The 141,453-nt window shown below is 44.8% G+C and overlaps 6 protein-coding genes and 1 non-coding gene across 12 annotated transcripts; 1 reads left to right on the top strand and 6 right to left on the bottom strand.

Moving 5' to 3' along the window:
* Positions 1-4,345: 4,345 nt before the first annotated feature.
* Positions 4,346-8,164, bottom strand: Egr1 (early growth response 1). Its single transcript, XM_051202277.1, has 2 exons — positions 7,447-8,164; positions 4,346-6,797 (listed from the first exon to the last, which is right to left on the bottom strand). The coding sequence occupies exons 1-2, from the start codon at positions 7,745-7,747 to the stop codon at positions 5,518-5,520; spliced, it is 1,581 nt and encodes a 526-aa protein (XP_051058234.1). The 5' UTR covers positions 7,748-8,164; the 3' UTR covers positions 4,346-5,517.
* Positions 8,165-22,317: 14,153 nt separating this feature from the next.
* Positions 22,318-30,556, bottom strand: Reep2 (receptor accessory protein 2). 2 transcript variants are annotated; one of them, XM_051202359.1, is made up of 8 exons: positions 30,168-30,556; positions 28,416-28,488; positions 27,992-28,068; positions 24,380-24,500; positions 24,066-24,179; positions 23,667-23,814; positions 23,463-23,590; positions 22,318-23,381 (listed from the first exon to the last, which is right to left on the bottom strand). In XM_051202359.1, the coding sequence occupies exons 1-8, from the start codon at positions 30,539-30,541 to the stop codon at positions 23,313-23,315; spliced, it is 1,104 nt and encodes a 367-aa protein (XP_051058316.1). In that variant the 5' UTR covers positions 30,542-30,556; the 3' UTR covers positions 22,318-23,312. The 2 variants fall into 2 exon arrangements, with proteins under 2 accessions (XP_051058316.1, XP_051058317.1); XM_051202360.1 differs by having other exon boundaries at positions 23,667-23,808.
* Positions 30,557-32,062: 1,506 nt separating this feature from the next.
* Kdm3b (lysine demethylase 3B) lies at positions 32,063-99,501 on the bottom strand. Of its 3 annotated transcripts, none has more exons than XM_051202281.1 (24): positions 99,358-99,501; positions 81,803-81,970; positions 78,385-78,498; positions 76,994-77,099; positions 74,871-74,995; positions 72,495-72,569; positions 67,977-68,573; positions 62,886-64,134; positions 62,015-62,216; positions 58,553-58,767; positions 57,660-57,812; positions 51,904-52,011; positions 49,559-49,686; positions 48,370-48,646; positions 47,322-47,578; positions 43,694-43,960; positions 42,877-43,048; positions 42,479-42,569; positions 42,211-42,341; positions 41,221-41,340; positions 39,723-39,862; positions 37,604-37,780; positions 36,549-36,683; positions 32,063-33,452 (listed from the first exon to the last, which is right to left on the bottom strand). In XM_051202281.1, exons 1-24 carry the CDS (start codon positions 99,370-99,372, stop codon positions 33,372-33,374), a joined length of 5,103 nt encoding a protein of 1,700 aa, XP_051058238.1. In that variant the 5' UTR covers positions 99,373-99,501; the 3' UTR covers positions 32,063-33,371. The 3 variants fall into 3 exon arrangements, with proteins under 3 accessions (XP_051058238.1, XP_051058237.1, XP_051058240.1); XM_051202280.1 differs by lacking the exon at positions 99,358-99,501 and adding an exon at positions 93,641-93,885; XM_051202283.1 differs by lacking the exons at positions 67,977-68,573; positions 99,358-99,501 and adding an exon at positions 93,641-93,884.
* Positions 75,850-75,956, bottom strand: LOC127235204 (U6 spliceosomal RNA). The gene has a single exon (XR_007835691.1). It is a non-coding gene; the product is annotated as a U6 spliceosomal RNA (small nuclear RNA).
* On the bottom strand, positions 97,035-111,235 carry Fam53c (family with sequence similarity 53 member C). Of its 3 annotated transcripts, none has more exons than XM_051202285.1 (5): positions 111,124-111,235; positions 107,461-107,689; positions 107,077-107,134; positions 101,346-102,130; positions 97,035-99,862 (listed from the first exon to the last, which is right to left on the bottom strand). In XM_051202285.1, the coding sequence occupies exons 2-5, from the start codon at positions 107,536-107,538 to the stop codon at positions 99,605-99,607; spliced, it is 1,179 nt and encodes a 392-aa protein (XP_051058242.1). In that variant the 5' UTR covers positions 107,539-107,689; positions 111,124-111,235; the 3' UTR covers positions 97,035-99,604. The 3 variants fall into 3 exon arrangements, with proteins under 3 accessions (XP_051058242.1, XP_051058241.1, XP_051058243.1); XM_051202284.1 differs by lacking the exon at positions 111,124-111,235 and adding an exon at positions 110,521-110,680; XM_051202286.1 differs by lacking the exons at positions 107,077-107,134; positions 111,124-111,235 and adding an exon at positions 110,521-110,680.
* A 501-nt stretch (positions 111,236-111,736) lies between these two features.
* LOC127235118 (oocyte-specific histone RNA stem-loop-binding protein 2) lies at positions 111,737-118,383 on the bottom strand. The gene is made up of 6 exons (XM_051202294.1): positions 118,352-118,383; positions 115,626-115,721; positions 115,416-115,520; positions 114,071-114,223; positions 113,802-113,919; positions 111,737-111,886 (listed from the first exon to the last, which is right to left on the bottom strand). Exons 1-6 carry the CDS (start codon positions 118,381-118,383, stop codon positions 111,821-111,823), a joined length of 570 nt encoding a protein of 189 aa, XP_051058251.1. The 3' UTR covers positions 111,737-111,820.
* Positions 118,384-119,147: 764 nt separating this feature from the next.
* Cdc25c (cell division cycle 25C) lies at positions 119,148-136,449 on the top strand. The gene is made up of 13 exons (XM_051202287.1): positions 119,148-119,380; positions 120,960-121,060; positions 123,963-124,008; positions 125,890-125,920; positions 126,161-126,250; positions 127,005-127,103; positions 128,130-128,261; positions 130,953-131,054; positions 132,759-132,821; positions 134,376-134,474; positions 134,966-135,099; positions 135,614-135,725; positions 135,929-136,449. Exons 1-13 carry the CDS (start codon positions 119,196-119,198, stop codon positions 136,082-136,084), a joined length of 1,350 nt encoding a protein of 449 aa, XP_051058244.1. The 5' UTR covers positions 119,148-119,195; the 3' UTR covers positions 136,085-136,449.
* Positions 136,450-141,453: the final 5,004 nt, after the last annotated feature.

The following is a 141,453-nucleotide window of genomic DNA, read 5'->3' as shown; positions in this document are numbered from 1 at the left end:
GACACAGAGAAAATGAATTTTGGTGGGTGCAGAGATGGGGATGATCTTTGAGGAGTTGGGAAGAGAAAGGATGTGATCAAAATATATTGAATGAACATTGTACTAAAACACTAAAAATATACATTGTATGTATATATGTATATAATATGTAACATATAAATTATACTTCAATAAAGTTGTCATAATAAGTTTGTTTGTTTATTGAGACAGGGTCTGGTTATGTAGCTTTAGCTGGCCTGGAACTCACTATTCTGGTTTCAAACTCACAGAAATCTGCCTGCCTTTGCTTCCCAAGTGTTGAGATTAGAGGTATGCACACCAAGCCTGTCTCAGCTGTTTCTAAAAACTCTTTGAGAACAGCCAGAGCAACATGTCTCATATAAAACAAAACAAAATAACAAACCTTTAGGTGGCTCACATCTGTAACCTCAACGCTTGGAAAGCTGAGGTAAGAGGACTGGCAATGAGTTCATGGCCAGCAAGGTCTACATAGTAAGTTCCAAGCCAGCCAGAGCTACACAGTGATTATCTTGTCTCAAAAATCTGAAAAATAAATGGGAAAACCAAGGCCACTGAATTGCCTCACTAAGTAAAAGAGTTTGCCGTGTAAACCTGATGGCCTGAGGTTGATACTCAGAATTCACAGTAAAAGGAGAGAGCCATCCTTCAGCACACTAATAATAAATAAAATGTTTAAAGACCGCATACATTAAAAATAGAATCAAATCTCTTAGTGCTGAGTTCAATGGGTTCAGTAGAGATGGCCTACAAATGGAAAAGGAGATAAGCACAGCAGACCCGAACCATCATCTCCAGTCAAGACAGATGATTATCTCAGTGAAGCTGAACCAAACAGGGCTCTCCTAAACTTGGAGAGAAAACAGCTACAATAGTGGGCCTGATTTGCTGTATGAGTACAGAATATTCTATGTTATTCTATGTGTATGAGTGTTTTGTTTGAACGTATGTCTGGGCACCACATGTGTGCCTGGCCAAAAGCCCTTGTCTAGTCCCCTGGAATTGGACTTGTGGGTGGTTTTGGTGTGCTGTGTGGATGCTGGGAATCAAACCAGAGTCCTCTGTGAGAACAAGTGCTAGTCACTGTTGAACTCTCTCCCCAGCATTTGTTACGTGAAACTTTTCCGGCAGCAACCTGAACACATGGCTACTCACCCCACACGACACTGGCATTAGATCAAAGTCATGATCCCACAAAATCCATCTTGGTGAGCCAATAAGGTCACTGAAGCTACTTGCAGGAATATAGGTTAGGGGTTACTTACAGGAACATGAGTGTCTCAAAGCTCACTCCAGCATGGCTCAGGCTTCATGAAAACTGCCTCCCTCCATCTCCCTGAACAACTTGTAAGTAGTTGGCAGGTCAGACTCTCTTTGGGACTCTACGGATGGAAGCCTTCTTAGTGTCTATAAACTTTTTTGGGGGGGGTTGTTCTGAAACCTGGAGGTTTGTTGACTTCCTGAGTCTCAGGACCACCTTCCTCCCTCCAGGAAGAAGTGTTTCAATTGGAGGAAATAACCACCTCACCATACCTAAAGGTTTCTGGGTAAAATGTTGAAATCGAATGTTCTTGGCATCTGATTCTTTGAAACTTGGTCTCATTTCCTTTAGGACATTGGGGTCTCCATTTGCCCATCCCCCCCCCAAAACAGTGCTACTATTTAGCATGATGCCAATGGGGATGGGACATGGAGAACATACCCAGCCTCCGGTCCTCTGACCTGGTTCCATTTCTCCTGTAAGCTGGGAGAGGTAGAAGGAAAATCACAGGAAAACTGAACAGGACAACCAGGCCAAGCTTTTTCCTTTGGAGTGGAACCTTTCAAAATGCATGGGATAGAACATTTCTGAAATTCAAGAAAAAAAGGCCTGTCAAGAACTTAGAGGGAGCCAGGTGTGGTGGTGCAGGCCTTTGATCCCAGCACTCAGGAGAGAGGCAGACCAATCGCTTGAGTTTGAGGTCACTTGGTCTACAGAGTGAGTTCCAGGACATCCAGGCTCTGCCTAGAGAAACCCTTTCTTGAAATGCCCTCTCAAAAATTAAAAAAAGAACCTAGAGGAATGCTGCAGGGCCGTGGTTATTTTCCTTCAAATCTAAACCTGTTTCTTTGCCTTTTTCTTCTATGCTATCTATGGTCTTTCTTGGTCTTTTCCATATTCCTGAGACTCTAGACAATGTGCCTTTGTTGCAGATGCCCCTTTTATGAGCAGGAGATGACATTAACACTTGTTATTTTGGGTGCTTCTTCTGGAAGTCAGGTTTTGGTACATGCTACGAAAGAGCCTTGTCAAAGAGCCACATGCAGAGACCCGACCAACACACCTAGATTCCTGGTCCATAAAATAGGGCATTTTTTATTTTTAGTGATGCCTTATTTCAATCATGCAAAAGAACTTGAGTTTTGAGTGTTAGTTTCTAATGAAGCCTTGATGCCAAGACTGATAAAAATTGGCTAGCAAACTTGGCAGCATTTCTCAGCCAGCCATCTGCCTAGGAATGACCTTGTTATCAAGGCTAATACCAAAAACCACCCCGGATACAAGACAGCAGTGAGACCCCTCTGGGAAAAGGTCTGGTAAGCCCATTCTAGAGCCCTCAAACAGGAGACACTTCCACTGGGAAGGGATTGTCTTTGCTTCTTCCTTCCCACAAAAGCATACTTCCGATGCACTTTGTTTCTTGGGAATCCGGGGTGAGAAACTCTAAAGAATGCGTAGCAGGCACAGACCTGTGTGAGCCTAGGGTGAGATGGGGAAGGGTAGGCGGGGCTAGGAAGAGGGTTGCCAACACAAATGTCCTATGGGGACTTGGCAGTTTTGCCAGGAGGCTGACAGGGATGTGCTCTTGTCTAGAGAAGGTGCCTGGTTCCCCCTGGTCTGGGCTGAGGAATCTGGAGTCATGGGAAAGGGCAGAGAAAAGTGCTGGCAGGGAAGGACTAGAATGCAAAAGAAGTAGGCTAATGCCAAGGGACTACTGGAATTTCCCAGGGCCTGGAGGGTGAGGGTTGGGAAGCCAGAGGACCCTCAGAGGAAAAGGAAGGAGTGAGGTGAATTCACAGGAACTCCACTTATTCCTGATTGCTGTGCTGGGTAGAAGGGATACATACTCTGGAGTCCGGGGTCAGGCGATTATGGAGCCAACGCTTGAGAATTCCAGCACACTACATTCGTTGTACCATCTGCCCAAAGGTTGTGGGCATCTGATCAATTCCCAGAGGACTTAGGACACATTGGAGTTGGAGGGGGCACTTCCACAGTACTCCATTGTAACTACAGTCTACACTAATGGCTGCAGTCTACCCTACCTCAGTAATACAGGAATTGTCACACCCGTACTTAGGCTTCTCAGTTTAACTTTCCCACCCTTTCTAAGTCCCCAGCTGGATTGGGTGACTTTGTACTTCCACAAAGAGCCGCATGCTTGCCCTTATTGTGTAACATACCATCATGTTGTAATTTCTGGCTCACATCTCCATCTCCCCAACCATCTGCATTCCTGGAACAGGAACAGTTCTTGTCTGTCATGGCCAAGCCAAAGGCTCTCTCACTGAGTAGACAGATGCTCACATACCTCAAGGATCACTCCAGCAGTACATATCCCTTAGGGACCAGGGTCAAGAGAACCTAGTACCGTGTCCCTCCTATCCAATAGGAAGGTACTTTGCCACCTCCTACCTACCCTGCCATCTCCCAGGAAGCTGCCAAGAATGGCTTTTCCAACTGGCAAAGGGATAAGCTTTCCTTCCTGGAAGGTTTTGGCTGGAGAACTGGCCCTTGCTTCTAAGCTGTTGGGGCCATGCGTAGATGGAGAAGTTGAGTCAGTCCTAGCCTTGTAACAATTTCCTAAAGCCTGTGTTGTCCACCTCTTATCTCCTCCAAGAACATCTAGCAGGGACCAGATTTCTCCGATCCTGGTAGAGATAAGGGGTGGGATTGGCTAATGCCTCTGGTCACATGGCCACCTTTAGCTCCAACTAACCAACACAAAGCTACACTCCACCACAGAACATGCCTAGACCTGGTATGAAGAGTGCCTGCTTTTTTGTTTTTTTTAGACAGGGTTTCTCTGGCCGTCCTGGAACTCACTTTGTAGACCAGGCTGGCCTCAAACTCAGAGATCTGCCTGTACTGGGATTTAAGGCGTGCGCTACCAACGCCTGACTAGGAATGCCTGTTTAACATGTGCATGGTCAGTTCTAGCATCAACACGCATGCACAGGCATGCACCCACATCATTAAAGCCCTAGTTTGAAGAAAACCTTAACCCTCTTCTTAGGCAAGAATGGCTACTTCACAGCCCTCCCCACAGCCCAGGAAACACACAACTAATTTCAGCTTCTTTATTTTCCTTTTAATTTTTCTGAAGGATATACACCACATATCCCATGGGCAATAAAGCGCATTCAATGTGTTTATAAGCCAAACAAGTCACTTTGTTTAAGCAAACACAAGTACAAAGTAAAATAAAACCACAAAATAATGAACTTCATGTTCATAACATACAAAAATTGCCGCCTACTCAGTAGGTAACTACAACATTCCAACTCCTGAATATATGTATAAATTTACATTTTCAGTTAAAAAAATAGACTTTTGAGAGTTCAGATTTTGTTTTAAAATTTTTCTTCTTACATTCTGGAGAACCAAAGCTCAGCTCAGCCCTCTTCCTCATTTGTCTCTCAAAGCCTCCCCCAAAACATCACTCCTACCCCTTTAAGGCTAGAGGTGAGCATGTCCCTCACAATTGCACATGTCAAGCCATCGGCAAGGCGTGTCACACAAAAGGCACCAAGACGTGAAACTTTTTAAACCAAAGGGACGGGCAGATTAAAAAAAAAAAAAAAACAACAACCAAACAAACCATATTTGTCACATGTGAGAGTACAGTCGAGCAGTATTTACAAAAAGGTTAACGGAACACTCTGACACATGCTCTGGTTAATACCTAGGACTGCTGCTTCAAAAGATGCTCCACACATATTGTTACAGCAGCCATCACAAAATAGAGGGTCACCGTTGGTTTGCTTGGCTTTACTCCCCCTCCCCCCAGTGAGGATGGAACTCCAAATAATACAATAGGGTATGCAAATTATCTTCACATCAAGGATACCCCAAGGAAAACAAAATCCATGGCACAGACACTGTACAAAGATACAGGGCAGGGTTCTGAGGGCCCAAACCCATTTTCGCCAACTTGATGTTGTAGCACTGAAGGGAGCAAGGGTCAGGCATATGATGGAGATGATACTGAAATGATTAATCCAATACCCATGCAAATCAAGTTCTTTGGATAGAGGTGAAGAACTCGGACATGGCTGTTTCAGGCAGCTGAAGTCAAAGAGAATAGGAACGGGGAGGCAGGAACAGGTAAGTAAAAGGACCGTTGGCCAACAGACCATCTCTTGGCTCTAACCTAAGAGGAGCCCCTTCTGATGGCCATTTCCCTCCTGTCCTTTGTGGTCTTTTCATGGTTTTCCCCCTCCCTTTGCTTTTTCCCTTTAGCAAATTTCAATGGTCCTAGGTGAAAAGGTTGCGGTCATGTCCGAAAGCCCAGTTGAGGTGCTGAAGGAGTTAGTGACAGCCGCAGTCGGGAAGCTGCTGACCTGGGCAGGGAAAGCAGGTGGAACCGAGGCGAAGGTGGTGGCCACAGAGGGAGAGGGGAAGCCGCTGTGTGCAGGAGACGGGTAGGTCGAGGAGCCGGGAGAGGAGTAGGAGGTGGGCACAGGGGATGGGTAAGAGGTAGCCACAGGGGATGGGTAGGAAGGGAGGGAAGAGGTGGCTGAAGAGGCCACAACACTTTTGTCTGCCTTCTTGTCCTTCTGTCGCAAGTGGATTTTGGTATGCCGCTTGCGTTCATCACTTCTGGCAAACTTTCTCCCACAAATGTCACAGGCAAAAGGCTTCTCGCCTGTGTGGGTACGGATGTGGGTGGTAAGGTGGTCACTGCGACTGAAGTTGCGCATGCAGATTCGACACTGGAAGGGCTTCTGGCCTGTGTGGATGCGGATGTGGCGGGTGAGCTCATCGGAGCGAGAAAAGCGGCGATCGCAGGATTCCACCGGGCAGGCATAGGGACGTTCGTGGGGGGGTGTCTTGCTGGGCCGGTTAGGGTACTTGCGCATGCGGCTGGGTTTGATAAGCTGGGACTGGTAGGTGGTATTAAGAGCTTTTAAGTCCTGGGATCCTGACTGTGTGGCGAAGGCTTTAATAGTGGATAGTGGAGTAAGTGAAGGTTGCTGGGTACGGTTCTCCAGACCCTGGAAGGGTTTCTGGTCTGGGGTGCCCAGGCCCAGGTCTCCCTGTTGTTGTGGGAACAGATAGTCAGGGATCATGGGAACTTGGAAGCCACCCTTGGTGGCCGGATAGGCAGGAGGCGGGTACTGTAGGGCAGTGCCTGCTGAGCCGGGAAAGGCCTGGCTTTGGGACTCAGGGAAAATGTCAGTGTTGGGAGTGGGAAAGGTGGGTGCAGCTGAGTAAATGGGGCTGCTGTCGTTGGATGGCACAGCACAGCTCAGGGGTGGGCTCTGGGAGGAAGAGGAAGACGTTGATGCTGCTGGAGAAGGTGCTGAGGATGAAGAGGCCGGAGGATTGGTCATGCTCACAAGGCCACTGACTAGGCTGAAAAGGGGTTCAGGCCACAAAGTGTTGCCACTGTTGGGTGCAGGCTCCAGGGAAAAGCGACCAGTGTAGGTGATAGGAGGCAACCGAGTAGTTTGGCTGGGATAACTTGTCTCCACCATTGCCTTCTCATTATTCAGAGCGATGTCAGAAAAAGACTCTGGCAGGAAAGAGAGGAGAGAGGCCTGGTTACTGAAGAGCAATCACTGGGCGATGAGAACCGAGGCGTCCAAGCAAGAGGTCGCTCGGCTACCACTGACTCCCGGTGTGGTTAATAATTGATAGCAGCAGATTGCAATGTCCCTGGACCTGCTCCAGTGGCAGAGCCCGTTTCAACAGCTGACGCAAACAGAGAATCCCCCCTTTACTGCAGCTAGAAGAGCGCTCTGCAGCGAGGCTGCGCGGGCGAGGGAATCCCGCCAGCATCCTAGTGGCCACAGCTAATGCGCGCCCCCTACCCTGGGCGATGGGACAACCCTGTTCACAGATTTCAGCCCTTCCTTGGGGACAAGCAGCCAGCCACGCAGTGCCGCTCGCGCGCGGGGGAGGGGGCAACCCTGCTCGTCAAAACAAACCCTCCCCCCTCTAACCACCCACGCAGCTTGAGCTCTCCATCCAAAACAAACGCTCTGCGCTCCGCAAGGATTGGGGGGGGGGGTCCCCCGGACATCTCTCTAACACAAGACCCAGGAACTGTGTGGAATAGAGGGAAAACCCAGTCCCATCCCTAAGGTCTAGAAGCAGATAAACGGCTGGACGTTAGGGTAGTCATGAAGGAGTATTCATCCTCGTCGCAGACCACCGCTTACCTGTGGTCAGGTGCTCGTAGGGCTGTTCTCCCGGCTCCCCCTGAGGATTGAAGGCGCTGCTGCCGCCGCTGTTGCTGCCGCCCCCACCACCGCCCCCGCTGTTGCTGCTGCTGCTGCTGTTGCCGCCGCTGCCCTCTGGGGCTCCGGCAGCACCGAGGAACTGGGGAGCTCCGTTGCTCAGCATCATCATCTCCTCCAGTTTGGGGTAGTTGTCCATGGTGGGTGAGTGAGGAAAGGAGCCGAATGGGTCAGAGATCTGCAGCGGGGACATCAACTGCATCTCGGCCTTGGCCGCTGCCATCCCGGACGAGCGAGCGAGCTGGAGAGCTGATGTTGGGCGGTGGGCGCAGCCCGGGGCCGAAGCTACGGAGGGCACACTCGGCGGGGGATGGCCGGGTCACATGCGGGGCGCAGGGCACACTGTGCGGGACGTAGGTGAGCCCCCAGGCTGGCGGTGGACGCAGGGCTGCCGGGGAGGCTAGGGCAGGGGCCGATCTTGCGGCGGCGGAAGCTGGCGGCGGCGAATCGCGGCGGCGGCTCCCCAAGTTCTGCGCGCTGGGATCTCTCGCGACTCCCCGAATCGGCCTCTATTTCAAGGGTCTGGAGCGGCACGGGCCCGCCTCCGCCGTGACGTACATGGCCATATATGGGAAGCAGGAAGCCCTAATATGGAAGGACCGGCCGGGAGGACCCGGAGTGACGTGAAGCACCCCCATCCGAGAGCGGTGGGCACCTCCACCCTGAGACCCGCTCCGGCACCTCGAGCACTCAAGCTCCGGGAAAGCCGAGCCCTGGGAGGGCAGCGGTGGCCTCCGGGGCCAGGCGCCTGGAGTTCCCAGCCTGCCCCCGCCCCGACCCCCTCGCCCCTCCTCCCAGAGCCGGAAGCGGCAGGGCCATATTGGGCCGCTCCAAATAAGGCGCTGCCCAAATAAGGTCTGTTCCGGCGGGGGATCCTTCCTGCTCCTTATATGGCGTTTCCGGGTCGGCGCAGCCACCCTCCCCCTCCTTGGTTCCCAGCCGGGAGCCCGAACGCGCGCAGGAGTCGGGGACGCCCGCGTGGGGAGGGCGCCGGGCGCGGAGAGCTGGGCGCGCGGCGGCTCCGACGGCCCCCGGGAGCGAGCTGGGCTGGGGAAGCCCGGGCCGGGCGCGGGGGCGAGGGCGAGTCAGGCCGGGGTTCTACAGCCGTCATCCTGGGCTCACCCGCCCACCTCGGGCACCGTGGGAGCGAGCCTGCGAGAGGAGGAGCGGCTGGGCGGGCTGGGGCGGAGGCCGCCCAGGGGAGGCGGGGCCCTGACCCGAGCCTCGGCTGATGGCAGGGTCACTTTGCAGGTGTCACCGGGAAAACTGGGAGCAAGGAACGTGGCCGCTGGTTCTGGAGACGCTGCCTAGCAGTCGGGCGCGTGTCAGTAGGCTGGGGGTGTTAGGACCTGGGGCTCCCAGTGCGCCAGCCACAATCGAACGGCTGCTCCCAGGTCCCTGCCGTTGAGGAACCCACCTTTGGCGACCTGGACTGCAGACCCTGATTGCTAGGACAGTGTGGAGTCCCCGCCAGGGGCTGTTGGTTCTTGTGAAGGTTGGGCACTTCCTGACCTTTATCCAGTCCGGGGCCGGGCCGGGCGGACCGTGCCCTGTCCTAAAGAGGGGACTTTCCTTCGGGTTGCCTGGCGACCCCTGGCTTGGCTGCCGAGGACGCGCTTGCGACTCGCTGCTGCCCTCTGGAGGTCTCTCCGGTTGTGTTCCCGGGGCCCCGGGCGGGGCGGGCTCTTCCGCCGCCCCCACGTTCCCCCTCCCGTTTTCTGTGCTGGGCGCAGAGCCAGGCCGGGAGAGCCTGAGACGCAGTGAGCGAGAACTGAGCAGGCGCGGCGGCCTGGGCCTTCCCCGCAGTCCCGAGGGAACCGCCACTGCCAAGGCGCCTAGACTCCGGGGTAACACTTTCCTCACGGAGCCAGGCCAAGGGCAGGGAAGGCGGGGAGGTGATGAAGTGATTCCCGCAGGTCTCCTGGGACCCTGACGCAAGCCATGAAGCTCTCCTCCCCCAACCCCAAAGGGGAGAAGAAGGGATTCCAGGAACGAAGGAAGGCTCTTGTTGTTTCCAAATTTGAATCCAGGGAAGGTGCTGTTTTTTATTTTTTATTTAGAAAGAAAGCAAATGATGCCCGTGTGGAAGGAGAGTGAGAGACAGAGAAGGAAGGTCACGATCATCAAGGTTTAATGGGGTGAGGGGCTCACTCTTCGGCATTCTCTCTGACATCCCACCCCAACCCAGTTTTATAAAAAGCAGCTTAAGGAATCCAGCCACGAACCACGGTTTCGTTGTGTTTAAACTCACCATCTTAAGTTCTTTGGCCAAGTATTCAGTTGTTCACTTAGGGGCCATAAGCCGGCCAGGCAGGCCAGGCAGCATCAGTTACTTCCTGTACAGTGAGAGTGCCCCTTTTGCCACTCTGATGGGGTTCTCTGACCAGTTTCTGTGTCTCACTTTTTCTAGTAAAATAAGGGTATTGTTAACGACGTTTGTGTGAGAGGATTGTTTCATGGACTGGGATTTACACAGCCTGCTACCTGTAACTACCAAATACAGTTATCAAGCAGTAGAGTTTATTACTTTTGCCCACCCAACCTCACTCAGCCTTCAATAAAACCCAAATGGGGCAGGGAAAGTAACTCAGTTTATAGAGGGCTTAGCTTGCAGAAAAACCTTGGTTCTAGTTTGGCATGAATCGACCCCGTGTTGATAATCCCAATACTTGGGAAGTTCAGGTAGGAGCATGACCCTTTCAAGGAGGCCATCCTGGACTACTTAGCGCTTTTTAAGCTAACTTGGGCTACATGAGACCCCATCCTTTAAGAGAGAGAGAGAGAGAGAAGAAAAACAAGAACATATAACATTGTGCAGAGAAAAAGCATTCCAATCCTAACACAAGAGACACTGTCCCCTAATAGCTAACCTGTATCCATTTAACAAAACAAACTTGATTATTTTATATGTGTGGGTGCTTTGCCTATGTGTATGTAAGTGCACTGTCTCTGTGTATTGCCCATGGACTCTAAAAGAAGGCATCAGATCCCCTGAAACTGTGGTTGCCGATGGTGAGCCTCCATTTGGTTGCTAGGAATCAAATCAGGACCCTCTCTGCCAGGAGCCTGTGATCTTAACCACTAGCTGCCTCTTCAGCTCCTAATCTGTATTCTTCCTCATGCAGGAGAACATTTTTTCCTAGAGCAGAAAATTTTCAACCTTGATGGACAGGAGAATCACCTGTGGGGCTCTGGAAAAGAAAGCTTATATGGAGCAACTGAATCATGGAACCGAGAAGGCAACCAAGGACCCTATGCCTGGAACATTCCTTAGACCGTGAACAACACATGCACACGCGCACACACACCAGGACAAAGAAGCTGTCCTGTGAGTTTACAAGTTTAGCTCAGGTACCTGCATGTCTGCATCTTTTTGTGTCCAGCACCAGTTATTTTTGGAATATTCCTCAGCCAGCAATTTCTTCTGAGGAGCCACCACCACTCTGGTGGTTGTCAGGGGAAGATTAACTCCACCCCTAAATCTAAATGTAAATCTACGTGTAACCTAGGTCTGGCCATCCATATAGGATCCTCTAATCTAGAAGCATTCTGTTTCCTGTGGTGACTAAATTGAGATGGACACATGACCCAGACCAGGCCAATGAAGATAGCTTCTGGAACTTGAGCTCCTGAGGAAGAAATCTTCTTCTCTGGCAGATACAAAGCTTGGAATGTGAGCCTGGAGTCTGCTTGGCTCTGAGGAGGAGACCCTGCTTGAGAATGAAGCCAGAGGAAGGAAAGCAGAGAAAAGTGAGTTTTTGGATTCTGTCTAGGCTTCAGTTGCACAAGTCAGTGCCTTCCCTTCTCGTTATACAACACAAGAGATTCTAATCAACATACCCTCTCAACTGCAGCTCCAAGCTTCTCTGAGAAGCTGCGTGGATAAGGCCGATGGGGCAGCTCCACCTGCCCACCCCTCTCTAAGGAGTGCATAGTGGGCAGAAGCAAGCCTGGGCTCTGCAACAAGAGAAGGAAGCATTCCCTTAGCCATCCAATTCCCTGGACAGGGTCTTGTAACTTGTGACTCTAGCATGAAGATTGCCACAATTTCAAGTCACTAGCCTGGGCTATGTAAGACTCTGTCCCAAACCGGGTACATACCTTTAATCCCAGCACTCAGGAGGCAGAGGCAGGTGGATCTCTGTTAAGAGATTCCAGGGGACGGCCTGGTGATTCCAAGACAGCCAGATGCTAAGTAGAGGAAGGCTTATTTATTTAATCAAATAAAATATTTCTCTTAGCCTGGCAGTGGTGGCACATGCCTTTAGTCCCAGCACTTGGAAGGCAGAGGCAGGTGGACAGCCTGGTCTATAAAGCTACACAGAGAAACCCTGTCTGTCTGAGTGTGAAACCTCCCTGGTCTACACACTGAGTTCCTGACCAGATAGTGTATCAATGAGATGGTGAGAACCTCTTTCTCACTCTCAAAAATAAAATAATAAACAGGTCGAGGCAGGAAGGATGCTGTGAGCTGCAGGCCAGACTAGGCTACAGAATTAAGCCCCTGTTTCAAACAAACGAAAAAGAAATCCACTCTGCATAGAAGGAGGCTGAGGGCCAGGGGTGGGGGATTCCAGAAAGACAGACAACCTTGCAAAGACCTCAGAAGGAAAAGGGGTAGGAATGTGATTGGTCCAAGACCTCAAGCTAAGACAGATAGGCTAAGAATGCCCAGTGCTAAATTGTACCCATACATTTGTCCACCCATACTCTTTGTTTAGTTTTATGGTTCATAGAAAAAAAAGGCCTCTTCACCTTGCCCAATCTCCTTGGTACAAGCCACTGGGAGGCAGATTCTGCCCAGGGACAGTGAGGAGCTGAGCTCAAAGCCCTTTCACACTACCCAGACCATACTCTGTAAAGGGTAGCTACTGAGAAGAAAGATCTGCCACACTCTTAGAGAGGGGACATCTCTGCAGCAAGGCTGGGAGTGGGAGCACCCCAATCATCCCCACCCTCTAATGATGTCTTCTTTTTTTGTTTGTTTGTTTGTTTGTTTGTTTTGAGACAGGGTTTCTCTGTATTGTTTTAGAGCCTGTCCTGGAACTCGATCTGTAGACCAGGCTGACCTCGAACTCACAGTGATCCGCCTGCCTCTGCCTCCCAATTGCTGGGGTGGGATTAGAAGCAGGCACCACCACCCGGCTTTGCTGATGTGTTCTATAGCCAGTAGCACACTAACGTTTGCTGTGATTGGGGTGGGGGGCAAGGGGACAAAGAACACAGGGGAAAACATTGGTTCCTCCCAAGGAACAAAGTCAAAATTTGGGTCTGTGAGGAATATCCAGTATATACCCAGCTACATTGGAAAAGTGTCCTGAGGCTTACAGGAAGGCGGGCTGCGTGGCCCTGGAGAGACAGGCCCCAAGGAATGCTCAGGGGTGATCTGGGACTCGAAGGTCTTGCTGGCCAGGTGACTGATATCAGAGGCCCTTGCAGGTCAGAACTGCTGTCTAGACTCATGCTCTGAAAGTGGAGGGGAGGAGGGAGAGGAGAGGGAGGACCTGCCTGCTGAATCTCCAGTAAAGAGCCAGTGGGCCATCTTGACTCTGTCACTTAACCTAAGGCCAAGCAAGCTGCAGCACTCAGAGGAAAGCAAGCCCCTTTTTCCATTGCTACTTCCTCCTCCCAGAACCAGGTTGCGTCAGCATCCTCATGTGCTGCTCAGGCCGTGGTTTGCCACTTCTGTGCCTGGCCTAGGGCTCAGGAAGCCACTCTCTTTCGGTTCGGTTTGGGTTGCCTGTCACACTTTCCGATGGCTGAGGGGGCCCCCAACTGAAACCCAGACAACTTGGCCTGGAATGCTTCTGGGTACAGCTTTGCTCCCACCCATGGAAGGCTCTGGCAGAAGAGAAGAAACCTGAAGAGGCCGCACATGAGGTGGGAAACAAGTAGGGGACCGATAGGGAGTCATAGAAAAAGACAAGGACATGACGGTCCCAGAGTGAGGAGGTGCATGTCCTCTTCCATATCTGAGACCTAGGCTAGGTGGGAAAGGCCATGCACAGTGGTATGGAGGCCGAGGCAGATAGGATGATGGGCAAGAGAACCCCTCACGGGCTGGGTGTAGCTTAGTGGAGAATGCTTTCCTCGTGTGTTTGATTCCCAAGTGAAATCCCCAGCAACACGCGCGCACACACACACACACACACTCACTGACACACACCACACACACACACATGCACGCACTCAGTGACACACACTCACTGACACACACCATACACATGCACACACTCTCTCACACTCACTGACACACACTCACTCACTGACACACACTCACACACACACCACTCACTGACACACACACTCACTGACACACACACACTCACTGACACACACACACTCACTGACACACACACTCACTGACACACACCACACACTGACACACACCACACACTCACTGACACACACACGCACACACTCTCTCTCACACAGGTAAATAGATAGAAGAATGCCTCACTCACTCCAAACATGACCTAGGCCTTAAAGAAAAGAGACCATGGGGGGGGGGGGGATTTGGCACTAGGTACAGGATTGCCTAAGGCAGTTGTGGTCTGGGTGACTTGAATCAAATCCTCAGGGCCCTAAGTAGGGATGAGCCAGACAGAGTTAGGTTAGTCTTAAAATGGAAGCCACTGAGGCACAGAGGGTTGGAGGAGGTGGCCCAGTCTGTCCTTAAGAGGTCTGTAGAGGGAGGGGGTAGCTGACTATCTAGACATGTTCTCAGGATCTTTCCTGCCCCAGGGTGCCATGCAGAGGCTGAGAGAGGCTTCTGCCCTTGGACATCAGTCTCCCGACCTGTGCTGCACAGCCTCTCCTGGATATGAGGCGGTGAGGACACTGGGCTCAGAGCACAACCCATTCAGTGGTGTTTTCTCTGCTTTCCCTACCCCCAGCTGAGTGCGCAGCAAAGCCAGCCTGCTGCAGAAATCTCTGGAAGCTCCCTGGGCAGGAGAGGGAGGGGGATGTTACATAAGAGCCCTACTGATGTGCAGGAAGTCGAAAGCAGCCTTTAGATTCAAAAAGCAGTGTTTCCACCCAGCCCAGAAAGGCAGGAATAGAAACAGGGGTTATTTCTGGCCCCTCACCACCGCCCAGCGCCAGGCTGCTCAGCTTCTTGGTGGGTAAGCTTGGATTCTGCAGATCTGGCAGGAGGGAGGGGGAGGAGATAGGCACATTTTGGGGTTACCTGATTCAGAACTGTCCCCAGCTCCCCATCCTAACAAACCGGAGAATGCCAAGGATGCAAGGACGCAGAAGTGGCAGCATGCCCTTTTCTCTGACTTTCCTTAATCTCTGGTGCATTTCCCATTCCCCCAACACACGTTTACCCTAAGTGCTGCTCAGGGTCTGTCTTCACAATGCCTTATGAGGTAGGTCTCATTCTCAGTCCCAGTTCATTGATGGGGAAAGGTGTACAGAGAGAGCAGGGAACTTGTTCAAGGTCATAGAGCCAAACCAGGATTCTATTCAAGATGGTCTGGCTTCAGAATAATTTGTCTAAATTTCTGCTTATATCAAGGTCTGTTTTCTGGGTCCTGAAATGAATCTGAGAACATCTCCCCCCTCTCCCTCTCTCCCTCCCTCCCTCTGTCTCTCCCTCTCTTCCTCTCCTCCCTCTCTCCCCCTCTCCTTCCTGTCTCTCTTCCTCTATCTCCCTTCTTCTCTCTCCCTCTCTCCCTCCCTCTCCCTGTCTCTCCCTCTCTCTCTCTCTGCACTCTGCAGATCTGAGTAAGTTGGAAATAGGAGGCAAACAGGTCACTTCTATTCATATCACATTTACTGCTCAAACATTGTGTCTGTTCGATAATATGAAGACATTTAGGAGACTCCTACAACCCTGCTCTTGCTGATCCACGGACTAGTGGAGACAGATTTGAAAAGGAGCAATGGCAAGCTGGGGGTGGTGGCCCATGCCTGTCATCCCAACATTAGCATTTTCAAGGTGGAGGCAGGAGGATCAGGAGCTCAAGGTCTTCTTCAACTAGGCTAGTCTGTGAAACTCAGGACTCCGTTTCCTTCCTGTCCAGATGCAGAGTGTTGTCACGGCCGTATACATGTCTTAAAGCTGACGTTGAACATCCAGCCAGCTTTTGCTGACTCAAAGTTTAAAAAGAATACGAAGAGAAACAGCAGTATGACAGCAATATGACACATTTTCTCCTGGGGCAGGGGGCACAGCTTGTCCTTGATCTAGCTCCCATTTCTTCATGTGCATCCTAGCTCATCAAAGAGCCAAGCTGCCATAAAAACCACAAGAAAAAGCAGAATATGAGGACAGGACACACACAATTCTAGGGCTTGGGAGGCAGAGGCCAGAGGGTTGCCAAAAATTGGAGACCAGCTTGGTTTACAAATAATGACCAAAACAAAATATTCTGAATAAACAAACAAACAAACAAAAAACAAAACAAAAGACAAGAAAAGAGCGGGGTGGTGGTGGTGGTGGCGAATGCCTTTAATGGCAGCTTTTGGCAGGCAGATCTTTGAATTCAAGGCCAGCCTGGTCTACCAAGTGAGTTCCAGGACAGACAGGGCTACACAGAGAAACCCTGTCTTGAAACATGAAAAAAAAGGTGGGGGGAGAGCACAAGGGGCTGGGTGGGGACTCAGGAGGGGGCATTGAGCCCCAGGCTGTGATCTAGAATAGAGGAGTGTGTCTGGAAGAATCCACACCTGCTATTGCTGGATCCCCCAGGCAGCGTCCTCTCCAAGGCAGAAAGACCAAGAGGTAAATGGACAGTCAAACTGGGTGAGAGTCAGCTTAGTCCTTATGGCTGTCTATTTCTCTTGGCATGGGGGCAATATGGTACCTGGGAGACTGGGTAGGAGTCTTGTTGCTCCCTCCACTTGGGTGCAGATCTCTGGTATCAAGACCAGCTCTATGGGTAAGTGGTACCTCATACCAGAAGAGTTCCCTGTAGGTGATCATGCTGACAAGTGGCTGAGCAGGAAGGGAAGCAGCTGCCTTTAGAGTATGCACGGAGGGCTCTGCCTTACTCTGGGCATGGACAACACTGCAGCTGGAGGTGGTCTTTGGAACTTAGAGGACTCTAGATGCAGAGGGTCATCATGGCAGTATGCATGCCTTGAAGCTGACATTGGACTCAGGGTAAAATGTTTGCCTAGCTAGAACACGCAAGGTCCTGTGATTGATTCCTAACATTGTCAAAAAACTGATTTATTGGGAGGCAGAGGCAGGCAGATCTTTGTGAGTTCAAGGCCAGCTTGGTTTACATAGTGAGTTCCAGGACACCCAGAACTCTGTACACATAAAATTTACCATCTTAACCACTTAGTTTATATTTTAACCACTTCCAAAACTTAATACTTCCAAACTGAAAGTCTATTCCTATTAAACAATGGCTCTCTGTTTCCTTCTCCAGACCCTTGCTAGCCTCAGTGTCTATGTATTTGACTGCTCTTGGAACCTCATATAAAGCAAACATAGACTGTGTAGTCTTTGGTGTCTGGTTTATTTCACTTAGCATGATGTTTTCATGGACTGTTCTTTCTTCTCTCTCTCTCTGTCTCTCTCTCTGTCTCTGTCTTTCTTTGTTGAGATACTTTTTTTATGTGTAGCCCTGGCTGTCCTAGAACTTGCTCTGTAGACCAAGCTGGCTTCAAATTCAATGATGTGATGTGTGTGTCTCTGCCTCCCAATAAATCAGTTTTTTGACAATGTTAGGAATCAATCACAGGACCTTGTAGCTGGGATTAAAAGCCTGTGCTACCACACCCACCTTTCATGGATTGTTCCTATTGTAGCATTCCTGTATGAAGATCAAATCATGTATCATGTCATGTGTATTTCCCATTTTGTGTTTCCACTTAACATGGATGAAGGGAGGTTTTCATTTGAATATTATTTTTGGCTTTATGTATGTGAATGTTTTACCTGCATGTATGTGCTGATGCCTGTAGAAGTCAGAAGAGGGCATCTCAGGTACCCTGGAAATGGAATTACAGAAAGTTGTGAACCACCATGTGAGTGCTAGGGATTGAATTCATGTCCCCTACAAGAGCAACAGGTGCTCTTAACCATGAGCTATCTCTCTGGTCCCTTGTTTGTTTTTTGCTTTTGTTCTTTGTTTTTTGACTACAGTGAGTAGTCAAATACTCTGAAAACTTTGATGTCCTGGTGTTGTGGATGCAGAATTTTATTACCCTACCATGATAGCCATATGATGCAGGTGATGGCCTGTGGCTACCTGTGCATCTCTGGATAGGCTTTTTGATGTTGCCATTGTGTTGTTTTCTTTTGACAGGTTTCACTATGCAGCTCATCCTAGATCTGGGGCTGCAATCCCCCTCCTTCCAAGTCCTGAGTAGTTCTTATCCCATGGCTTCCCTCAGCCACCGAGGGACCGGAGTGGGCGGTGGAGGGAAGCACTTGGGTCCTACATAGGCTGGGGCTCTGAGTGACACTTCAGGAGTGAGGTGACAAAGGTCCCATGCTCTTTGCAGGTGCCCTAGGTAGGCTTTCCACCATCTCCTAGCCCAGGCCCAGCCTTCTTCCCTGGTAACAGCCATGCTGTCTCACTTTTTCTCTCCCAGGCTAAATATGGAGTGTGAAACTGCTCTTCTTCCCGATTTAGCATTTGAATTAAAGCGAGAACTGAATGTGGCTGGAATGCTGACTCCCATCTGCGTGTGAGAAAGGGCTTGCAGTCTGGTGGGGAAATAGACTCCAGAAACGCGATGACAGCGGGAAGGACAGATGTGACAGAGGCCCGGAGGGGACACCTGGCAGCTTGGGGGTGAGGGGATAAAATCTGAGCTGAGATTTGTGCACTTGTAGGAGCTGACTGATGAGGGAGGGGAGCTAGGGACTTGGGCAGGAACAAGCATCATGCAGGGATTTGAGTGGCTGTGGCCTCTGCTGGGCACAAAGGGAGAGGGGGACAAGTTGATCAAGAGCTTCCTTTATCTCCATCTCCTCCTCTTCCCTGTCTTCTTACCCTTCATGTTGAAGAACAAACCAGATGCTCTCAACCTGGGCCTGAGATCACATGATCACTTTTATTTCATTTGCCTGTTTTGTTTTGTTGTGACTGTCTCCTGTGTGGTCCTGCCTAGCTTGGAACTTATGTAGACCAGACTGGCCTTAACTTAGAGTGACTCTCCTGCCTCTCCTTCCTGAGGGCGTGGTTTACAGGTATTCTCTACCATCCCCACACATAAGCACCCTCTGCTGAGGCTGGTCAGACAGCGGACCTGAAAGGCCCTAGATGGACATGGGACAGAAGTAGGGTCAGGATGGCCTCATGGAACCCAATCAGGAAGGGTCTCTGCTTGTTGCGACTGAACCACCCTCCTCAGGAGGACGGCTTGAGTCAATCTCTTACATTTCTTCCTCTTGTTGGAACCGGATCATAATTTGGTTCAGGTGAGATCTGGTGGAAACTTTAGCCTAAGAGAAACCTTTTGTTGGCAACGTGAAAGTGCTGTCTAGTGGGTCATGCCATGCCCTTGCCAGGCACAGCTGAGGGATGCTGGTGTAAAACTCTCCATCAATATTTCAGGCAACATTATTTATTGATCACTTATCTGGCTGGGACAAAAGGAGAGGATAATTCACCAGGGATACAGGGCTGCCTGAGGTCAGTTTGGGAAAGAGGTCAGGAAAAGGTAGGTAGGTCACCAAGGAGGCAGCTCTACCCTGCCAGACCCTGCAAGAACACTTGGGGATTCTAAGAGTTGGGCGGGGTTGGGGGGGTTGCCTTCTTTTCCAACTCCACAATATCCTTGATGAAAATAACGGAAAAGGCTAGGGAGTAGGGAAGCCTGGAGCAGGTTTGAGATGCCACTGTGGCCAGTCCAGGGGTTTAACAACTATGTGGACAGTTTCCCCCAGAACCCTAACTCTGACCCTCCCCTCTCCTGGCTTCCTCCAGGAGGTACCTAACCTGGGCTGCCAAATTAGCATCTAAAAGACACCTATCGAAATGGATTTCAGGGTCGGGAAAGGGGAGGGGCAGAGTTGGGAGGATCCTTCCCAGAAGCCTTCTTTTTCAGAGTCTGTCGGTCCACCTCCTGTTCTGAGTGGTGGGAATGCAGACTGGGAGAACCCACAGCTGTCCTGTCTTCCCTCAAAGATACTTTCCCCCACTTTAGTCTCCCCTCCCGTGGAGCAGAGTATGAGGCTCTCTGGTCTCCAGGCCTTGAGCCATTGGTGAGATTGTACTCTGCTTGGTGATAGCGTATCACACGGGGGAGGGAGCTGCGCCACCTAGTGGGCCTTTGAATGCCTACTCTTGGGTAAGACGCAAACGGAAGCCGCTGTCCAGCTCTCGGGACTGACTTGAGAAGCCCGCTTTCCTCCTCAAGCCAGTCGTGAGACCTAGAACCGAGAAGTAACTATGGCGTTTGGGAGGGTAATGATCACGTATTAGCTGAAGTTTAAATTAACAGGGTAGATACAGGCACTGCTTAGGGTCTCAAGTTCCTCCCTCCTCAGTTAGCATTGCTTTTTTTTTGCAGCTGAGCAAGGCTACACTTAGCTCTGCTAATCACTTCAGAGCTGGCACAGGCTAGAAGGAGCTGCTGGCTTTCCTCTGACGTCAGGGCCTGGAAATCCCATTTTAAGCGGGTTCTTGGGAGGTTGGAACACCCACAGAAAAGGAGGAGAAGCCAGATAAAGTAACTTCAGGCCTGAGGCTATCATAGCCTGGAGGGTTGCCTAATGTTCCCGGGAGCCTGGACTTGTGACATAGCACAAGCCCTTCACAGTCTGCCGAGGACCCAGGCAGTGATTTAGTGGCCTTCTACCTACCTCTATCAGATGTCTTTTATATTCCTCTAGCCTGGGATCTGAGGGAGAGGAGGCAGGGGACCTAGGGAATTAGCATACAGCATAAAGTCACCCAGACCCCTTGTGTCCCACCAGCAAACCTTCTCCTAAAAGGCTTTCCAACTGTTCTGTCACCCTCCATCTCTCCTCTCCTCTCCTGCACAGCAGGAAGCAGTCCCTGTGCCCAGAGTTCTGGAAGCCTGAATGTTTCCATGGCAACAGAACATGGCGCTTGGGAATCTGAGCATACTCCTTTTGATACAAAAAAACCCAGATGTATATGTAGAGTCTGGCCATGCAGAGTCTGGCAGTAGTCTCCTAACCACTGCTATGGGTGTGCTCATTTGCATGTGTGTGACATGTAGCAAATGAAATTTATATAGAATGCCCAGCCTGTTTTTCTGGCTATATGATAAGTGCTAGCATGGTACTAACACTTTACTTTTGGGGCTCTTCCAAGACTAGTACCTTCCTGTCCTTTCCAATTAAAAAAAAAAAAAAAAAGCCAAATTCCTTCAGGGCTGTGCTGGCTAGCTTTTATGTCAACTCAAAACAGGCTAGGGTCATCTGAGAAGAGAAAATCTTGAGGTATTGCCTCCATTAGATAGGCAAGCCTATGGTTTTTTTTTTTTTTTTTTTTTTTTTGTTCATTTTTTGAGACAGGGTTTCTCTGTGTAGCTTTGGAACCTGTCCTGAAACTCATTTTGTAGACCAGGCTGACCTTGAACTCACAGAGATCCACCTGCATCAGCCTCCACAGTGCTGGGATTAAAGATCCGCGCCACTGCCGACAGGCCTGTGGTGTATTTTCTTAATTGATGACAGATGCAGGACAGCCCAGCTCCCTTTGGCCAGTGCTGCCCTTGGGAAGGTGGTCTTGGGTAGAATAACATGTAGGAGCAAGCCAGTAAGCAGTGTCCCTCCATGGTCTCCGCTTCAGTTACTGCTTGAGATTCCTGCCTTGAGTTCCCACCCTGATTTTCCTCAGGGATGGAGTGTGACCTGAGAGTTGGAAGCTGAAATAAACTCTCTCCTCTCCGAGTAGCTTTGGGTTATGTGTTTTTCAAAGCAATAGAAAGAAAATTTAAGACGGGCCAGTGGTGAAAGGGATTGCCTTGGGGGGCTTGACTGGAGGGTTCCAAAGCAGGCAAAGAGGTCCTCATATTTACTTTTTCAATTCGATTCTTTTCAAGACAGGGTTTCTCTGTGTGGCCTTGGCTGTCCTGGAGCTGTTTTTGTACAGGCTGGCCCTGAACTCAGAGATTGCCTATCTCTGCTCTGGAGTGCTGGGACTAAAGGCGTGAGCCACCACTGCCCGGCAAAAGGGCCCTCTTGTATCCTCACATCTCAGTTGCAGACATTCTGATAGTTTGGCTCAAGTACGGCAGCCGCCCATGCCCTGCGATGCCCGAGGGGGGAATATAGGTTGCTGTTCCAACCCCACCATGATGTTCTCCTTCCACAGAATGGGATGTGTCTCGGCTCCCTTTGCCCTCTCTAGCGCTGCCTCAGCTCCTCGGCCATCCAAGAGCGCTCCTTCTCCTCAGCCAAGCCTACTCCAGACTCCTCTCAGAGCCCTCTAGCAGCCAGAGCTCCACCTTCTCTGTTTCCACATGAAACACATCTCTGGTCCCTGCACTCGGTGCCCCAGCTCATTTGTCTGTCCCCAAGACCTGCAGACCTGGTTTGTCCACAAACATTCTTGTCTCTTCCTTCAACCCACTCTAGCAGTCCAGGACTTCTCTGCCCCATGTCCAACTCTGCTCAATAGCAGCCTACCTCATTCCCTCCCCTGGGCACCTCACTGGGGTCCTTGTCCTTAGAGTTTACATCTGGCAACTTCCATAGGCTGCTAGAGGACCTACTGAGATTTGGGGGGACAGGATTCTGGGGTGAGGACCCTTCAATCAGCACTCCTGTGTTCCATCCGTCCCTTTCCCCGCCCCTCACAGCTGGGTCTTACTTCTCAGTGGGGTAAGAATGACACACAGGCCATAATGGAGGAGGTGGCGGAGTTCCATTTATTGGTCATCCAGTGGGCATTTCAGACTCAGGAGCCTCTCAGCTCCTTTCTCTTCCTTCTTCACATTCCACTTAGCCCCCAATGAAGCTGGCAGAGCCAGGGCCAGGGGTGTGGGTCCAGGTTGGTTCTAACAGGGGTTTGCTTGGCACAGGAAGGGGACCCAATAGCAAGTTAGGATGGGTCCCCTTGACAGGAGAGGAAAGAAGCCAGCTTGGCAGGACTTCTATAGTGGGCCCAAGGAGTAGGCCCAGCCTAGGGGCATGAGTGGGTAAAACAGATCAAGGATGGAAGGGTAGGGGGGCGGCCCTTTGGAGCCTCATTCTGGCAAGGGCTTGGATCCTCTGAGGTTCAGAGATCAGCAGGGGTGGAGAAAGAGGGAGAAAGACCAGGGCTGAAGTAGGGAGAAGTGGCCACTTTCACACAGCCTCCCCACTTGTGTCCCTTGGAACTCCACCTCCAACTGCAATTCTGGCAAGGCCATGTTGCTCATTTACAGCCTGTGTCTTCCACTCCTAGCTGGGCCTGAGTCACACATTCCCCCCTCAGACCTACCCGATATTTTCCCCTCTCAAGGTGCCTTAAGGCCCCTCCTTGGTCTGTCTGGACTGTGGCCTTTACCCCTATTCAAGGAAGAGTGTTGGAGGCATGTCAGGCCATGGTCTTCAGCAAGGCACTGGATGGGCGGGGTGGGGCGGGGCTAGAGCATTGAGAAGAGCAAGAGCGAGCAGTGCTGGCCAAGGAGCCCCACCTCCTCAAGGGCTCAGCCATCAGCTTCTGTCCTGCACCCTAGACTGTGCCTCCCTCCTCTTTGCCAAACATGGGAGGCGGCACTGGAAACAGCCATCTAGGGGGTCCTCGGGTCTGCAACACTTGGGCTAGTGGCCCATTGTGGAGTGGGGCCTGGGCTGCAGCTCTTCCCAGTGCTTGCTATTGTCCCACCCACAGCTGGAGGGGAGTGGGGAGGTGAGGGCCTCACGCTGAGTCACCTCCTCCAGAACTCTTCTTCTTGGGTCGGGTCTTCAGGGTCTTGGAGGCCACTGGCTATGTAGAGAGGATGACGAGGGCTCAGCCTGGTCCCACTCCATCATCCCCATCTCCCCAGGCTACAGCCTGTATTCTCACCTCAACTTTGGGCACTCTTTTGATAGATTTGGTCCTCTTGGGTGCCTTGTCTGCCAGGTCATCTTCTGAGGTCTCTGTCCGGGGATCTGCCTGGCTTGTGCTAGACCTTACACTCAGGCCAGGGTCATCTAGTTTCAGGGGACGAAAAGAGAATAAGGGCCCAGGGGTCTCTGGTCTTTCCCGCAGCCCAGGGTCTGCCAGTACCTAAGTCCTCAATAGTGTCCAGGAGACCCCCAGGGCCAGGTCGGAGACGGCCATCTGACCCCTGCAGCGGCAATGCGTCCTCATCTCGAATGAGAGTCAGGTCCTGCATGCTGAAGCTCCGGAGCTTTTCGGACAGCACCCCCTGGCCCTAGGGTTACCACCACGCACCAAGAGAGCAGGAAGGAGGGGCGGGGTGGAGACAGAGGTTACCATGGTGTTGGGATATTTTCCCTTTGTTCAGATGAGGAAACGGACCAAACAGTAGAAGAAAGAGGGCTGAAGCCTGGAGCTGCACAGCCCAAAGTCTCCAAGGCCTGAAGACAGGGTGGATGCCGAGGGGTCAGGACACAATGGGATAAGCACGGTGGGGCCCCCAGGAGTCCACCCATCTCATCTCACCTTGGCAGCAGCTGTGACTGCAGCATTGGCAGCCAGGTTCAGGCCCCTCTTGCCTACTCTCATCATGGTCTCATAGCTCTTGTCTCGGGCTTGGGTGATATATTCGTCGATCTCCTAGGGGATGGGAGACTGGAGAGGTAAGGCTGCAGGCAAGTTACCTTTGTTCATACCTGTGTAAAGACACTGCCCGCCCCAGGGAGCTAGGCCCTGCAAAGTTACTGCAGGCTCTGGCCACCCACAGGAAATGTGCATGGCTGCATCATGGGAAAGCCTCAGCCAGGCGAGGCTGGGGAGAGCTGAAGGTGGGGGCAGACCTTTTCCTTGTTGGACAGTGTAGGATGCACGAACTTGCGGTAGAGAACGCTGGAGCCCTTGGTGTAAGGGGACAACAACCATATCACAAAAGCAATCTTGAGCTCAAAGTAGAAGGGGAACCTGTTGAGAGTTAAGGGGTCTATCAGATTTAGCAGCACTGACCCTGGACAGCCCCCACCCTGTAAGGTTCCCATGAGGACTGGGAGGGTGGGGAGCTAACTGAGACTCCATGTGGGAAGGTAAGAAGTGACCCCAGTTGGGTACATGCCTAGAATCCCTGCACTTGCCAGACTGATCACAAATTTGTGGCCACTCTGGGCTAACTAAGACCCTATCTCAAAATAAACCTATGCACGGGGTCCATCTCAGGCACCTGGGAAGTAGAGGCAGGAGGATCATCTTCAGCAACATAGGGAGTCCAGAGTCAGCCTGGGGCACACGAGACTTGGGAAAAGTAGATCCCAGAAGGACTCTCCTCAGCAAGCTGCTCCTCCTTCCCAAGTCCTGTGTGCCAAGGTCACCTGTCTTCCAGTCCCGCCCCCTTCCGTGAAGAGGACCAGGATGGAATCTGGATCTGATCCTTGCTGCCGTGACATGCCCTTTTTCTTTTCCTCTTTCTTGTTTTCAGTATTGACCTTCAACTCGCTTGGCAAGCTCTCTGCCATTGAGTTATATCCCTAGCTTTTGACTTTTTATTTTTCACTAAGTTGCCTAGGCAGGTCTTGGATTTGTGGTCTTCCTTCCTCAGTCCCCCAAGTAGCTGTGCTTTCTTTATATTTGTGTGTGTGTGTGTGTGTGTGTGTGTGTGTGTGTGTGTGTGTGTGTGTGTAATAGAGGTCAGTCTTGGGTATTATTCTCTCACTGGATTGGAGCTAACAAGCCCTAGTAGTCCACATTTCTCTGCTTCCTTGAGTTGAGATTACAAGGGTGGGCCGTTATACCTTTTAAACATGGGTCTGGGGACTGATTAGGGCCTCGTGTTTGGACAGCAAGCTTCATCCACCAAGCCATCTCTCTAGCTTTTCAATGGTTTTTAGTTAAAACGTTTCCTTCCTTCCTTCCTTCTTTCTTTTCTTTCTTTCTTTCTTTCTTTCTTTCTTTCTTTCTTTCTTTCTTTTTTTTTTTTTTTTTTTTTTTTTTGAGACAAGGTTTCTCTATATAGCCCTGGTTGTCCTAGAACTCGCTCTGTAGAGCAGGCTGGCCTCAACTTCAGAGACCTGCCTGCCTCTGCCTCCCGAATGCTGGGATTAAAGGCGAGCATCACTGCTACCACCACCCAGCTGGAAAACTTCTTGAGATGTGTTGTTCACACTGGCCTCAGACTCCAAGATTCGAGTGAGCCTCTGCCTCAGTGATAGGCCCTCAGTTCTCTGACTTTGGGTACTGCTCTCCATTTCCCACAGGGTTTTATGCCCAGGCCACAGCTGTCGTCAAGTCTTCTACATCCTCACAAAGCCCTCTCCTTCACTGGTACCCAGGGAATCTAGACCTAGCACCCTGAATCTTTTAACAAATTTCTAAATTACCTCTGTCTACTCAAACCATAGCTAGTAAACACAAGAGCTTTATCTACAAATGAAATATTTTGTCTACCAATTTAAAAAAATATTTTTGTCTCTTATTAAAAAAAAAAACTTTTTTCAGAGTCAAGGACAATTTTATCAGAGCTTAAAAGAAAAAAACAACCCCAAGGCAGGCAAGCTTTAAATTCCACTTCCTAGAAGAGGAGAGTGGGAGGGAGAAGGAAGAGCAACAGGCCATTTAAACCAGCATGGAGTTCAGACACACAGCTGCCGCCTGTTACACGGTGGAGAAAAAGTAAGCCTAAAATGTTGGGGAAGCTCCAAATATTAAGAAAACTTGTTTAAAAAGGGATGGGCCAGGCTATAGTGGCACATGCCTTTAATCCCAGCACTTGGGAGACAGAGACAGGTGGGTCTCTGTGAGTTCGAGGTCAGCCAGGTCTATACAGCAAGTTCCAAACAGCAGAGCTGAGGGGGGGGGGGAAGGCTCAGTGGTTCAGAGCACTGGCTGCTTTTACAAAGAACCTAGGTTCAGTTCCCAGCACCGACATGGCAGCTCACAACTGTCTGTAGCTCCATTCCAGGTGGTCTGATGTCCTCTTCTGACCTCCTCTTGTACCAGGCACACACACACGGTACACAGACACACATGCAGACAAAATGCCTATACACACAAAACAAGTTTTTGTTTTTTGTTTTTTTTTTTTTTTTTAAAGAGAAAGTTGGGCATAGTGGTGCAGTGCACACCTGTAATCCTAGCATTTGGAAAGCTGAGGCCAACCTGGGCTACAAAAGCATTCCAGGCTAACCCAGCCTGAGATACATAGTGAAACTATTTAGGGGAAGGAGGGAAGGAGGGAGAAAGGGAGGGAGAAAGGGAGGGGGAGGAGGGAGGGAGGAAAGAGGAAGGGAGGGAGAAAAGGAGGGAAGAAGGAAAATTAAAAAAATTTTTTTGATTAAAAAAAAAAGCAAGTGGACTTATGAAGGTCCATGGCTGTAGCCAGCAGGCTATTGCCTCTCTCTCTCTCTCTCTCTCTCTCTCTGTGTGTGTGTGTGTGTGTGTGTGTGTGTGTGTGTGTGTAACAGGGTTTAATAGCCTTGGCTGTCTAGAACTTCCTTTGCAGACCAGGCTAGTCTTGAACTCACAGAGATCAACCTAATTCTTTCTCCTGAGTACTGGGTTTAAGGCGTGTGCCACCACTGCCTGGCTGCTATTGCCTCTTCTTAAAAATCTTAATCATGTATATGATACATGTGTAAATGCGTGCGCGCGCATGTGTGTTGGGTGCAGGCTCCTGGAGTGTGTGGATCAGAGGAGGGTCTCTGGGGCTGCTTTTCTCCTCCCACTCTTTCAGGCTTTCAGGGATCAAACTTAGGGCATCAGGCTTGCGTGGCAAGAGCTTTGCTGATGAGCCACTCTGCTGGCCCCTGCCCTGAGATAATGTAGCCCAGGTTGGCCTCAAAACTGCAATATTTCCTACCTATGGTCCCCAGGATTGCAGGTGATTCAAATTTCATGTACTGTACTCTTCAAGAGGTGCTAGCTCACGCAGTAAACATTCCCTGTGTCCATAATGTGCCTACACTTTAGGCCTGTCAGTGCCTGTAATGCCTTAGAAATATGAGCACCCAGTGTCCACATGATTGAACTGTGAGCCTGTCCCACAAACAGGGAAGATGAGGCTTAGGGACTGATCATCTGTCTATTGTCACAGTGAGGATGACAGAGCAGATGCAGACTCACTGAATACCACTGTGGTGCTGTGGCTGTCACCAGAAAGAAACATGGGATGTGGGGGGGGGTTCTGTCTGTCTTTTTGTCCTGTGAGCTAGGGTAGTCCCAAGTGTTCTGGAATTCGCTATGCCCCTGCCTCCCAGGTGCTGGGAAGAGAAGGCGGTGCCACCATGCTTGGCTTGCTATGCCTGTTCTTACTTGCTGATATCATGCTTTAAGAGCAGTATTAAGGAAACTGAGGGGCTGTTGGGTTTGGGAGTGACTCTAGCCTGGGTCCCAATCTTCTGTCTATCTGGTTTGAGAAAAGAAGAGGTCTGGGGGTTGAGATGGCAGGAGGGGACACTGGCCCTCACCAGGACAGTATTATATCCGTGAGTGTCTCAGCTGTGGTGAAGAAGGCAAAGACGATCCAGTACATCATCCACTTGACCTGAGGGACAAAGGGCAACATCCTATGGGGCCCAGGGCTAAGGACATGTAAACACCCACGGTCCCCAGTCTGTCAGCTCCAAATACTGGGGCTAAGCCAGAGAAACCCAGGTCCATCCCCATATTGCTGCCTGCTCCACACTGAAGTCCTGGGAGAAGGTTAGTCAGGACCTCACATATGTCAACCATACCATGCCTGGGTGGAAACAGGGAACATTCCAGAACCTCTTTTGCTCAGGGTCAGGGTTTTGTTGGATAGCATGACACAAAGCCATACCATACCCACCTGTATGTGACAAATGTGCCCCACCCACCATGTTTGTGAAACAGGGGAACAGTTCCACTCACATATTCCTTCACATTTTTGGTCTTCACGGCCTTGTAGGAGGAATAGGCTGGGTACAGGGTGCCGAAGATGAGCCTAGGGAGGCAGGCATGGTTACTGGGCCCTTCCCCCTCCCAGCTCTGTGTCAGGCTCGTGGAGGGGGGGGCTAAGGTGAAAAGGCCCAGAGCTCCAAAGAAGCATCCACTGGTCAAGGATTAAGTCAGAGCAGTCAAGGCTCTGGAAATACACCCTGGGGGTGGGGAGCCGGTCAGCCAGCCCAGAGGAGTGAGCCCTTTCCTCTAGCCATTGCTCATTCCTTTAGCCCTTGACTTAGGAAAAGACCCAGGGGTTAGAGGATCCAAAGTGGTTCCTTCAGCCAGAATCCTTGGCTATGCACAAGCATGCAAGGGGGTCGAGGGGGCTGGTCACTGCCTTCCTGGCCTAATGCCCACTCAACCCATCTGTTCATACTCTCCACTTCCTTGTCTCAGGGACAGGCCGGGTAGGACCAGTTCCCCAAGGGAACCTAACACCACCTAACAGGGCACCCAACCTGACAGTCAAGAGAACTATTGTGGTCCTTGGACCAGAGGACACAGATATGCGGGAGGCCCTGGAAGAGACAAAGAGATTTGTAACCCCATGTCAGCATGGTTTGGAAGCAGGTACAAAAGACCTAGGCATAAGACCCTGTCTGAGCATCTCCTACAGATTATAGAAAGGTCATGGGGAGGGGAGGAGTCATATATCCTGTAGGGAGTTTGCCCAGGCCAGGAGAGAAGTAGCCATCCTGAATGCCACTCAGAGATAAGGCCTCTAGGGGGTGGGAGAAGGAAACTCCAGTGGGTTAAGAGGAAACCAGGACACAAGTATGTAACACATTGAATGTGAAGGAGGGTGGGGTGAGGCTGCTGGGGTGCCAGTCCCAATCGCGGCTGAGGGCAGAGCCCTAAACTAGAGGAAGGGTTGGCTCTGAAGTCCAGCCCCTTCAAATGTGGGTGATGCCTTGTCATTCACTGCCTCACTGGGTACTGAGGCAGAATCTGCAAGGCCAACATCTAGGCTTGTGTGTGTTTCGGACAGGGAGGAATTTCTTTCTGTTTGGGGGGGGGGGGGAGGTGCCAGGGCCATAGCTCCACAATGTGACTGTTACAATGTGCCTGGAATCAAGGCCACCAAATGTTTTTCCGATGATTTTTCACAATCCTAGGCAGATAATATACATCCATCCGGTTACCTCCCCACACTTTGTCCTCCCAGACAGCACCTCGGCTTCCATGCCCAGCCTGGATGCCTTAGGGCAGGTGTCCTCATCCAATCTCTAATCAGTGGAAGCAGGAGGAAGGCCTGAAATCTTTGGGATCTGAGCTCTGGAATGATGAGCCCACTCCCCTACCCTGTCATGTTCCCCACGCTTTTACTCTCTTCCCGAGGGAAAGGAAGGCCCCTCCAGCCTAATCTGCTCAGTGGGGGAGGGGATATGCCCGCCTCCCCTTATAAATCAGTAGCTGCTCAGCCTCTAGGATGGGGGAGGGCGCAGGAGCAAGGCACTCAAGAATGGGTTTTAAAAATGATATGGGTGAGGTCTCTGGGAAATCAGGCCTGCCATGCTCCCGTAATGCTCCCCTTCCAGTCTTTGGTCTCACATCTCTGTCTCTGGGGACACCACATAAGGACCCAGGGCTAATCCATCCCAGGCTTGAATACCGCGCCCTCCATCACCGGCCCCCCTCACCCCCTACCCGGGCGAGCCCAGATACTGCCTCCGCACTCACACCACCAGGCGAGAGATGATCCAGGACACCATGGCGGGGCGGGGACCCAGCCCGGGCGAGGATGCAGCTGCCCGAGGCCGGAGGTGAGGGCTGCAGGAGCTGCAGTTAGCAGCGGCAGCCGCCGTGGGGTCAGCGGAGCGCGGAGTTGCCGCCGTTAAAGGGGAGGTCCCTGCCGCAGCAGCGGGCCGTGGGCGGTGGCGGCTCTTAAAGGGGAGGCCGCGGTGTCGGCGCGCCCCCCCAGCACCTGCTGTGGTTGGGCATGCGCCTTCACCCTCACTGCCCAGCCTTCCTCTAAATCGCTTGTTCCCTTCCTTGAGCTTCAAGCTGGAGGCCAACCTCCTGGCGGGGACCCTTTCGGTTCCATCCTTTGACATCAGCTTTGGCCCTGCCCACACCAGGTCGAAGGCTTAAATATCCCACGAGGAGCAACAGCTGCTTTATTGCTTAACTGCCAGGCCCTTGTGCTTAGAGCTTCCCATGTTATTTCATGGAATCCTCACAACTAACCTAATAAGGCAAAAAGTTATAATTATCCTCATCTTGAAGGTGGGGGTTATTGGTTTCACTACTATGCTGAGGGTCCAAAACCACTAAGTCATACTGTTACAATATGAAACTAACAATTGTATTTTATAGGTTACAAACTCCAAACACTGACCATCAAACCCTTCTCCATTACCGGCTCTTGGGGCCAGGCACAGCTGCATCCCACTCCAGTTGCTCATCAATGACCACCAAGTCCTAGGTTAAAGGGAACCTGTCCATATGGTTTGATCGGACTTTTTAGATGGTAAATTATGTTGGGGCTAGGAAGATGTGAAATTCAATTTCTTGAGGAAGGGGTAGGATAGAAGAGTGGGTGCAAAGTCCAGAGACCTCAGCTTCACCCTCATCAGAAAGGATCACTGGCATCTGGGCAGTGGTGGCCCACACCTTTAATCCCAGTGCTGGCATCTCTGAGTTCAAGGTCAGCTTGGTCTGCAGAGCTAGTTCCAGGACAAGCTCCAAAGCTACAGAGAAACCCGGTGTCGAAAACCAAAAAAAAAAAAAAAAAAAAAAAAAAAGTTCACTGGTAGTGGATGTTGGATGTCCTAATTTTGAAGACATTTATATCCAGAATGTAGGCTAGCTCGATTCCTGATTTTCACCAAAGCAAGGCTGTCCCAAAGCATCCCTCCTCCACTGCCCCATTTTACAGCTGCCTGACGGCTTTATGTTGAGGTATAATCCTTTTGGTGAGCACACTATTGACCTGTCCCACCCAGGCTGTAAGGACATGCTCAGGGCTCTGTGTCTCAGAGTTATATAGTCTTAATTATGTTTCTAGGCTCAAATGCTTTGGAGGGTGTTTTCTAACAGGTGTCAGAGAAGCAGGCCTCTGATGATGTGTCTTGCTTTCCTGCACAACTTCCTTCCCAAAAGGCCTTTTAAAAACTAGAATGTAGTCTATTCTTACCCAACAAGAACACTTTAACTTTGCTTAATAAACAGAACCTCAGTTGGGTCCTCTTCCCCCATTTCTGAGGCAATCTAGGTCCACACACTTTATGGTAGGCAGTTGCACAAACTCACAACCTTGCCTGGCGCTTTGTTCAGGTGGCACATTAAGGTGCTGTTCTCTCATTCTGCACCCTAGAGGAAGGAGGACCCCACTTATCCCTTTTTGTTCACTGAGCATAAACTACAGGGAAACAAGCCTCCTCCCACCCACCAACTCAGGCGGCTCCTTGCCTAGTCTCTCTAGTCTCTCACTGGGCTCCTCCTCTCCACTGAGCACAACCCAGTCAACAGGCGCAGAGTAACAAGAAGACCTGAAACCGACTGCCATCTCCAGCAGCCCAGTGTCGTCTTGACTTTAGAAAGGTTGCAACAGAAAGAATTTTGTCTACTCCAAACAGATTTGTTAGATTTTTAATAAGAACATGGAAATCCCAATCAGCCCTTCAATAAAATTAAAGTACAGAAAGTGAAATTAAAAGTATTCTACAGTAAATGACTTTTATTAAAAAAAAAAAAAAAAAGGTAACTGTGAACATATAAACAAGGCTGCAGGGCAGTAACCCTGGAAAGATACATTTCCCAATGTACCTATGGGCCAATGAATTCCATCATTTCCAAGTAAATTCTTAATAAAAACGCCACTGAGTAGGAAAGTTTTGCTGAAAATATTTCCAGACAAAACTCCAAAAACCAAAACCTCTTCTATTGGAAACCAAACTTTCCACCCCGTTTGGAGACACAGGCAGAGTCCCTAGGGAACAAACGCTGGTAGTCGGCAAACAGCTCCTGGAGTCAGCAGTGTGCACGCAGGGATAGCTCCACAGCTCAGACATGACACAGTTCTTTCTCGGACGACTGCTCCCTCAAGATAAGACTGAGAGGGAGGGGGAGACACTAAAAGAATTCTAATAAAATGCCAATTCTTTTAAGTTACGCTTTGGCTGATTTTGTGCTATTAAGGGACAGCTGATTTCTAAAAATCATATCTTTTCAGAGTTTTATTGAAGGGAAGACTAAAGCAACGTGCCTTTCCTCATAGTCCAGGAAAACAACTGTTATTTCAAAAGTTCTAAAAATATCTACTTTCATGAAATAGTAACTATTTCACTACAAACCTATTTTTCACTAAATACACACATTTCCTAATCCTGGAGCCTCCTGGGAAAAGCTGTGGGCTCTTCCTGGGTCCTGAAGACTCCAATGTTCACAGAGAGTGTGGGGAAATGGCTGCACCCCACCTCCTGGGATGGGCCAGGTCAGAAGTCACGTGTGGAAACATGGCTAGGCTTCCCCCAGGCACATGAAATCATCACCTTTTTTTACCAGTTATGACTCCTCCGCCTCCAAACACAGTCCCACCTAGCTAGGCACAAGAGGAACAGAGAAGGACGGTGTGCCCACGTTCCTGGTTTCCATGGTCTCAAACCAGGAGAATGTGCAGGAAAGCCCAGCGATGTTCAAGAAACCTGGATTCCCAAAAGGCCCCTGGATGGGAATGTGGCACCCTCAGCTTCGAGTCTGAAACTGTGTGTGTGAGCAGTGCGACTTTCTTGTTGAGGCAGCATAGAAAGCGTGGCTGGAGAGTTTGTAATACTGACCACACTGGCTTGGGGAAGGGCCTCTGCTCCTGCAGAGAGCCCTGCCGTTCCCTGGTAAAAGTTGTGAAAGACCTGCATCACAGGAGAGCTGCAAGTTCCCCACGCCTTAAGACCTTGCCAGTTTGGATTCGTGGGCCTTTAGAGTGCCGACGGCATCTTTCACTGCGTGGTATATAATGTTCTTCACCTAGGGGAAAATCAGCAGTCAGTGCATGGCAGCTCAAATGTGCATCTAGGTCTCACTCCGACAACAAGCTTACTGAAAAGCTAATGAGGACACCCAGCAGTAGCTGTGTCCACACTCAAGAAAAGAATGTGTAAAGCCATCCTCACTCCTGCTCTCAGTAGGTGCCGGACAGTGTCAATGCACGACTATGTAGGCTCCTAGTTGATCATCAGTCTCAGCCGCAAGTGGCTTTACTCGCTGAGCCAGCCATCTTGCCTGTTCCCTTCCCAGCCTTCTGAGACAGGGTCTTACTATGTAGCCAAGGCTGGCTTCTAACTCTATGATCTTCTTGATTTAGATTCACAAGTAATGGGATTACAAGAATGTGCCACCAGGTCTAGAGCTTATGTGTATATTCTAATTTGTCTAAAAGAGACATATTTTACATGTGATGTTGGAAGATTTAATTAACATCCTTAAAACAAGGAGATAGGCTAAAGACTTTAAAAAGACTGACAAGATTATTTCTAGGGTGGAAATATGAGGTAGGAGAAAATGGAATGATATACTGGTACTTTAACAATGGTGCTATTGTGTTTGTACATGTGTATTGTATGTATAATATGACATCTTATTTCACAAAAACAGGAGTCTTTGTGACGGATACAGATGATGCCTTAACAAAAATGCACTATGGACTGTGTTTCAGATCTGTGCTAGGGAAAGTTACTGTGGAATATTATTTTAAGATGTGTTACATTTGTTTATGCTGTGGAACATTTGTTTAATGATGCAAAGATGTGTTGCATTCTTTCATGTTGTGTTTGTTTAACTCTGTGAAGCTCTGTTACTTGCCTGTCTAAAACACCTGATTGGTTTAATAAAGAGCTGAATGGCCATTAGCAAGGCAAGAGAAAGGATAGGCAGAGCTGGAAGGCAGAGAGAATGAATAGAAGGAGGAAGAGAGGACATTAGGGGCCAGTCACCCAGCTACACAGCCAGCCACTAAATAAGAGTGAAAGTAAGATAAACAGAAGTAAGGAAAGAAGACCCAGAGGCAAAAGGTAGATGGGATAATTTAAATTAAGGAAAGCTGGCTAGAAATGAGTCAAGCTAGGGCCAGACATTCATAAGAAAGAATAAGTAAGTCTCCAAGTGTGATTTATTTGGGAGCTGGGTGATGGGCCTTCCAAAGAGTAAAACAACCAGCAACAGAAAGTTGTCAATGAAACAAATTTCTGACTTCACAAAGTTTAATTACGCCTACATTTTAGCAAGCTAGCAATGAAGAAGTCAAAGCCTACACTATGTCAGATGGTGAAAACCATTACAGAAAAAAACAAAATGATGGGACATGGGAATAACAGCAGAGTTGATGCTGCTATCATATTATTTTTAGAATACATTCCTGTATGTGCATGCACACACTGAGTACCACAGGGCATGTGTGAAGGCAGAAGACAACATGTGAGAGCTCTCTCCTTCACCAAATGGGTCCTGGCATCAGACCTAGGTTATCAGGCTTGGCAACCAGTGCCTTTACTTGCTGAGCCACCTTGCTGACCCCAATGCTGTTATCATTACTTTAAAAGACTTATTGATTTTTATTTTATTGTATTGTGTGCCTGCATGTGTACATTATACCATACATGGGTCAGTGTTTGCATGTAACAGGGGAGGGCATCAAACCCTCTGGCACTGGAGTTAGAGGCAGTTGTGAGTCCTGGAAACCAAACCCAGGTTCTCTGCAACAGCAGCATGTGGCTCTTTGTTTTGTTTTTTCAAGACAGGGTTTCTATGAAATAGCCTTGGCTGTCCCAGAACTCCATCTGTAGAGCAGGCTGGCCTCAAACTCAGATATCAGTCTGCCTCTACCTACTAAGTGCTGGGATTAAAGGCATGTACCACCATAACTGGCTAGCATGAGTTCCTAACCTCTGAACCATCTCTCCAGTGGTCACCCCCCCACACCCCAACAATGTCTTCTGGTCTCTACTGGCATGGCACATACATGCACAAACCCATGGACAGATATGTAAATTTTTTGGTTTTCTGAGAAAGGGTTTTTCTGCATAATAGCCCTGGCTGTCCTGGAACTCCCTCTGTAGACCAGACTGGCCTAGAAATCACAGATATCCACCTGCCTCTGCTTCCTCAGTGCTGGGATTAAAGGTGTGAAGCTTGCGCCACCACTGCCCAGCCTAGATACAAATTTTTTTAAAAAGTCATTAAGAGTAAAAAGACAATCGACCAGTTGAGACCTGAAAGTGGCAGGGTATGAAATAGATACATTTATATTGCTTCTAAATTAATGTGATTATATATAATGTAAGAATGTCCATATGCAGAATAAGAAACATTCAATTGAGGTCAAGTTTAAGTTCCCTGACCACCAGAAGGCCCCCTTGCCCAAGCGTGGCTTCGCCAAGTTTAATGCAGATGAATGTGAGGACATGGTAGCTGAGAAGCTCCTCATCCCCAAAGGCTGTAGGGCCAAATACATCACCAACTGTGGTCTCTGGACAAGTGTATGCCTCACACCTGTGGTACCTTCTCCTGCGATGAATGATGAGTCCCCATTTTTAACTAAGCTGGGCTGGCTGGCACAGGCTTGTAATTCAAGCTACTCTTGAAAATGAGGCAGGAAAATCACAAGTTCTAAGCCAGCCTAGAAAACTTAGTAAGAACCTGTCTTAAATAATAGGGAATTAAGACATTAGAAACAGATTAAAAGACCCCTTCACACATGCAACACAGGCTGGCCTGGAACTTGTGATAACTGCACTGCTTCAGCTAAGTTACAGGCATAAATTAAGATGAGTGGGTAGTAAATTCCTGTAAAGGAGCTGGAAATAGAAGGATCAGGAGTTCAAGCTCAGCCTGGGGCTACTTGAGACAGTGTTTAAAAACAAAGCAAAATAACCAATAACCAAAACTCAAAACCTCAGCTGAAATGGTTATGTATCTATTCCCAAAAGGAAGCCTTTATATTGCCAAGACATAGTTTCCCAGAGTTGTTTCTCTATCAGAAAACGCCCAATGAGGAGAATGTGTTGTCTGTGTGTGTATGTGAACATTCGATGGGAAGACAGTGTGAGTGAAGGAGACATTATTTACCTGTAGTTTATCCTCATGATTTGTGTGAGTGTTGGAGAGATGCCTGAATTCTTGAGTCAGGCGGAAACAGTGCTTCACGTGCTCTGGGGATACAAAGTCCTCTGCAACTTTTATGCAACTATACAGATTGTGAACCTGGGAGGAGGCAATAATAGCAGGAAAATGTCGACATTAGAGATTCAGTGACTCATAAGAAAATGCCACTGGGTTTGAGGTTAGCCTGATCTGTACAGTGAGCCAGGCCAGCCAGGGCTACATAGTAAGGCTGTCTCAAAACCAACCACCCAATCCTCACATAGCCCCCACCCACACAAACAACTTTTATGTTGTTACTATTTTCACAGAAAATTGTCTGAAAAATATCTAACACAATGCTAATATATTAGTACAATTCCCTTGAGGAAGAAAACTAGATTGGAAGCTAGGATGAGGAATTTGGGATAGTACAGGTCCATAACTATCACTATTTCTGTAATAGTCTGTCTGCATTGTTTAAAAAATTCTAGGAGCAGGCTGGGCACTGGTGAGGCACACCTTTAATCCCAGCACTCAGGAGGCAGAGGCAGGTGATCACCGTGAGTTGGAGGTCAGGCTCCAAAGCGATACAGAGAAACCCTGTCTCAGAAAGCCAAAAATAAATAAATAAAATCTAGGCGCTGGCCTTAATGGTGGCCACCTTTCATCCCAGCACGGGCACCCAGGAGGCAGAGGAAGGTGGACCTCTGAGTTTCAATTCAGCTAGGTCTACAGAGTGAGACCCTATCTTTGAAACAAAACAAAAAATTTAGGCCTAGGAATGGTGGTGCACATTCTTAATTCTAGTACAGGAAGAAAATACAGATCTTTGTGAGTCTGAAGTCTACCTGGCTTCAAAAAACAAAACAAACAAAACAAAAACCAGAAAACAACCTCCCAAAACAAACAAAAACCAAAGAAAACAAGCATTTAAAGTTACAAGGAATACAAATAAAAACAAGTCGTGCTTTAGAGCAGCCATCAGTGCAGCCTGGCCACGTGGAGCTGTGGAGCCCTTTAGTCTCCAGTGTGCACCCCACCTGATGTGGGGCTCCAGCAGGTATGAAGACAGCATCACCCAGGAACTGCACAATGGCCCAGCCTTGCACACCATACTCCTCAAAGAGTCTCTTTCGGAGGATCTGGTCCAGATACCAACTTTGGTCATGAATTGGGTCATGATCAGGGGGATTCTCTTGGCCTTGCTCTTCTCCAACCTGAAGTCATAATCAAGATCCAAAAAAGAAACAATTAAAATATAGTATCCCTTGCTTATCCCCAGTTTCAATTATCCACAGCCAATTCTGCTCTGAAAACACTACCTGGAAAAGCCCAGAAAGGATTTTTAAGTTTAAAATTGTGCTTATTATGGTGTTGACTTAGTGACATGAAAGACTCTCCTGCTGTCCAGCACCACATCATGCTAAACATGCTTTACCTTCGTCTATGATAGCTGTCTGTCTAGTCTTTGGTACTTAGTCACCTAACAGCTTTCTAGTTCAGATAGTGTGTGTTCAAGGACCCTTTATGTAATAATGGCTCCCAAAGGACAAAAGCATTAATGACAAATCAGAAGCTCCATGAGCCAGTTGTGGTGTCTTACACCAGTAGGATTTGCTGACGGAGGTGGAGGCAGGAGAATCATGAGTCCATCAGTGATGGCGCACTTCTTTAATCCCAGCACTTGGGAGGCAGAGGCAGGGAGATCTCTGAGTTCAAGGCCAGCCTGGTCTACAGAGTGAGTTCCAGGACAGCCAGGGCTGCACAGTAAAACCCTGTCTTGGAAAATGAACAATAAAAAAAAAAAAAAAAAAAAAAAAAAAAGAAGCTCCATAAGAAGATAGCCTTGTGAGCTGGGTAGTGGTGCACACCCTTAGTCCCGAGTTGAATTTGAGGCCAGCTTGGTCTACAAAGTGAGTTCCAGGCCACAACTACTACATAGAGAAACCCTGTCTTGGAAAAAAACAAACAAACAAACTAACAAAAAAAACCCAAAACAAAATAAACAAACAAAAAAGACAACCTTTTTCTTGTTTGGTATGCTTCAGTACTATTGTTGTTGACCTCTCACTGCACCTTAATATCTACTACCAGTATGCATATATAGGGGAAAAAAGATGTAGGGAACTTCCTAGGAGTCATGGGATGTATTACCCCTTAAACACCTAAAGAACCTTAGTATCTTCTTTATTCTGTAGAACATGTTCTAGTGTGAGCTCAGGTCCCTTGGCATTTTGAGGAGGTTTCTTGGCCACAGTGCTGAAGATGGAACCCAAAACCTTATGCATGCTAGGTAAGCATTCTAATACAAAACTACAAACCCAGCCTTTGTTTTATATTTATTCATTTATTAGTCTTTTGAGACAGCCCTGGCTATCCTGGAACTCACAGAAATCTGCTTGTCTTTGCCTCCAGAGTGCTGGGATTAAAGGTGTGTGCCACCAGGCCTGGTCAAATTTGATTTACATATCTATGTATGAGTGCTCTCTTTGCACACATAGTGCTGCAGGCCAGATGAGGGCATCAGGTCGTGAGCCACCATGTGGGTGCTGGGGACTGAACTCAGGACCTCTGGAAGAACAGCCAGTGCTCTTAAACTGTTGAATAATCTCTCCAGACCTTTTTTCTTTTTTCCCCCAATATAGGGTTTCTCTGTGTAACAATCCTGGCTGTCCTGGAACTCACTTTGTAGACCAGACTGGCTTCGAACTCACTGGAATCTACCTGCTTCTGTCTCCCAAGTTCTGGGTTTAAAGGTGTGCACCACCACTGTCAGGCTTAAAAGACTTATTGTATGTGTATGAGTATTTTGCTTGCATATATAAGCCTAAGGGTCCAGAAGATTTACAAATGACTGTGAACCTCTATGTGGATGGGACTGATTCTGGGTCCTCTGCAAGAGCAACATATGTTCTTAATTACTGAGCCATTATTTCTCCAGCCTCAAACTTTTTTTGTTTTGTTTTGTTTTGTTTTTTTTTTTTGGATAAGGTCTTGCCTCTGTGATCTGACACCAACACTCAACTGCTAGAATTACAGGTGTGCCCTACTGTGCCTTGTACAAATAAGTCCTTACTATCAAGAGACTTCACATGAAAGAGAGGCCTTGGTGGCTGCCTAGACTATAGGCTGGAGCTGCACAGCCTGCAGGAGGCATACCTTCCTGAGCAGCTCTCGGATCTTCTCTGCATCTTTGGCTGCATAGATGTGCCATAAAGCCCCTGGCTTCTCCTTTCCATCATGAATCCTCTGCTTGGTCACCTCATCAGCATCTCCCTCATCAATCGTTTTGAGGACTTCTGTAAAGAACAAAGTGGTGATGGTAAAGTACCCAGTCTGATCAGGAACTCTAGAGGGAAATGTCCAATCAAAATGAGTTTGGTTTCTATTCTTCTCCGGCTGAGTAATAACAAAAGAACCAAGAATCAAAACTTGCTAGGTATGCTGGAGCATGCCTTTAACCCCAGAAAGTGATGCAAGAGGCAGGTGGGTCTCTGTGAGTTTGAAGCTAATATGGTCTGCATATGGAGCTAACATAGAAACCCTGTCTTATCTTTTCCTTTTTTTTTTTCTTCCTTCCTTCCTTCCTTCCTTCCTTCCTTCCTTCCTTCCTTCCTTCCTTTCTTTCTTAAGAATCAATACTCATATTGGGGCTAGTGAGATGGTTCAACAAGTAAAGGCTCTGTCTATCATGTCTGATGACCCGAGGTGGATTCCAGGGACTCACCTGGTGGAAGAAAAGAGCAGGGGGTCTCATTATGCAGCCTTGGCTGGCCTGGAATTCACTACACAGACCAGGCTGGTCTTAAGCTCTCAAAGATCCATCTGCCTCTTCCTCCCAAATGTTGGGACTAAAGGTATGCAGGACTACTCCCAGTTTCTTATGAGAATCAAACTTCATGTTTGTTTGACAAACACTTTACTACCTCAACTTTTATGTTTCATTTTGTGCAAATGACCTGGCTATAGTTGATACGGTTAATGAGTCAAGTAAAAGGGTCCATCTGTCCTTCCTTCCTTCCTTTCTTCCTTCCTTCCTTCCTTTCTTCCTTCCTTCCTTCCATCCATCCCCATTTTTTTGAAATGCAGTTTCTCTATATATCCCTGGCTGTCCTGGAACTCACTCTGTAAACCAGGCTGGCCATGAACTCACCAAGACCTGTCTGCCTCTTCCTCCCAAATACTGGGACTATAGGAGTATGCCACCACTTCCCAGTAGTCCTTTCTTACTTAAAAATAAATAAATGATGTGTGTGGACATGCACACTCATGGGCACACACGTTTATTATGTGTGTACCACATGCATGCAGGTCCTAGGGGTATTAAATCCCTTGGAGCTGGAATTATAAGAGGTTGTGAGCCTCCTGCTGTGGGTGCTGGGGACGGAATCCAAGGGCAGCACTTTTAAGCACTGTGCCATGGCTGCAGTCCTCTCTGCCTTTCTCTGCCAGGCTACATACTTGAACATTCCCTGGAAAGCAAGAATCTAGTCAAAGGGTTACAAGCAAGACTGTGTTAGAATTTCCTGTTCTCTGACAATATCCGCCAGGAACGTATGAGCCTGTAATGAGCATAAGAAAAAGCCACTCTGTCTGACTGAAGAGAAGCATCAGTTACTCTACTTCTCAGGGCAAGTGATTTTTCTAGAAATCCTACCTTCATCATGAGCACCCTCTCCGACAGGGATCCCGACATACACCATTACATTAACCGCATCAGATACATCTAAATGAAGGTTCGTTGTGCCAACTCTCCTGTCTTCTGCTGTTATCAAGCCTAAAGGTGGGAGAAAAATATGAAAGGTAAGGGGGTGCTATTCCAAAGGACCCATGTCAACCCTGGAAATATGCTCAAGTACATCCTTTAAAAAGTACTCCAGGGGAGGGGGATGGCTGTCCATCAAGAAGTCAGTCCAGCGGTGGGTGGAGTGCTCTGGCTAATACGCTCAGGCCCTAGGTCAATCGCCAGCACTACAGGGGTGGGCACAGAGGGGGAAGGAGAGAGGGCAGACGGGCAGGAAGGTGAGAGGGGAGAGAAATGAAGCCCTCTCCTTTATCTTTCATACAGTTTAAGACTAATTTCTAGCTTGTCCACATAGTATCAGCACTCATGATGGAACCAAGCCATGTCTTGAAAATGGTCCCTTCCTTAAAATTCAAAACATATGGGGATTAGGGACATTCAGACAGAACTCAACTTTAATAGTATTTTATTTTAGGTCATTCTTGAACTTAATAGAATAAAGGCATGATAGCAAGGCATTTGGCAATCTTTAGTTTTAGTAAAATGAGAGAATAAGAATATATCTACTTGAGTAGAATTTGACCACCTTTTTTTTCCTTTTTCTTTTTTGAGACAGGGTTTCTCTGTGTAACAGCTCTGGCTGTCCTGGAACTCACATAGATTTGCTCTGTCTCCCCAGTGTTGGGATTAAAGGTCTGAGCTACCACTGCACAGCAAGCAGAAACTGATTCCAATAGATATATAAGCTTATGAATGTTAAACAAATCAGTACTGACAATGGAAACATATTCAAAACCCCCGAGTATGAATTTTTCCAGCATCTGTCACCTGCCCCCAATCAGCTCTGTATATGAAATGAGACCAGCAATTCCCAAACCAGCAATTCTTTCCTCTCCCTCATACCATAGGCGTTGTACATCTTGGGGCCCAGATCAGGCCTTACAAAGTAGCTGGGTAGCCTAGAAGCCAGATTGAGCCTGCCATCTCGTTTGGTATATTCTGGCAGAGGAAGATTTTCCATCAGATCTTCAAACCTAAGAAAGGGCAGGAAAGATGACTCAGCTTATTACAGGGAAGACAAACAAGAAGTAGTATTCACGTCTCTGTGATCATGCTGTGTTGGTGTCAGCCAGGCACAAGGCTGAGGATGGCACCCCCTGAAATCACTAACCTTGTCGGCATCATGTCCCGAAAATCTTCCCCAGGGGGCCAGTCTTTGAGTTTGAGCACCATTGGCTGCCCATCTTCTGACCTCAGTCTCTCTAAAAGACAAGATATTCTCATAAACCCCTACTGCTGTTCTTCTAGGGACCAGCTGAAGTGGGCTTTGTTTTCTCCGCCCCCGGCTGTAAAGTACATGTCAAATCTCTCCATGTCATAGGATTCTCGCTCCCTTCCTCAGTGCAAGCCGCATGATTCCTGAAGTACAGGCCCTTTCTGGAGCCACAGCACTGAGTCAGAAGGTTCCCCCCAACAAGAGAATATGGTTTGGTAGTACAGGTGCAGGACTGAGTATTTAGATGCTTACTATCCACCATCATTACTTAACCAGATAACAAAGTTACTTACTGCATATAATCTCAAAGCCATCCCAGAAATCCCGAACTTTGACATCAGAAATGATAGCACAGTTCCGGCAGTTCACCAAGTCCACATCCTGATCTCCAAATTCCTGGCTAAAGGCTTCCGGCTTCCAGAGTTCAGACTTGAGCTTCTTATGTACCCCTGAAACCAGCACTGGCTGTGGTAACAAAGACAATCCATCAGAACCATCTAGGAAATATTGCTCTCCATGAAAATCTATTCTTTTTCTCCAATATATAATCTATAGATTTCCATATGTTAGCTAAAGAGAATGGAAACTGCATCTATTCAAGTATAAAATTCACAGAGGACCATCACATTATCACATATACCACTAAAGTCTCAAATACCCAGAATCCCATTACTCCAATTCCTGTCCAGTACTAACTACACTTAGTGATTTTCCACCAAAGGCGACATCAATGGCAGCTCAATACCCACTGGAATTGCAACTGCCCTTTATGAATACAAGCCACTGCCTAACATTAAAAGATGAACAAAGTGTTCTTCAGGGATTTCCTTGATTCTGTTACCAGGCTGTCCTGGAACTCACAAAGATGTGTCTGCCTCTGCCTTCCAAGTGCTAGGATTAAATGTGTATACTACTGCCCGATTTCCTTGATTTTCAAAAGCCAAGTCAAATTGAAATAGCAAGAATATCTCCAATGAATTTACTATACATACATCTTCCTGGCAGAAGACCTTCTAGAAAGGCCTGGGATTACCTTGGCAGCTCTGACTGCCAGGTATTAGCAGGCTGGGGAAAAAAACAAAAAAACAAAAAACTCGGGATTTTGCTTACCTGGCCTTGTTTCCAGCATTCTCGGAAGATCTTCCAATTGTTTTTGTTGCTGGGGTCATGGAGACACAGAAGCCTCCCCTCACAGAGCCAGGAGTGAGAAGTATGGGGGTCTAGCACATTTAACCCCATCACCATCTCCTTTACTTCCTTTTGGGTATCTGTCAAGTTGCAGGACCGCTTTGAAGAATCTGAGGTTTTCTTATTTTCTACCACGGAGGCAATGATGTGGTCGAGAAAGTTGGGTAGGCTGGCTTTACTCTTCACTCCCTTCACAGACAAACCCTCAGGTAAGCTTGACTCACACACCATAAGAACATTAAAAAAAAAAAAAAAACTGTCTCACAGTTAAAGTTTCAAATTCTAATCTATCTGATTAAATCCCACAAAATCAGTAAGATGTCTTCTGTAATTGCAGGGGGGACAAAAAGTCATTATTTTTAGTATCTTAAAGTCCTTGACCTTTTGTATTTTCTTACATTCATGAAAGTACAAAAAGACCTTTTTTGTGTTTTTGAGATATGGTTTCTCTGTGTAGCCCATCCTGGAACTCGATCTGCAGACAAGGATAGCTACCTGCTTCTGCCTCAAGTGCTGGAATTAAAGATGTAGGCCTCTAAGCCTGGCAAGAAGATAAGACTTGGGAAATACATCTTTAGTATTGAACTCTGTGTTAAGCACATGCATGTTGACTACAGAATTCATAAAACACTGTAAGTGATTTAGGTTAATTTAGAAAAAAATCTCTCTTTGGATGGTATCCCCAAGAGATACTTCAACTAAGGAACTGAACAGACTTAAGAAGTCAGTGGTTTTCTGGGCTGGTGGAATAGATCAGTGAGTAAAGGTGCTTGCCGCCAAGTCTGATGACTTGGTTTCTATCCTGGGACCACAAAGCAGAAGGAGAGACGAATCCTGCACATTATCCACTGTGGCAGGTGAGTGCCCATTCAGGTAGTAGAAAGGCAGTTAGTTCTCTGTCACAGAACATTTGTCTTCACAATCATTATCTAAGAACTGTATACTCTGAAAGTGGTCTCTTTCCTTCTGTTACCATCCACTTCAACTCTCTCGTTTCAGCTGATGGGAAAGCTCACAATCACCAGAGGCGAAAGGGACTCTGGGAAAGTCACAGACCATAGGACTCCCACAAACCGACAATTGGGTCTGAAGTACTACTACCCACTTATACAGCTGGGTGTGGTAGCTAGTGACTCTCTGTGAGTTCAAGGCCAGCCTGGTCAACACAGCATTCCTAAACAGCCAGGGCTACATAGAGATAACCCTATCTCAACAGATTAAAAACATAATCACATAATGTTATAATGTTCTGAAAAAAAAAAAAAAAAGAGAAAGGAAACAGAGGTATGTGGCAAGTACAAACATATTTTTTGAAATTACCTCAAACAACCCACATCATATAGATTCAGCTACCCTGATTGCAGATTGGAGCCATTAATCACAAATAGCATCAGAAATATATTCATATACTTGTTTAAAATGATCTACAAGATATATATACTGGTGAGGTGCTGGTGATGCATGCCTTTAATCCCAGCACTTGGGAGGCAAAGGCAGGTGGATCTCTGTGAGTTCAAGGCCAGCCTGGTATACAGAGAGAGTTCCAGGATAGCCAGAGCTGCTATATTGAGAAACCCTATCTGGAAAACAAACAAACAAGATATATACACTGAGAAACAGAAAAGCGAATTACAGAACTTGTGTAAAACAAAAGAAAAAAATATATATGACATTTCTGAAATGACACTCAAGAAATAATGCTGGCTCAGTCAGATGGCTTAGCAAGTAAAAGGATAAGTCTGATGATCTGATTCCTACTCACTAGATAGGAGAGAACTGAATCCCATATTCACAAGCATACACACACATACACAATGGTAAACCCCTCAAAAAGGAAGGGAACCAGGAAAACCTTTCTGTAATGTTTGTATCCTGCCTGCATGTTGCTGTGTACCACACGCATGCCTGTTGCTCTCAGAGGCTAAAAGAGGGCATCAAATCCCCTGGAACTGCAGTTACAGGGCTTGTGAGCTACCATGCAGGCACTAGGAAGTGAACAGAGGTCCTGTACAGCCGGGGTTCCTAACAACTGAGCCACTTCTCTAGCCCCTCCACTCCCTGTTTCAATTATCTTTAACTTCTGTACTCTGAGAATTCATATTCCACCAGTACTTAGTAAAAATAACTACTGAACAAACACTGTGGTACTAATGATATGTACTAATGTCTTTAATAACGGCAAGAGAAATACCATAGAGCATATAATAAGTGCTATGAAAGCAATTACGTGTAGAGGATGGCAGTAAAAACCTAGGTGTGGTGGCACAGGTATGTACTCTCAGAATTTGGGAGACAGAAGCAGGAGGATCAGGGGTTCAAAGTCATCCATAGCTCCACACCAAGTTTGAGGCTAGTGTGTAGTACATGAGACCTTGACTCATAAAACCTAGGTGTAACACATAAAAAAAAGCTTACTGAATATAGTGTGTTTCAGGAGGGAAGCAAAGGTGTTCAAACAAGCCTTGTGCACAGAGAGGAAGGATGCTAGGTGCAAGGAACAAGACCTACAAAGGAAGTAGTATTCAAGAGCAGCCAGAAAGTGGGTGTGGCTGTAGATGAGAGAAACACGGTCAGAGGAATGAAGGGAGGGGGACAGTCAGGCCAAAGCTCCACAGCCTTGTAAGAAATTGAGCACAGAGGACATTGGTTCACTTTACAGGGAACATAACTGCTGAGAAATGAGTAGATGGTGAGCAAATCTAAAGATGAAATAGGAAGGATTTGCTGACAAACTATGTATGAAATGTGAGGAGAGTTCTAAATGATCCCCATTTTGGGATGACCAAAAAGAATGACAGAGAAGCCATTGCTCAAGGGAAGAACACTACCACATGGAAATACACAGATCAACAGAAATGGGCTAATACTTAAGACAGAGCTAGCCGATAAGAAACTAGTACCTGGCCAACAGCGTTATATCTAATACAGAGTCTCGGTGTGTCAATTGGGGCTGGAGCGGCGGCGGGACAAGGCCAGCGGCGGACAGAAAAACCTACTCCTTACAGACCATCTCGGATATTTTAAAGATCTGAATCCAACAAAGCACACTATGAAGGCACTGCTCAGCTTACAAAAAAATCTAGTGTTAGCAAGAAAATCAAGTGACCCAATGAAATGACTTTCTGGTGAAGACCAACTTCCTATAAAAACAAACAAAATTTTGTATGTGTGTGAGAGAGAGAGAGGGGGGAGAGAGAGAGAGGTCTACATGGAAGTATGATGGGAGATATAACAGAAGGGTGCTTATCCATGGCACCATGTGGAGTTGAGAGAACAATTTTTAGCAGTAGGGAACTTCTCTCCTTCCACTGAGGGTTGTGGGGATTGAACTTAGGTCATTACACTGAGAATTTTTACCCACTAAGCCTCAATTTTTACTGACTTCAAAACATGGTACCCAAAGCTCACTACTTAAAATGATCTCAAACAGTCCCAGAACTTAATGTTAAAAGAGATCTTCGTTAGCATAACCATGTAAAACACAGTCACCAGGATACCCTGACTCAAGCATGTAGACATGTGAAGGCTAGAGTTATAGATGGACACTTACTGCTGAGGACACAGAGAAAACAGGTGGGAAGGGTATGCCTGTGTCCAGGGGGGGTTGAGGGAGCTTTCCAGGCCCGGAGTGAAGGAGGTCTCGAAGGCTAGAGCCCTCAGTTCTGCTGTTGGAGGCAGTGGGACCCAGTAACAGACTGTTAAAAAGCTTTGGAGTCAATGGAGAGACTTTTGCAGTGGAGTTGAATGAGTCCAGCCCAAAAGGTGAATGAGACTCTTTATTGAGCACCGACCTCAGGGACCCTGCTTCTGTAAGAACATAAAAGGATAGAGCATTAGACAGGGAGGAATAGCCAGCAGACACGACTCTCTCCACTCATCCCGCCCCACCCCGAGCAGGATTATAATTGTCTGTGTCTCTACTTCTTTTTGTCTATGCTTAGACCACGAAATTCCTTTTTCTTCATCTACCTTTTATCTTCTAAGACGGTTAAGCAGGTCTTCAGATCTCGAACTGGAATCATCAATGATGCTTGTTAAAAATGGAGATTAGTTCTTATCTCAATAAATTCTAACTTAAGGGTTCTCAGCAGGGTGAAAAAATGTGCATTTAAAAAACAATTTCCAGGTAGTTCTCAAGCTGCTCGGCAGATCACTGTGAGTTCTAGGGCAGCCTGATCTACAGAAAGAATTCCAGGACAGCCAGGATCACAGAGTGAAACCCTGTCTTGAAAAACAAAAAGCTGAACAGCAAAACAAACAAACAAACAAACAAACAAAGAAGGCTGCACCTTTCAAGGACCCCTGAGACCCTGCTTCAAAATAAAAGTGCGTTTCTAAGTCTAGGTGTAAACTCTGGCTGCAGAAACAAACCAGGAGGGAGTCTCACTCAAAGCTGTCTCAGTTCTGACTGAGGAGGTCTAGGTAAGGACCCAGGATTGCTCTACTTTCTACAAAAAAAACTGGAAGAGCAATCCCAGAGAAAGCAAGTGGCACCTCTCTAAATGTATCAGTTTGAAAACAAAACAAAACAAAACAAAAAAAAAAAAAAACCCCACAGAACAACCCAACATAGCCAGGGCATGGGTGGGTCATCTCACCTTTTGTTTCTTCTTTAGCTTTCTGAGTTGCTAAATCTGCTAACCAATGCAGGGCAGAGGAGGGAGGGGCCGTGTCAGGGCACGGGGGCCTGATGGCTTTTAGTTCACTATTGCTATTTGATGCAGAGCCTTCTGCTTTTAGGGGTTCCTCGGGTCTGCTGTCAGCGATGGTGCCTTTGGGAACATGGTCGGCCTCTGGATTTATCGCCGCAGGTCCGCCTCCGCCTGAGAAGGTAGTTTCGTTTCCAGAAGAGGCACTAGGGGTTATACTGGGAAGCTAAAGCAGGAAGGGAGATTGCTGGTTAGAGGCACTGCAAAGGGGTGAGCCTCGGTATAGAAAACTGAACTTGACAACCAATGGCTGCTGACACCACGGTAGTCTGGGAAGAATAACCTGAAATTGTCTCAAACAATGCTGTTTCATCCAGTCTCTAATTTAACATACATTTATTTAGTCTACAATGTGCCAGCAGTTTATACTAGGTTCTGTGGAAAACCAAGTAAATGAGAGTGGGAATTCCTAACTTAAAGCATGTCTTAGATCATTTCTACAACAGAAAACTGGTGATTTAAAGTTAATCCCACAGGGCAGGAGAGATAGTTCAGTGGTTAGGAGCACTGGTTGTTGCTCTTCCAGAGGTCTTGAGTTCAATTCCCAGCAACCACACGGGAGGCACAACCATCTATGATGAGATCTGGTGCCCTCTTCTGGTGTGTAGGTGTACATGCAGATCACTCATAAAATCATTCTGGGGAATTAAAAGATATAAGGTGTAGATTACAGGCTCTTATTTGTTGTTTTGGCTTTGCTCCTGAGATGGCTGAGGCACTCCCAGAGGAGCCTTAAAACTCACAATTCTGACACCTCACCAGTCTGGATACTTGGAACTAATTTTTAAAAATCTTTCACCCTTTTTAACTGAAAGCATTGCCTTTTGTTTTAACTGGCATACAGGCCCCTAGCATTTTCTTACAGTTTCCGTTGTCCCTGCCTCCCATCCCTGCTTTACCCTTCTGCACCCCACCCCCCATATTGCCCCTTCTGGGACTAATTCTAAATGAAATCTTAAAGAGAACCCAAGATAAAAAGGAAAGGAAGGGAGGGAGGGAGGGGGAGAGTGAGGGAGGGAGGGAGGGAGACAGAGAGAACAAGCAAGCCCTCCTCAGTTTCATGGCCCACACACTGTACCTGTGACATCCCATTGGTGACAGCAGGTCTCAACACAGATTTGCTTTGCCGGCTAATACAAGGGCAGTTTGCTTTAATTCCCCACTTCCCCCGGGCTGCATGTACCATGTCTCCAATATTGTAAAGCGCTAGGGGAGAAAAAAACAGTAAGACCTATGGAACATTGGCATGAGTTACAGTGTACTAAGGCTCTTGCTCTGTTTTGAGACAGGTTGGTTTTGAACTCCTGAGGAAGAATTGCTGCAGTAAATTGGGATTATAACTCAAACATGGGCAATCTTCCTTTTGTCAAGACAGGCACCATCTTCACAGACCCAAGGGTTTGGTTATACTCAGTTGGATATCCCTCTAGCAAAATGGGATTATGACTCAAACATGAGCAATCTTCCTTCTGTCAAAACAGGTGCCATCTTCATAGACCCAAGGGTTTGGTTACGGTTGGCTGGATATCCCCCTGCAAGCTGAGTACACAACCAAGGGCCTTGCTCTGAGCTACCCCTACTTCTCAGCTGGGCATTATTACTACTTTATTTATTTTTTGATTGATTTAATTTATGACTGAACTTCTATGGAGCTCAGGATGGCCTCCAATCCAGTGCAAGCCTCTCTCCTACCTCTGCTTCCTTATTACTAGGGTTGTAGTTATGAAGCATCATGTAGTTCTTGGAGTTTAAAAAAAAAAAAAAAAAAACCATTTATTTATTTATTTATTTTAGAGTCAGGGTTTCTCTGTGTAACCCTGGCTGTTCTAGAAGTTGCTGTTTGATTTTATTTTACTTGAATGTCTGCATGTATGCATATGTACTATATGCATACCCTGCTGCCCTTGAAGGCCAAGAGAGGGTACTAGATCCCCTGGCACTGGAGTTATAGATGGTTGTGAGCTGTCCTATGTGGGTGCTGGGAACTGGACCTAGGTCTTCTGTAGGAGGAGCAAATGATCTTAATCACTGAATGGTAGGTCTCCAGCCATTTAGCTAGATTTTTATAAGCCTAGAGCCAGAAGTCTAATATATGATGATTTATCATCACTGTCAGCTTAGCTTGATCATCAAATTTAGAATCACCATGGTAACACAACATTAGGTATGCTCAGGCCTATTTCCAGTAAGGTGTAAGTGAAGAGGGAAGACCCATCCACAGTGTGGGTGGCAATATCGGTAGGATTTGAGGTCCAGAACTGAATAAAAAGGAAAAGCAAGCTGAATACCAGCATTTCATTTCTGGATCCTGACTCTAAATACAATCCTTGAGTGACTTTTCCTGGGAGTTTTATCACAACAATGAGAAAAGTAGCAATAGGTCCAGTGACTGCCCAGCTAATTATTCACTGGTCCCAAGGTCAAGATCTACTTATATAAAACACTTTCTGTGGGCTGGAGATGTGGTCTCAGTTGGCAGAATACTTGCCTAGCTTGCATGAAGGGCTGGAGTCACCCCAGCTTGAAAAGAAGGGCATGTGGTGGCTGACTCCTGTAATCCCGGTACTTGAGGGAGAGGGAGGCAACAGGATCCTAGCTACAAGAAGCTTAAATTCAGGCTAGTCTGTGCTCTTGAGACCCTGTCTCAAAAGGCTAAAAACAGGGCCTGAAGAGGTGGACCACAGATAAGAGTGCTTCCTGCTCTTAACCACAAACCCATCTCCCCAGTCCTGCTCTTCTAGGGGACCTGAGTTCAGTTCCCAGCACTCAAGTCAGGTAGCTCACAACTGCCTATAACTCCAGCTCCAGGGCATCTGATTACCCCCCTCCCCCAGCTCTATGGGTACTTGCACACAGATATACCACACAGACATAAATAATACAAAATAAAAACAACCCTTTGAAAAAGTAAAACAATGGGGCTGAAGAGATTGTTCAGAGGTTAAAAGCACTGGGTGTTTTTACAGAGTACACAGGTTCAATGTGGTCCACCTACATAGTGGCTCACAACTCTTTTTAATTCTAGTTCCAGGGGATCTGATACCCTCTTGTAGCCTAGAGTTTCAGGCCAGCCAGGGCTACAAAGTGAGACACACACACATACCCCTGAACCAATATACTCAGGCTAGGGATGAAGTTCTGTGGTAAAGTGTTGATACAACATGTAAATGGCAAGAGCTTGCTGGGTGGTGGTGGCTCACGACTCTAATCCCAGCACTCGGGAGGCAGAGGCAGATGGATCTCTATGAGTTTGAGACCAGCCTGGTCTAAAAGAGCTAGTTCCAGGACAGGCTCCAAAACCACAGAGAGACCCTGTCTCGAAAAACCAAAAAGGCCAAGAGCTCAATACTCATCACTGCAAAATCTCAAAACAAATACACACACACTTTATCATCAGCCAGTCTTAAAACAGAGTGTCTTTACCTGTGCCAGGGATGATCTGTGTAGGCATGAGGTTCTCTGGCTCATGGGACTGCCCCTTTGCACACTTTAGCCAGGAGAAAACTTCTTCATCGCCCATTTCTTCTGTCTCTGAAACAGAAATTAATTTCTTATTTTATGGATCTCTCTCAGTGAGTGGAAGTTTCAGAACCTTAAAGGCCAACTTTCTCATGGCCAAAGGAAGCAACAGCTAACTCTAAAAAAGCTAAAGAATACAATCTGCTCTGTGTTACACTTTATAAAAAAATAAACCAACAATCTAAAGTAGATCACTTATCCCTCTACAAACTTGTACTTAAAATTTCTCTCTCTCTTTTTAGGTTTTTTGAGACAGGGTTTCTCTGTGTATCCTTGGCTTTCCTGGAAATCACTCTGTAGACCAGGCTAGCCTCCAACTCATAGAGCTCTGCTTGCCTCTGCCTCCCAAGTGCTGGGATTAAAGGTGTATACCACCACCTGGTTAATAACTTTTAAATCTTGGCCATTGGTTTCTTGTTTTTGTTTTTTGACACAGGATTTCTCTGTATTGCTTGGGAGCCTGTCCTGGAACTAGCTCGATAGATCAGGCTGGCCTCAAACTCACAGAGATCTGCCTGCCTCTGCCTCTGCCTCCTGGGTGCTGGGATTAAAGGCGTGAGCCACCAACACCTGGCTTGGCCACCATTTTTGTTTGCTGGACCAGGTCTCATGTAGCTCAAGTAGGTAAAGATGATACTGAACTCCCAATCCTCCTGCTTCAACATGACAATGCTAATATTACAGAAATGCTTGACCACACTGGGGTCTTCTTGGATGGTAGGCAAACATTCTACCAACTGAGTGACATCCCCAACCCCACTCATTAATTTTCTAACACTGGATTTTCCCTTGTTAAATTTTCATGTAAATGGAAGGTATCTATCTGTATGTACAGATAAAGACATCTGTATGGGACACCACTTAAATTTTTTGTTTTATTTTAGACAAAATTTTGCTATGAGGTGGAGACTGGACTTGAGCATTAGTTGTAGTTCAGATTGGCTTCAAATTCATAAACCTCCTGTCCCAGCCTCGGCCTGGCTTAAAGTTTCTTTCTGTTTCCTGAGGTAGGCTCTCATGGATTTCAGGCTGGCCTCAGACTTGCTATGTAGCCAAAGTCAGTCCTTAGCTCTGAATACTCCTGCTTTCAGTGTAGGATTACAGGTGTTTGCTGCCAGATTTTTAAAAAATTTACCTAACTTGTGCCTGTGAATGGATGCTGTTATGTGTATAGGTGCCTGCCATGGCCAGAAGAGGGCACTGGATCCCTTGGACCTGGAGTTAAAGGTGGCTATGAACAACCTGATATGGATGCTGGGAAGAAAACACCTTTGCAAGAGCAAAAAACACTCCCAGCCATCGAGCCATCTCTCCAGCCCCCATAGCTCTGACTTTATTAATTGGTCTAGGGTTAGCAGTATTAATCTTTAAGTTATCATAGTCTATCTTCAACTACTCTTTAATTTATCATAATCTATCTTTATAATGGTGTAGTAATTATACATACATACAAACATACATACACAAAATTTTGTGCTACTACTGTTATATATTTTCTTTTCTTTACAGTATTTATTTTACTTTCTATTCATTTATTATTTATTTATTGGTTTCTAAAACAGGGTTTCTCTGAGAAGCCTTGACTGTCCTGGAACTTGCTATGTAGACCAGGCTGGCCTCTGCCTCCCATGTGCCAGGATTAAAGGTGTGTACCATTATTGCTTGACACAGTTTTTGTGTGCATGAATGTATGTGCACCACATGCATGCAGCATCCAGAGGCTAGAGGAAGACGCTGGATTCCCTGGGACTGGAGCTAGAGATAGTTGTGAGCTGCCATATGGGCACTGAGAATCTAACCTGGCTCCTGTGGAAGGAGAGTCAGTGCTCATAAAGACTAAGCCATCTCTCTCCAGCCCCTACACATTTAATTTTAAAGTTAAAAACACCTAAATACATTTTCTGTGTTTTTTTAAAGTTACATTTCTCTGTTTGTATGTACGTGTGCTCTCATCCATGGAGGAACAGAACAACCTGTAGGAGTCACTTGTCACTTCTGCCATGTGGGTCCTGGGTTGACCTCAGGTAATTAGGCTTGGCATAAATGTCTCTACTCACTGAGCCATCTTGCCGCTTTTCTATTTTTGCTTTCAACAACTATACTTAATTGTTTTTAGTTTTTGAGATAAGATCTCAAACAACCCAGGTTGATTATAGGTGTGCACACTGTATTTTGCCTAATAATCATTCTTAAAAAACCCATTAAAAATGAGTGGGGGGGGGGAAGGTCTTTTTGTATTATATATTAAAAAGAATATTTCTCATTTCTTTGTGTAAACCTCAACTATATCATACCACTTCAAAAAAATTTTAAAATTTTAAGCATTTGTTTATTTATTCCTATTTTATGTGCACTGGTGTTTCCCTGCATGCATATCTATGTGACGATGTTAGAACCCTGGAAAAGAAGCTACAGATGGTTGTGAGCTGCCATGTGGGTGCTGGGAATTGAACCCAGGTCCTATGGAAGAGCAGCCAGTGCTTTTAATTGCTGAGCCGCTTTTCAATCCCATCATAACCACTTTTTATTGCCTGAAAAATTGTAATTCATTATAGCAGTTATGATGATTTCTCTTTTTTAAAAAACCTTTACTTGTGTTGTGATCTCTTAGGGACTGCATGGTAAGGCATGTGTATGGAGGTCGGATGACAATTTCTGAAACTGGTACTCTTCTACCTTGTGGGGTCTGCAGATAGAACTCAGACCATCACGGTTGGCAGCAAGCACCTTTATACAATGAGCCATCTTGCAATCCCTCTCTCTCTCTCTTTCAAGACAGGGTTTCTCTAGGTAGCTTTGTAGACCAGGCTGGCCTCAGACTCACAGATAACCTGACAGCCTCTGCCAGGTCTAAAGGCGTGGGCCACCACCACCTGGCCCTGGTTTGTATATTTAAAAAAGGTTAGTTTAAACCGGGTTTGTTGGGGCACATGCCTTTAGTATCAACATTCAGGAGGCAAAGGCAGGGAGATCTCTTTGAGTTTGAAGCCAGGTTGGTCTACAAAGCAAGTTTCAGGACAGTTAGGACTGTTTATTACACAGAGAAACTGTGTCTTGAAAAAAAAAATCAAAAAAGAAAAGGAAAAAAGGTTAGTTTGAGAAAAACAACAACAACAAAACAAACAAAACCCCAAAACAGAAGTGAATTGGTACTGTTGGAAGATGGCTCAACAGTTAAAAGCACATACTGCTCTATATAGGACCTAGTTCAGGTCCCAGCACCCATACCAGGCAGCTAAGAATAGCCGTAACTCCAGTTTCAGGAAACTGATGTCCTGCTTTTTTTTTTTAGTTTCACTTTTTGTTTGATCCCCCCACCCCTTGACACAAGTCTTTCTATATAGCTGTGGCTGTTCTGGAACTTGCTATGTAGACCAGACTGGCCTTGAACTCACAGAGGCCTTTCTGCCTTTGCCCCCAAGTAACTAACTAAAGGCATGTGCTACCACACCCAGGCAGATTTCCTTTTCTGGCGTCTGAGGGCACTGTACTTACATGTACATACTCATAGAATGCATATATACAAACACATAGTTTTAAAAAAGCTTTTCCCCCCACCTTCAAGACTTCAAGAGTTTCCTGTGTAGCCCTGGCTGTCCTAGAATTCATTATGTAGACCAGGTTCACCTGCCTTTGCCTCTGAGTGCCAGGATTAAAGGTGTGTATTACTAAAGACCAGCTTAACCTTCTAGCCTCTGTGAAAACCTTCACTCACCTGTGCACATACCCCCAGACAGATACATACATTCACATAATTGGAAAATATAATAAAAACAGCTCCTGCCTGCCTGAGCCTGGAGGCTGCTCCGACACAAACAGAAGAAGCTGCACAGCAGGCAGAACAGAGCACAGGGGCCAGGCTACTGCTATCAAATCATCCGTGTTGATGGGGCCAAGGTGATCATAAACAGCACCATCCCCCCAAACATGACTTTCACCAAAACCTCACAGAAGTGCCGCCTGTGAGCTGACAGCAGAGCCAACACTGTTGGGCGTGGGGTTCTCTTCGGAGCAGCAGCTCACGAAGTTAGCAGAGAAATTCCAGGAGGTAAAAGAAGCTGCCAGGCTAGCCAGAGCCAAGTCACAGGAGAAAATCGAGACTCAAGTACTCATTCCCAAGCATTCAGCATTAATGTGACGGACACACATCTCAAGTCTAAGAATGACAACCTGAAGATTGCTGTGACAGAGTGCGGCCAATGTGAAGAAGTGGCAGACTCAGCTGCAGACCCTGCGGGATGGGGAGCAGCGCTTGGGAGGCGAACTCCCAGCTGTGGAGCAGGATTGAGGAGCTGGAGTCAGAGCTCCGAGAAAAGGAGGAGTCGAAAGATCTCCGAAAACAAAGAGAAATCACACCTCAGCTCATGTTCGAGAGTGAATATGTCTGAGAAATTAGAGGCGGCAGAAAGAGACAATCAAAACTTCTAAAGACAAACATCGAGGAGAGTAAATACCGACAGCGCCACCTGAAGTGGGCGCTGGAAAACTTCCTCGAGGTGCTAGATGGAAAGATCAGATGACCTCCATGACTCCCTCTACCAGCCCCTCCCCGAGGACTCTACAAGCTAGGCACAGATAACTAGGTCAGGCGAAGGGAGCCTAGGTCATGAGCTGCGTGCGTGCGTGCGTGTGTGTGTGTGTGTGTGTGTGTGTGATGAAGTAAGAGTAGGACATTCTCCATTTGTGTAGCTTTTGTAAGTGCAGGTGCATTCTGTCTGTCTCCAGACCAGTTGTGCCATCCACTCACTCCTCTGGAAAATCTTGCTTCTTTGGCCCTTGTGAGCACATGGACAACCAGGAGCTTCTGACTCAGGAATCCAGAATTTGGTCTACCTTAGCCGTTTATGCAGTCAGGACAGGGATGTTTATATCTTTTTTAAGGGCTGCTACAACCCTGTGAACTGGGCAGGGGGGAGTATTTTCTAATCCAAGTATCAATATCCTTTACAACAGGCCACTGGATGCCTTCTTTTGAGTAACATTCAGGGTGCGTGACTGTCCAGCAGATTCTATGTCATGGGCACATGGGGGGAGCATCTTTTCCCAGTATGCATTTTGATGCTTTAGCAGATGTATCCGACTGTTTGACATTGTGACACGACACCATCATCCACAAAGTTCACACTCCAGGATGACTTACCCAAAAAAAAATAATTGTCAACAACAAGACTTACAGTGGTGTTTTAAGTAAGTTTACTATTTTGTGTTGGAGCACATTCATAGTTATCCTTGGTTGCATGTAGGTCAAACATACCTACTTGAAAGGAATAATTTAGTGGAGACTTATCCAGAGGAAGAAAACCCAGAAATTTTGTGTGCCTACAGACTGGAAATCACTTGTACCCACTGTGCTTCATCCTCCTGATTCTTGGTTTTCTGTTTTGTTTTTATTTCAGAGCACATGCTTACGCTGTGGTAACAGATGCAGGAGGGTGCCTAGCACCGTGCTGGGTATACAACAGGTGCTTAATAAATATTTGTTCAATTAAAAAAAATAATATAAACAACTCTTAAAAAAAGATGTTATGACATACAAAAGAAGCTAAGCAGCTTAAAGAGGGGGCATAAGCCCATTCCTGTCTGATTCAACTGCCAAAGCTCATAAATATATGCTTACCAGTCATGTTTAGCATTACCTAAGACAGACAGTATTTACTTACCACTTCGAGGACGGCTTTTCCTGAGCCGGTAACAGTCAAGGCAGACCCCAAATCCACATTTTCGACAAACCCAGTGGATGTTGAAGAGAGTTGTTTCACAGACATCACACATCTCCCGCACTCCACGCACAGCTCGCTTCCATGCCACTTTCTCTGGTGAAAGAAGAATACTATTTATTGGTAGTGACAACTGTGACTAATAGCGTAAGACTCCAGAATCACTGACCGGCACTGATGGCATTTTGTCTAGTGATAAAAATCTAAGAAAATGAATAGGTTTATGTTTCTATAATTCTTAGAGAAATACATGGAATATGGTGTTGTTAGAAGACTGTAGTAATATGATAACCTAGTGTCAGTAGAAAATTAATATTACATGTTGTTAGTTGAGAAACAATAAAATTTTAGCTACATTTTGAAAGTGGAGGCAGGAAAATTAGGAGTCCAAAGCCAACCTGGGCTACATGAGACCCTGTCTTAAGAAATAAAATAGATATAGTTTCCCTTGGTTTATGAATAGTATGCAGTATATTTGTATTGTCTCTCTGCAATAATGAGATTCTAGGTGAGAAATGAAGCATTAAATAGCACTTCTCTCAACAAACCATTGGAACTGATGCAAATCTGTTCGAAGCAAACTGAAAACAGGGTGACTTAATCCCAAAGGGGATATATCCTAAGGCTTCTTTTGGCAGATGTGTGACAAACAAGAAAGGCACAGTAAGAAGGGTTTCTGGTTTAGTAATTGTCAAAGACTGAAAGAATGAGATATGTTAGGTATAGTTACAGTCTTGATTCATCCTTAGCTGATATCTTCTCCTCCCACCTTTTTCTTATAAACAAAGTCAGACTATAAGTAAGAACAACCGGAAACAAGCAGAAGGATGCCTTACGGTGTGGCTCCACCATCATCATGGCCTCCTTCTCAGACATTACAAGCTGGCAGAACTGGTCCCCAACATTGGCCAAGATGTATTTTGAGGTTTCTAGGTCTATTCCTTCTGCTAGGGAAGAAGAGGGAATCCACAGGTTCATGGCATCAGGGTCACTCTGCTGAGGGCTTAGAAATCCTTCTACACGGAGTACCCCCTTCCGAGTGAAGACCAACCTAAGACAAAAAGGAGACAAGTCAAATACTACTGTCCCTTGGGAGCTGAGGGGAATGGTTATAGAGGCCATACTTCCCCTCTCACCATGATGCCTACTACTCTACCTAAATCTTTGGCTGATCAAGTCCCTCAAATGACACTGTATGTTTCCTAAATGCTTTTGCATATTAAGTCACCAGTAGATCACTTATAGTACTTAATAGAATATAAATATTACAATATTTACATACAATACTTAGCTTTTATACTATACTGTTTAAGGCCTGGGGATGGGGAAATGAAGGGATAAACAGTGAAATGGCTTAATGGGTAAAGGCACTTGCTGTCAAACTTGACAATCTGAGTTGATTCCCAGCCAACTCCTTCAAGATATTTTCTGGCTGCCAAATGCTGAACTTGGGTGAACACACATACTCAATTTTTTTTTTAAAATTATTTAACAGAGGCCAGAAAAGGGCCTGGGACTGGGGTTAGATGGTTGTATGCTGCCATGTTGTGTGCTAAGAATCAAACATGAGTCCTCTGTTAAGAGCAATTGGTGCTCTTAACCATTGAGCTATCTCTCCAGCTGCCCATGCTCCCAAAATAAGTAAATGTAAAAACAGGAATGAGAAAAACAAAGTTTCTACAAGTTTAGCACACATGTTACAAGCCTATGTAAGTTTTCCATCAACTTAATTAAATATATGTGTGGAACCAGCACAAAGGGCAAACTACATGTGGTCCTTGCTAGTAGGATGCTTAGTAGTCTCCATTCTTTAAAAAGCTCCCATTAGAGTTGTCCCATTCATCTGTTCCAGACCTGCAACCATGCCAGTAAATGTGAATAGAGAAAAGCAAAGATAACCTCTTCATCACACTCAAACCTATAACGGGCCCTCTTTATTGCCCAGCAGTCATAGTGGTCCACGGGTGCACTCCTTTGCTAGATGCTAGCCTTATACTTTCTGTTTATAGCTGCAATATTACCCTCTCCCTTATCTCTTATCATACTGAATAGTATACAGAAACCAGAGAATAATATAAGTTCCTCCTATACCTCACTGCCAGACTTCCTGCAAACAGACCCATGTTCTCCATCTGAAGTGCCATTTAAAAAAACTCCAAATCAAGGTCATTATCTCTATGTATCCCTTGCCCCAACTCAATGACATAATTCCTCTACTAATTCTTTCTCTTTTGAGACAGGGCCTCATGTAGTCCGGGTTGGCCTCAAATGTACTATATAATCAATGCAAGCCTCAAACTTTTGATTTTCCTACCTCTGCTTCCAGAGTGTTGGGATTACACACAGGCATCAACATATCTTCAAGCACTTAATAGCATAAAAGCCAAGGCTCTTGTAATAGTCCTTTATAATATGGACCCATCAGCTTTATCTTAGTTGGCAGACTGCTTACCTAACTTGTAGGAGGCCCTGGGTTCCATCCTCAGCATCAGTAAACTGGGCATGCCTGTAAATCTAGCACTTAGGAGGCAGAGGCAGGAGTATCACTTTTATAGGAAGTTCAAGGCTATCCTGGGGCACATGAGAACCTATCTCAAAACAAATAAGTAACAAATAAAATACAGACCCATCATGAATTCTCTCTGACCTCCATCTTTTCTGTCCCTTTGCTCATCCCCTAGTTCTACCAGCAACAGCGCAACCTCAACTTGCTTCCATATATCTTACTTAAAATAGCTGCTTCTCTTGGACAGTGGTGTGCATCTTTTTTTTTTTTTTTTTTTTTTTTTTTGAGGCAGGGTTTCATTGTGTATCCCTGGCTGTCCTGAAACCTACTCTGTAGACCAGGCTGGTCTCCATTAAAGGTGTGTGCCACCACTACCTAGCTAGGAGTGGTGTGCATCTTTAACTCCAGTACTTGGGAGGCAGAGGCAGTTGGATCTCTTGTGAATTCAGGTCCAGCCAGGATTCACAGTAAGATCCTGTCTCAAATAAACAAGCCTCTCTAGCCTCCCTTAAAATATCAACTGTCATTTCATTGATTTTAATCCTCAAGTGACAGACTTCTTTTTGTACATATATTTTCAAACATTTATTTTTGCTGAGCAGTGGTGGTGCATAATTTTAATCTCAGCACTTGGGAAGCAGAGGCAGGAGTTTGAGGCTAGCCTGGTCTACAGAGCATGTTCCAGGACAGCCAGGACCATACAAAGAGAAACCCTGTCTCGTTTTAATGTATAATTTTAAAAAAAATTTTTATTTCATATGCATTAGTGCTTTGCCTGCATGTATCTATGTGTGAGGGAGTTGGATCCTCTGGAACTATAGTTACAGATAGTTATGATCTTCCATATGGGTGCTGGGAATTGAATCCAGGTCCTTTGGAAGAGCAGGCAGAACTCTTAACCACTGAGCCATCTCTCCAACCCAAGACTTATTTTCATCTTTAGTCTTAAGCATATGTATGTCTGTGTTAACATATGCTAGGTCCCTTGAAGCTGGAGTTAGAGAGTTATGAGGCTCGTGACAAGTGTGTTGGGAACCACATGTAGGTTCTCTAGAACAGCAAGATCTCAAGAGCCGCTGCTCTAGCCACGTGATGTAATGTTTTATTTTTAAAACTACTTCTACTTCTCCAAATCACAAGAGCTGAAATTTGGTGTTTCCTTTGCTTCTGAATCTGTATGTGTGTGTTATGGTTGATACAATAATAATCCAATAAATATTTGCCAAATAAAGGAATTCATACCAAACCATTAAAAAGTTTGGATTTCTTCACTTGACTTTAGTCAAGTGTAGAAGAAGACACTTTGCAATCCCAGCACTCAGATGCTGAGGGCAGACTGAGTCCACTAGTGTAAGGCCGCACTGACGATACAAGCAGACCTATCCCCCAAAACACGCCAACAGAAAAACAAAGGAAAAAAGAAACGTCACACTATCTCCTAATCCTACCCCCATCTTTCAGGTTACTCGAGCACTGAAGAAGGGTAGGCGGTGAGGCAGCTCTGTAATATAAACTGAGTCCTGCTTAAGCTACTAACTTCAAATGGAACCTGACTTGAGAGTAATTCAGAGAACAGCACAGGGCTACAGCTACAACCTCAATTCTCTAAGGACAAAGTCACATGCCATTTCACCAGAGCGACTGAGTACTCTGAGAGAGCCTCAACACAGACTCTGAGAGCAAAGGTTACGGACAGTGAGGAAGATGGCATGACAACTTCCTGAGGAAGAGGGCGGGAGCCACTCAACACTAACACAAGCCAGGAACTCAGTCAGACACAGGAGCCTGGTACCTCCGGAAGTGGAAGAAGCGGCAGGCTACAGTAGAGTCGTCTTGCTCCTGCTCCTTAAACTTGCGGTACCTCTCCAGGCGGCACTCCCGACACTTGTGCAGGTGGGGTGCCACATTGATGCAGGAACCGTCCTGCAGGAAGGGCTCTCCAGACTGCTTGAGTTTCTTCACTTTACTCACATCTTTCAGCACTGACTGGCCAACTGTGAGGGAGGAGAAGAGGCTTTCACATGAGGTACAAACAGGGTCAATAACACGATCCTCTTAGAGACAAGACATAATCCTGACCTGAGCTATTTTTCTTTGGACTCCTTAGGAATGTAAACACAAAGAACTAAGGGCCACAGAGAACTTGCATCAAGATTCAGAACTGAACACATTGGGTCTAGACGTGAAAACCCCACAGGAAGGGAGAAGGCAGACACCACCTGAAGCTGCTTTTTCAGGATGTGGCTCTACCTTGGGCTCCCAAAGTCTGTCATCCCCGAAGGAGAAGAAAAGCCTCTCAGCAATATCCTGTCACAGTTACTGAACTCTGGTAGGTATTCTTGAGAAGAACAAACTGAGGCTGTGAATCTCTTTGCTTCATCAAATCTACAATAGGCTGCTATAGGAATGATTATCTCTTCATATCTCCCTGAAGTAAATTTAAAGACTGTCTAAAGTGAAGTAGAAAGGAATAGGATCCACACAGAAACTTAGTTCCTAGTGTAAACCCTTATAGTGACAACACAGAAAACGATACTACTCTGAACAAGGTTTGATAAGAGGACCCTTTGCCCTTTGTAATGCTATGAGAATGCTATGAGATTAAGAATTTTCCATCAAATCATTTGAGGTTAGCCTAGCAGCTATGGGCCCAGCAGGATCACCTTTCAGGGGAGCAGTCCGAGGCCGGCCCTTTGGGGCCTGCTTCCCTTTGCCCTTGCCCAGCAGCAGCTCAGCACTGCGTTCCCCATTGGGGCCCAGCTTCCCCATCAGGTGCTCTGGGATCCCCTTCAGGCCACTCTTGGCCTGCAGCTGCTCCTCTGAGTCGCTCAGATCTGACAGGTCACTGTTGGTGCTGGAGTCTGAGTCCTGTCTGCAAGCCAAGCTTCGCTCATCCAATGAGAATCTTCTTACAGCTTCAAAAGGAGCTTTGTTCTCCTGTGAAAACTCTGCTGGGGAGGACAGAAAGCTGCCTGGGTGCCTGCCAAAGACGTTACTGAAGGTTTTGAGGAGAGGATTGTCCTGCTGGCCAGGCCCCACAGTTGGCCTCTCTTCTGTGGGGCTGGAGGAGAGAGTAGGCATCTCAATGGGTTGGGTGAGGCTGCTGGTGGGTGAGCTGGAGCGGCCATTCCCCATGGCAGAGAGGCTTGGGCCCCCAGTGCTGAGAGCCGAGCCGAGAACACCAGACACCAGCTTGGAGGAGTCAGTTGTAATAAAGAGGGTTTTTTTCTTTGCTAAAGATGCAGAATCTGCAGAGGAGTGAGACTCAGGCCAGCTGGGTGTCACCTTTGAGGTGACAGGGGTAGCAGAGGAAGAGCTTCCTGATGCCTGAGACGCAAAGCTGCTGAAAGGGCTGTGTTCGACTTTCTCCACAAACGCCAGGAAAGGGTTAGAAGGCTCTTCTCGGGATAGTTTGGGGGGCTGTAAAAATAGATTTTCATGACTCTCTGGGGTGCGGGTGGTGAGGAGACTCCGTGGGAAGGCTGGAGTGAGGGTGGGCATAGACTCTGCAGGCACTTTTCGGTCCACAGAGCTGCCAGCCTTGGAACCTGTCTTAGTGTCAGCCCCAAGAGCAGACCTGCCTTTACACAGGCCTGAGCTCAGGCTCTCAAGGCTTTGTCTGAATGAGTCCCTGCTAGAGGAATCATCAGCCATACTCTCTGAAACCGTGGTGAAGTAGTTACTGCTGGGTACATTTTGGGACATGCATTGAAAAAACAAGTTCTTGGAGAGATCTGAGTCCTTCTGAGACTCTGATGCAGGGCTACAGCTGAACGAGAAGCCCAAAGGCTTGTTTTCTGTGGCTAAAACTCCATTGGACTGGCTCCGTCCACTTCCAAAAGTCAATGGTTGTGACAAACTTGAGAGAGACACTCCAAATCCTGAAGAGGCCAGACTAGAATTTCTTGAATTCTGGAAGGAAGATTTTAGCTTCAGTTAGTGATGCTGCTACACAAAGCAATATTTCTATAAGCCAATCAATTTTTCTCTCATATAATTCATGAACTTGTTGTCATAACTGGATTTCACTAGCACTGGTAGGGAGGAAAACTGACCACAGACTACAGAAGTCATCTTTACTTTAGCAAGGTAAGCCAGAAATGGCAAGATGGAAGGCAGTGCGATGCTAGGGTATGTAGGGGCCTTAGTATCTGCAGTAGTTGGAAAGAGACTCCATTAAGGAACTGGGGGAAAGGGTTCTTAAACAGCCAACCACTCGTATGTTATGTAACTAGAGACCTTATGACACCAATCTACTTCCTCAATGTCCTATTATATACAAGGGTACTGATTTGCCTTTTGAGAAATGGTCTCATGTAACCCAGGCTGGCCTCAATCCCCCAATGTAGTTCAGAATGACCTTGACTTCTAATCTTCCTGCTTCTACTTACCAAATGCTAAGGTTACAGGACAATTTTATGTCAACATATCTGCTTTATGAGGTAGTGGGGACTGAACCCAGGATTTTGTGTATGTTAGGCAAGCTCTTTACCAATAAGCTATATAGACACTCTTCAATAGTTTTATTTACTTAAGCTGTTGTAAATAGCCCACATTACAAAGTTATTTCACTTTCATTACAACTCTGTACATTAAAGAATTTTATTAATTTGAAATTTCATAAAATGGATTTTTTTGAAAATTAGCCACCTACTTATAAGTTCATGTCAACTTAATTAATTTTTTGAGGCAGGATCTAAGTAGCCCTGCCTGGCTTGGAATTCTCTACATTGACAAGGCTGGCCTTAAACTCAGAGTTCCCCATGTCTGCTTTTCTAGTGCTGGTATTTGATATGTGCACACAACATGCCCTGCTCACTTCAACTTAAATTGAGTAGATGCTTCAACTAACACCAAAGATTCTAATTTACACGAAGCAATTTACTGAGACCTTTTGTAATAAACAGGTTCTATTAAGGCTCCCAAAAAGAAAATGTGTACATTGAAATATATGTCAAACACAAACATTTAGGATAACAAATTAGAGAATGAAAGAAACATTATGCCATTTCTTTCTTTACCTTGAAAATAATTAACTTTCATATGTGAAGGACTATAGGACACTTTTGTGTGCATTAAGCACCTAGAATACACATAAACAGACACACTCATAGGAGCCCATTCTTATTACGGCTCTACGTTAGCAATACTTAGATCCTACCACTTGGCTTATAAATCATGTACTTTAAAAAGAATGAGACACCTAAAAATTCACTTTAAAATACTGAAAATAAATATTATCCCATAACTGAAATGGTCCCAGCTTTATAACACAGTGAGTATACTAAACAACCACAGAATTATATGCTTTAATGGTTACAGTGGCAAAATTTCATCAGAGCAACACAGAAGCCTAAAATACTGATGGCTTGTCTCTAGCTGGTATTTGCTACCAAGATTGCTTCAGGACATTTTAGAGTTAAAAAGTTCATTTTCTTCCCACTAACCACAAGCACTGACACACCCACTTGCATGAAAGAGGCTGACAGTACAAGGCTCTCCAGCTGTTCCACTAGCAGCATCTGGCCAGAAGCCCGACACCTACATATAAGGAACTCTAAGCAGATCATACTACTAAAGCAAATAACACATGAGTAAGAGTAATTTGGCTGCTCTTTTCTTCAAATGACTAAATTCCAAATCCTTTTCTTGTAAGAAAGTGATGAAAACTGTTGCAACTCAGTTTTTAGGAGAAATTTCTTTGTGGCTGTTTCTCTATTTCAGATTAAGAGACTGTAATGGAAACACAGCTATACTTTGATTCTAGAAAGCAGGATGAAACACTAAAAAAAATGCTTAATAGTCCAGAAATTTCTCCAAGCCGTTTGACTTTTATGTGGAGTGAAATAAGAGGTGGGGATGACTAGGGACTGAACCTACCAGGACTGGGAACATACTAGGCAAATATTACCAGGACTTGGAACACACTAGGCAAATATTCTACCAATGGAATACCCTTTGAACCCACATTATTTACATTTACTCAGCTTCGCTACTTCAAGAATAGAAGCATTTTGTAGCACATAAAATTTGTCTTGTTTTATAAGCTCATTCACATTCATACTAACTCTGACACAGTGTTAATTTTAAATAAATAATTTTGAATAAACATAGGCACTCTGATGACTTATCTGCACTAGAAATCCACAGAAGAACCACCTGGTTCATTTGTTAACACTGGTTACCTAACAGAGGATGATCATAAACAGCATTACTTTTACAGGCCTCTCTTCTGTCTGGAATTTTATCTCACTCCCTATCCCCGAATATTAAGAATTTTAAAAATTTCATCTCCTGATAGGGAAGAAGTTGAATGAAATCGATAAGCCACAGGTTTTTGTTGTGGCTGCTTTGTAGTGCTGGAGACGAAACCTGGGCCTTATACATAACTTCTGTGCCATTGAGCTACACCCTCAACCAAATACCATTTTATCAGCATTCCTACACTTGAAATGATTTCATTTTATGTAGTAGGTGAGCTCCTCCAAATTGGGATTTTTTCTTTTTACACAGGATTTCATGGAGCCCAGGCTGATCTCAAACTCTTTAAGTAGCTGAGAATAATCTTGAATTTTCTGACCTTGCTACCTCCTGTTTTCATATATAATAAATAATACAGTACTTAGCACACAGTAATTTTCTATATTCAAATTTTTTGTTTGAGTTTTCTTTTAATTTTATAACAAAGTCTTACATTGCCCAGGCTAATTGTCTTAAATTCCTGGTTCAAATGAACACGTCTGCTTCAGTTTCCTGAGTACCTGAGACTACAGGAGCATGACACCATATCCAACACCTACACTTTTGTTTTCTAAAGACTTACTTATTTTTATTTTATGTTTGAGTGTTTTGCTGGCATGTATGTCAGTGTACCACATGTATAGGCTTGCAGATGCCAAAAGGTGTCAGATCCCCTGGAACCAGAATCACAGTCAGTTTATAAGCCTTTGTGGGTCCTGGGGATCAAGCCAGGTCCTCTGCAATAGTAGTCAGTACTGTGCAGCCATTTTTATAGATCCCAACTTTATGTACGTACGTACGTATGTATGTATGTATAATTTTTTGGAAGTCACAGATTTCATATCCTAGCATGAATTAACATCCGATTTGAAAGAAAAATGTGACTAACACCACAAATTATACTTTGGTGATTAAACTTGGTCAAAGACCATATAAAACTAATTTTTATATTGTCTTTTATATTTTTGCCTATATATTTTGATATATAATATCAAGTTAAGCACATAATAAACTGGGTACTGTGACTAAATCCATCAGATTTTACAGAGTGCTCTTTAAAAAATGACAAAGTTAGCAAGATTAAAAACTTATGGCCACAGCAAATAACAGCAAACAGGCCACCCACAAGGAAAAATATTACAGATGATGAAAACTGAACAGCTTGTACACACAGCCTTCATCACGATGTTCACTGTCATCAACACTGTAATTCATTAATTTTGCCTCTCAGAGTCCTAGTAGAGGCTCAATGACTATGTGAACTAAACAAAAAACTGAAAAGATCCTCCACCAGATCTTTTTCATATTTCATTCAATTGGATTATCTATTGATTTTTAATTAGCTCAACTGATAGTTATTAAAAAAAAATACACCATTTGCCAAAAGCAGAATACAATTTAAGTCCATATCAGAACCCTTCTTGGGGCATTTGAGATGCTTTTCAATGTATTAACAATGAAGGAGGGTGGAAGGGTTAACCCAAACCTGCCAAGTCTGCCCTGAAGCAACTCACCTCTCCTGAGGCCTGCGACCAGCTGCCTTTCTGTTTGTCCGGCCCAGTCCCTGATGCAAGGCCAGTGTCTGAGATCCTCACCGTAGTTGGGGTGGAGCTGGTGGTGGTAACTGCAGCTGCTGACACCACCATGCCCTGGCTAACTTGTTCCAGGATTTTTCCTGCCTCTTTGATTTCAGCTCCCCCTCCCTCTGAGGCCAAAGGTGTCTGACCTGTGGCTGAAGAATACGGAGTGAAAGGTACAGGTGTGTCCCCACCTACAGGCTCATCCTGCACCACCAGAGTCCTGCCGTTTTCTTTGGTGTAAGTGGCAAAGCGAATGTTGCGGTTAATCTGGGGAACAAATGTAGACGGTGGCTGCTTGGCTCTTTGTTCCAGCCCTGGCTCTCCACTGGCATTACCTCCTTTCCAGGGCCCTCGGCTTGCCTCACCTCCATCACTCCCATTACTGTCTACTTCACCCCTGTCTTTTAATTTCTTTGTAGCAGGGTCACACCCAGAGTCCGAAGCACTTTTCCTCCTGCGGCCATCTCTCCCCTCTACGCTCTCTCTCTTCTTCTTTCCTTTGGAAGATCTTACTGCTTTTATGGTACCCCCCTACAAAACAAAATTCAAAAGAGGTTTATTGTAAGGGATCTTTCATTCTGTGAAAACCATTAGCCATTACTATTTTCCCATCCCTAAAAGCAGATAAAGCAGGCATAGCTCTGATGCCAGCTCTAAGACATTCGGAAAGTTCCAGTCTTCTGGTAGCTCACTTTATAGACACACACATTCAAGACTCAAGATAGTAGCTACTAGAGGTTAACTTCCTTGGCAAACACTTGCAGGTGAGGTATACTACTTCACAGGGATTTTTTTTTTTTAATTTTTATTTTATTGAACATTCAACAATTTGTGGAATTTCTGCTACAAAAAAAATTGTCAGGGTTAGGCTGGGAACATATTTGTCCAATAATGAAATAATGATTTCATATTTATCTTCCTGTTTTGTTTTCTTTTTAAAATTTTCATGTATGTGTATATGTGTGCCACATGTCTGCTAAATGTGTACAGGTACCCTCAGAGGCCAGAAGTGGGAGTAGGATCCCCTACTGCTAGAATTACAGGCAGTTGTAAACTGCCTAATACGGGTCTAGTTGCTAAATACCAGTTCTCTGAAAGAGCAGCCAATGCTCTTAACTGCTAAACCATCTTTCGAACATCCAAAAAAACTTCAGCCAGAGATGGTGGCACATACTTTAATCCCTCCAGCCTTTAGGGAGGCAGAGGCAGGTGGATCTCTGTGAGTTCGAGGCCAACTTGTTCTACAAATTGAGTTCTAGGAGAGCAAGAGCTGTTACAGAGACCCTGCCTCAAAACACTAAAAGAAAAAAAAGAAAAGACAGAGTTATAGTCAAGGTGGTGTTGCTAGAGAGAAGATTCAGTGGTTAGAGCACTGCCTGGTCTCTAGAGGACTCGGATTTGACTCCTAGCACCCACATGGCAGCTCCCAACTACCTGTAACTCCACTTCCAAGAGATCTAATGACTCTTCTGACGTTCAAGGGCATCAGGCATGCTCAGGTGCACAGGCATACATATAGGCAAAAACTCCATACACATAAAATGAATATTTTTTTACAAAGTTTAAAAATGTATTTATTTATTTGTATTTATTTTGAGAGGGGGAGCAAACTATGCCATGCTGGACAGCCTAGAAGACCTCAGGTGAGCCTCAGACTCAGAGCTTCTGCCTGTCCTACCAGTGCCTCACCCTGGCTGTTTGTGATAGGCTTATATTCCAAGTGCTGAAACATAAACACTCCTCTATTTAGAAACTACTCAGCCCAAAACATGTGAAGCTTGACACAGCTGACTTCCAACCTTACTCCAAACCTTTAGTCAAGGAATAAGAGAACATAACAGACCAAACCACAAACCTCTTTTCTAGTATCTCAGTATACCAATGATGTCTTGTGACTTCTTTAAGAGGCCAGACAACTAAGATATGAATTAAAAGGGACATCTCTTCTTGAGAAGTAGGTTTTAGGCGGATTCAGAAACACTGGAAAGGTCTAAGGTGGTATTAATAAGCTAGTTGTGTGTAGCAATGAGTATTTACCATTTAATAAATTTGCCTCCACTATCCTCAATGCTTATACAGCATCTTTACTGGAACCATATCTGGTATGTCAACTTTTAAGATATTTAAAATTTCCTAGGAGCTGGGTAGAGCAGCACATGCCTTTAATCTCAGCATAGGCAGGTGCATATTTGAGTTTGAAACCACTCTGCTCTACAGAGTGAGTTCCAGGATAGCCAGGTCTACACAGAGAAACCCTGTCTTTAAAAAACAAACAAACAACAAAAAAAAAAAACAAAACAAAAAAAATTCTTTTCTTCTTGCTAATTTCTGTATTTTCCACTGTCTTAATTTTTCCCCATTAATTTTCTTATGAAATTCATTTTTAAAAAAGATTTATTTATTTAATATGTATACAGTGTTCGGCCTGCATATATGACTTTGGGCCAGAAGAGGGCACCAGATCTCATTATAGATGATTGTGGGCCACCATGTGGATGCTGGGAATTGAACTCAGGACCTCTGGATAGAGCAAGCAGCCTGTGCTCTTAACCTCTGAGCCATCTCTCCAGCCCCCTAAAATTCATTTTTTAAAAAAGTAATTTATTTTATGCATGTGTGTATGTCTGAGTGTATCTACATCCACCATGTGCACACACATGCTTTTGGAGGTCAGAAGGGGAAGTCTGATCCCTGGAATTGGAGTTAGAGGAGATTATGATCCAGGATGTCAACACAGGGAACTGAACCTAAACTTTACAAAAATAGTGAACACTCAAAACTGTGAGTTATCTTTCCAGCCCCTCCTGTAAAACTCAAAAAACAAAACAAAAACACTCAAGATTTACTTCAATTTCTCTATACTCCTGGTAATTTTACCCAAGTTTCCACAGAGATAAGAAACAGCTGTGAACAAATAGCATACTCACTAAGACGAAGTACCTATCATATTCCTGGTAATATTATCTAAGTTTCCCATACGTTTATTCAAGAATTGAGAACACTTCATTGAGCATAGATTTTATTTCATCCTCATTTAAACTATCCATTCTGCAAATTTTCAGTCTACCTGGAGATATTCTTTCTTGTTCATTCACACTTAAATGAGATGGAGGGATTGATCTTAGATATCTAAAAAGAGTTACTATAAAACTTGGTACATTATCAATAATAATTATACTTTATAGTCAAAGAATATAGTCATATCATGACAAAGCAAAAAAAAAGGAAGAACCAGTATCTTCAGCTAAAAAAAACAGAGATCCAGTTTCTTAACTCATGGCCAAACTGCAGAGCTGGCTCAGAGTAGTCTCCTCCCACTCTCTAAACAACAGATGTAGGTCTTATGCTAAGCTGCTCAGATGTGAGCAGATAGCGTAGGGCAGTGAGACCTATACAGGCTCTGCAGTTTTATCTAACCAACTAAGCAGTACCTATTATATAAGAAGTATTTAAGCAAACAAATGAAATACAGAAAGGAACAAAAGTAGAACTAAATACATCAAGTAATAAGTATTCAAAGCCATGCACATATAGTAAGAGCTTATCCTATTCATGGGAATGTAACTAAAGAGCTATTAAACTTAATCTGGTTCTTTCTTTTCCTTCGGATCTTGTTTCAACAAGAAGGACTGCACAGCAGTACATGGTGGCACACACCTTTAAGCCCAACAACATGAGAGGCAGAAGCAGGCAGATCTTCAGGCCAGTCTACAATAGTGAGTACCAGACATACCCAGAGCCTGTCTCAATAGAAAAGAAAGGACTGCATACTTGTCATGAACGAGGTACTACTACTTTAAGGACTATGAATGTGGACAGTTGTTTTGTCTTTTGAGGCAGGGCCTTAAGTAGACCAGGTTGGTCTGGAACTCCTGATAATGTTGCTCCACCATCATTGTCAGGTCTGGCTGGTTCAGGAAGATTTTTATCATAGCTCTTTTTGTTGTTTGTTACAATAATTTTGAATGAACCAATAGTTGGCCTGGTTCACAGTATTATAAAACAAACCACTGTGTGCTGAGCACTGAACTAGACATTTGATTTGATTCCACTACAAAATATAGAATTTCAGTCTACCTTGGAGCTCACTGGGATCTGATTATGGATTGAGAGGGAGGATACAGCTTTTCCTTTATTTCCTATTATTAGGTAGGCTATTATTATTATTTCTCATTGCAGTTTAACTATCTGTTAACTTGTTCTGGGAGAATGTAAGAAGAAAGAGGCCATGGATTTTACAACTAGAGGATATAAACTTTAATTAAAAGGGTTTGCTCAAACTAGGTCTTTTTCCTAAGACTGTTCTCTCTTAACTAAACAAATCAGAAAACAGAAAAGAATGACCAGAGATGAAGCAACTCAAAGGTATCCATATACAATATATATACAAGGGATCCACATAGCAGAGTAATTAATATAAGCTCATGAATCTACTTAAGACTATTACTGTACCTCACTCTGTGGTGTTGAATTGTCCATCAGCATCACATGGATGAGTCTGGGATCTACTGACTTCATCTCACCAGTCTACAGAGAAGAAAAGCAGAACACATGAAAAAAGGGGAAAAGATATTTAATACCTTGACAACCAAAATATAACACTGTACATTTTAAATAACAATATAGTTATCAACTTATTTTTACTTCTCTACATGATGGAAAACTCCCTAAGAGTGATATCCAGTAACAGTACTGGAAATAACATACAGTATATGGCAAAGATTAATATCTGTTAAGAACTGACCGAGTCCAAGATCTAAGGATGTCTTTGATCTAATAACATCTATGACCTAATAATGTCTTAGCAATATTCATTCACATTTCTGTATCTTTAAGCCAACAGTCATTAAAAGAGGCACTCAACTATTAAAGAAAAAAATTAAAGCTTTAGGTGTAGGGACAATGTGGTAAAGTACAAATTTATTCTATTTTAGCAATTACATACTAAGGAATTTATTTTTTAACAAACTAATTTTTAATTACAGTGTATGTATATTTGTGTGGCTATATGTACATGACTACAAATGGCCAGGAGAGAGTGTGGGATCCCTTGGAACTGGAGTTATAAGCAGCTATGAGCCACCTAACATGGATGCTAGGCAACAAACCGAGGCCCTCTGCAAGAGCACCAAGTGCTCTTTACTACTGAGTCACCTTTCCATTCCTACACTAGGGTTATTTATCAGAAAACAACATGTATGAAAGAATGTATAATTCTTTGGTTAACTGTGTCAATACCTGTGTTAGTGAAAATACTTCCCATGAATTAAAAGTCTCTGAATTTATTTGGGCAGTGGTAGCACAAACCTTTAATCCCAGAACTCAGGAGTCAGAGGCATGTGGATCTCTGTGAGATCAAGGCTAGCCTGGTCTACAAAGTGAGTTCCAGGACACCTAGGGCTACATAGAGAAACTATCTCAAAAAACAAAAACAAAACAACAACAACAAAAAAAGCCCCCCAATTTTAGACTAAATTAGTTATGATATAGTCATTTAGAATATACATATATTTTTTTAAAAATGAGTAGTAAAATATCTGTATTGATATATAGCATATAACAAACATATGTTTATGTTCAAGATAAATCATGCCTCTGTACCATAGCATACCAATCACTAAAGTGTAACTTACACAACTATACTTCGTATAATTAACAACATATTATAGATAAATACATAGGAAATATTAGGAAGGATGTGGAAAACACCATACCGGTGGCGCCACTGTGGGACTGATAGCTTCTTAAGTGCAGTTTCCATTATACAACTTACCTGCATGGATAACATTTGAAATTTTAAACATTGTCTTCAGTGGGGACTAGAGAGATGGGACAGCTCAATGGTTAAGAGATCTTGTTGCTCTTTTAGAGCAGAGGACCTGGGTTGACACTGGGGTTTACCCAGTGCCCACACGGTAAATCGTAATTGTCTGGAACTGCAGTTCAAGGAAATCCCACTTTCTTCTGGCCTCCATTGGTACACTATGCACATAGTGCATAACACCCATACACATAAACTAAAAACAACTTTATTATTAGAACAAGTTTCTTTCGTTTGCTGTAAAATTCAAAGTTGACTGTGCTTTAACCTATTTCTGAAGTTTGACAAGCTCCCCAACTTATGGAATTTGACTCACACCTTTAATGTATCCTGATAACACCTTTAATGTATCCTGATAAGATGTTCTGCCAAATAATTTTGAAATGTTCAATTAAGTCCTATGAAACCAAAATGCTTCTGGAAATCCACCAACCCTTGGAAACCCTGAAGCCTTGAAGATTGGGGGAGCTTTATAAACCATACCTTCTCCTATATTTAATGCTGCTTTCTCAAACTCTGATTTAGGGAGATAGCCTTGTCTGACAGAAAATGAAGTTTGCATAATTTGACCAAAGAATCTGGGTGATGGTCTTTATAACTGTTCAGTGGAAATAACACTTCCAGAGTGTTGGAACTATGTGTATTTGCAGCTTACAAGTGCTTTTTTAAACATTATCCCAATGCTACAAAGTCAGTGGGCATTTTATTTTTCTCTGTATAACATCTCTGGCTGTCCTTGAACTCACTCTGTAGACCAGGCTGCCCTTGAACTCACAGAGATCCACCTGCCTGCCTCTGCCTCCAGATGCTGGGATTAAAGGTGTGCGCCACCAGTGGGGTTTTATGTGTTATCCTCTAACTCACAATGAGGTCACAGTTATTCGGCCTTCCTTAGGCTCACTCAGAAACAGAGGCAGAGGTAGAAGCTAGTCTTACAATTCGAAAATACTTCCTCTGTCATCCTTACTAAGGCAATGGCTATACCCATTACAGAGTAAGAGCCTCACCTCGGTTATAGACACCTCCATGAGACGGGTGATTGTGTCCTGACGGCTTACAATACCACAGAGCCATACTTCTTCTCCTTCTGGCTGGTATACCTTGACCCTGTGACCTTGAACACTATACGGACCTAAAGAAGAGATCAATTAGAACTGAATGTTTGAGCTAATTACATGAGGTAAATAAAAGGGATAAACTAAAGGCTTCACTTCTAATAATTCATACTAGAGAGAAAAAAAGGGACCAGACCCTCACTCAGCCCCCTGCTTTAGCAGCCATGACAGGCTACAGACATGTAGGCCTCTGACTCAGCACAAGACACAAAGAAACTCCAGATCCCCTAGCCTCCCAGAGCCTAGGGCCAAAACTAAACTCAAAGAAACTCCAGACCCCCCTCCCTCCCAGCCTCTTAGATACTTGGTTCCTGGTAACTGGTTACAAAAGAAACTCCAGGGAAGGCTAAAACCTCCCCTGTAGTCTCCAGGAGACAGTTCTGAAAACTATTGGTATCTATGAACAACAGGCCACCTACAAGTAACAAGACAAAGCCATAAAAACCACAGAACGTTCCTTCTCAGTACTGACCAATGAGAATAATTGGTACACAGGTATTTCATGCCAAAATATGACTTTCAGAAATTTCCCTGGTTGTTCCCCAAATGTCAACCAACCCATACCTACTGATGTAATCCTGTGACTTCTGCCTTTAAAACCCTGACAGTAGACAGGAAACTCACTTCCTCTGGTGGCTGCTGTGTCAGCCAGCTAGATGAGGCCCTGTCATGGTTGGATGAACAATAAACCTTACGCATTTGCATCAGTGAGTCTGTCTCTCTAGTGGTCTCTTTGGGGATCTTCACATTTTGGGCACAACAGTAAACACTTAGCATTTTCTGTGCAGAGACGAAAGGAACTACTCTAGTTTTCCATACTCAGTAGAATAGAATAAAAATGAAACACATTTTTTTTCTAGTGAGTTTTTTTGTTAATATGGAATGCTTCACGAATCTGTGTGTCATCCTTGTACAGGGGCCATGCTAATCTTCTCTGTATCATTCCAATTTTATTATATGTGCTACCGAAGTGAGCACTCTAGTAAGCTTTATAAAATTTTCATTTTAAAGAACCTCCCAAGTCCCCAATTCTATATTTTCCCCCTCAGTCTTAAAATTCTGAAAGGTCAGCCTAATCTATAAAGCAAAACAAAATAAACCAAGCCACTAAGCTGGATGTGCTAAAATAGCCATAGGAACACTAAATGACCATTAATGTCCTGCTATCTCATTTTCAATACTATTGGGTGGAGAGTTCAATTTATGCTGAAAATATGGGACCTAGGACATTGTCTATTTCACAGAAGTACTCTACCACTGACTACAACCTCTAGCAACATCTCCCTCTTTACTTTTATTGTTAGTAAGTCTATGAAATTAACTGTTTTATGCATATAGTTTGTGGGCATTAACAAGCATTTAGCTCTTGAGAAATTTGTAGGTGGCAAGTATAAATATAACAGCAAAGGTTTTCTATAATTGCAGTATCTCTATCACTTAATTTGTTTAGCATGTGGTTAACTCCTTGATAAACACTTAAGAAAACACAATAAAACTTTGTGTTTTGAAATGCAGAAAGATCTATGGGACTATTAATTAGTGGAAAATAATGGAAACTTCATAAATTGAACCCTCAGGAATAGAGAGATGGCTCAGAGGTTAAGAGCACTGACTGCTCTTCCAGAGGTTCTGAGTTCAATTCCCAGCAACCACATGGTGGCTCACAGCTATCTACAATGAGATCTGTTGCCCTCTTCTGGCCTGCAGAAGGGACACATGCAGGTAGAACATAATGTATGCATAATTAATAAATATTTTAAAAAAATATAAAAATAAATTGAACCCTCTACCCAATGGTAAAAGTCACATAGTAGATTCCTAGGGTCACTAAACATAATAACCTGAGTAAGAGGCTATTTTTTTTTTTCAATTTATTCTAGAAATCCAGCTAACTACAGATATTCAAAATTTTATTCAGAAAAAGAGCAGAGAGCAGCTGCACGGTACTGCATTCTCCCATCAATCCGGAGCACCACCTGATCTAAAGTTCAAGGACAGAAAACTGCTTTTCTTACCTCGGCTGAATATCTCTTGTAGCTTTTGGTCACTGATCAAAGCATTAACTGTCTCTCTTAACACAGCATGCTCTAGAAGAATCTGGTTTTGAGTATCTGTTCCCATCTGGTAAAGAAAACATAAACACCTGACGTTAAAATAAAAGACAGTAAAACTTATTAGATGAAAAAGCCATATACTAAAGAGTTCCGTGTTACCCACAAACACAAGGAGCATGAAGATGAACGAAGCAAGGTTGCTGAGAGGGAATGACCCCAGTGAGGAAAAATAACTAACAACTACCATTAATGTCTCATAGAATGTAGTTTAGGAAATACTGGTCTTTGCTCTCCCAATGAAGGAGTAAAACCTTTACAATTTTCAACTTTCAGACAGCTCTTACAAGTGAGAAAAAAATAGCATCTTTCTTTAAGAATTTTTTATTTTAGATGTATTTATTGTATGAGTGTTTTGCCTGCATGTTTGTGTGCAACACATGTATGCCATGCTCTTGGGAGATCAGAAGAAGGCATCAAATCCTTTGGAACTGGTGTTAGGGGTGGCTGTGAGCCACCATGTGTGTGACGGAGTCAGATGCTGCAAGAACAAGAAGTACTCTTAACCCTTTCTTCAGCCAGCAGTGTGTTCATGAAATCACAACTCAGATGGTAGTCTGTTTAAACTATTCACTTACTGCTTTTCTGTGTGTGTGTGTGTGTGTGTGTGTGTGTGTGACACACACACACACACACACACACACACACACACACACACACACACATATATCTCCAATATTTCATTCTGCTGGGAACCAGCTGTTAGTCATTCATGCTCATCCACCACTAAAGTAAACATAAGTCCCACTAGTTTCCAGCTATACAAGTCATATTAAAAGCCATTGCAGAAGTCCCTTTTCTACTTATGAATGATATATTTATTTTATGTTTGTGTGTATAATGTGTGCAGGTACTCTCAGGAGAAGAGTGTATTGGTATCCCTACAGCTGGAGTTACAGGCAGTTGTAAGCCCCAGGATGGAGGTGTTGGAAACCAGATTCCAGTCCTCTGGAAGAGCAACAAGTGCTCTCACACTGCTGAGCCCTCTCTCTAACCCTGAGAAGCCATTTTTTCTGAAGGAATTATGTGGTAACCTTAAATCCTGGCTGGCCTTTAGTCCCAGTACTCGGGAGGCAGAGACAGGTGGATCTCTGGTCTACAGAGTGAGTTCCAGGACAACCAAGACTACAAAGAGAAACCCTGTCTCAAAAAAGAAAAAACACAAACAAAAAAAGACAGGGTAACTTATTAAAGGAAGCAAAGTCATGCTAAAAGAAAGGAGTAAATACCCAAATTTGAATCAATAAGGAAATGAGCAAGGAGGTAAGGAAATAAGCCCAAGACTAGTCAAGTACCTGGAACAGATGCAGCCCATTAGCATCTGGCATGAAATGCAGCTCTCGATCCACAAGGTATTCAACTGGTACCACAGAACCCAAACCCAGCTTATCTACCAGGGGGGTGAAAGTCTGTGAAGCACAAGGACAAGAAGTTGATTAGAACTTGGAAATGAAAGTAAAGAACAATTCAATTCATTTCTGACTTCAGTGAAAGCAACCATTATGCTCTCCTTTCATCCCAGTGAATACAGACAAGCTAACAAACCAGGTCTTGGGAACATTCTCAACACAGCCTCTGCTCCTCAAATAACTATAGGAAGCAAACTGAAAGGAAAGTATGCTCATTATTTTATTTTTCTTTTTTATTTCAAGAATGGGTTTTTACTGTGTAGCTCTGACTGTCCTGGAACTCACTATGTAGACGAGGCTGGCTTGAAACTCAGATCTGCCTGCTTCTGCCTCCCAAGTGCTGGGATTAAAGTCGTGTGCCACCATGACTGGCTATGTTTGTTCAGTAATTTCTAATTTCTGTTTGTTTGGTTGTCTTTTGGGTCAGGTTTCACCCTACAGAGCAGGCTTGTGGGAATTTGTAGCAATTCTCCTGCCTCAGCCACCCAAATGCTAGAATTGCACGTGTGAGTCACCATACCTGGTTTTTAATAATTTTATGTTGAAAAAGGACAAGTGGAATAAGAAATGAACCATTGTCATTAGGGATCTGACTAATCAATGCTTCATAAGGGCTAAACTGTAGATGCCCAGGGTTAAGAGATGTAGTCAAGGTATGGTAGTACATGCCTATAATCCCAGCCCTTGGGAGATGGTCAAGACCTCTCCCTGACTCAAGTTGCACATATTTCTAGAACCCTGAAACCTTTACGAGATTTGGGAGGCAAAGGCAGGTGGATCTCTACGAGTTTAAGGCTAGCTTGATTTACAAGGCCAATCAGAGTTACAGTGAGTCCCCGTCTCAAACAAAACAAAACAAAACAATTACTGTAATACATGTTTAGATATTCCTGGATGGCCTTGAGCACTCTATAAACTAAGAATAACTTGAACTTCTAGATCCTGCCTCCAACTTCCTAGGTACTGGGATTATAGGTGTGTATCAACAAACCAGCTTTATATTATGGTGCTTTATATAAAGTCAGGGGCTTTATGCATGTCAGGCAAGTACTCTACCAAATAAACTGTATTTTCAATTTAGAGTCCTCTCCCTCCATTCCTTTAATTATATTTGTTTTCTGAGAGTGAATGGTATGCTTATACATGAATAGTAGCACCACAATACTTGTTATTTCAGAGGTTATCTTGTAAGATGTGTTTTTCTGTCACCTTGTAGAATTCAGGGATCAAATTCAAGTTGTCAGGCTTGTTGACAAATGCCTTCATCCACTTTGACAACCTGCCAGAGTTTGTGTGTGTGTGTGTGTGTGTGTGTGTGTATGTGTGCGTGTGTGAGCTTGTGTGCGCATGCACTTTGCGAGTGTCTCAATATGTAGCCTCTTAAAAGTCCTATCAACTTTGTTGTCTTAGCTTTCTAAATGCTAGGAATACAGACACACACCACTATGACCAGGTACTCTTGTTTTCTGACACAGTCTCACTATATAACCCACTGTCTTCAAATTCATGATCCATCTGCTTCCCAGGTGCTGATATTATAGGAATGCACCATCAGGTCAGCCTGGGCAACTCAGGGAGACACTATTTGAAAGTACAGGACAAAAGGACAGGGCAAGCCAAGCATCCAGAAAGCAGGGAGTTTGAAGACAGCCTGATCCACGGAGTAAATCCCAGCACAGGAGAACTACACAGAGAAACCCTATCTTGAAGAAAAAAAAAATAAAAACAACAACCCAAAAAAAAAAAAAAAAAAAAAAAAAAAAAGGGAAAAGAAAATGGCAATCTATTAGAGATAATACTATACCAACTGATTGAATATAATTTTTGTTTTGTATATTATTTATTTACTTTGTGTTAACCATAGGAAAAATGAGATTTAAAAGAAAGTCTGTATTCATGTTCACAATTTGCTAACAGAACAACAGAAATGGATATTCTCAAAATGTAAAAACAAAACAAAACAAAACAAAAAAACCCCAAAAACATTTTATTTGTCTTGTGTAAATGTGTGTGTGTAAGGGGTGTGTGTATATCATAGGTCACAGATTTTTGTAGAAGTTAGATCATTTACCATAGGATTCCAGAGATCAAACTCAGGTTACCAGTCTTGGTGGCAAATACCTTGACCTGCTGAGCCATCTCTCCAGCCTTTAATTAAATTTTACAACACGATTTTATATCACTTCCTTAAAAAAACAACTTGACAACTGAAAAAACTCTGAGGCTTACATTGTTTTCAAACCTTGCTAAGAAAAGACTAGAAGGGCTAGAAGGGCAGCTCAACAGGTAAAAAACAAACTGCTCTTACAGTGGATCTTCCTGCATCGAGTGCTTCAACCAGATGCTTCTAATCTTGCAGGCACCTGCATTTATTTGGAAAGATTTATTTATTATATAGACAGTGTTCTATCTGCATGTATACCTTCAGGCCAGAAGAGGGCACCAGATCTCATTGTGGATGGCCGTAAGCCATCATGTGGTTGCTGGGAATTGAACTCAGGACCTCTGGAAGAGCAGAAAATGCTCTTAACCCCTGAGCCATCTCTCCAGCCCAGCACCTGCATTTTTATGTGCACACCCACACATATACACATAATAAAAACAAAACAAACCAGTTGGGCACTCATAGTGGTACACTCCTTTAATCCCAGCACTTAGAAGGCAGAGGCAGGTAACCTCTGTGAGCTTGAGGCCAGTCTACAGAATGAGTTCCAGGACAGCCAGGGCTACACAGTAAAACCCTGTCTCAAAACAAAGTAAACCTTTCTTCAGAACATAGGAGAAAAGATCTGTTAATTTTTACTTTGGTAACTTCAGAATAAATGTTAAGAACAAAGCATGTAGATTATTATTATTTGCAATTTTTGAAGAGTTTATAGCAATGAGGTAAAGAAATATAAGAAAAAAGGTTTAATTGCTATCTAATAAAAAGTCATTCATTCATTGGATTGCAGGATGTAGCTCAGTACTAAAGCACTTTTCTAGCATGCAAAAGGCCTTGGGAGGCCCTAGATTTGATGCCTAACACCATAAATAAAAAGAAAATTGAACAACAACAGGAAAAAACAGCAAAGCCATTTTGGGGATGGGGATATAGCTCAATGGGAAGTGCTTGTCTAATTTGGATCTGATAATCGACAATCAACATAAACAGGGCTGAGGGACACATATCCTGGAAGGTGGAAGGCAGAAGGAGGAGGATGAGTTCAAGGCCTGCATGGAAACCTTCTGGAGTACACGATCTCTTGTCTTCAACTCAACCCCCAATAAAGTAAATAAGTACAAATAAATAAATGTTACTTACTAGTGCTGGCCACTGTGCAACTGAGACTCGAGTGCCTTGGAGAAGGACTGGGTCCTTCCGGGGTGCCCAGACAAGTGACCCTTCTAATAGAAGTGCAATTACTTCTTCAGCATGAACTTTAACCCAGGAGTGTTGCTTCCAGTTACAGCCATCAAATTCTACAAAGATCTGCAAAAAATATCAAAAGCAGTTTGAATGCCACATTTGGGGAAATACCATAATACATTAAAAAAAAAAAATACTTTTTCTGGTTTTGAAAAACAGACTATGAAAATTTCTTCTAAGATCATTTTGATATTGTCTTTTACTTAAATGAAAACAAAATTAATTTCTTTAGGGTGTGTGTGCCTGAATGTGGAGGGCAGAGGAAAACTTGTGGGGTCTGTTCTCTCTTTCAACTAAATGGGTTCTAGGGTTAGAACTCAGGCCCCTACGCGTTACCCTCGGCTGATAACCCATTGCACTGTAATTTGTATCACATCCACTTTCTTACTTTGTGTGGGTGTGCAAGTGCCAGAGTACAAACATGGAGGACAACCTGTGAGCACTTCTCTCCCCAGAGTGGTCACAGGGAACTAACTCAGGTGGGCAGGCTTGGTGGCACGCCTGTTTTATCAGCTGAGCAGCCTCACTGGTCCAATGCTCCCCCTCCCTCCTCCAAACAGAGTCTCATGTATCCCACACTGCCCTCAACTGAGATTACATGCATGTGTCCTCATACCTGGCTTTATGCAGCACTGGGTATCCAACTTAGCTTTGTGCATGGCAGGCAGGCAAAAGGATCATAAACTAACAAAAATCGAGAGGCTGGGGAGATGCCCAGTGGTTAAGAACATGTGCTCCCTTGCAGATGACCTGAGTTCAGTTCCTAGTCCTCAACTCCAGTTCCAAGGACCTGGCACCCTCTCCTGGCTCCTTCAAGCACCAAATATATGTGTGGTATATATACATATAAAGAAGCAAACACTTATACAAATAAAATAAAATGAACCTTAAAAAAAACCAAAACTTCAGGGCATGGTGACACATTTAATCTCAGGACTGGGGAGGCAGAGGCAGGTTGGTTTGAGGCCAGCTTGCTATATAGAATGAGGTCCCCTCCCTGCAATCAACAATGAAAGAAGCAAAGACAATGTATCATGATGTTTTAAATTCACTTCAGTGCTGGGTGTTGGTGGCACACGCACGCCTTTAATCCCAGCACCCAGGAGGCAGAGGCAGGTGGATCTCTGAGTTTGAGGCCAGCCTGGTCTACAGAGCTAGTTCCAGAACAGTCTCCAAAGCTACACAGAGAAATCCTGTCTCGAAAAACAAAACAAAAACAAAAAACAAACAAAAAAAAATCACTTCAGTGACCCTAAAATAAAACACATTTTTAAAAACTCAAAATCAACAATAATAAGGGATGGTAAAGGAGGCTTGGCACCAAGCCTGGCACCTGAGTTTGGTCCCCAGGACATACATGGTACAAGGAGAAAATAAATTCCAGCAAACTGTCCTCTGACTTCCACATAATCATTTCAGCATATGTGTAAATCTCCCCTCATATAAAAATAAATGTAATTAAAAACAAACAAAAAGCTGGGTGTAATACACAGAGAGACAAACAGGTGAATCTCAGAGTTGGATGCCAGCTTGTTCTACATAGCAAGTTCTAGACTGGCCACCCAGAACTATACACCTGTCTCAAAGGAAATAAAATAAAATTTAAAGAATGCTTCAACTTTGATGACCCATGACAGTACTAATCTAGCTTTATGTGTGTCATGTAATCAGTTTGGGTACTGGCTGCTTCTCAAAAACACGGGTGCCCCCATCCAAGAATACCAAGGTAAACAGAGTAGGAAGACAATCTCCCAGAGTGGGTAACAGAAGAATGGAAAGCCTCACAGAGTCAGTCACACAAGGGCAACAGTAAAGACTTATCATTCTATGCTAGACTGGCTTTCCAGCAGATAATATCAGCAGAGAAACAGGAAAGATCTGGTGCTTTGGGAAGAAAAAGGGAGGGCAAAAGTATAGCCCAGGATAATGAATGAGAAAATGAAATCTGCTGACAAAGGTGTCTCCTTTAACTGGTATTTCTCTTTTCAAAAGATTTGTTTATGCATACATGGGTGCAAGTATAAATGTATGCTGATCCCTCTGCATGGGAACAGTCCTGAGACCGGACAACAAATGTTAGAACGCTTTCCCAGGACTTAACCATTATCCCAGTATAAACAGGTATCCATCACAGAGTCAAGGATCTGGCCTCAGGACACAACTCAAGAGGAGAATATGAGAGTCAAAGTTACATTTTAAGTCTTGATTACTATTTCTAAGAGATCCATGAAACACAAGTCTCCGATCTGCAAGCCCCTTAGCCCAAGGACAGACACTTCCTGAAATGCTGGAGGCTGTTGTTTATGGGAGCAGGAGGTTCACAGACTGGAGGCCTTCAACTGGACCTGATGGGAAATGCAATGAATTGTGGGTTTTCCTTCTTAAGCCCTTGCCATACTCGATTCTGGGCCATTTCCCAGGAACCTGGGTATGAACCTGGCCAGAGCCAGAGCCTATCCACCTGGCCAGTATCTAATTAAAACTTGCTTCAAATTTGGCTTTAAACTGTAGTAGTACGCCAGTGGGGCACACCTTTAGTCCCAGCACTCGGGAGGCAGAGGCAGGTGGATCTCTGTGAGTTTAGGCCAGCCTGGTCTACAGAGCGAGCTCCAGGACAGCCTGGGCTGTTACATAGAGAACCCCCGTGGGGAAAAAACAAAACAAAGCTGTGTAGCAGTCTTATTCTCGCCACTGGGCTTAACCTTTTCTGGAGAGTTAGAGGGTTAGGAAGCTGTGGTGGAGACCAGACTTGGATCCTCTGCCAGAGAAGTAATGCTTTCAACTGCTGGGTCATTTCTTTTGCACATTTTTCTGTTTTTTCATTTTTATTTTTTTAAAGAGTACTGGGATTAAAGGCATGCACCACCACTGCCCAGCTCCAGGGCAACTCTTAAATCATGTTGTGGGGGTTTGCTTACAGTTTCAGAGAGGTAATTCTTTATCATCATGGCAGGAATCAGACAGGTATGAAGCTGGAATAGTGGCTAAGAACTTTACCTCAGGAGGGAGGGAGAGGGAACTTGGATTGATATGTAAAATAAGAAAAAGATATATATACACACATATATATATATATGAACGTTACCTCTAAATCTGCAACTCCCATCTACACCCTGTAACAATTTTTGTTTTGGTTTTTTGAGACAGGATTTCTGTGTAGTCCTGACTGTCCTGAACCTTACTCTGTAGACTAGGCTGGCCTTGATCAAACTCAGGGCCAACCCCACTATCCCCAGTGCATCTGCCCCCAAATGCTGGGACTAAAAAATATAGGTGTGTGTGTGTCTTGCCTGCATATCTGAGCACCACCACTTGTGTGTCCAGTGCCCACAGACGCCTTAAGAGGCAATAGATACTTTGCAACTGAAATCACAGATGACTGGGCAACCATATGACTACTAGGAACTGAACCCTGGTCCTCTGGAAGAGTAGTTAATGCTCTTAACCACTGGATCATTTCTCTTGAAACACCCACCTCCTTTTTTTTTTTTTTTTTAAATTGGAAGCTTTGTCTTTAAAAAAAAATTTTTATTTTTACTTTAAAAAAAGAAAAGTAGGCAATACAGAGAAACCCTGTCTCGAAAAACAAAAACAACAAAAAATATTTCTGGGCTGGAAACATGGCTCAGCAGTTAAGAGCATTGGCTGTTCTTTCGACCCAGGTTCAATTCCTAGCACCCACAGCAGCTCATAAATATCTGTAAATCCAGTTCTAGAGGAATCTGACACCTCACATAGACATGCATGCAAGCAAAACACAAATGCACATATAATTTTAAAAATTTACTTCTATTTTTATTTCTGTGGGACTCTTATGTGTTCATGCATGCATGTATGCGTGCATGCTGTGTGACAACTTGGATAATGTGCCCCATGAGTACAGATGCCTAGAATCCAGAAAGGACATCAGATCCCCTGGAGCTAGACTGAATCCTTTTGCCTCAGCTATGAGGAACACACCACCACACTCAGTTTACCGCTTTTGTTTTTTTTTTTTTTGTTTGTTTTTTTTTTTCTTTTTGAGACAAGGTCTCAATGGTGCAGCCTCAGCTAGCTTTAAGATTTATAAAATCCACCTGCCTATACCTATCTTATCTTTCTGAAATAACATCATATTGCCTAAACAAAACATCAAAACAAAACATTTGCCAGGTAGTGGTGGTACTTGACTTTAATCCCAGCATTTGGGAGGCAGAGTCAGGCTGGTCTCAATCTCTGAGACCAGCCTGGTCTACAGAGTAAGTTCTAGGACAGCCAAGGCTACACAGAAATTTTGTTTTGAAAACCAAAACCAAACCAAACCGTATCAAAACAAAACAAAAATCACAAAGCTGAGCATGATAGTGCCTACCTTTAATCTCAGCAGTTGGGAGGCAGAGGCAAGTGGTATCTGTGACTTCTAGACCAGCTTGGTCTATATAAAATTTCAGCCAGTAAAGGCTACATATTGAGACCTCCTCTCAAAAATAAATAACAGAAAGAGAGAAAGAAAGAAAGAAAGAAAGGAAGGAAGGAAGGAAGAAAGAAAGGAAGGTGAAGCTCAAATCAGGCATCCCTGTAATCCCAATAATCAAGATGCTAAAGTGTGTAGTAGGTCTTTCAGGGTTCACCTGGGCTGTTTTAAAAAGGGAATGGGAATAAGGCAATGGAGGACAGAAACCACTAGCAAACTAGAAGACCACACCCAATTTTCCTTGTCTAATTCTTCAAAAGGCAAAAATCCTTCTTACCTTAAGAAAGGATTTTCTCTATAGGTATATCCTCCACTGTAAATTAATAACCTTGCATATGGATTTTCAAATCAGTCTCTAGAGAATTTGGTTAGTGAGTCAGTCCCCTAGAGCCCCATTACCTAGGAAGTCACTAAAAATATGGAGCTTACCCTCCTGTAAAACCAAGAGGCCATACCACTTGAGTCACTACTAAACAATCAGGGAGGTTTTACCCATCTGGAGAATAAGAATAAAAGACACTTTAGCAGTGGGCATGATGGGTTTTGGAGGGTTTAAAAATCACCAACCCATCAAAGGCAGTGGAAAATTGAGGAGTAACAGGTGTTAAGAGTCCCTCAGGCCTTAAGGCAGGCACACACCCACCACAGCTGTTGTTAAAAACACCAACAGAAAATGTTTCTTAACTCCTATTCTGGGTCTATTTGTGAAGGAGACTAAATCAACCAGAACAAGCTAGTAGAACACTTGGCAGATGAGGAGTTAGTGATGCAGATCCCTGGTAAACAAATAGGCAATTAAGAGGAAAGATCTAGCCTGGAGTGGAAGCACAACCTACTACACCAGGCCAAGCCAGCCTGGTTACAAAGCTCCAAACCAGCCAAGGACACTGCTGTTTTAAATACAAAAGCAAAACCTAGCCAGGGGCACGCACTGGGGAGGCAGAGGCAGATCAGCTGCAGACCAGCCAATACTACACAGTGAGACCCAGTCTCAAAAAACAAATCAAAACTATAGCAACAAAACCTCACACCCAAACCAAACCAGTGCCAAACAGGGAAAGCTCTGACTAGGTAGTGAAGGAAGGTAAAATACCTGCTGTACAGAGTGATGTGGGTGGCATGTTGTACAACTCTGAAACAATGGGTTGCAAAGACAGGCCTTTAAACCCGGCAGCAGAGCACACCTGGTATTTCAGTACATGGGAAGGTAAGGCAAGGGGTTCTCAAATTCCAGGCTATCCTGGGTTACACAGTAACATCCTTCTTAATTAAATTTTATTTTGTTTTTGCTGGCCTACAACACACTATATAGCTCAGACTGGCCTTGAATTCTCCTTCCTCGGGTCTCTGCTGGGATTAAAGTCATTCAGCACAACCCCAAGCAAAATAAACGTTTTTTAAAAAATGAATAGAAGCCAAGAGTGGTGGTGCTTCCTTTTAAGCTCAGAATTCAGAGGCAGCTGGATCTCTGTGGAGTCTAGGCCTGCTTGGTCTACACATCAAGTTCCTAGTCTACATACTGAGTTGCATATTGAGACCCTGCCTTCCCCCATCCTAAAAAAAAAAAAAAAAAAAAGTGGTGTTGCGAACGCCTTTATTCCCAGCACTGGTGAGGCAGAGGCAGAGGCAGGTGGCTCTCTGAGTTTGAGGCCAGCCTGGTCTACAGAGGGAGTTCTAGAACAGGCTCCAAAGATACACAGAAAGACCCTGTCTCAAAAAAAAACAAAACAAACAAACAAGAAAAAAAAAAACAAACATTAAGGCAGATGCCCTTTAATCCTTCTTGCAAGCCTGGAAAGCTGAGACAGTTGTGACAGCCAAAACAAACCAATGCTACGCTTATAGCTCCATTTAATTCTACCATACTGCAACAACAAAAGCTTTAGTTAATAAAATTGGTAGTGCCACAATTGATTAGTCGGTAGGAAAAAAGAAAGGGTAGATCAGATTACCTATTTTATATCCAATGAAAAAATGTCAGGTGAATGGAAGACAAAGACTAAAGTGAGCCAGGAGTGGTGGAGAGCATCTTTAATCCTAGTGACTAGCACTTGAGTTCAACAGCATGGTCTACATAATGAGTTCCAAGCACCCCAGGGATTCATACAGAGTGGAAAGGCCTCAAAAAAGAAAAAGAGGGGAAAAATTTAAAATGAAAATATAAAGAATACTTATAGCCTGTCAGTGGTGGCACTCACCTTTCATCCCAAAAGTCTGGAGACAGGCAAGTTATGGGTCTCTGTGAGTTCAAGACCAGCCTAGTCTACAAATCAAGTTCCAAGACAGCCAGGATTTACAAAGAAACCCTGTCTCCAAAAAAAAAAAAAAAAAAAAAAAAAACCCCAAAGTGAGAGCGCCTGTCCCAGAACTTGGAAGAACAAGAGCTCAAGTCTAGCCTGGACTACAATAAAACATTGTCCCAAAAATAAAGGAGGCTAGAGAGAAGTCTCAGAGGTCAAGAGTGCTGCTCTTACAGAGGACCTAACTTAGGTTCTGGCACCCACATAGAGTGGCTAAGTAAATGCTTCTAACTCTAGTGCCAGGGAATGATGCCCTCTTCTAGCCTCTCCTGGTACCCACACCCATTTGTCCTGAATGCCCCACAATTAAAATATTTAATATAAGTGGATGGATGGATGGATGGATGGATGGATGGATGGATGGATGGATGGGGTTTAGGTTGGTTGTTAGTACGCTTTCTTTCAAGCTTCAAGAACTTAAAAATCAAGTCTAGAGTTCTAAAACTCTGAGTGAGAGGTAGGTTGGTTTAGTGTGTGGTTTTGCTTTTGTTTTGTGGTAGGATATTACTCTGTAGCCCATGGTGGCCTTAAATTCATGTTGATCCCTCTGCTTCAGCCTCTCAAACACTGTGATTACAGACATGAGCTAGCATATCCTGTTAACATTTTTCCTATATAACAAAACAACTCATGGACTAAGTCAAAAGTAAAACAGCTAAGTGGTGGTGATACATACCTTTAATCCTGACACTTGGGAGGCAAAAGGTAGATCTCTGAATTTAAGATCAGCCTGATCTACAAAGTGAGTTTCACGTCAGCCAAGGCTACTCAGAGAAACCCTGTCTCAAAAACCACCAAAAACAAACAAGAAAAGAGTATATGATTACAATGAACTAGAGAGCTACTACAAGTTAGTACTAGCTGGGACCAGAGGCAGTTTGAGCTCTGTGAGTTTGAGAACAGTCTGGTCTACAAAGCCAGTTCCAGGTCAACCAGAGCTGTAACACAGAGAAATCCTGTCTTGAAAAGAGTTAATAGCCATATTAAAAAAAAAAAAAAAAAAAACTCAGAAGAAAAAAAAAAAAAGCTAATTTCTCAAGTGAGCAAAAGACGCATAATAGGAAGGAAGAGAGTGAAATACATCCAGAAAAGACCAGTAGTCATGAAAATGTTAGATACTATTCCTCACCTCCTAGACCGGTAACAGTAAAATATTGATGACATCATTTGACAATAAAGATGAAGGAAAACTAGAACTATACCACTGTTTGTGAGAGTATGAGACATGCTAATATGAACAGAAAATAACCATGTAGGGCTGGAGAGATAGCTCAGAGGTTAAGAGCACAGACTGCTCTTCCAGAGGTCTTGAGTACAATTCCCAGCTACCACATGATGGCTCACAACCATCCGTAATGAGATCTGGTGCCTTCTTCTGGCCTGCAGGGATACAGACAGACAGAATACTATGTACATAATAAATAAATAAATCTTTAAAAAAAATAAATTACTAAGCCATGGCACACTCAACTTATAAAATATGAAGGGATTATAAACAATGAAGATTTGGAAATGTTACTCAGTAGTATAGTACCTACCTAGTATGAGTAAGGCCCCTGGGAGAATTGGGAAGTGTTTACAATATAGATAGCTACTGATGTGCACAGTATACATAATGTAAAAAAGGAAAGACGTGTTACTGGTTAGGCCCACTGGCTGCTCTTGCAGAGAACCCAGGGTCTGCTCACAGCGGTGGCTCACAGCTGCCTGTAGCTCCAGTTCCAGAAGATCAAATGCTCTCTTCTCACTTTCTCAGGCACAGGCACAAGCACATGGTGCACACGCATATATGTAGGCAAACACACACACAGAAAGTAATTTGTTTAAGAGTCTGTAACAGATATTATATAGTAAGATAGCATTTGCTTATTTAAAAAAAAGCAATTCTTTGTAGAGAAGAATTTTACAGGTATGCACCTACCACCATGCCCAGTTTCTGCAGTGATAGAATTGAACCTTGTGCTTGCTGGGCAAACACTACTGTGTTCTAACTCTATCAATTTTTTCAAGTTTTTTATATGTACAAGTATTTTTTTTAAAGAAAAAAAAGCATTCTTCCTTGCTATGTAGGAGCTGACAGGGTCAAGCTTTGACATTTTTATAATCAAAAGGGAAATCCATGGTATTTTTGTCTGTGTATCTATCTATGTGCTGGTCTCAAGGACTCTGGAACTTACATGAACCAATAATGATTTAGGAACTCAAAGTTCCTAAGAGAAAGGCAAAACCCAGTAATACTTAAAAAAATAAACACACACACACACACACACACACACACACACACACACACACACACACAAAACCTATTCTGGTCAACAAAGTCACTATTCCAGTTGAAGCAGAGGGAGAAAAATGGGTTTGTATCTGGCAAAACAAAAACAACAACAACAACAACAAAAACCCCACAAAAACAGTAGTTGCTTGTCAAAGAGAAGTTTGATGGTGAAACCACCTACTCTTAAGCCCATCATCAACAAATTCCCCAAGGAATATTGGTTTTCGCTTTTTTTTTCCACATCACACCTTAATGCAGCATATGGCATTGGTAATAAAATCAAAAAAGATTCACTAAATGTAACACCAGTATACTCATGTATTTCTGGTTCAAAAAATATTTAGAAAGAAGGTATTAATAGAGCCTAAAATTGAGAAATGTTTTCAATCACTTCAGAAACTCATTCATCTAACCCTTAATTACTCATCCTTAACAGGGGGCGCCCTGCTATGCATTACTCAAAACCAAGCACGCCTGAAAACCTCTTAAACATAACTGAAAGAAAATCTGCCCAATCACAGGCCAGCTGCTGGCAAACTCCACCCTTGAGTACAGGAAGAACACTTTTGATTGGAAGATAGTTGTGTTTACTACAGTGTGTGGTACAAATTGGAAAGGTTCACAAGCCTAGAGTCCAAAGACATTCTCGTCAATGAGAAAGGAAAACAAAACGGCAAATCCATATTCCTCACCAGTCACCGTCTTTAACAGAACCTCAATGTAACAGCAATTCTAGAACAGTTCTGCAAGAAGGTTAAAACAAACAAAACCTAAGTGGTCCAGAGTTTTGTTGTGACTTTTCTTATATATGACTCTGGATAAAAATACAAAACAAGCACAAATATAGTCACCAAACCAAAGTTACCTTTGCTTCTATATTCACATTGCATCTTACAAGACCTCAACACCCTTATAAGAACACCTTGCTTTTTTTTTTTTTTTTTTTTTACAAGAATCACTGCAAGTTATTAGTTGGTTGGAAAATCCACTTCCACTGGCCAAGTGGCAAAATTAAGTATTTAGTCATAGTAGGTGTCCAGCACTTCAGTGTACTTCAAAAGCCTCTGCCCTCCCTGAGACAACATACAACAGAGCGAATGGGCAGGCATTTCAGGTGCAAAGTTCATTAGTTCAATTCATTTGATGGAGGAAACGTGGGGGAAAAAAACTATTCAAAGAACTGGGAAGCAAAATCCCAATCTAGAAATCTGTAATAACAATGCCTCAAAACAGAATGCTTTGCTTGGGGCGGGGGAGGGAACTAGTGAATCTGAGAAAGAAACCGCCTAGATCCGATCCGTACCTATCTTCCCTAGGAAGGGCAGAGGAATTTAGGGTCAAATTCCCATCTTATTTATTCAACATCGCGACCCCTTATTATCGTGGTAGCTTTTTTTTTTTTTTTTTTTACAAATCCACTCTACTAAAGCTTCATAAATACGTTAATAAGCCTTCTTCATACATCCCAGAGAATGGTCAAAGCAAGTGAATTGAAACAGAAAAGGTAAAGCTTGATCCAGGAACAAGTCAACCACCTCCACAAAAGGTTGCTTATCAGATAGAAAGAAAGCCCAACACTTTATCACCAGGAAGCAAAACCAGCAGCAGAAAACTACATTACTCCTAAGTCTCATAGAAATATGTTCCTGTTTAGTGAATAAAATGTCTGCAGAATCAAGTTTATCAACAATATTCACTTTCTGTTTACTGTTCAATAGATCATTCCAAAATACCCCTCCCGCCATTTTTCATAGCTTTATCTAACCAGAGAAGCGAGGCCCACTATGAGAATAAGGAACTAAAGAGGCTTGGCAAAACTCAAGGGTAGCATTTTGCCGCCACATTAGCAAAAATAAAAGCTCACGGTCTCAAATGCTACTTCGTATGGAACAACTTTCACCATAAAATATACCGAGGCAAGCGGCCAAACCCTAATTCAAAGTTTCAAAGCAAAATCTCTCTCAAGGTTAGGGGAGTAACCGAGTTAGAAGCAAAAATCACCACTCAGCAGCCTTATTCGGCTACTAGCACAGACCTCAAACTTATCCAAAAGCTAAAACAGCAGCAGCTCCTGTCACCCAGAAGCGCCAAAAGAAGGGCGTTCAAAACCAGACCACAGAACTAGCCTTTCTGGGGACCGCCAGGCCGAACCCTGCTCAAACAAGGAGGAAGTAAGTGCCAGATTAAAAAAAAAAAAAAAAGCCCCGAGCAGCTCTAACTGCAGCCTCTGAGCCTCTCGCTGCTACCCTACCCACATTCCGGCAGCACTCAGGGCTCCGGGAGGAAGGGAACCCGGTGCGAGTCCCCCGAGACGGCCTGGGGACTCCAGGTCCGCGTCTTCTGGCCGAATTTTGCGGGACCCGGGAACCCAGGGTTCGAGAGCTTGCTCTGAGGGCGTGGGGGGGGGGTGCGCAGAGCAGGGTCGTCCAGGAGGCGGGGCCTGCCGGCTAGAAGCAGCGGCAGCAGCTCCTCGCACCCCGGCCGCCCCCCCAGGAGAAACTGGGGCGCGCACCCCGACGCGGAAGCCACGCCGGCCAGAGCCCGAGTGCCCAGGCGCCGAGGTGCCGGCGGGGGGCGCTCAGGAGAGCCGGGGGCGCGGAACTGGGTCACCCCCGCCTCGCCACCCCCGTCACAAAGGCCCCCGGGGAGGCCGCCCACAGGCCCCGCAGCCCCGGCCTCGCGTGCCCGCCTCGGCCGCCACTCACCGCTAGGTCCTGGGGCACCGCCCCGCTCATAGCCCGCACCGTGCCGGCTCGCCAGGCCCGAGTGCGCAGCGCAGGCCCAGGATCTGCGCTCACCGCTGCCGCCGCCGTGGGGGCCGAAGCCGAAGCTGAAGCCGCAGGGTCCGAGAACAGAAGCAACAGCCGCTTGCCCACCGGGGAGGCCGCCGCGTCCGCCATCGCCAGGGCCGGCCGGACCCGCGCTCCCGCCCGCCGCCTCCCACCACCTCCGCCGCCAAGCGCCCGATCCACCCGCAAGGCCTCCCTCCGCACCACCCGCGGCCGCCGCTCCCCCCCACCCCCCCAACAGCCACCACCAACCACCGGCGCCGCGCAGCGCCCCCCGTGGCCGGGAGCGGAGGCACAGCCAGGGCCGCGCACAGCGCCCCCAGCGCTCCGGAGCCGGGCAGCAGCTGTCAGCCCCTCGCAGAGCTCCGCCCCAACCTCCCCGGGGCCTGCAGTGCCCCCTGCGGCCGGGAGGGGAATTGCACGTTCGACTAGGGGGCGGAGAGGTGGGCGGTTCCTCCATCCCCCCCCCAATAGCGCCATCCCTAGTCCCAGTCTTACTCCAATTCAGGTGGTCATGTGTTGAGTTTATGCTTACTCAGACAACACCAAACACGTTTTAAGAGGGTGGGGAGATGAGCCAAGGTATCTAGAAGATGTATATTTTGAGCTAACCCCAATAACCCATTGATAACCTATCCTAAAACAAGTTACCTCCCTGTTTTCTGTTAGGAAATATCTGCCCCATTGACCCATATTGGTCACTACCTTCCTTCTCATTGGCCCTTCAGTAATTCAGTACTTGATAGGTTCCTATCCCATTGGCCAATATGTAACATCCATTGGGTGTGATTGATTTCCATTGGCTAAAGATGAATGTGCCTTTAACATCTTAGTGTTGTGCCTCGAACCCCTCCCCACAGTGCTTCTTTTCTAATGGGCCAATGTTATTGTTTTTGAAGATTTATTTTAGCCAGGTATGGCGGTGGCACTTGCTCTTAACTCCAACATTCTGGAGACAAAGGCAGGCAGACCTCTGAAAGTTGGAGGCCAACTTGGTCTGTCTAGGGACATTTAGGCCAGTCAGAGTGATGTAGTGAAAATCTGTCTTTAAGAAAACAAAACAAAAATCCCTTTTAAGTATTTTGCCTGTGTGTGTGTGTGTGTGTGTGTGTGTGTGTGTGTGTGTGTGTGTGTGTGTGTGTGCGCGCGCGCGCAAGATACTGTGGAGGCCACAAGAGGGTGCTAGATTATAAAACTTGTCATGTGGGTACTGGGAATTGAACCCTGGTCTTGCAGAAGACCAGGGTTAATAACAGCAAGTGTTCTTAACCAGAGCTCTAGCCAATATTATTAAGCTTAGATGTTACTCAATTTGTAGGGAAATTGGAGAGACCACCTAATTTGGTGGCATTTGGTTGGAGACAAAAGCACAGTAGCATGTATTAAAACTATTTCAGGAACAAAATACTCAAATCTCACTTAGAAAAAAAGGTGGTGGTACAGAGGGAGACTTTGGCTAGATTAATTCACAATATGCAATGTTATACTACCTTGTTTCTAACAGTCTCTTGAATATACAGTCTATTAAAGGGACAGGACCTAGTCATAAACCATGACTTGTTCTAAAAGTGGCTAGTCCTTCCATTATCGGTTCAGAGCATCTGTGACCTTTTTTAACTACAAAATATATAGGGAAATTTTTCTAGTACCACCCTGTGGAGCACCAAGGAAACAAAAATTTCCTCCCTGTTCCTTCCAACCTTTGTGTTTTAAGGGTCTCAGTATGTGTTCCAGGCTAACCTGGAGTTTACTATGTAGACCAGTCTGCCTCTGGGGTAAAGGCATGGCCCAACCCCTATTCCTTGTAACTTCTCTCTTCCATAGCAAACCTGAGGTCTATGTTCAGCCCTTAGAGCACATGACTCATAAGGAAAATGGGTGAATCCATATAGGACCTATCTGCCTTGCATCTTTTCTACCAAAATTGATGACTGAAGGTTTTTCCTATCATATGGAGCCTTAAGTAGTTAAAGCTAGGTTTTCACAGCACTAGGGACAACAATATTTAAGCTCAGAGATGGGATGGGCAAAGGAGAAATTCATCCAACAAATAAAACTTTTTCATATGCCAACGAATTTCCTAAGTGTTGCAATCCCCCATCTTCATAAAATTTACACTTCTTTCTTATAAGAGACTTCAGCAATGAAAGTGATTAACACATTTGACCACACAGAAAATTAACAAAAACAGAACCACAGAGCTAGAGGTATAGCTGAATGAAAGAATATACATCTAGCATGTACAAGACCCTTGGGTTTTTTGCCCTCAGCAACACACACACACACACACACACACACACACACACACACACACACACACACACACCTAACACCTAAAAACAAAAAACTAAAAATTAACTATGAGGGCCAATGTCATTTCAGTTGTTCAAACTTTGCCCCTGGCCCAAGCATGTACGACAGAGCAGCTGTAGAGAGAGCAAAAACAGTAATAGAGATCTCTTTAACTACATGTGTCTGCCTTATCCATCTCCAGAGCCCCTCCTTTATTTCCACTCTCGAGAGTATATTTGCATCCAAAGGCTCCTACTCTGGGTAGCCAGGCCAGTCTTGCCCTGGTATTCCAAGATGAGTACTACAAATTTGAAGTAGAAAAGCATGTAAGGTGAGCACTTTGACCTGATAAAGGCTGAACTTCATGGGCAGAGGCCCTTGCTTGGCTAACGTAACTGTATTTCATCAATACTTGTTAGGAAAATGTTAACATAAGGAGAGGGTGTACTAGAAAAGCTAAGACTTCAGCAAGAGTTTTCTTCAGGAAACAATGCAAGCTTTACCGAACATGTCCTCATGTCATTTTCTAGAACAAAGGGCTTTGGTATTACGATAATTTTGCAAATAGGACTTTTTTAAGATGGAAAAGTTACCCAGGTCTTTGGAATCTGAATTCTGATGACTAAATCTCCACCTCTCCAGATACAGCATGTGAAACTCTTATGAAGGGATTCCTTTCTGTCTTCTGCTATCCAAAGCCTGAAAGTCAGCCTAGTCAAGTGTCTAAATTTTACCCTCAAGCATCTCTCAAGAAACTGGAATGTATTAGTACTTGATTTTAACCAACTGGAAATGAAAGTGATGGCAGACAACACATGTGCGTACCAGCAGACTGGGACCAAGCCATGATGACAGAATCTCAGGCAATAGGATCTGATCATAGGATCTAGGAACCAGATACAGCCTTGGCCATCATGCCTTAAAGGGATTGAGAAGTTAGGCAGTTTTCTCACTGTTTCTTCCTGTGTGTGTGTGTGTGTGTGTGCACTAAGTGAAAAAGACACTATAGTACACAAGGTTGCTTGGGAAAATGGATTATTCTAATAAAACTTTATTTTTTTTCAAACACAGCCACAGAGGCAGAACCTCATGTTTAACACACACAGACTTATGGAATTTTTTTTTAATATAAAACAAAGTTTACGAAAAATTTTTCCACTTTTTGTTTCTGTAATCCCATTAGCACAGGGACTTTGGCAGCAGGTGGGAATGAAGGGCAGCTAGGGCTGCCATTGGGCAGTCACCGGGCACAGGAGGAGAGCATCAGCCTGGGAGTGGCTTCACTCACACACGCAGTAATACTCACCTACCGGCCAGCCACACCACACACGCAGCAGATGCAGACGTCTACACAGCGTCAGCCACAAGCCCCGGAGGTGTGCTCCACTCTGGGAAAGCCCAAATGTGAAAACCCAGATAACGAAACCAGCTAAAGTAGAGGGAGGTCACTCGCTTTACAAAAAGAAGCAATCATAGGCTGCTTTTAAATGGCCAGCAGTCCAAATGCATTAAAAAATAGCATTTGGTTTACACAGAACTGTTGGAACAGATCTATTGTGTAAGCAAAATGATTTAAGTCTTGAAAAGGCTTGTTCCAGGGCCAGAGGCATTTAAACTGGGAAGCAAGATGATAGTTCTGCCTAGTTTAACATTCCAGACTTAAAGGAATGGAATTAAAATATGACAACTGTAGGCCTCCTTCCCTAAGGGTGGGAAAGCCAGGATGGAGGCAGAACCACTGACTTCACTTAAACTCAGGGCCTTGCAGAGACTCCATCAGCACTGCCAGTGACCCACCAGAGGCTGACACTGCCATCTGCAGCAGAGAGCCCAGGGATGAGGATGCCGCAGGTGGAGAAGAAGGTGGCACCAGGGAAATTATGGACCAGAGAGGGAAAACCAGGGAAGGATGAATCAAGAATAGGTAACTCCTGGGCTCAGTTTCCCTGGATTCTCGAGAGAGCCTCTCTTAGGCCCTTAGAGACTGGTAGCCCAGTGGTAATATGTGGTAACTAGCCAGGAGATAGGGAGGACAAAGAAAAGTAGAACCTCTGAGGGCCACAGGCTCAAGAAGACACGGCTACCTCCCCTGAAGACACCCTGGAAATTGAACAGAAAAAATGCCCTGGAAGGGCAGGTCCAATTTGTTATGCAGGGTGTTCTAAACAAAGCCTCACAGGCTCCAACAATGGCGGCTTCTATATGCATCACACTGGTGCTGACCCTACCAAGGTCTCTGCAATCTTTTAAGTCCATTACTGTAGCCATTGGGACCTGCTGCACTGGCTGAAGTTGTAGGTAAAACAAAAAAGAAAAATCCAATCCAACAACAATAAACTCCCAGCTGCTTCTCATAGCCTTTGCTTTACACATCCCCAGCCAATCCCTCAGTGAGCCCCAGCCTCTCTGTGGTCTCTCAGGGCCAATTAGAGGCAAATAAACATTTCCTGGCAAGAGTGGAAGACAAGCAAACTATTAAATGCTGAACGCCTGTCCTCTTTCTCACAGATCAGAAAGAGTGGGCCTAGATCTTGCAAGAATAAGTTTCCCTAAAGCCAGCTTCCAAAAGGCAGTGCTGGGGTGGGCTCGAGGACTTTCAGGGACTAAATGTCATTGCTCCTGCTACAGGTCTGCCTCAAAATATTCTGGGGATCAACTTTGTTTCTGACTTGAAAGATGAGAACATAAAAGGGTCCCTGGGTGAAGAAGAGAGACCCCCTCAGCTCTGGCTCAGCTGTCCATGTTTGCACCTACTCAGAGAGGGAGAAAGAGAGGCAGGCTGTGTACAGCTTAGAAAATCTGAACACAATGAATGCAACCTTCCTACAAGCCCTCAATACTAGATTTATCTAGTGGGAGAGGGTGGGACTGAGGAAAAGACCATTAGCTGAGGTCACTGTACTTAGACCCCAAAACAGAGCCATCTGCAGAGCAAGTAATGCTATGACCTTAAAAGCCTGGCTCCGGAGCTATTAAGGCCAAAAAGGAAAGGGAAAAAAAAAAAAAAAAAGCCCCCTCTACTCTTGACACCTTGAACAAGCCCAACGTCATATTTTAAAAAAAAAAAATCAAGATTCTGGGGGCATCCTGATGCTCTGCTGTTAAAGGAGCAACTGCCTTCCTTCCCTACGGCTACACAAACACACCTTTCCTCAAGTATACGCCCATGCACACACACATTCACACAATTTCTCCAAGGAGGCTGACTGAACGCCCCCACCCTGGCCAAATTCTAAGACACAAGTGCCCTTTGAAGCAAAGGGGCTAGTGAAATTCCCCGAGCTGGGGTCAGCAGACCCCTTCCTTCCCTGCCCATTGCTCTCAGTGGCAGGGATACTCACACTCAGGGCCGCCATGGGGAGGGTCTGCTCTGGGGCTGTCCCTCCCGCCACCAGCTCTGTTTATCTTGTCCCGGCCAGTCTCTTGGCATGGTCGAGCTTGCTGGAGCGAGAAGACTTCAGCTGCCCTGAGTCGGAGCCCTCCACTCACCCCCTTTCCCAGGCTGGGCCCTCAGCCTTGGGGCCTTCACACGTGTTAGTAGCCATTTGACAGTCAGTCTGTGTGGCCCCAGGAAGCAGCCTCTCAGTTTTAGTTCTCCTCAATCAGATTCAGGTCCAGGTCCCCAAAGTCCTGCTGGCACAGTGTCCGCTTGTTTAGTGCCTGCCGTCCCCACCGCACAGCCCCCTCTTCGTCCTCTTCACTTTCACTCAGTACGTGGGATGAACCCTCAACAGGACTGCAGGAAGCAGAGAGAGGTGGGGGGCTACAAGCCATGAACCACGGTGGAGAGATGCTGCTGCCCTCTCGAGCTGTTTCTTCGAGACAGAGACCTCCTGAGTATGGTTTCTGTCAAACAACAAAGACAAAGATATTAACTTCCCAAAGTAACCTAAATTAAAAATTTCCATTGATTATTTTATGTATATGGGTGTTTTGCTTGCACGTATGTCTGCATGTTGTGTACAGAAAAATGACTGCAGAGGTCACTAGAGGGCATCAAATTCCCTGGAAATAGAGTTACACTATGTGGGTGCTAGCAATCAAAATTCAGGTCCTCTGGAATAGCAGCTCTGCCCTTAACCACCGAGCCATGTCTCCTGGCCCTCCAAAAATAAGGTTTAAAGTGTCACTCTCAATTACACTTGAAGGCAGAGGTTCCAATGAAAAAATTTGGAACATTTAGTATACATGTACATTCTAAAAAAAAAAAACCATAGTTTCCACTTTTAATCCCAGCACTCGGGAGACAGAGGCAGGCAGATCTGAAAGTTCAAGGCCAGCCTGGTCTATATAGTGGGTTCTGGACTGTAATACTGAGACCCTGTCTTAAAAAAACCAAACCAACAAAGCGTAGAAGCCTGGGAGCTGAGAAGTAACAGCAGCAGAGCATATATGTAGCATGTCTAAGCACACAGGTTCACCCACAAGCACCACAAAAAAGAATGGAAGCTGAGAGGATGATGGGGCTTGGTGGTATCTAAAGGCTCGGGAGGCTGAAGCCAACCTGGGAGGAACAGAAAGACCTTATCTTTTGTTTTGGTTTTGGAGACAGGGTTCCTCTGGGTAGCTTTGGAGCCTGCCCCAGAACTCGCTCTGTAGACCAAGCTGGCCTCGAACACACAGAAATCTGACTGCCTCTGTCTCCCAAGTGCTGGGATTAAAGGTGTGCACCACCACTGCCCTTTGAAAGACTTTGTCTTCAAAAACAAAACAAAACAAAAAAACTTCATTTATAAGCTCCATGCAGTCAACAGCACCATCTGCTTATCTGGCCACTCTCTGTTCTGCCAGTGTCTAAGCAGAACCAAGTACATAGACTTTGCCACCAATGCTTCCAGCTAAAGGAACAAATTCCCAGAGACCTGTGACCAAGTGATCTAGGAAGAAAAACATGGAAAAAGTGGACAAGTACATCCACAGCAGCTGCTCTCAGGCTAGGACTTTAGGAAAGTGCCTGTTAAGCTTGTTTAAGCCTCCAATGAGTCACATGAGACAGTGACGTGCAGGGGAACTAACCCGGAAGAGTGGGACAGGACTTTTGTGGCTTAGGAGTTCTCTGAGAGGGGAAGTGCCTCTGGCAGGACAATTAGGGTCTCTGTCTAAAGGGTTAATGTCTCACTCTAGTTTCTTTGAACACCAAGGATTAATCTGACAAGGCAGGAGACTTTAAAGGCAAAAACTCAAATAGTTCCAGGCAAGACAGAATGGTCTTCCTAGAATAAACTCTAGAGAGCTGAGTTCCCAGAGAAGCCTGCAAGGAAGGTTGAGCTAGGAGATGTCTCAACAGTCTTCCCATTCTCTCTCTGCTTTTCTGGCCTACCAGTTTCACCTGATTCATCTTGTCAAAGTCCAAGGATGGCCGTAGGCGCCGGGAGTCCTCTTCATGACGCCGCTTGACCCCAGTTTTGCGGGCATCCAGGTCACAAGGCTGCGAGCGGCTTCGGGGAAGGTTGCGGAGCCCTCGAGGTCTCCAGGGCAGCTCTGGGGAAGATGCAGGGGAACTCCGGGCAGAGGGCAGGAAGCGGCTTGCCTGTGGGCCCAGGCTCGGTGACAGGGAAAATCGGCGCTGGGGTGGGCAGGGTGACAGGGACTCAGCATCACTCTCCCAAGAACCATTCTGAGGGGAGGTGGCACAGGGTTGAGAGGAATCTTGGGCCAGGGCCAGGCTGAAGAAAGGAGGGCTGTAGGGTCTGTGGGCTGGGGCACATTGAGAAGAGGCACTGGGAGCTTGGAGGAACCTGAGGCTGGAGACCCGTTTCGGGGGGCTCTGGTGAGGCACCTGCGGCCCACCCCCTCCAGCACTGCCCCGGTGCTTGATGGGAGTCCACAGCTTGGAGGGGGCAGGCCGCCACACTGGCTGCCAGCGAGACAGGTCCACAGGCACCGAGAGTGAGCGGCAGTGCCTCTTGGATGGAGGAGCAGGGGGCACAGGAAGCTTCTCTGGGTCTGGGGGTTCAGGCCTTAGTACTTGGGAGAGTGGCTGCTCCTGCGGGGACGTTCCCCGACTGGGTGGTCTGAGGTGCAGGCTTAAGCCTGAGGGATGGTAGCTGAAGTTGAGGCTGTCCTGGAACTCAGCACAGGAACAGTGGGGCAGACCCCTCCAGGAAGCACCTTCTGAAAGGCATTCATAATAAAAACTATTAACAATAGCTAACATATGATGAGAGCTTATGTATCACATAATGTAGCCAATACTTGGTGTGGTTTCACAAAACTCTCCATAAAGGAGGTACCATGATTATCGTTTTTCCAAGATGACTACAGCCTAACTTGCTCCAAAGCATGTAGCTATCAAATGAACAACCTTTACTACACTATGCTACGTTCATCCTAAAAACATCCTCGAATAAAGAGCATTTACAGTCTGCCACTTCCTCTCACAGGTGCAATCGTCAACAGAAACCTGTGTATGTCTGTGTGTATGCCCCACTTACCCCAATCTCCTAGACCAGCCATATCTACAACCCAGCCTTCCCTGCTCCCAGCCTGAGTTCTGAAAATCTGGCCTATGTTCCTCTTCTCTGGTCTTTTCCTCTCTTATGTGTCACCAGGGCCAAGGTGGACAGTGCTGTCTAGAGGAAGTAATCAAGCAGCTCAGAAACTGCTTTTACCCCTAGGAAAGGCAAGAGAGATGTTGGCGGGTCTGATGGCAGAACCTATGCTAGAGAAAACCTAAGATCCCGTGTTACTTTTGTTCTTTTATGCCTGTGCGTACTCTGCTTCCCTTCCCCTTAGGCCTTCATTATAAATTTTTGAAAAAAATTTTTTTTGAAACTAGCTCTTACTATATATATAGCCCTGGTTAGCCTGAAACTTGCTCTGTAGACCAGACTGGATACAAACTCACAGAGATCCACCTGCCTCTGCCTCCTAAATGCTGGGATTAAAGGTGTGCACCACCACACCCAACTCCAGGCCTTTTAAAGTCAAATTGATTGGAGGACAAGTGGGTATAGTTGCTCAGGCCTATAATCCAAGAATTCTGGAGATGAAGCAGGAGATGAGTTCACAGTAATCGATAATTACATGTTGAATTTGAGGCCAACTTGGGCTATATAAGTAACATAAAGCAGACTCCCTATGCCTGCCAAAGGTAAGGGGACAAAAAGAGAATGAAATGGGCTAAGAGGAATGATCCTTACTCACTACATTCCAACCAAAACCATAACTTTTGGAAAGTGTGTGTGTGTGTGTATGAGAGACGGGGGGGGGGGGGGGGGGTATGGACAAGAGCCCACATATGTTGAGCTCAGAGGTCAACAACATCTGATGTCTTTCTCAACAGCTAGCTCATTTTATTTTTAAATTACATTTATTTGTGTGTGTGTGTAGGTCAGAGAACAACTTGGGGAAGTCAATCTTCCTTCAGTCATGTGGGAACTCTGGATGAACTCAGGTTATCCAGCACTTTATAACATCCCACCTGCCCCCCCCCCTTTTGAGATAGGACTCTCATCGAAACTCACTCATCAATTTGAACAGGCTGGCTGGCCATCCTGTTTCTACCACTCTAGGCACTGGAATCAGAGACTCTGCCACCCATTCCCGGCTTTTTTGTGAATGCTAAAACACTCATAACAAACACTTCACCATCTTTCCAGCCCCCAGTCTCATGGAATCCAAGCTAGCCTCAATCTTGCTATAAACCAATGCTGACCACGAACACCTTTCATCCTATTGCCTCTACCTTCCCATGTAAGATGGATTTGGGGGAATAGCTCACTACAGGACTATGCGCTTATTCCAAGTTTTCTCAAGAAGTCTCTAGAAAGGGCATAAATCAAGGTCTATAAAATCAGACTTGATAGCAGCCAAGTATTGTTCAACAATTCTTCACCTTCCTAAGGCAGGGATCATAGATCCTTATGACATAAAACTTGGCTTTCAACAAGTGCTTAAGAGAGAGAAGGAATGCAGCTGCTCTGCCAACTCACCTTCCTTGCTAGGTGCCCAGAAAAGGAGACATGTGCAGCCCAGCTACACGGGTTAGAGAGCTTCTGGCTCCCTTTTTTATGCTCCTGAGCATAGTCCCTTAGACGAATTCACACTATAGGAATTTACATTTCAGATTTTTTTTCACATGTCAAAAATGACCTACAAAGTTATTCACTACAGATCTCTGCAAAGAACAGAAAATGAGTCTGGAGAGGTGGCTAGTAGGTGAGGACATGTGCTGTGTAAGCATGAGAACTAGAATTTAGATCCTTGCATGAATAGCCAGGCATCCCCACCTGAGTCTGGAGGGTGGAGACAAGAGGATCACTGAGGCTTGCTAGCTGCCAGCCTACCAGCCTACCTCCAGGTTCAATGAAAGACTCTATATCAAAGGAGTGAATAAAGCAGGATAGAACAGAACATCTGACACCATCCTCGGGCTTCAGTGTACACGAATAGTATTCATACATACACACAATCTATGTAATATATGCACACACACCATAAAATCAGAAGACTGCAAAGCCCAAATCGCTGTCCATCAACAGGGATTAGGTAAACTACTACAGATCCATGCAGTGCAGGAACACACAACTACATAAAACAAAACTACATAAAATACTCAGCATAGACAGGGAAAGGTACTCAGCTGCACTAAGCCATAATGAAATCAGACTAGCAGAAAAAGATAATGCAGATAGACTTATATTTGTTTCTACTTGTATATAGATATCCAGGTGCTAGTAATATGGCTCAGAGAATAAATTTTCTGCCAAGCCTGATGATATGAGTTCACCCCCACCCCTCCGTAAGTATAATTTTAAAAAGCTAGAAATTATGAGTTAGGTCTCGAGGCATAGACCTGTAATCCCAGAGGCTGAGGCAGGAGGTTACAAAGTCAAAGCCAGTCTGTGACATTTAGAAAATGATAAAAAAGCAAGGTAGGCATGGTGGCACACACTTGTAATCCCAGCACTCAGGAGGTGGGGGCAGAGGATCAGGAGCCAACATCAGCCTCAACTACACAGCAAGTTCAAAATAAAATAAGAGAAATGGAGATGCAGTCCTGCTGTGGAATGTACACTGTGAAGATACGTTGCTCTCATTGTTAATAAAGAGATGACTGGCCAATAGCTAGGCAGAAGAGGACAGGCAGGAGAGCCAAACTGAGAGGATGCTGGGAAGAAGGGCAGACTCAAGGAGTCGCCAGTGAGAGCAGCGGAAGCAGGAGATGAACATGTCCTGCTGAAAAAAGGTGCCCCACATGGTAAAGTGTAAATAGGAAATACGGGTTAAGATGTAAGAGCTAGTTAGTAACAAGCCAAAGCGACCAGCCGAGTATTTACACTTAATAATAAGTTTCGCTGGGTGTTGGTGGTGCACACTTTTAATCCCAGCACTCAGGAGGCAGAAACAGGCGGATCTCTGCGAGTTCAAGGCCATCCTGGTCTACAGATCATGCTCCAAGACAGCCAGGGCTTCACAGAGAAACCCTGTCTCAAAAAACCAAAAAGTCTCTGTGTGATTATTTGAGAGCCAGATGGTGAGATAGAGCTGATTGGTGGCATAGAAACACTCCACCTACATAGTACTCTATCAGAGTGCTCACTCAGAATCCCTTAGCCCAAGGTTCAATTCCAAGTACTACCAAAAAAAAAAAAAAAAAAGATTCTAGTGGGATATATATATATGTACCAGGGACTAATCAGCAGAGCCAGTAAGAGAGCTCAACAGATAAAGGTTAAAGGTGGCTGCTGTCAAGCCTGATGACCTGAGTGGATCCAGGATCTCTAGAAGCTTCATGGTAGAAAGAGAAAACCAACTCCTGAAGCAAGGTGTCCCCTCACCTCCACATTCGCACTTGGCATTCATACGTGCACAGTCCCCTCCACCCCATGTAAAAAAGAGAACAAGAAATTTATAGGTCAACAAGATGGTTCAAAGGGTAAAGGTACTTCAGGCCAAGCCTAATTAATGGCCTGAGTTCGTCATCCCCAGGACCCATGTGGTAGGAGAAGTCTGATTCCTACAAATCATCCTCTGACCTCCACACACTATAGTTATATTTTATATGATAAACATAAAAAAAAAAAACCCTAGTAATAGGAGTTGCCTCTCCATGTCATACATAGTTCTTAAGAGCAAAGGAAGAGCCTCACACATGCCGGCAGATGCCCTGTCACTGAGCCACAGCTTTCAGAAGTTGCTTTTAGAAAGGAATTGGAAGCTAACTAGGAGCTAAATGGATTGGAAACAGGAGACGATGACTTTTATCAACATAATATTTTTGCTATTTTTAAACTATCTAAATGTATTTACCTCTTCAAAGCAGTAACACTAGAAAAGTTAAGCTGATCTAAGCTCACACCTGTAACCTAGCACCCGAAAGCAAGACCGTTAAGAGTTCTAGGTCAGCTTGAGCTACAAGATCCTGCCTCAAAAACAAAACAGCAAACTAAACATGATTTCCTGCAAGACAGTAAAATAGAGATAAATAGCACTCTCAGAAGGTGCTCTTGACAAAAACAAACAAAAAACAAGCTGGTGGCCGAGCGGTGGTGGCACACACCATTAATCCCAGCACTCAGGAGGCAGAGACAGGTAGATCTTTGTAAGTTCGAGGCCAGCCTGGCTACAGAGTGAGTGCCAGGACAGGATCCAAAACAATACAGAGAAACCCTGTCTTGAAACAAACAAACAACCACCAAGCTGGTGGCTGGTGGTAATAGTGGCAGCAGAGGTATGTTTTTAATCCCAATACTTGGGAAGCAGTGGCAGTGGATCTCTATGTTCAAGGACACCCTGATCTACAGAGCAAGTTCCAGGACAGCCAGGGCTACACAGAGAACCCCAGGCTCAGGAAAAACTAAACAAATAAACAAAACAAACAACAAAACAAACAAGCTGGTGTGGTTGCAGGACACCTTTAATAACTACCACTCTGGAGTAAGAGACAAGACTCTGGGACTTCAAGGCTAGCACTGTTTACAAAGCAAGACCCTGTCTCAAAACAAAACAATAAGACCATCACAAAAGCCAGAGGTTCTAGTTGTTAAAAACTAATCAAAGAAATGTGTGGACAGAAGCACAAACAAACATACATATATAAACCACAGATTCCTTACCAGACACAAGCTGGAAAGGGTTCCCACAGTTGGATATGTCTGCATGATCAGGCAAAGGCTAAGAGAGAGATTATCCATCATTATTTGGGTTCATGACACGGACATTTCTAGAGAGACTCTTACATTATTCCTATAATTCATGGACTACCAGGAGATTCCTGTGCTGTTCTCTTTCTATTCTTCCCAAAGTTGATGAGAAACAATCCATACCTTCAAACATTACAAAGCCCCTTTCACCCAAGTTTTAGTGTCCCTGTCCCTTTCCTCTTGGGCTGGGTTTTGATCCATTAGTGGGGCTTTTCCAGTACAAGCACATTTCATACAACACAGAACAAGGGTAAAATCAAAACAGCCTCTGAAGAAGCAGAAATACTAGTCTTTTACCAGACTGATGCTGAACCGTGTGCATTTCAGCTCGTCCAGAGTCTGCTTCTGTAGCTGCTCAGTGATCAGGGTTATCATGCTTTGCCCAGGATTTGACTTGTACACTCTGGAGCAAATGATGAATGTCTTTCCTGTCGTTCTTCCAGATCTCACTCGTGAGCCGTCTTCTGCCACTGCAGCACCGTTCTAGCACCATTGGGACTTCCCTCTCCAGTCATGCCTGCTGAGTCTGCCAATTACAGAAGGATCAGTCCCAAGTTAACATCAGAGGTAGACCTGGTACAGAGATGGAGAATACGGGGCACACATACCACAGCATCCCTATGCCAGGCCTCTGGCAGACATCGTTAATTGGTCATAGCACTCTCCTGATAAGCCTAAAGATAGCCTCAGAAACGCACTGAATTGGTACTCTAGATACCTAGTAAAAATAAACTGGAGATGGCAAATTGAAGCCTATTTACCATTCCTAACCTTATGCTCTGTTGTGTCTACCTAGAATATCAGCACCACTTAGAAAACAGCTCAAATAAGAGAGATACCCAAATGGTTATTTCCAAATTGAATTAGCACAATATTCTCTTTATCTTATAGCCAGAAGCCAAGAAAGGAACCTTCTCCTAAACCACAGGGGCTTAGTGCAGGGAGAAGAGCAAGGCATGGCTTTCTGCTTCAGATCAGAATAGGATTTTGAATCCTCTTATGGCCTGAATAACAGATACATCATTATTCCCCAGTAGATACTATGGGTACTCTCTTATACAAGGAGAAGGAATGACAGATATTAAAAACAACTCCATGACTTCATTCAGCCAAGTTTTTTTTTCCCCATGATCCCACTCAAACACCATGGATATAATTAACCAAGATTCTTTCTTATGACTGAAGCAAACTACTTTTTATCAAAGAGCAAGCTTCAAAATCACACACATTACTACCTGAGGGGCCTTGGCTTGCTCAGGAGGAAGATCAACAATGTCTTTTCTTCTACCTCTTCCATAAATGACCAACAGGGTACATGGAACATTAACTAGTACAGAACAATCAACCAGCAATCCTACACACCTGGGATGGCAGCACTTGGAAGGTGAAAGCAGAAACGAGCTCATCCAGGCTACAAACCCTGCTAGAAAACAAGGCGGCCACCACCACCACTCCCAAGTCTTAAGTCAACTTGCTCAGACAGTTTTGGCTAACCGTATAACATTCCTGCTAACCCATACACAAAATGGGTATAGCAATCTTATTCTATCACAGGAATAAAGCTATCTGAAATATCAAACTGTACAATACCTTACCAACTGGCCTAAAAAAACAGGAGCTCACATAGACTCTTGTTTCTTATCGCTCCTGTTCGATGCTCTGCAAAACCTTAGCATGTCTGAAGTGGTGATATCATTAAAGAAAGCAATCGGGTCTATCTCTGACTGGATGCCATCCCCCCTCACTTGTTCACCAAGGAAGAGCCTAAGGGCTTGGGCTCTTCCTCCTGTGACCTTGTGGGGAAGACCACCTCTTACAAAAAAAAAAAAAGGGGGGGGGATATCACCTCAGAGGAAGGCAACAAAGAGCAAAATACGCTAGGATGTATTTGGAGTTCTTTGGAAGAAAGGTAGAGAAGTCAATCATCACTATAGTTAACTATCATTTCCATGCATAATTATTACTACCATTCCGAACAAAGTTTCAGCTTCCTGAGAACTCCCTTCAGCTGGGAGAAGCTAAAGCTTGAATCACTTCTGCTCCTATTTTCGTAACTTTGCCCTCAAAAATCAACAAGGGAACCTAATAGGAGACTTCTACCCTAGAGATCCCAGGCTGACCAGCTATGAGAAGCAGGCAGTGAAACATTTCCAAGCTTTTCATGAGGCATCTGGACAAACAGCAAACTCCCAGCCCTGTCTAGGAGCAGCTGAAGAGAGTGATTTTCTATTTTTCTGCATTTTAATTGTTGGGATGTGGCCACACACAGCGGTAATTGGAACAATGCAACTACCACCACGCAACTGATACTCTCAGCCTGAGTTTCCTAAAACAGGCCAGGCTGAGAGGGGGAACAGAACGGAAGCCATAAGGAATCAAACCAGGACACAAAAGAAGGCAAACCAGCTCTGCAAGGGGCCTCCTCGTTCCCAAGCAGACATTAAAAAAAGTGTGAGAAGGCCTCTCTGGCGGCCTTCGTCCCCCTTCCATTTTGTGTATTTGAAGGGTAGCCAGCCCTCAACATTCACTAAACAAGTTAAAACTTCTCAGCTTAACATTGCTGGCACAAGGCTCAACCCTTCACTGAGCAGCAGGCCGCTCGGCCTCCCAGCAACCCCACCAGGCCTAACTCAACCCAGGATCCCTCCACCACAAGCCCCCTAAGATAACGTCTAAACCCCCATGCCTATTGGGTGAAAGTAACCCCTGGCAGTTGTTTCAGGGATACTGAAGCTGTGTTGAAACCTGAACAACCTAGGATTTAGTCAGGCCAGAGGAAAAGAAAGTCATAAATTCCCTGGGGGGCATTCCCCCCAGGTCCCAGTCCCAAATCTCTGGAAGAAACTGAAGGAAAACATAAGCGAGGCAGGGAGGTGCAGGAAATGATAAGTGGGTATCAGACTGCTCTTCTTCCATATGGTTCTGGTGAAGATAGGGGTGACAAGTGGGGTGCACCCATCCCCCCCCGACGAAAAAGCAAACGGCTAGGCTCCCTCTAATCTTCAACCTCTCCCTCTGTTGCCCTGCCTGTCCCCGCGGGGTGGGGCATGGGGCATCTACTGGCCCCCCGGGGGGGCACTCCAGGGTCTGCTCAGGGGGACTGTCGATCTCCTCTTTCCATTCGGGTTCCCCATCTGACCGCGGGAAGCGAACTCAGGACGCAGAGGATGGGGAGGGAGGGTCTGGGACATGCACTCTGCCACCCCCTCCCCCACCGGGTCCCGTGTTCACCCACCGAGGCGGCCTGCGAGGCTCGGCCGCACTAGCGGCTGGCCTGGGGGAGGGGAGGGGAGGGAGGGAGGGACGGTCGCGGTGCCCGCCCCGAGGCCCCAGCACCACCTGCCCTCCGCTACCTACCGCGGCTCCTCCAGTTCCCAGGGCCGCGGCCGGAGCAGCTCTGAGCGCTCCGTTCGCCCCACGGTGCCCTTAAAAGGCGCTGGCACGAACCAACGGGCCCTTGAGGAGAGTGGGGGGATCGCTCCTGTTTGCAGAATCCCCCGGAACCGCCCGAAGACGCCCGAGCCCCGTGTGGTTTCTCCCCCAATCCTTTCCGGAATAGTGCCGTCGGAAAGGAGCCTAGAGCTGTGATTTGGGGACGGGACTGTTTACTCACTAACGGATCACCCCCTCAAAAATATCACAGAAAGTGGACGGGCCCAGTTGGAAGCATATCCTGAAGCCCGTAGGGGAAGCCATGTCGGATAAAGGTAAACAAAGCCATTGTCCATTCCTTCCATTGCTCCATCTTCCCAACTGAACAGTCTCAATTAACTCAGACCCCGAAACAGTATTAGCCACAGCCTTCTCACCTTGTCCCTCTCCCGAAACAGCCACCTTTCAGTGAGCATGCCCCTCCACTTCCCCCCGGCAAAGGATCCATCCTCAGTGTGAAGGCTGCTGGGAAATGTAGTCCAAGCGCCGATCAGGGCCTGCTCTGAGTCCCTGGAGCCCCTCTTCTACCTGTGAGATCTACTGGAACCTTTATAATCCTGGGACTTATAACGGTTGTGGAGCCGTGTCCTCTTGTTCTGTAATTTGTCCTCAACCAAAATACTTTGTAAAGCTGAGACGGGCCCGAGGTTGTTCACTCCCTCCCTTCCCTATCTGCCTCCCCCTCCCCCCCAGCAGGATGAGGTAATGGGATTGTGATTATGACATCATAGGTAGTTCAGTTGCGGGGTGTGCGTGTGGGGCGGAGGGAGCACGGTGGTTATGGCTGGACCACTTAAGACAGAGAGAGAGAGAGAGGGAGGAAGCTGGCATATGAGGAACCGATGTCGACAGTTCTATATTTCCTCTTCAAGAACTGGAAACCACCTTTTTATTAAGTCTCCACCACCACCACCATCTCTCACCTCAGGCAAAGTTTAAAGTCCTTTTTCAAGAACTCATTGTTGATGTAAGTAAGGGGAAAAAAAACATAAAGGTTCCTGGCTCTTCTGTAATGTGGAGTCTCAGCTGACAAAAAAGTTTTCAATAAATTCTCTCATGCTGTGACCACCAGTAGGACAGAGCTTTAGATTTCCTTTTTAATTTGTTAGAGAGTGGCAATTCCAGTCACTTCGCCATTACAGTAATAGCAGCGAGTCCCTGAAAAGCATGTTTTCTTTAAATATTTTGCACCCTGCTTGTCTGTGATAGGTAGACAGCAGCAGACCTAGTGGTGGAGAGCTTCCTCTTTGAGCTGGGGAGGGGAGGAAACAGGACCCTTCAAGTATGCAAACTGAAAAAGAATGAAAACAAGAATGAAGTATTAACTAAAGTGTGCAGGTAGGAGGTCACATCTAAAATCCCAGCACTTGGGAGGAAGAGGCAAGCCTGGTCAACATTTCAAGTACAGAGGCCAACCAAGGGTTACATAGTGAAACCTAAAAAATAGGCAGGAGAGGATGGAGATTTACTCTGCATTGTACATTGACAGTACAGGAGGCAAGATTTCCAGCGGTTGCACAGTGCTACATACTTTATTTACTGGTTTTTGACACAGAGCCTCATGTGGCTCCTGCTGACCTCAAAGTTACTATGTCGCTAAGAATGTGCTTGAATTCTTTTCTTCCTGCCTCAGTCTCCTAGATGCTAGGATTACAGACGTGAACCACCATGTCTAGTTGCACTATATCCTTTTTTGTTTTGGTTTTGGGTTTTTTGAGACACGGTCTCTGTGTGTAGCCGTGGCTGTTGTGGAACTGGGTCTGTAGACCAGGCTGGCCTCAAACTCACAATCAATCCACCTGCCTCTGTCTCCCACGTACTGGGGTTAAAGGTGTGCACCACCACTGCCTAGCTTGCATTATATACTTTAAGTAAATACATTATCTTTTTCCTTTCAGTCACCAACTGAAAAAAATGAACAACAAAACCACCTGAAAGGTTAAATGATTGCCCAAGTAGTAGATAAAGATCATATCAAAATCTGAGACTCTAAAATCTTGTTTGTTTCTTTTGTTTGTTTGTTTGTGTGTTTGCTTTGTCTTTTGTTTTGAAGCAGGGCCTCACTGTGAACATCTGGCTATACTGGAACTTACTATATAGACCAGGCTAGCCTACAGTTCACTGAGATCCTCCTGCCTCTGCCTCACCAATGCTGAGACTATGGACATGGACCACTACACCCACTACCACGCTTACTAAAGTTAAATGGTTTTGTGAAAGTTAAGTTAGCATTGGCTTACTTGCAAAACTTTGAAAGAAACTGATTCAGACTTTGTGACTCAAACTTGTAATCCCAACCCTGGAGAGAAGCAGGAGCATTGCCATAAACTCAGGGCCGACCTCAGTTACAGAGTGAATTCCAGGCCAACCTGAACTACAGAGTAAGATGCTCTCTCACCTCCCTACCACCACCAAGTAAATAAAATAAGATGAAAAGGAGACAAAAATAAAATAATCCGAATGACAAGGGTACAATATAACTCAATACTGCAAGACAAAAGAAAACTGCAAAACAAAATTTTAAAACTCTGCATAAGAACGAAAAGAAGTGCACATGTGGGGCGTTGGTGGGGCACGCCTTTAATCCCAGCACTCCGGAGACAGAGGCAGGTGGCTCTCTGAGTTCGAGGCCAGCCTGGTTTACAGAGCTAGTTCCAGGACAGGCTCCAAAGCAAAACAGAGAAACCCTGTCTCAAAAAACACCAAAAGAAAGAAAAGAAAGGCACACCACGTTTCATAGTGTGACCTAAAATGAGCTTCCCTGCAGAGCTCAACACTGCCCATGATTACGTTTCTTCCGATTTTCAAGGGTGTTCTAATTGCCTTTGTTTGTTTGTTTGTTTGTTTGCAGATCTTGTTTTTGTTAGGCAAAACAATATATATAATGTAGCTGAGGCTGGCTTTAAACTCCTGATCCTACTGTTAATTTCTTAATAAAGAACTGTTAATGTTTGACATAAATCATGCTTTAAATGACAGAAATAAACAACCGATCCTTTGCTTTGACTTTGCTAGGGCTGGGATTACAGGGGTTAGTGGCACTCCTAACTTCCTTTCTTGTTTGTGGGGAGAGAGCAAACTCAGGGCCCTGTGTGTAAGGCAAACACTCTACTCCAGCCTCCACCTCTTTTGGACTCTACCTTGTGTGCTCATGGGTCAGACCCCATCTATTTCCCTGTTCCAAAGGGTTTTGGCAGAGGACATACCTGGGCCTCTTTCTGGCTTTTGTCCCAATTCTCTAAGGATTCCAGGGCCTGGGGCCAGTCATCCAGATCATCCAAAGGAGTAGAATCCACTGGCCTTAGGAAGTTCTTAGCTGCCTTCCTAGAGATATAGCAGAGTGAGAGAATGTGCACTCATGCAGATACACCCCCCACCCCCTCCCAACACACACACTTCTGTCCAATAAAACCTAAGTCTTTGCAAAGTGGAGAAAGTCAACCTAAAACACTCATAGCCAAATTAGTGAACACACCCCTCAGCCTCCCTCTCATGCAGAGACTGGCTTGGGGGATCCCAGGTATGCAGGGCTCTTCTCCATTGCCTGATCTGGGCATCCCAGGATCTGCGGCTGTACCTCCTGTTTTTGTTTGGTGTTTGAGGGTGAAACCCAGGCTGTCGCTGTGCCCTGGCAACAACAAATATGGATCTGAGTGAGGTCAAAGGAAAGGGATACTTCTCATTGCTTATCACAGAGATTCAGAGGCCCAGACAGGGATTACCCAAGGACAGGATAATACTCCTATCCAGCAAATTCAGTGAGGCCAAGCCTGGTGGCACATATGTAGAATCCTGAAATCTCAGCACTGAGAGGTGGAGGATGGAGGATCAGAAGTTCAAGGTCATTCTTGACTACATAGTGAGTTTGAGGCCAGCCTAGGCTACATGTGTCTAAGAGAGGAAGGGAGGGAGGGGGCCAAAGAATGATGCTCACTTCAGTAAGCACATATACTAAAATTAGAATTATACAGAAGTTTAAATTGGTCCCTGATTAAGGATGATATCCAGCTTTTTGCGTTTGATGCGTTTCATTGTGTGTATGTGTGTATGTGTGTGTGTGTGTGTGATGAAAATAGGAAGGCACCTACAGAGGAAGAGGTAAGAGGTATAAGGGGAGCTGAGAGGAGAAACTATTGGAATATATGTGACATAAAAACAGAAGAAGTGGCTGGAGAGATTGTGCAGCTGAGTTTGAGTCCCAGCACCCATGTGGCAGCTCACAACTGTCTGTAGCTCCAATTCCAGGGGGTCTGATGTCCTCTTCTGGCTTCCACAGGCATGTACATGGTGCAGGGAAAGGACCCATACACATCACAAAAAATTTAAAAAGTTAAAGGAACAAAGAATTATGAAATGCACTCATATAATGAAAACATCACAGGGAAACCCACTCCTTTGTACACTAACAAAGAAAATTAATAAAAAACATGGGGGCCAACAAGAGAGCTCAGTATGTAAAAACGCTTGCTGGGTGATGACCAAGTGAGATTTCCCAGGAGAGTCTGTACCGCAGGCAAAGAACCAAGTTTTGAAAGTTATCCTCTGACTTTGACAGGCACATTTGTACTCACACATTCAGTGATTAAAAACAACAAAACAAAGACATTAGAAAACAAGAAACATGGACATGCTTTGAAAGTCTGGGCTAAGACCTTTTCTACTTGAGAGAAATCTGAAACTTATTTTTGGGGCCTAGATTTCAGGAGAATTAGTCCTTCACCTTTGCTAGAGCACTCTGTTTCCAGCTCTCTTTCCATCACTTGACAAAGAACTACAGCCATTTGGTTGGCATTCTTGTGACTACCCACAGCTGCACTCACTTGGGGACCTGCTGCAGAAAGCACTGGTAACCAGGTGTGCACTTGCCATAATCGATCTGCTTCTGCCGCCGTTGCAGGACAACTTCATCTGTCTCGACTTCCCACCTGCAGGGAAGTAGATGGTGCCTCAAAGAGTATGATTATAGCCATCAAAGCAAAAATCAACACATCTCACAGTCCCTTAAATCCCAGCCTGATTTTCCAACTTACCTGGTATGACAAGGCTCTGTGATGACTCCCACACTTACCATCTCTGTTCTAGAGGACAAAGACTCTTCACACACACCCTTTCTGGGGAAGCAGTTTCTGCAGATAAAAAGGATATTAATATAGAAACAGGATGGATATCCTGCACCTTTCAGCCACTGTCACCACAAAGATCCTCCTAGCAGAGATAAAGGTTGTGGGTTTGTTTTTGAGACAGGGTACTTCCCATAGCCCTGCTGGGTGGTTTGAAACTAACTAGCATCCAAACTGTGAGAATTTTCCTACTTTGACTTCCAAAGCTCTGAGATTGCAGGAGTGAAACAAATCCAGCTTTTATTTGGGGTGGGAGGGGGGTAGAGATGGGGTTTCTCTGTATAACAGAGTCCTAGCTGTCTTGAAACTTCCTCTTCCTCCCTAGTGCTGGAATTAAAGGTATACACCACTATGACTTTTTCCCCCTTTTCATATGTGTGGTGTGTGCCTATGCATGTTCACATGTGTGGGTGCATATGTGTACTTGTGCTTTAGATCAGAGACTGAAGGCAGGAGTCTTCACCTTGTATATAGAAGTAGGTAGGATCTTTCACTTGAACCCAGAGCTCACAGATTTGGCTAGTCTAACTAGCCTCTGCCTCCTGAAGGCTAAGATAACAGGCAGATCGTCATGCTACCCAGCATTTATGTTCTAGGAATCCAAATCTGGTCCTTATGCTTGCTCTGCAAGTGCTTTATCCACCTAGCTATTTGTCTGGTCCTCAAGACCAGCTTTAAAGGTTATTTTTCTGACTTTTCTCAAAAGTAGTCTGCAAACCATTAGCATGAGTAGCACCTGGCAGCCTTGATCATTCCTGGGCCATACTCTATATCTATTGGTCTGCATTTAAAATAGTTCCTAAAGTTTTATAGTAAAACATTTCCTGTCAGGCAGTTGTGGTGCACATCTTTAATTCCAGCTCTTGGGAGGCAGAGGCAGACCTCTGTGAGTTCAAGGCCAGCATAATGTACAGAGTGAGTGCCAGGACAAGGCTCCAAAGCTACACTGAGAAACCATCTCGAATCTCCTCCCTCAGCCTCTCAAGGACTTAGACTGCAGGCTCTCACCACCAGGTTCCCCAAGTTTTCTTTGATAATGGGCTTCATTATGTAGCAAACATGGGTAATTCTCCTTCCTTAGCCTCTGCAGAGCTGAGATTACAGGTGGGCATTGCCATACCCAGCTTAAATTTTTTTTAATTATGAAAAATTTCAAGATAGGTGTGGTGACACATGCCTGTAATCCCAGAATTTAGGTGGTTAGGGCAGAAGAATCATGAGTTTGAGGCCAACCAGAACTATGTACCAACACCCTTCTTTAGCTAGCCAGTAAACAAAAAACAAAAAACAAAAAACAAAAAAAAAAGAAAAGAAAGAAAAAAGAAATGAAAAGAAAAATGGGCTGGAGAGATGGACCAACAGTTAAGAGCACTGGCTACTTTTCCAGAGGACTTGGGTTCAATTCCCAGCACCCACATGGCAGTGGATCTGATACCTTCACACAGACTTACATGCAGGCAAAACATGAATGTACATGAAATAAAAATAAACTATAAAAGAAAAAAATTCAAATCTATTCTGAAGCAGAGTACAGGAAACTGGATTATTATACATGCCTGCAATACCAGAATTCAAGTGGTTGAGGCAGAGGGATTCAAGCTTGAAGACAGGTTTAGAATAAATAACACACAAAAAGTATAGCATAATGCTTTGCTACTCAAGAGTATGGTCCTGGGGCCAGAGGCAGCATCATCAACTGAGAATTTATTATAAATGTAGAAATTTTGATCTCATACCTACTGAATCAGAATCCAGCTTCTCAGGATCTCCAGGTGATATTATGTACATTAATCAAATGTCCCACCCAGACATCTTCCCCATACCCAAGCCAATTATCTCATCTATACGCACACCCATTCACAAAAGATTTGAAGGAAGAAAAAAAAAAAAAAAAAAAAAAACAACCTAAGAGTGTCTTGGGTTCAGGGGCTGGAGAGAGATGTGGTTAAGAGTACATATGGCTCTTGCAGAAAAAATGAGTTTGGTTCCCAGCACCCATGTTGAACACCTCACAACTGCCAATAACTCCAGCAGTGAGGGGTTGCCTCTGACCTTCCATCTTGCACAAATCCACACACACATATACATATGCACATAATTAAAAATAGATCTAAAAATAATTTCTTGGACTGGGGAGTTATCAGCTAAATGACAGTAGTTGTCAAGTGTTCCCAAGGCTCTGGGTTCCATTCCTATTACCACTACTATAATCATCCTCCTCTTGCCCCCTTCCTCCCCCCAGCAGGGTCTCACTCTAGCCTGAGGTGATCTGGAGCTCACTCTGTCCTCAAACTCAATCCCAATGCACGCACTCAAGCGCTGGGATTACAGGCATGAAACCACACCTCTCCCTACATATAAGTGTAATCTTGTCAATGTTCAAAGCTACATAAATAGCCAAAATTTAAGATCCTTTAGAATGTAGTAAGGATTATGTCAAAACGTTCAGTTCTACTCTCCCTGAAAAGAAAATTTCTACCCAGAAAACCTCTTGGAAGGGGACAGGGGCGGTTCCGCATCAACACAACCTGTCATGCCCCAACAACTGCCACACCGACGGCAAATGCTCCATTTCCAGCCGAAAGCTAACAAAACTCAAGAGATACGACGCTAGAAAGAAGCAAGGAGGAGGAAACCCTTCTGCTCGGAAACAGTTCCTCCAGACCATCGTTAGCGGGACTCGATTTAAATCTCCCGGGGTTGCTGGGGCAGAGGGACTTGAGTACTTGGAGGGTGTGGCGATTGGCCAGAGGGAGAGCCAATGTGCATCAGGCTCTCTGTGGCGGAGATGCCTTGCCGACGACGTACGACCCTAGCGATTGGTCAGGGGGTGGCACACTGATTGGCTGATGCTACAGGCAGGAGGGCGGTGATAGGTTGTGGAGAGAGCGGAAGGTTTGAATGGTCAGGCCTATGGCTGTTGGTCTTTCCCTCCTGCCAATTCCGGAGAGAAGCCCCAAATCTGGACCCCTGTTACGTAGATGCCATTTTAACTGGAAGAACTGCTTCTGTTCCTCAGACCCCTTCTCATTCGGTGAAGTCTTCGCTTCCGTCCAGTTCTGCAGGAGTTTCTCTAAATTCAAGCCTGCCTCTAAACTGAAGGTAAGCCGAGAGCTGTGTCCGTTCGGGAATCTCGGACACCCGATTGTCCCTGCAGGGTTCTTTCGGGGACCGGAGGTCCGAATAGCCTTATCGCGTTAGTTAGATCCATTTCTTCTGGTCAAGAGTGTGAACCTGGATGATCCGGATCAAGCCCATCTTCTCTCGGTTCTTCCTGTGAAGGCCCGAGCTTACCAGACGTTTGTAAGTTTTTGCCGTGAGCAGTGTGACTTTCCAGCGGGTACTTGATCCTTTGGGGGAGTGCTCCTCCACCCAGGCTTAGGCAGGCACTGGGAAGGGCGGAGAGGTTGGGAAAGTTGAACATCTGAGTGTTCTTCTCCTAGAGAGCCACCCCCCTTCCTTGGTGAAGCCTCCGAAGTCATGTCTACAGGACCCTTTCCATCTGCAAGAAAAGAGAGAAGTTCTGTCTCAACACCCAGTTTTAGGTGCAATCAAAGGAAGATGTTAAACCTACTTTTGGAAAGAAACAATTCGTTTACCCCAGTTTTCCCCAGATCTCCGGGAGACAAACTCCTTGACTCGACAAACCTAAGCATTTTGTCCGGGTAAATTTATTTTCTAAAAGATTTATTTTTTAAATGGTGTGTAGGAGAGTGTGTGCTGAATGTGGTTAGAGTATTGTACCTGCCTGAAGTTACAGGTGGTTACTGTGCCTAATTGCAGTCTTCTGGAATAACAGCAAACTCTTAACCATTGAACCATCACTCCAGCCCATAAATTAATTTTTAGTTTTACATCTTATCTTTACTTTATGAACAGGTGTGTTTGCTGGATTATCCTGTTTCAAAGTTCAGGGTTTGAGTTTCAGCCATTACCTTGAACGTGTGTCTCTTTTGAGTCTCGGGCTTCCTTTCCATTTAGAAAAATGTCTTTTTCTAAAAGGGACTTGGTGGAGGACTTTCTGGAGGCTGAGGCAGGATGGCCACAGGTTCAAGGCCAGCCTGGGCTACTATTGAATTTTAGGACAACTAGTGGGCTATAGAATGGAGCCCTATTGCAAAGTAACAAATAAGAAGAAAAATAATTTTTTCTTTTCAAATATTTATTTATTTATTTATTATGTATACAGAGTTCTGACTGCATGTGTGACTACAGGCCAGAAGAGGGCACCAGATCTCATTACAGATGGCTGTGAGCCACCATGCAGTTGCTGGGAATTGAACTCAGGATCTCTGGAAGAAAAGCCAGTGCTGTTAACCTCTGATCCTTCTCTCTAGCCCAAAAAGCCACTTTCTATCTTAATAGGAATAATCTTTTCCTGTCATGTCGGAATCAATGTGCTGTCTAGGAAGAACTCTGGAAATTCTACTATTATGTGTTATAGGAGTTGGTTACTTTAATTGTATCAATTTTAGTGTTGTACTTTAGAGCCTGGTCATATTGTCTTTACACCTCATTAGCAAACAGGATTTGGGGAATACTAGAGATTCCAGAGAGAAATTGAATTTGTGTTCAGGGTGAACAGGGTAGAGAATGTGAATGTCAAGATCCTATTCACTGTGCAGGTGAGATGGCTCAGCATAGAAAGGCACCTGTCACCAAGCATGATGACCTGAGTTAGATCCCCTCTCTCCTGGAGTGGTCTTCACACACAAGTATGTGCTCATACAAAAAATGTAGTAAATATTTTAAAAAAAAAATCTCTTTAGATTCTCATTAAATAAATAACCATCTCAATATGTTGTCGAGAAGAAAATGAGGCTCACATTATTGTTTTTGGTTTCATTTGTTTTTTTTTTTTTTTTTTTTTTTTTTTGTTTGCTTGTTTTGTTTTATCTTGTTCAACACAGGGTTTCTTTGTGTAACAATCCTAGCTTTCCTGGAACTCACTCTATAGACCAGGCTGGCCTTGAACTCACAGAGATCCACCTGCTTCTGCCTCCCTTGTGCTGGGATTAAAGGTGTTCCTCACTACCACCTGGCTACATTACTGTAATAGAGAAAAAGTGAGGGATTGTTTTCTCAACCCAGTCTGAGCTATTTCCAAATAGCAGCTAGATTGGTTTAGATACTGTTTAGATTTTTGTGGTAGTAATTGAAAAAGATTTCAAATAAAGACATTATCTCTACCTTGTTTAGGATAGTATACCCTAATGGGAATCTTGATTTATTATGTCTCAACAGAGGAACCCCAAAACGTTGCCTTGATCTTTCAAATGTTAGCAATGGAGAGATGTCTGCTTCTCAGCTTAACACTTCTGCTGACTTTGATGAAACTGGTAGAGGTATAGTCTTTAATGAGAAAACTAACTTTAAGATTCTTATTAAACTTTTATGTGTATAAATGTTTTTGCATACATATATGTATGTGTATCACATGGATGCCTGGTGCCCTCAGAGGCCAGAAGAATAGTTGAGAGCTGGATCTCCTGGAACTGGGGTTACTACTGACTTATGAGTTACCGTATGGATGCTAGGAAATGAACCTGGGTCCTTAGAAAGAATAGCAAGTACACTTAACTGCTAACCATCTCTTGGGCTGAAGAGATGACTCACCTTTAAAGGCTACAGGCTTACAACTGTAAGGAAGGAGGAGAGGGCAAGGTAATGGGATAGAAATTGAGGATGGTAAAAATAGGTAAAAAACCAGATGTATTAGCTTATGTAAACCCAGCACTTGGAAGGCTGAGGACAGCCAGTGCTACTCATACCAAAATCCTGAGAGAGAACATTTGCCTAAAATTAGGAATTTTGAGGTTAGATAATTTTTTAGTTGAATGATAAGTGGAAAGAGAAAATATCAGTAATAGAAGTTCCTATGCAGCTGGATGGTGGTGGTGCCTGGTCTACAGAGTGAGTTCCAGGACAGCCAGGGCTACACAGAGAAATGCTGTCTCAAAAAAAAAAAAAAAAACTTTAAAAATAATTGTTATGCATTAGAAAAAGTTCTTCACGAGGAGTATATTTTGCTGACTGATTGGTTAATGGTGGAGATGAAAGTACAGTAAATACTTTTTTTTTTTTTTGGTATCCCAAAGAAATTATTGTAAAGAAATACTTTGTTCTACATGACCCTTCATTTATTCCTCAGTACCCTCCAAACACAAAAGAAAAGCTTTGTCATCTAGTTGGGCTCTGTGTGTGTGTCTGTGTGTCTGTGTGTGTGTGTTTCTGGATCTAAAAAAAAGTTTTGCTAGTAGACCATTTCTAGTATTTGCTTTAAGTTCAGATTTCTCAAGTAGCCACTTCCTTTTCTGCTTGTTTTCTTGGGGAGGGGAGAAGGTATAAGCTCGAGACAGTTTCACGTAGCCCAGGTTGCCCTCAAACTCACTTTGTAGCCTTTGAACTTGTGATCTGCCTGATTTTACCTCCTGAGTGCTGGAATTACAGGCACATTTGTGTTTATTCACTCTTAAGTGCATGGTGTTTTGTCTGCACGTATAGTGAATGTGTAGATGCCTTGAAACTGGAGTGGAGAATGTTGTGGCGCACGATGTGGATTCTGGGAGCCAAATTGAAAAAGATTTCAAATAAAGACATTATCTCTACCTTGTTTAGGATAGTATACCCTAATGGGAATCTTGATTTATTATGTCTCAACAGAGGAACCCCAAAACGTTGCCTTGATCTTTCAAATGTTAGCAATGGAGAGATGTCTGCTTCTCAGCTTAACACTTCTGCTGACTTTGATGAAACTGGTAGAGGTATAGTCTTTAATGAGAAAACTAACTTTAAGATTCTTATTAAACTTTTATGTGTATAAATGTTTTTGCATACATATATGTATGTGTATCACATGGATGCCTGGTGCCCTCAGAGGCCAGAAGAATAGTTGAGAGCTGGATCTCCTGGAACTGGGGTTACTACTGACTTATGAGTTACCGTATGGATGCTAGGAAATGAACCTGGGTCCTTAGAAAGAATAGCAAGTACACTTAACTGCTAACCATCTCTTGGGCTGAAGAGATGACTCACCTTTAAAGGCTACAGGCTTACAACTGTAAGGAAGGAGGAGAGGGCAAGGTAATGGGATAGAAATTGAGGATGGTAAAAATAGGTAAAAAACCAGATGTATTAGCTTATGTAAACCCAGCACTTGGAAGGCTGAGGACAGCCAGTGCTACTCATACCAAAATCCTGAGAGAGAACATTTGCCTAAAATTAGGAATTTTGAGGTTAGATAATTTTTTAGTTGAATGATAAGTGGAAAGAGAAAATATCAGTAATAGAAGTTCCTATGCAGCTGGATGGTGGTGGTGCCTGGTCTACAGAGTGAGTTCCAGGACAGCCAGGGCTACACAGAGAAATGCTGTCTCAAAAAAAAAAAAAAAACTTTAAAAATAATTGTTATGCATTAGAAAAAGTTCTTCACGAGGAGTATATTTTGCTGACTGATTGGTTAATGGTGGAGATGAAAGTACAGTAAATACTTTTTTTTTTTTTGGTATCCCAAAGAAATTATTGTAAAGAAATACTTTGTTCTACATGACCCTTCATTTATTCCTCAGTACCCTCCAAACACAAAAGAAAAGCTTTGTCATCTAGTTGGGCTCTGTGTGTGTGTCTGTGTGTCTGTGTGTGTGTGTTTCTGGATCTAAAAAAAAGTTTTGCTAGTAGACCATTTCTAGTATTTGCTTTAAGTTCAGATTTCTCAAGTAGCCACTTCCTTTTCTGCTTGTTTTCTTGGGGAGGGGAGAAGGTATAAGCTCGAGACAGTTTCACGTAGCCCAGGTTGCCCTCAAACTCACTTTGTAGCCTTTGAACTTGTGATCTGCCTGATTTTACCTCCTGAGTGCTGGAATTACAGGCACATTTGTGTTTATTCACTCTTAAGTGCATGGTGTTTTGTCTGCACGTATAGTGAATGTGTAGATGCCTTGAAACTGGAGTGGAGAATGTTGTGGCGCACGATGTGGATTCTGGGAGCCAAACCAGGATCCTCTGCAAGGACAGCAGGTGCTCTTAACCCCTGAGCCTTCTTTACAGCCCAGTTAATGTTTTGTTATTTATTATTAGTGTGTGTGTGTGTGTGGTGGTGGTGGGTTAACACACTATGGGAGAGCTGATGTGTGCCCACCATGTTTTTATACAATGTGAGGACTGAACCTAGGACTTTGTGCATGCTAGGCAAGCACTCTTCCAAGTCAGCTGCATGCCCAGCCCATTGTTCTTCATAACTCACTGCAGGTTCCTTGGATTCCTCAGGACCTCAGGATGTACAGTTAACTGAGAAGTAAGTTCTGCTGTTAAATGGTCTGTATGCCCCAGCCTTCCCTCACCAACCACAGGGTGTCCAATGTGGACTCAAGTGTGAAACACTACTTAGGATATTAGTGGGCTTGGAGGCCTGGAGTCTCACTTGACAGCTTTTAAGTTTTCTAGTTCTAAATAGCATTGTGAAATGCAGGCTATTTTAAACCAGCATACACAGAAATGTCTTGTTTTTACGTGAAGGGAAGTGGTTACTGCACTCATACCAGGGCTTCTTTTTGCACATGAGAGGTGCTGTATTCTAGTGGCTCAGGATGCAGGTTCAGGGATAAGATTATATAGATTCTAGTGGTTTACTATTTCACCAGCTATGACCTACAGTTTCTTAATTCATTAGATCAAACTTTCTTTATTCATAATAGGAGATAACAGTAGCACTCTATAAACAGCTATTGAAAAGATTAAATAAAAATAAGAAGGCTAAGCCACTAGAGCCACTGTCTCAAACAAAACAAAAAGAAACACCACCCAAACAAACAATAAAAATAACACTAATCAGAGCCAGGTAATATGGTTTATATTTGTAATTCCAGGACTCAAGCCATCAAGGCAAGATAATTGTGAGTTCAAGGCCAGTCTGGGCTGTGTGAGACACTATCTTAACACCATCTCCCATCTCTAACCCCCTCCCCCAAAAGAAAAAGAATAAAACAAGGCAAAACATTTATCTAGCAAATACCAAGCATTTTATGTTTGTTGTTATAACTATGATAAACTATCTCTTAGATATCCTAAAATATTTAGCCAGGTGTATAAATGGAATAAAAGCTGATTTCAATTCAACTCTTTCAAAACTTATTCTAGATGGTGGTGATACATACCTTTAATCCCAATACGCATGGGAGACAGAGGCAGATGAATCTCTGTGCGTTCAAGGCCAGCCTGGTTTACAGAGTAGGTTCCAGGACAGCCAGGACTATTACACAAAGAAACCCTGTTTTGAAAAAAACAAATTGACTGCTTTAATCTTTTTAGTTTATCCTTAGATATTGTGTAAGGTATAGATGCTACTATTGCACTAGGAAACAATTCTATGGCGGTTTTTAGGAATATATGTGAAAATTTCACTTGCATTGTTCATGTTATCTCTGAGCCATTTTTTTTTTTTTCTTTCTTTCTTCCTCCTTTCTTTCTTTCTTTTTTTTTTTTTTTTTTTCTTCATCAAGACAGGGTTTCTTTATGTAGCCCTGGCTTGTCCTGTTACTCTGTAGATGAGACTCCAGGGTGCTAGATTAAAGGCTTGTGACACCACCACCTGGATTGATTTTTCTCTTGTGTACTTTTTTCTTGGTGGCAGGGTCTCATTATAATCCAATATGACCTTGAACTCATAGTGATCCTCCTACTTCAGCCTCTTGAATGCTGGCTGTATAGTGGTAGACCTCAGGCCTGGCTTTGGGTTACTATAAATAGCCTGTGCTGTATATACTAGGTGGAAATGTGGGAGGAAAGGTAGAAATTCATTTATTAAAAGGAGCTTCCTGTCATCAGTGTTAGAACATTATTACCAAGTCATAGATTGTTCCTATGTAAGATGTGAGAGAGGAGTGGCAGGTGTTGTCTACTGGCTGAATGCTTGCCTAGCTTGTACAAGGCCCTAGGGTTCCATCCTTATCATCAGAACAAGAATACGAGATATAAGGCAAACTCCGTCTGGTGCCTGTTTATCCTGTTTGGTTATGCTGGTGAATTTAATACACTGTTGGAAGACACAAATCAACAAAAGCTAGTGCTCTTTGAGTAGAAGAAGGGAAGAACTGGAGTGCCCCTAAGCACTGAAGAACCAACCAAGCTGTGTCTGGGGATTTCCTGACTAGTGGCTTGTCTTTCTTTTAATCTTCAGGAATCATCAGGACCCTATGAAAGGCATACCAGTAGGTAGACCGAACTACCCACCTGCCTCCCTTCCTTCTCTTTAATAGAGGGTCTCACTATGTTTGGCTAGCTGGGCTAAGACTTGAGGCATGTGTCATCAGGCCCAGTCTAGACTCTCCCTTTGGTTTGTTTGACTGTCGTTTGTTTGACTGGGTTTGTTTCTCGGGTGGGAGACAGGGTTCCCAGCTGGTGATATGGCTAATGGATATTGGATGCCTTCAGCAGACAATGTCTTTTAGGTGCAGCTTCTCTGTAGTACTCCAAATGCTTTGGACCATGGCCACAGAAAGAAAGATGCAGTACATGGCTTATCTGCAAATAAAGAAAATGTAAGTATTTGATGGAAACCTAAATATATTAATTTTATTTCTTTAAGTGAACAATTGCTTGATGTCTTGAAACCTACAGCTGTTTATATTCCAGTATGCTAGCCAAGCACATTCCATTATTGTAACAAAAAAAAAAAAAAAACAAAAAAAAAAAAACAAACTACTTTTTTACCTAAGGTTTAACCTTGGGACAAAAACCTAGTTCAAAGATGGGTGTTGGTGGTGCATGCCTTTAATTCCAGCACTTGGGAGGCAGAGTTTGGAGCCAGCCTGGTCTATTGAGCGAGTTCCAGGACAGGTCAAGCTCCAAAGCAATACAGAGAAACCCTGTCTCAAAAAAACAAAACAAACAACAAACCCTAGTTCTATAGTAAGTTACCAGTTTTGTTCAGTTGATCAGTTTAAGTATACAAATTGCTGTTACCATCATGTAAATAATTGTTTAGAAATCATGTTGTGTTTGTAAGTGTAGGCACTATGTGCACACGTAGTATACACATTCACACAGACACACCTTCCCAAGCAAACTTTCTTTCATCTATCCTTTTGCTTATGATGATAAAATTTGTATCCTCCAAAGCAAATCCATGTGTCAGACATAGATCCAAAGCATTATATATCTTCAGATACACATTTAATGATTATGTGTATGTGTTTCATGAGAGTTACTCATGATTTGGTCAGATGTGATACTATTGGCAGGCATTATTACTATTTCTTGTCCTCCAGCCAATGCCGTTTTTTTCTTATGCAGATAAACACCAATCTAAAGACATTGGAGTGGGAGGCACCTAGGACCTTGAGGTTTCAAAGCATTCCTGGAGATCCTCTGGCTTCTCCCCTTTCTTTGCTGGTGAGTTATTGAACGTAATCAAGTGACGACAGGCGTATCATGGGCTACAGAGTAAGCTGTAGATTTTTGGCATGTTGACTTTTCCTAAACTGGCTTGGGTGAGACGCTGAATCCTAGCAGGCTGAGGAGGAGCTATGTGCCCTCTGATCTTTCTAGTTTTAACTGTGGAGTGAGAATTTTTCTTAGGTCTTTGGTTCCTTCTTCCTTTCTTTTTGGGGTTTTGAGACAAGATCTCACTGTGTAGTTCAAGCTAGCCTGGAGGTCACTGGGGAGTCCAGGCTGTGTCCTCAAACCCACAACAATCCTGCTATCTCAGTCTAGATGCTAGGATAACAACCTGCACCAGGATGCACATGGCTAGTTTCTTTATTCTCTGTTGAAGTGAGGTTTCGCTGGGCTGCTCAGGCCTGCCTTGAATGCCTGTACTCAGTGTATTCCTCCCTGGCCTCTAGAGCCCTGATGTTGTAGGTTTCTGCCACTACAGGTCACTTCATCTGAGAGTTGTACACTTTTTTTTATTTTATTTTATTTTAATTATTTATTTTTTTCTTTTACATGTCGATCCCAGTTCCCTCTCTTTCCCTCCCTCCCTCCCTCCTTCTTACCTTCTCTGCCCCCTCACATGCACCCTGACCACCCTCCCCTCCCATCCCTCACCCCAATTCCACATGTAGGGCTATGCCATCCAGGTGGGGTCGTGTAGATCTGTCAGGTCATTTGAATTAGGGACTTGGACTTCTCTCCTGTCTGAGAGTTGTACACTTTTAATTCTTACATTTATTGTTAGAATATTTTGAGTCAGTCTTTGTACATGATACAAATGTGCTGAATGAAATAAGGGCTTCTGGTTTGTTATTTTTTTCTTTCATTGAGATAGAAGAATTTGAGTATGTAGCTCAGGCTTGCCTCAGACTGCTAATCCTTTTGTATCAGCCTCTTGATTAGTGGGATCATAGGCATATGCTTTCAACCCTAATTAGGTTTTGATCTTGTCGATATAATTGACAGAAAAACGGAACCTCAGAGGAAAATGAGATGAGACATCTGGGCAGTCCTATTACTGCAGCTCCAAAACTGAGTAAAACACTAAAGCTGGAAGACCAAGAAGGGGTTTCAGAGGGGCCAGTGGCGTTTTCCCTGGGAGACCAAGACAAGAAGGTACAGGGTTCGGTTACTGTTCATTTTTCATTCTTTTGTTTTCATTTTACTTATTGTGTGCATGTGTCTATGTTTATGTGTATACATGCATGTGCATACCATCGGTGTGGTGTCAGAGGACAACTTGTAAAAGTTAGTTCTCTCCTATCATGAGGGTCCAGGCATCAAACTTAGGTCATCAGGCCTCCCAAGCTGAGTTGGCCCAGTGACTCTTGTTTTTTGGTTATTGGTACACTTTTTTTGTTCCTTAAAAGCAGGGTATCAGCCAGGTGGTGGCAAGTGCCTTTAATCCCCGCATTTGAGAAACAGAGGCAGGCAAATCCCTGTAAGTTTGAGGCCAGCCTGGTCTACAAGAGCTACTTCCAGGACAGCCTCCAAAGCCACAGAGAAACTCTGTCTCTCGAAAAACCAAAAAAAAAAAAAAAAAAAAAAAAGAACTCTTTAAAATCCTCCTGCCTCAGCCTTCCAAGTGCTAGGATTACAGGCATGAGCTTCAACATTTCGTTCCTAGTAAACAATATTGTTTACCTATTGTACTAGGACTGTGAGAAAAAACAAACAAAACTCCAGTGTTTTAGTTCTGGTTCTTCCTAATTTCAGAGACAGAAGCAGGAAGGTGGTAAATGAAAAGCCAACCTTGGTTTGGTAGTAAGACCTGGTCTCAAAAGGCTATGTTAGTAGTAGGGCTGGAGAGATGGCTCAGTAGTTAAGAGTTCTGGGACCAGGGTTTGAGTCTAAAATTGTTTTTCAATTAAAAAAAAAAAAGAAGAAAGTCTTTAAACTCAAAGAATTACCTGACAGGTAGTGTCATGTCATCTATTACTGGATGAGAAATTTTACTCAGTAAATTGAGTCACTATCAAAAGCAATGGCTAGAATAACCTAGCAGGATCTTGCAAGTGTCTTACAAGGCCCATCCCCCATCAGTAAGAGATAATCTGAAGCTGCTTGTGCTTTGTAGGCACTACCCAGAGGTAGTTTCTGAGGTGTTTAGCACTTCTGAATCAGCTTCGATTGTTTGCTACGAATGTGGACAAAGATGTGTTTGCGTAGATAACTGTGTAGTCCAGAAGACTGTCAGATATGCTGGAGCTCTAGGTACAGGAATCAAACTGAGGTCCTCTGCAAGAGCAGCAAGTGCTCTTCACCACTGAGCCATTGCTTCAGCCCTACTTTATTCCTGTCAGTAATAACTGATATAAGTAGGAACAACATTCAGTAAATATTATGATACTAATATGTGCCAAGTGGTGTACTACAGTAGGAGACAATCATAACTAAGATAGAGAGGATTCCTTGAGCTAAGAGGATAGTTCGGTTTGTGGCTGGAGAGATGGCTTGGCTATTAAGAGCACTGGCTGCTCTTCCAGAGGACACAGGTTTGGTTCCTAGCACCCACACTAGTGGTTCACAACTACCTGTAACTCTAGTTTTAAGGAATTTGATTTCCACATATGGCCTCTGTATGAGTAGCAGGCACACACATGCAGCATATTCTAACATCTGGACAAAACACACATAAAATAAAAATAATACGTCTTTTAAAAATAAAGATAGCTCAGGTGGTTAAGTACTTACTGTGTAAGCATGGGGACCTAAGCCCCAGCTCCAGCACCCACATAAAATGCCACATGTGGTAACCCCCACAATCCCAGTGCTAGGGAGGCAGCCAAGGGAGGCTGCCCAGCCTTATTAGTCAGCAGATGCCAGACTTCACTGAGAAGCCCTGTTACAAAAACAAGAAGGATAACTACTGAAGAATGACACTTGGGTTTGACCTCTGACCTTCACCCACAGGAGCGCTCACATTTACAAAGATTCATAGTAATTGTACAGAAGATCCTTGGTTCAGTCCCTGGCTTGGATGTGTGTGTGTACATATTTCCAGAGTGTCATATGATAATATTTTATTGTTCTTTTTCCTTAGTTTTTCGAGGCAGGGTTTCTATGTGTAGCCATGGCTGTCCTAGAACTCACTCTATAGACCAGGCTGGTCTCGAACTCACAGAGATACCCCTGCCTCTGCCTCTCAAGTGCTGGGATTAAAGCATACACAGTTTATTGTTCTTTTTTAAGGTAGAGTCTTATTCTATAGCCCTGATTGACTTCAAACTATTGTCCTATTGCCTTAGCATCTTAAATGCTGGGATCACAGGTGTGTGCCAACATGCCTGGCCATGTAGTGTCTTAACACTGTTTTCCTGTTTTCAGGATTGGTAATTGAACCCAGGGCCTAGCAAGAGTCCCAATTCTTCCACATCTTTAAAAAAAAAATATTTATTTAAAACTTTTTCTTAGATGTTTATGTTATGTATATGTATTTCATTGAGTGTGTGTACATTCATATGGTGGTCAAAGAAGTTTTTGTTTGTTTTGTTTTTTGAAATAGGTTTTCTCTGTGTATTCTTGGCTGTCCTGGCACTCACTCTGTAGATCAGGCTGGCCTTGAACTCATAGAGATCCAACAGCCTCCCTCCCAAGTGCTGGGATTGAAGGTGTGTGCCACCACTGCCTGGCCAGAGAACAGTTTCTGGAGTTGGTTACCACTTCCACAGTTATATGGGTTCTGGGAATTGAATTCAGGTTGCTAGGCTCCAGTAGGTTCCTTATTTGCCAAGATATGTTGCTAGGCCTAGTTTTTAAATCTTTAAAACATGCAAATTGGGGTAAGTGAGAGTTTTGTCATTTCAGGGCTTAAGTCTAAAGAAGATGGTCTCTCTCTGTGACATTAATGCCATTCAGATGGAGGATGAAGATCCTGACCAAGGGCACCTCATTGGTGATTTCTCCAAGGTGAGTTTGGTTATATCTGCCTTTTTACAACCTGTGTGTGTGGGCAGGTGTGCATATACTCGCCTGTGAACATACATTTGTGCCTCTGTGTATGTGCTCACGCACGTGCACGAGAGAAAGAGAGAGAGGGAGAGAGAGGAGAGAGAGAATGTGTGTACACTCAAATAGATCTGCCTGCCTCTGCCTCCCCAGTGCTGGGATCAAAGGCATGAGCCATCACCTCCAGGCTGAATCATTCTGAATTTTAATTTCTGCTTGCAGAGGATGCTAGATGTAACCATGTATCCTCTCTAAATGCTCTTTGTTGACCTGAAGGTAGACCTCAACCCTAAGTTCATTTAATAAGAAAGCATTTCATGTTTATCTAAGAAAATCCAGAACCCCATATGTGTATGAAACTTTATATCCTTTCTTGTTTATATACTTCCTTCTCTAACTCACAGGGATCCTCCTGCCTCTGCCTCCTGAGTGCTGGGAATAAAGGCATACGCCACCACCACCCGGTTTAGTTTGGTTTTTCAAGGTAGCATTTCATGTAGCCAGCAGTGGTGGCACATGTCTTTAATCCCGGCAATCAGGAAGCAGAGTTGGGTGGATCTCTGTGAATTCAAGGCTGACTTGGTATACAAAATGAGTTCCAGGACAGCCAGGGTTTTTGCACAGAGAAGTCCTGCTCAAAAAAACAAAACATAGCTATTTACACGTGCATCATCTCATAGCTCAGATGTATACCAATATGTCTGGACATTTAATCTTTTAGTTTTGGGTATATGGGGGATGCTATATGAGCTTTAGCGTGTGTATCCATGTGGAAGCCATAGGTCAGCCTTTAGTGGTGTTCCTCAGGAGCTTTCAGCATGTTTTTTTGAGTCACTGGGACCTGGTGCTTGCAGATGAGTCTAGACCGGCTGGCCAGAAAATCCCTGGGATCCTCCTGCCTCTGCCTTGCTAGCTTTGGGATTACAAATGCATACCATTTTGCCTAGCTTTGGGTGTGTGGATGCTAGGGATCAAAGCAGGTCCTTTTACGTGTATGATTTTGCCAACTGAGCTATTTTCCCAGCCCCCATTTTAATGTTAACAACAACAATTAAAAGAATTGTTTATTTTTGTTTTGTGTGTTTTACATGTTTTGTCTAAATGTATGTGTGGGCAAGTGATCCATAATGTGGGTGCTGAGAAATAAACCTTGGTCCCCTGCAAGAGCAGCCAATGCTATTAAACACTGAGCAATGTCTCCAGACCTGTATTTCACCATTTTCAGTAGCTGTTCATTAGTTAATTCTTTGGCTATTCATGATTCTCTATAAATCCTTTCTTGTGGATATTTAGTTTTATAATTTTCCTTATGAAAATGGGCACATTTGTAGAGAAGCATAAAATTTTGTGTACATCCTTGATACGTTCCTAGGGATCAGTTCTTAGAAACAGAATTGCTGTTTTGTTTTGTTTTCTAATATCACTTGGAAGCCAGATGTTGTGTTGTACACCTTTCATCCTAGAGGCAGAGGCAGGGGATCTCTGAGTTAAGGCCAGCCTGGTCTACAAAGTGAGTTCTATGACAGTCAGGGCTACACAGAGAAACCCTGACTCAAAACCAAAAACAAACAAAAAAGACTCACTTGGAAAGGACATCATAGGAGTCTTTGACCGAGGCTTGGGTTGGGAATTCCTGCGGTAATTCCTGTTCTTGGGTCTTTCTAGGTGTGTGTGCTGCCAACAGTGTCAGGGAAACACCAGGATCTGAAGTACGTCACCCCAGACACAGTAAGCAAATTTCTGTCTGGAGATGGTAACTGGGCACATCATATCATCAGCAGTCTGTCTGTCCACCTCTGTCCGTATTGCTTTCCCTCTATCCACTCACATGGGCTCTTATTCGACTGAAGCTGTATTAAGGCAGTGGTGGCCTTAATCCCAGCACTCAGGAGGCAAAGACAGGCAGATCTCTGAGTTCAAGGCCAGCCTGGTCTACAAAGTGAGTTTCAGGACAGCCAGGGCTACTACATAGAGACACCCTGTCTTGAAAAAACAAAAAACAAAAATGCAGTTAACTTGGTGAGATAATTGTTACCATCTGAGGTCAGCTACAGCTACTTACCCTGGAGAGAGAGAGAGAGAGAGGGAGAGAGGGAGAGGAGAGAATGAAACAAAAAAAACTAGGCAGTGGTGGCACACACCTTTAATCCCAGCACCTGGGAGGCAAAGGCAGGTGTATCTGTGAGTTCAAGGCCAGCCCGGTCTATAGAGAGCTCCAGGACAGTCAGGGCTATACAGAGAAACCCTGCCTTGAAAAAACAAAACAAAAGCAAGATAGTTATGTTCATGCCTTTAATCCCAGCACTTGGGAGGCAGAGGCAGGTGGATCTCTGTGAGTTTGAGGCCAGCCTGCTCTATAGAGTTAGTTCCAAGGCAGGCTCCAAAGCAATATAGAGAAACCCTGTCTTGAAAAGCAAGGGTGGAAAAAAAAAAAAAAAAGCAATAAATAAATAAAATAAAAACCCAAACAAAAGATAATCTATGTTATTTTAATAGCTATATAATCTTTTATACAAGAATGTGTAATTTATTTAACTACACCCCTCTTGTTGAACGTTTAAGTTGTTTCTAGTATTTCAGTATCCTAAAACAATGCTAAGATGAATATCAGTGTGTATACTTTTACTGAAGGAAGAAACTGGGGGTGGTGGGACATGCTTAAAATCCCAGCAGTTAGGAGGTAGGGCCAGGAGGTTCAAGAGTTTAGAGTCATCCTTGGGTATAATGAGTTTGAGCATAGCCTGGACAACATAAGACTCTCTTCAAACGAGGACTTTCTTCAAAACAAGGACTTTAAAATAAAAGGTATAATTTCGTGTATTTTTATATGTACTTGCAAAATTCTTTCTAGAAAGACTGAACTAATGTGTTCCTTTAGAAGTAGTTTTACATTTTCTTCTTTAGCTAAATCTCACCTGTATGCCTTCTGAAAGACTCGGTGAACAGGAAACCGTTTCCCACAGCTTATAAAGCTGGCTTCTCTAGCTGCTGCCTTTGCTATTGATGTTCTCCTTGGATGTCTCCTGAGAGGCTGATTGTGGCCATGCTTACCTCTAGATAGTTAATCTCCATGTCAGTCATTTGGGTCCTCTACCCAGGCATTTCCACTCATATGTGGGATTGGGCTCAACCATTGCCATGTTGCAAATACAGGCTAAATCTGGAGGTTATGTATACAGTGCAGTCTGGGGTGGCTAATGGGAATATGCAAAAAGGCACTGTGTGGCTCCTGTCTCTCAGAGTGACAGTGAACAGCATATTCAAACATTTCTTTCTGTGCAGGTGGCTGCTTTACTGTCTGGAAAGTTCCAGGGTCTGATTGAGAAGTTTTATATCATTGATTGCCGCTATCCGTATGAGTATCTGGGAGGACACATCCTGGTGAGGTTACACTATGAACATAAGCAAGAGAGAGGCTGGAGATTTGAGTTTATATATAGGCAAAAGGGTCTATGAAATCTAGCACTAGGACAGAGATTATACATTTGGATCACATCAGAGGAAGCTCTTATTTCTGTTTTAAGTCTGTACCTTCAACAATCCCTTCTTTTTTATGGGAGCCTTTAAGAAAAAAAAAAAAACAACCCAAGAACCAGGAAGCACTTTGCAAACATCTAATGTTCACAAATAATTCTCATAGTTTAACCCATACTCTGGTGGCTCAGCTCTGTGAATATGTCTGGCACAGCCACATATCAAACTCTGTGCCAAGCCATAGGGTAGATAACAGAGATAGGCTTAGACTCCTGCCCTGGGATTCTTTCTTGCCCAGTTTTCTGGCCTAATTATCCCAGAATAGCATCCCAGGCATTCCTGAGTATTGACTGTACATAAGCCCTTGAGAGGATACTTGTTGACATCCTTTTCCACAGGGGGCCTTAAACCTGTACAGCCAAAAGGAACTGCATGAGTTCTTTCTGAAGAAGCCAATTGTCCCTCTGGACATCCAGAAAAGAATCATCATTGTGTTCCTCTGTGAATTCTCCTCAGAGAGAGGCCCCCGAATGTGAGTGTCTCAGGTGGGTTGGTGATGGAAACGGATCTTGAATGAGACTTGGCAGACCAGTGAAGACAGAGCTAACCTGAATGAGTGTCTTCCATTGCAGTTTGATGGCGGAGAGCCTTAGGGACATGGGTCTTAGCTAGTGCACATAGGCCAGCCTGAGCTACATGGTGAGACCCTGTCTTAAAAACAAAACACAAATAAAACAAAACAAAACAAAAAAAATGTAAACACACACACACTAAGAGATTTGGGAATGAAGTTTCAATGGAGAAAGGGAAAAGAGAATGTTATTTGGACCTTGGTTAGCAAACACAGTGAGAGGTTGTGTGTGTTGGGGGTGGTGGCTGGGGGGTTAACCCTGTCTTCTGAATGCTAGACAATACCTTACCCCTGAGCTATATTCTCAGCCCTAAAGAACCTTTAGGGAAGTTAGTTGTGGCCTGCCCCCACCACCACCACAAGGCGCATGGGTTCCTGTCACCCCACCCCTCACTGGATTTTTTTTTTTCTAAAGGTGCCGTTCTCTGAGGGAAAAAGACAGATCTCTGAACCAGTATCCGGCATTATACTATCCAGAGCTGTATATCCTCAAGGGAGGCTACAGAGACTTCTTCCCAGAATATACGGTAAAGGGACATGGGAGAGCTCAGGCACGGGGTGGAGTCGGGCTCAGACTCAGAGGAGCCAGCTTTAGCATGCAGCCTCCAGGGACTGTAAACATCCTAAGAAGAAACTGCTGTTCCTCAGCCACTGGGAGCAGCATCTTTTCTCATTAGTAGGCAGAGCTCAGGAGTCTAAGGAGGTCTTGATCTTGTCCCCTACCTGTCAGGAACTGTGTGAACCACAGAGCTACTGTCCTATGCACCACCAGGACCACCAGGCTGAGCTGCTGAGATGTCGAAGCCAGAGCAAAGCCCAGGAAGGGGAGCGGCAGCTTTTGGAGCAGATTGCCCTCCTGGTGAAGAAGGATGTGAACCCACGATAGTGGGTATGACAGTGGCAGTGGTCACAAAGTCACTGGAGACCCTGAAGAGCAGAGTCATCTATGTCACTAACGATAGGATTGTTAAAAAGTATCTGCAGACATTGGAGATAGTCAGGCATGGTGCAAACACCTTTAGTCCCAGCACTCAGGAGGTAGAGGCAGGAGGACCTCTGTGAGTTTGAAGCAAGCCTGGGCTACACATGACCCTGTCTCAAAAGCAAACAAACAAATAAAAAGCAAACAAAACCCATCAAACAAAAGCCTTCAGATGTCTATAAGCCACAGGCTGTCATACTGATGAAATCCTAACCCTGAGGACTGGCTCGGTGTCAGTGAGCTGCTGGCTGGGTGCTGAGTGATTAGCAGAGGTATTTGCATTGCTCCTGGGTCTCCCACATCTTACCTAAGCCAAACAGCCAGTTCTCCGACCAGACATGGGATTTTAAGATCGGTGCTTGCCCTCTTTCTTGGTATTTTCTTCCATTGATCCTTACTTGTTACTCTAATGGGAAAGTAAACATAGGAGAAGGATGATTGTGAATCCAGTCTCTTCCATGAATGGTAGAACTGCTTGCCCAGCAGTCCCAAGAACCTTGAGTTTGCGCTCCAGCACTACAAACAACTTAAAATTACTGTCTTGGGAGTTGGCTCAATGGGTAAAACATTTGCTGCATGAACATGAGGACCTGAGTTCCAAACTCAAGAAGCCACATAAAACTGAGCACTAACTGCATCTATAGTCCTAGTGCCCTTACCATGAAATGGGGGTGGGGACAAAAGCCCTGGAAACTCTCAAGCCAGCCAAGCTAGTGTACACATGGGTGAACAACTCAGAAGACCTGACTTACACACACATACATGCACACAAGCACATAAGGCTTTGAGACCTAATGGTATAACCTGATAATGCCAAAGTTCTTTCCTTTGGTGCTCGAGCCTGGGCCCTCAGCATCACATGAATTTGTTTGCAATTAAAAAAAAAATTCATGGTGCTTGCTTCAGCATGGAACAAAAGCATGGCCCCTGTGCAAGGATAATGCATAGATTAGTAAAGTATTGTGTGTGTGTGTGTGCGTGCATTTTACTCATGGGTCACTTCAGATTTTTAAAAAATAATTATTATATATACAGTGTTCTGCCTGTATGTTTGCCTGCATGCCAGAATAGGGCACCAAATCTCATTATAGATGGTATGTATGGATGGTATGCTGTTGCTGGGAATTGAACTCAGGACCTCTGGAAGAGCAGCCAGTGCTCTTAACTCTGAGCCATTTCTCAACCCCTTTCACTTCTGATTTTAAGTCTGAACTTCTGAGGTCATAACTCACAAAACTGAATTTTAAAACTTTCTGTTGCCAGGTGGTAGTGACAAACATTTAATCCCAGCACTTGAGAGGCAGATCTCTGTGAGTTTGAGGCCAGCCTGATCTACAGAGCTAGTTCCAGGACAGCCAAGGCTACAAACAAAACTTGTCTCAGAAAAACAAAAAACAATTTCTGCCAAGTATGGATCAAATGCCTATAATGTATGTGCTTGATGAAGTGGACTCAGGAGGACCTGAAGCTCAGGTCACACTCAGCTCCAGGCCAGTTCAAGGCCAGTCTCAGCTACATGAGACCCTATCTCACAAAATCATCAAAACAAAACAGATTTTTGTTTTCAGGTAATTTGATAACATCTTGAGGCATAGCAACCATTGCTCTGGAACTAAGGGAAAGTTTCAGTTGTATTCTTGATGAGGACTTAGAGGTAAATGTTTGTATCCCTAAGAAGTCAAGGCAGGAAAAAAAAAAAAAAAAAGTCAAGGCAGGAAGATGATGAATTCCAATGCAAGATGTATAGTCTGTGGTGAAGTTTCTCATTGTCTTCTCTTTGAAAAAACAAACAAACAAACAAACTTATGTATATGAGTCTTTTGCCTGAGTGTGTGCGAGTGTGTGTGTGTGTGTGTGTGAGTGGGTGTGTGTGAGTGTGTGGGTGTTGCCAGTTGTGTGCCTGGTACCGGAGGCCATCACAGGACACTAGATCACCTGGAACTGGAGTTAAAGATGAGAGTGAACCACCATGTGGGTGCTGGAACAGCAAGTGCTCTTAACCACTAAACCATCTCGCCAGCCCCTGTTTCTCATTTTTTAGTTTTGAAATGATTTCACTCTAGCTCAGGCCAGCCTTGAGCGAGCACTTGTCTAGGATGCATAAATTCCTGGGTTCAGTTTCCAGCACCCCATGAGTGGGCATGCTGGACACATGCCGTAATCCCAGCTACTGGAGATAGAAGGGGAATTAGAAAGTCAGTGTCATTCTTGGGTGCATATCAGCACAAGCTACAAGGACCATGGCTTTAAAATGCCAAGAAGAGGGCTGGAGAAATGGCTCAGCGGTTAAGAGCACTGGCTGTTCTTCCAGAGGACCCAGATTCAGTTCCCAGCACCCACATGGCAGCTCACACCTGTCAGTAACTGCAAGATCTGAATCCCTCACACAGGCATCCATGCAGGCCAAATACCAATGCAAATAAAATAAAAATGCATTATTAAAAAGGGTGGGGAGCAGCTTGGCAGTTAAGAGTCTTTGCTGCTTTTGCAGAGGACCCATGTTCAGGTCCCAACACTGTCACCAAGGAGCTCACAGCCACCTGTAACCCCAGCTCCAGTGGACCCAGTGACTTCTTATGACCTCCATGGGTACCCACACATGGTAGACACTTAAAATTTATTTTCCTTTAAGTTGTCTTAAAAAAAAAAAAGTGGGAAGATGGCTTAGTGGTTAAGAATACTTGTGCTGGGCAGTGGTGGCACACACATTTGATCCCAGCACTTGAGAGGCAGAAGCAGGCAGATCTCTGTTGAGTTCAAGGCCAGCCTGGTCTATAGAATGAGTTCCAGGACAGCCAAGACTACACAGAGAAACCCTGTCTCCAAAAAACGAAAGCAAAAGACATGTTGCTTTTGCAGAGGACACCCACATGGTGGCTCACAAACCATCTCTAATTCCAGTTCCAGGGTATCTGACAACCTCTTCTGGGGGCATCTGGCACACATGTGATGCACATACATACATGGAGGCAAAACACTCAAAACTCTGAAGAAACATTATACACCCATGTACATACACATGTTCATGCCATGTTGCTCATGCAGAGACCAGAAAATACATTGCAGGACTTGATTCCTGCCAACTACCTAAGTTGGCACAGAATCTGGGACATGAGGCTTGGAGGCAATGCCTTTACACACAGCCATCTCACCTGCTGTGCTGGCTAATGTTTACTGTTATTTGACAGAAGCTACAGCCATGTGAAGAGAAGGAATCTAAGTAAGAACTGCCTTCCTAGGGTTGGCCTATAGCTAAGTCTGCGGGGCATTTTGTTCACTGAGGGATGACCTGGGAGGTCCCAGCTTACTCTAGGTAGTGCCACCCCTGGGTTGCTGAGCCTGGGTTAAAGAAAAAAGCAGTGGGGGCTGGGGAGATGGTTCAGTGGTAACTAGCACTGGGTGGACCTCGGAGGACCAGAATTCAGTTCCCAGCACCCACTTGACAGCCCATAACTATAACTCCAGTTCCAGGGTATCCAACACTGCCATATGGACAAAAATGCAGGCAAAACATCAATGCATGTGAAATAAAAACAAATGCATTTTTTTGGAATAGAAGAAAGCAGTATGAGCAAGGCAGTGAGCAGTGTTCCTCCAAGCCCTCTGTATCAGCTCCTGCCTCCAGATTCCTGCCCCGAGCTCTGCCCTGGCTTCCCTCAGTGGTGGATTGTGACCTGAGAGTTATAAGATGAAATAAATCCTTTCCTTCCCCCAGTTGCTTTTGGTCATGGTGTTTATTGAAGCAATAAATAAAGCCCCTAAGATTCCCTACATCCAGAGTTCCAGGATAGCCTCGGCTGCACAGAGAAATCCTGTCTCCGAAAAACAAACAACACAAAGAAAAAACCACACTGCAGCAGTGGCCTGACTGGGTCGTGGCTTTGGCTTCATAGGACTTGCCTACAAGTGTCCTAGGCAGCTCTGAGTTGGTTTAATTTTCTTGTCTGTAGCTGGGGGTTTTTGTTTTTCTATTTTCCAAACTCCTCAATTCCATTTTACATCTCAAGGATAAAGTGTAGGATCTAGGTTGGTTGAAAATAGAGATTTGTGATACTTAAAGGATCAAAGACAAGATACAAGTACAGAAGCTAGGCATGGTGGCACACACCCTTACTCCACTGCTCGAGACAGAGGCAGGAGGATGGATCTCTGAGTTAGAGTTCTAGAACAGCCAGAGCTACAAGGAGAAACCCTGTTTTAACAAAACAAAAAGAACAAGAGGGAAGAAAGAAAATAGAAATGCCAGGAAAGACCAGTTATACTTCAGAAGATCTTCCAAACTGCTCTGCAGTGTTCCGGATGTTCCCAGAGCTCTTTGAGGTGGGCGGGCTTTCATTGTGTGTCGAGACGCACAGCTCTGGTACTAGTGGCCGAGAGCCCAATATTAGGAAAGGAGGAAGCATAGACTAGAGACGACAAACAAACAAATGAAACCGTTCTTGGTGTAAGTGTGTGATAAAGAGGAGCGAAGCCCTGGCGTAGCGGTGTCTGTGATTGCTTCTTGTTGAATGAGCGCTTCCCAGCAGAGGGCGCTACAGCATTCTGAAAGACAGCCTGAGCTGGATCCCAGCAGGCTGTGGGAATGAAGGCTGCCTCCCTCCCACGCCAGGCAGCCCTTGAACTCAGCCTCTGAAAGCAGAGTGTGAGGGCAGAGGGGAAGGCGCCGCTCCCCAGTTCTACCCATACAAGTGCCAGGACCAAGCTGAAGTTCCCAGTAGACTGAGGAAGAAAGTACTCAAAACACCTGACTGTAAGTGGGGAATTCTGGGCTTCTTACTGTCCCTAGTGGGTAAATCTCCCCAGAGATGTATAGATCCAAGCCCCAAAAAGATGCTGGTGTCTGTGTGTTCACATTGTTTTTTTTTTTTTTTTTTTTTTAAACCAGAGGTTTTCTGTGTAGCCCTGGCAGTCCTGAAACCCACTCTGTAGGCCAGGCACATTCAAGGTTTCCTAAACTCACTGCATACATAGAAACTAATTTTCACAATAATTGGGAGAAACTGAACAGAGAGGATAAAAAAACTGCCCCACACAGTGGCTCACACCTTTAATCCCAGCACTCAAGACTGAGGCAGTGGGATTGCATGGAGTTTGAGGCCAGTCTGGGTTACACAGTGAGTTCTAGGCTAGTCTGAGCTAGTGTGAGATCGTGTCTCAAACAAACAAAACGGAAAGGCAGGTATGGCAGCACACTTGTAATTCAAGTAGTTGGGAGATATGGCAAGGAGGTAAGGAGTTGAAGTCATTCTTGGCCTCATGGTGGGTTTAAGACC

Source organism: Phodopus roborovskii, unplaced genomic scaffold, assembly GCF_943737965.1.
Source record: "Phodopus roborovskii unplaced genomic scaffold, PHOROB, whole genome shotgun sequence".
NCBI lineage: Eukaryota > Metazoa > Chordata > Mammalia > Rodentia > Cricetidae > Phodopus > Phodopus roborovskii.
Note: the sequence above shows the minus strand (reverse complement) of the source record. Positions and strands in the feature narration are given on the sequence as shown.

Bases quoted from the DNA above. Each gene is read 5' to 3' on its own strand.
- Reep2 (XM_051202359.1), bottom strand. From the start codon at position 30,541: ATGTCAAAGGATGGAACCGAAAGGGTCCCCGCCAGGAGGTTGGCCTCC. The intron at 24,180-24,379 runs GTCTGCCCCCAC...CCCATCCCCTAG, and splicing joins CACTGTCCAACAAGGAAAAG to GAGATCGACGAATATATCAC. The intron at 23,382-23,462 runs GTGAGAATACAG...CTCTCTACATAG, and splicing joins AAAGAGTGCCCAAAGTTGAG to CCAGTGGCCTCCAAGACCCT.
- Egr1 (XM_051202277.1), bottom strand. From the start codon at position 7,747: ATGGCAGCGGCCAAGGCCGAGATGCAGTTGATGTCCCCGCTGCAGATC. The intron at 6,798-7,446 runs GTAAGCGGTGGT...CTTTCCTGCCAG, and splicing joins CTACGAGCACCTGACCACAG to AGTCTTTTTCTGACATCGCT.
- LOC127235118 (XM_051202294.1), bottom strand. From the start codon at position 118,383: ATGGTCTGGAGGAACTGTTTCCGAGCAGAAGG. The intron at 115,722-118,351 runs GTTTCCTCCTCC...TTTTATCTGCAG, and splicing joins AACTGTTTCCGAGCAGAAGG to AAACTGCTTCCCCAGAAAGG. The intron at 113,920-114,070 runs GTGTGTTCACTA...CTATATCTCTAG, and splicing joins CATGAGAGGGAGGCTGAGGG to GAAGGCAGCTAAGAACTTCC.
- Fam53c (XM_051202285.1), bottom strand. From the start codon at position 107,538: ATGATAACCCTGATCACTGAGCAGCTACAGAAGCAGACTCTGGACGAG. The intron at 102,131-107,076 runs GTAAGGAATCTG...AATGCCTTTCAG, and splicing joins CCCTTTCCAGCTTGTGTCTG to AAGGTGCTTCCTGGAGGGGT. The intron at 99,863-101,345 runs GTGAAACTGGTA...GTTGTTTGACAG, and splicing joins ACTTTGACAAGATGAATCAG to AAACCATACTCAGGAGGTCT.
- Kdm3b (XM_051202280.1), bottom strand. From the start codon at position 93,835: ATGGCGGACGCGGCGGCCTCCCCGGTGGGCAAGCGGCTGTTGCTTCTG. The intron at 42,570-42,876 runs GTAAGTAACTTT...CTTGTCTTTTAG, and splicing joins TGGCTTTGAGATTATATGCA to AGAGACTGAGGTCAGAAGAT. The intron at 42,342-42,478 runs GTTAGTGATTTC...GCCCTTTCTTAG, and splicing joins CGGGACATGATGCCGACAAG to GTTTGAAGATCTGATGGAAA.
- Cdc25c (XM_051202287.1), top strand. From the start codon at position 119,196: ATGTCTACAGGACCCTTTCCATCTGCAAGAAAAGAGAGAAGTTCTGTC. The intron at 127,104-128,129 runs GTGAGTTATTGA...GGAACCTCAGAG, and splicing joins CTTCTCCCCTTTCTTTGCTG to GAAAATGAGATGAGACATCT. The intron at 128,262-130,952 runs GTACAGGGTTCG...TTGTCATTTCAG, and splicing joins TGGGAGACCAAGACAAGAAG to GGCTTAAGTCTAAAGAAGAT.